Source organism: Dendrobates tinctorius, unplaced genomic scaffold, assembly GCF_039654945.1.
Source record: "Dendrobates tinctorius isolate UK_male_01 unplaced genomic scaffold, ASM3965494v1 ptg000032l, whole genome shotgun sequence".
Lineage (NCBI taxonomy): Eukaryota > Metazoa > Chordata > Amphibia > Anura > Dendrobatidae > Dendrobates > Dendrobates tinctorius.
Window position 1 is genome coordinate 18695922 of NW_027361700.1, and position 144179 is coordinate 18840100.

The 144179-nt window shown below is 43.4% G+C and overlaps 1 protein-coding gene across 2 annotated transcripts; it reads right to left on the bottom strand.

Annotated features, from left to right (window-relative positions):
- Nucleotides 1–367: 367 nt before the first annotated feature.
- On the bottom strand, nucleotides 368–112170 carry CACNB1 (calcium voltage-gated channel auxiliary subunit beta 1). Of its 2 annotated transcripts, none has more exons than XM_073572542.1 (14): nucleotides 111792–112170; nucleotides 110660–110743; nucleotides 59210–59329; nucleotides 53789–53911; nucleotides 49564–49700; nucleotides 49381–49454; nucleotides 45963–46117; nucleotides 36716–36796; nucleotides 31968–32026; nucleotides 24337–24446; nucleotides 20021–20172; nucleotides 15707–15802; nucleotides 15181–15366; nucleotides 368–8134 (listed from the first exon to the last, which is right to left on the bottom strand). In XM_073572542.1, the coding sequence occupies exons 1-14, from the start codon at nucleotides 111876–111878 to the stop codon at nucleotides 7715–7717; spliced, it is 1884 nt and encodes a 627-aa protein (XP_073428643.1). In that variant the 5' UTR covers nucleotides 111879–112170; the 3' UTR covers nucleotides 368–7714. The 2 variants fall into 2 exon arrangements, with proteins under 2 accessions (XP_073428643.1, XP_073428642.1); XM_073572541.1 differs by lacking the exon at nucleotides 45963–46117 and adding an exon at nucleotides 36988–37007 and having other exon boundaries at nucleotides 111792–112161.
- Nucleotides 112171–144179: the final 32009 nt, after the last annotated feature.

Genomic DNA, 144179 nt, shown 5'->3' on the forward strand with positions numbered 1-144179 from the left:
TAGTAGGCGTACTACTATATTACCAAATACTTTCAATTAGAATTGTAGTATAGTTTTTCTGATTCACTATGTCTCTTTCTTCATGAGTACACATTGCAGGACCTTAGGTATCCATGGTTACAACCACTATTAGCTATATCAGTGGTCATAACCATGGATACATAAGGTTCTGCACTGCTTGCACATGAGGAAAGTGACATAGCTAATTAGAAAAACTATACTACATTTTTAATTGGAAGTATTTACTAATATTATTACTATTACACCTACTACATATTGGGATAGGATCTTGGAGATGGGAATCCTCAGCCTCAGCTGGGCTTTAAAGAGGAACTGTCACGTTCCACAAATATTTTTTTTTTACCTGGTGTAAATGCTGCTGTTCTCCTGAACTTGGCATCAGTATTTTCCTGCACTTTTCCATTTCTGACGTATTTCCTTACAAATCTAGTCTTTGTAGCCAACTGGACGTGGTTATGAAGAAGATTCCCAAAGAGAAAACATGAGCACACCCATTTGGCTAAAATGCCTAGATTTACATACATGGAAAAGGAGGCCATATCTCAGGATAGGAGAGGGGCAAGAACAAGATAATAACAATGCCGGATTTACTCCAGGTAAAAAATATATTTTTATAGCAAAACACAGGTTTGCATTAGAACTGATCTGTTACAATGTCCTTGTAAGTATCAATAACTAAACCAGTTTCTGGCTGATCTGGGGACATGCCTTTACTTTACCTTTCTCTCGGTGTGTTTGCTAAATGATTAGCACTTTTGTACTATGGTTATAAATGTCTAAGCTACAGTAATAAGCGAAGATAGAAATGACTCACTACGTAAGTATTGGTAATGCTATTTTTGTTAGCGTAATATGGAAGTTATGTAGGATCACAACACACTTTACATACACCTAACTGTTTCTGTAAGGCAGGATTCACACAATGCAAAAAGGCAGTGTCCAGGTATAACATGGGAGTGATTGGGTATTTCTGCATTTCCACTCCCACAAGGGGGAATGGTAAACTAATGCAGATGCGTTTCTTCACCTGTATCATGACCAGGGTTGCCAACCATCCAGAATTCCTGAACAGTCCGTAAAAATAGGGCACTTTTTCCCCTATCCGTAAAAATTTTTTGATGTGCCTGTGATGTTTTTTTTTAAGCCAGAGAAACTTGTACAGCTTTTTATTACTGTATTTATCACCCTTTTACAGTTTACAGCGAATGCAGCTGATGTCTTCATGGAGGATTTATGCTCTGTAGACATGTATCACTTATAATCGGAATTATTCATTATGGTCATCTAATGTGTCCATAAAAAAAGTTGGCTGTCGAGTTTCTCAAGAAATCACAAAGTTGGCAACCCTGATCATGGCCACAAATTTCTCAGACTGCTGGTCCAATCACCCAAACTACATCCTGTTAGATGTGGTGACCTGGCAGTTGGGTCTGGTTTTGCGGTCGTAATACAGCATAACTTTTTTTTTTTTTTCCCTTTCATGGCTGGAGACATTAGAGTTTGGTGGCATTTCTAATATGTTAATAGTAATGTTTACTGACACTTCAGACTGGTGTACGAGGAACAGTTCTCCTTACATGTCTTGTCTTAGTAAATACGTGTAGTTAAAAAAACAAATTTTGGGGCATTTTCCTTAAAGCACTGCATTATGTTGTTACTCAGTTATTTTATTTGGGAGTGTATTACGATAATAAATCGATATCTGGACATTACCATTGTCCTTGTGAATTTGTTATGTGCCTCCACATTCTGCCAGTCTAACCAGCACAGAGAATATCAAACTATGAAGAGACGAGGAAAGGTCTTTCCCAGTTGTCAGTTTATTCAATGATTTTCAGGAGGCAAATCAGAAAGACGTCTCAATGTAGAGCTCAAAGATAAGATGACCTAGCAGTGTTATTTCATTGAAATTGTAAGTATCTACTAAGACAGACATTTCAATGCCACTAAGCATTCCTCTGTTGAAGATGCTCTTATTAGGAAAAACTCATGTAGCTTAGACATGCTGTCAAAGAATCACTTGGTATAATTTTACCAATTAAACAGCCCAACAAGGGTGAAAGTGGGCACTCACTAGTCATTGATACCCATCCTAGCTGAACATGCCTGTCCTGAAGGCTTGTCCTGGTGAAAGAGTCCATCCTACCCACTATTGTCACCTTCCTGCTTTACCTAGGCAGGAACAAGGTAGTAAATTAGCAAATTAATTTACAGTAGCTGAAAAAAAGAGAGAATTGTTCATTATCCTGGTTATGGTCTGATGTCTGTGAGACACAAACACATGTGAAATCTTCGGGCAATTTACCAGCTGTGTATAATCTGCAAGTAGTGGTACTAGGAAAAGCACCTCAATTATTTTTTGTGGGAATTAAAGAAAACTAGAGACAAAAGGGAAATATTACTGAAGCTTCCTGTAGAGTTTCCCAAAAGACTTTGCCTGGTAAATCGTTGAAGAATTTCTGGAATGAAACAGTTGCAGTAAATGGTTCCTTAGATGTGTGTATAAATACATACATGCACTTTACCAGATGTGCTATGGATGTCCTTGCCATAAAAAAGACAAACACAAGGTTGCTAGTGTGTGTGTGTGTGTGGAGGTATGTGTATATATGTATATACATACATATATCTCTATAGTGTGTGTGTATATATATATATATATATATATATATATATGTATACACTGTACAGTGTAAATCGAGCAAAGCTTGTGAGTGAGCTACTATAGAATGAGGTTTGAACTTTCCATAGTAAACATCCTGCTTAACATCTTTTCTTAGGTTGATAAACTCTTTGCCAGAGGGTTGTCTAACTACAGACATCGTTGGCATCACCAGGATATGCCACCAATTGTCAGGGGTCTGACTGTAATCCTGATAGTCATGGGCTGTCTGTGAGGAGGAAAGAATGTGGAATGGCTGTTAGTGCTGCTGCCTCTTTGTCAAGAATCACAGTGTTATGCCACCAGTGTCTGACAAGACAATCCATTTTAAGACATAAGATTTAAAATGCTCACATACACCTAAGGAAGATGCATTACAATTGCTCGTGTAAGAACAGTAAGAAATATCACTTGCACATTGATAATGATGGACTAATTTTTGTGTGATTTTTTGCCCCAAGTAACACTTTAACCTATAAATATTAAAGGGTACCTGACAGCAGGATTTACCCTGTAATGTGTTAGGGGTGGGGTATCAGCTTTCTAATCAGTGCAAGTCTGTGACCTTAGTGTAGCAGGGGCCTTAAGGCCCCGTCACACTAAGCGAGATCGCTAGCGAGATCGCTTAAGCGTCACCGATTTGATGACGCAACAGCGACATAGTCAGCGATGTCGCTATGTGTGACATGATGCAGCGGCGATATGGCCCCCGCCGCGATGTCGCTGATCATGCTCAAACGTCCTGGGCCGTTTTTTGATCGTTGGCGTCCCGCTGGTGCGCCTGAATCGCTGAGTTTGACACCCATAATAAACGACGAGCGACCTTGTTTGTGACCCATATCTCTGCGGCGCAGGCGGGACTAGGTTGAATCGTTAAAACACTACATGCTCCCAACGGCCGCCGAGGTCGTTATACAGATCGCTGCTGCGTCGTTTAGGAGATCTGCCTGTTTGGCAGCTAACTAGCGACCATGTAACGACGCACAAACGATCTTTGCCAGGTCGCGTCGTTGTCGTGATCGCTGGTGCGTCGCTTAGTGTGACGGGGCCTTTAGGGCGCACTTATACTGTACTCAGGAATTGACCCTTCCTAGAAACAGGTAAACAACTAGCAAAGTGCCCATTTGTCAAGTAAAATTATTTTTTAATCTTACTTAAAAATAATCATTCTCAGCTGCACCTCATCCTGTGTAAACAGGACATGTGCTGCCGAAAAGAATGGCAGCTCATACTGACAGATCAAATGCACTGCAAGCATGGTTGGCCTATCTAAACAGGCTATTAAACGACCATTGATAGCTGATCAGTGGTCATTTTCCACCACAGGTCATGTCCTGTAGATAAAGCAGTCTTGTCTACAGTACAAATTTTTCTTCCTGTTCTCGATGAGGATTGTGCATATCATGAGTTTTTCAATAAAGAAACAGAAACTGCACAACTATCAAACATAAAAAGGAAAGAGAAAATGAAAGCAGCATACACAGCACATGGATGCCTGCCATACAGACATACTGTTGGTCACCAGTAAATTGTTTATAGACAGAAATGGGGAATTCCACCTTAGTCCTCATTCAGATCCAAACACTGATGAACAAGTGTGTACCTTTTTGCATATGAGAAAAATCCTGGGCGTCTGAATGAGGTCTCAGATTGAAAGTACGTTTATATAGAACTTGAATTAACCGTTATTCTCATGATCATTGATGATGATCGCTGAAGATGAAACAACCCATTTAATCATTTTCCCCTTACCTAGGGGTCTGTACACATTCACACTTGGGACAGTCAATTATTTTGTTGTAGATATGAGATTGTCTTGCATTAAAAGGGAGTTTATCAGGTTAAAATTATGTTAAGAAGTAAGCACTTTTCAATGTAGGGAAGCATTCTCTGAAAGAAGCATAGGTGTAGTTTCAAGAAAACAATTTTTGAATTAACATGCAAGTTGGATGCTCGGTGCATCCATGAGTGGTCCTCAGCACCAATCGCGGTCACAGACAGAAGGGGACACCTGTGCAAGAACAGTACATGGACCCTTTGCCGTCAAATAAGTCATCAAAATGTACAATTCCTCCTGCTTTAGAGGTAGAAGTGTCCCCCTTACGTTCTGCGCCCCTGTGCGGCAGCACAGATTGCCCCAATATGTCCACCCCTGCTCAGCACCCATCCATCAGTCAATTTGGGACCCCAGCTTCTCTCCCTGCTGTATTAATTGCCAATCTTGGTGTCATTTTCACCAGCTGTCAATCAATAAAGTAGGAGGAGGAGCTAATGAACCTCATTTGCATATTGCTTCAAAGATCATTGTAATTGAAAGCTGCTGTACATGGAGATGTGCTTACTTCATAATGTAATTTTGCACGGACGACTCTCTTTAAGGAAATGAGGGCCCAGCAGGTGACGTCCACAATCCCTGTCTTCTCACCACAGAGACAGCAGCACCCAGCATATAAGATGTTAACAATCATTACAAGCCCCCTAAGAGCCAACAAGGTCTCCACAGATTTAAAGTACAGTCTATAGGTCTGCAGGTGAGAACACAAGCACCATAGAGATAGAAAAAACTCCCCGTTTTCTTTTAGGTGATGCATCAGGAGCTAATTTAGTGCTGATTACAGGTGAAACAGGTTGAGCTGCACTCTCAGCTATGGGGGATTTCAGCCTTATGTTTGAGCTGCACTCTCAGCTATGGGGGGTTTTGGCCTTAAGTTTGAGCTGCACTCTCAGCTATGGGGGATTTCGGCCTTAAGTTGACTTGTGAAAGCAAAATAAGCCTTGTAATCAGGGGAATTTTCTGCTTTCAGTTTTGTCACTTTATGTTCTGTGTGGCACTATCCATAACACAGACATAGCACGTGTACATACTCCCATACAAAACGGGTCACACTTGAGTGGCACAGAACACACATCGGGACCCTCAGGGGTCACCAACGAGGTCCATATAATGCAACTTCTTCTTTACTACTTTAGACATCTTTACTTTTGGCACTAGGGAAATGGGCAAATTGTTCCCTCTACATTTGTACACGGTGATTTATATGGTTTCCACCACTATGATGTCAGTACAGTATATGATACAGGAAAGGTATATATCTTTGTACCGTGTTAGCCAGTAGATAGAAAAATATTCAGAATTGAGAGTCCTCAGTGGCTGATACCTTTTAATGGCTAACTGAAAAGATGGTAACACATTGCAAGCTTTCCAGACTACTCTGTGCTGTGTTGTGTATAAATATGTGATTCTTCAGATTTCGTGTTATTCTATGCCTGATGAAGAGACCCGAGTAGTCTCGAAAGCTTGCAATTTGTTACCATGTTTTCAGTTAGCCATTAAAAGGTATCAACCACTGAGGACTCTCAATTCTGAATATTTTTCAGTACAGTATATGAACATCGTAAGATAGGGTTTGGGAAGCTGAGCTGTAACCAGCCTCCTCCTGGATGCTCCACTGACAATACATGGAAAGCATGGCATAGAGATGGAGAAAGGGAGGAAGATCCAGATTTCTGGAACTGTCTTAGAATCGAAAAATATGGAACATGACAAAGCAAAAGGCAGGCAAAGATATTACTATATGCAGGCACAATGTATACTGGCATTTGCTAACGCTTTACATCCCGGTTTTACAAGAGAGCAAAGGAGGGTTAACATATTAGTTTTAGGTCAGTGATTCATTGCAAAGTGTGATGTAGACCCCTTTAGGCATTGAGGGGGTTAATACATTCAGGCTCTCTTCACTCCAGAAAATACATTTATGGCACATGGTGTGTGAAATTCCCAACCTACAGACTCCCCCACAGTTGTCAGGCTAGGATTGGCCTCAATGCACATTCCAGTGGGGGGGTAAAGACGTGATTGGGAGCATCAAGTCCAACGATCTGAGGATGTGGAAGTCTTCTTCTTATTCTTCTCTCTGTAAAGCTGGGAGTGGAGGAGTCAGTGCAATGAGAGGCAGGACAGTGGGGATGAAAATAGGAAGCCATACTGTCATTCGAAGAAGTGGTTAAAAAGATTGCCAGTGCAAGGCTGGGGACAGAAGGCAGTGTTAAGTGCGGTGAGGGTGTCAGAAGGCAGTGTTGGCACAGTTCATGAGATGGCAGTGTTTCAGTGGGTGCCAGGGGTGAGAAAGTGAGATTTATAGGAGTGATTTGGGAAGCGGCAGTGGGTGCAGTGTATCGGTAAGGTCATTGGGTCATATATATGGTAAGTCATATATAACCGACAGTTTCCTGCTTAGTTACTCCTAGATTATATAAGGTCTACTGTACACGGGTAATCTTCTATAGATCAGACATTTTTATGGTGAACTAAAATAATAAAGATAACAGTGGCAAATCCAGCACATAGGCCCAGATATAGCTAAAAAGTTGCTTCAATGGTTGGGATGGGACTGTGAGGCACTAAACAATAAGTGCCTATAGATTTTATCAGTAAAAATTCATATAATTCAAGTGTTGCATTTTGGATTAAGAGTGAATTTTAGAGTCTGAATAAACTATGTAATAAATAAGGTTAGTATACTTTTTTAATTTATGGGAATACTACATAGGTGCCGTCCATGAATTCAGCATCATCCTATGTCATAACGTAAAGTAATTTATCAAACCAACAATGAAATATGGGATCTAGCTATGGGACATGAAATCATCTGTTTCCTATCACAGACTAGGGGCAGTGGTCATATTCTGCTGTGTCCAGGAAAGGATTAGGGCCAAGGCAGTGTTAATCCGGTGCAGGTACCATGTACACCAGCTGCTGTGTGGGCCCCGAGATGCAAGAAGAAGGAAACGAACAATGTGTGCCAGTGACTGAGACTTTGGGGACTGTGGGGTTATACATTGCTGAGCTGTGAGGCCTGTAGTGATGGTGATGAAATTATGAGGAATGTAAGAAAAGTGTGTGTTCTTAAAGGTGTTCTGGAAGGAGCACTGTTTGTTTGGAGGAAGGCTGTACACTACAGACCTGACGTACCGTAGAGGTCCTTGATGCCCTCTCATTCTAATTCCAGGCCTGGTTCTGGGCAGTCCCCATTAGCGAATACATACATCTCTCCCCCAGCTGTCTAGCTGAACCCTGTTCCTGCCTTCACCTTCATGCCAGTACTGCTCTCTTCCCTTTCCTTGTGGTCTTGGAGACTCCCTCCTCCTCAGATGCTGCATATTCTCCTGATCTGGACCCATTTCTTCCCAGGATCCCTGATGCTGAAGCCGCCCATGTTCCCCACCATGACTTTTGGGCTCTGGATCCTCATATGGGTCAGTCTCTATGTCCATGCAGGAGTCTCCTGGCTCTGTGTATGCTGAGTCCCGGCTGCCCTGTGTCTCAGACTCCAAAGTGTCGTTTCGGGAAAGGACTCTTGAGCCCGTCTGACCCCTCCGGAGTTGATCCTCGTACACACCTGTTCGGTCATTTAATTCTGATCTCAGCTCTCCGTGAACCAAATATGGACCCTGGTTAGTAATACAAGCAAGACATGTAGAGACAGAAACATATAGGTTATTGTCATGCACACACAAAGCAGGTTTGTTAGGCAACAGGGTAATAAATTATTTCAGGAACAGTGAGACTATATAACGGTGTTCTCAGACATTAATACGGATGACTTCACGCTAGGATTAATTAGTCAGGCTCTTGGCACCCACACCGATCAGTTTATTAAACATGCGGCAGAAATCGCACAGATCTGTACATTGAGTAGTGGCCGTGAACAGTATTACAAGCTGGCAGTACCACTCATGGCCACTACACAAGTATGGAGCTGTGCCTCTTATTTTGTGTGTAGCACCTTTAATCAGCTGATCAATGCTGGGTTTTAGACCCTTTCTGATCTGATATTGGTGACCTAGCCTAAAGAAAAGTCATCAATTTTAAAGCAATGGAACACCCCTTACAAATTGTAACAAAAAGGAAATATTAGAAAATCAGTTCAAGAGGTTAGTTATACAACATCAATTGCATATTATATTTGGAAATTTCGTTAATTTAAAAGTAAAGGGTAATACAAGACAGCCAAAAGTTAGGCTATTTTTTTTTTTCTTAAATGCATGTATTTTGGGTTGAAAATAATTTTTTGTAATTATGTTTTCTTAAAATGTTGCACTATTTGGCTTTTAAGGCTGTTTTTTCGTGTTCATTGCTGGTTGTAGAATAAGATTAACCAAGAATCTATCATTGAGCTCATTCTGTCAGGAAATTTGTAACACTTACGGTATCTGTCTCCTCTCAGCTAATTTATTATTACTAACTACATCAAAGGAGAACCAAACTTTGATGTGACCATAAATTGTCTGAGAGAAGCTTAGCAAAAGACAAAAAGAGTTATAAATTGTCTGTCAGATTGAGCTCACAGACAGATTCTCAGTTAACTCGTTATACAGCCAACAATAGACAGAGCAACACAGAGTCTATAGAAAACAATCAGTGCAAAATTTTCATGGAGCATTACTTCAAAAATATTTAGCCTAAAGTATATGCACTGAATTAAAAAATATATGTTGCTCCCAAAAGGTGTGCATATTCTTTAAAGCATGAGAGTCAACCCATAATGTGGTTACACAGATTAGCTGGACTACAGTGCACGAGACCTAGTCAGGCAGTGATAATCTCCTGCTGATAAAACACTATATTGAAACTATAGCACACAGCCTAATAGGTGACATATCCCTGCATTCAGGCTCTCTTGCTCTGTATATTATGCTGGTCTTCAATTAAACCGCAACAACCTGCTGACAGATTCCCTTTAATAAAGACCTCTAACAAGCTATATTAGAGCTGATCTCTAAGAACCAATTCCTTACTGGGCGCAAACATACAGGGGGTGCAGAAGTAGGCATATAGTTTAAATATTATTTGAATTATAATGACGATATCAACTACATGTTTTTTAATTTAATATACTTAATCTTTCATAACTGCCCAAAAGAAAAAGTTGACCTGAGTAAGGTCTGGTAAGGTTTCATCTACATATCCTCTTATGATAATAAAAAAAATTTGAATCACTGTATACCTACATATGCACGTCCCTATATATCACCTCTGGCTCCTAGCCAGTCACACAAATAATTGCTAGCCAGACATACACATGTAAATCAGAATGCCTATATACAACAAATCCAGAGCCAGTAGCACACATCAGACGTAATCCATAGCCAGATATATACAGTACATTAGAATTTATTCATGGTCAGACACATAAATAAACCTGAAAGAGATTCTAGCCATGAGCATTCACAGGAAAATCAGATCTGATTTTTTGCTGTCTGTGTCTGTATAGGTATATGACAACAATCGAGCCAATCACAGATTAGATCCAGTCATCCAGATTTAATCACCATTTCAGTCACCATGGACCTAGTATAGACCACACCATAGACAGCCAGTGACACATCTGCACCATTTCTAACCCAACAATTTGGTGCGTTTTATAACATCCACTGCCACCACATATCCATGTATATTCAAATTGACTCTTCAGATAGGAAGCATTCCTTCCATTAGGATACATTCACTCTTAGACCTCAGCCAGAGGACTCTCATCCAGCCACATCATAGTCTTGTTTTGCACTGATGAGGTGCAAACACCCCAAAACACGTGTCAACAAATTGAGTGTTTGATTTGGTTTTTATCATGTGGCAAGGCTTGTTAAAGGGTCGATGTTGACTTTTTATGATTGCTACTTCCAATAGGTCGTACCAGAGTTCAAGTTACCTTTTTCTCTGAAGAGGCAATTTGCATATTTAATTTTCCAGAGGAGCATTGCATGGCTTATAAGTCTCCTCACGCCAGCAGGCACTACTCAAGAAGAGACGTTACATTAGGTATCTATGTATAACATGGGCTTTTAAATTAGTGATCCCAGATATTTTGGGGGTATTAGTACAGGACTTTATTCATCAGAAGTACCACCAAGCCAACCTGAAAGTAATGTGCCTAGTTATCCAGTAACAATTGTGCATGAATTCCTAGCCAGTCTCTCATGCTTGTCAATGTGCAGCGCCCGTCATAATTACCTGTACATTAGGTAAGACTAAGGTAACACGGTATTATTAAGAAAGGTGACAACAGATGGAAGCAGAAGACACGGGTGTCCGTGCTACATAACCTCTTCATTGCAGCTTCACAACATTTCTCATGACTGACTCCAATAAAATATGCAATATTTATTATCACTGACACCAAAGGAATAAGGTTTTATACATTCCTATGTATTGTTTTGGTAACACACTACCAGATGGTAAATGATGACCTGAAAAGAAAACTAACACGTACACGAGACATGGAGCGATGTGTAACATTCACAGATATATGTTAAAGTTCCTTGAATACGCTATTATTTTGCGAAGAAGGAATCATCTGCATAGAAAGGTATGACAATTCTATTATTCCTCCTCAGTTCTCAGAACGATACCGCCTACGGGCGCTGAATTGCTTATATCATCTTATGTCTTCTATCAATCAAAGGTTTCACAGGAAACAATGACTGAAAACGTTGCATTTATTTTAGCTGATTGTTACTGTTTCCACTTCACCTCAGCAATTTACAGCAGCCTAGACATAAACATGCATGACGGGGAATCCTAGCGTGCATGCGTCCCAACTTTCATGGAAACAATCTCGTTTGACCCTTTTGCATGTACTGATTATTGGCCAAATGAAGGTTTCGTTCTCCGTCATTGCCCAATGTAAACAAGCACAGCACTCAGCTGATAAAAGAGCAATGATTGGATGATGCAAGAAGAAACTTTGCCCATGCAAAAGGACCCGTAAAAGGGAACTTGTCACCTAAAAAAACCCACAATGTATCTGCAGATACAACAGTAATCTGCAGGTAAATTGCATGTGAATCCTGTGTAGAAGACATACCGGAGGAGTCAATGCAAGAAAATGAAGGTCTTTGTTTTCTCCCTGCAGCCGCTCCCTTCCAGTCGTTGGGGCAGTGAAGGGGGCTGTATCAGTCACCACTCAATGTACAGTTAATGAGCTGTAATCACTCCCCGGCACATTGATTGACAGCCTGCTCTGCACACACACACTGACAGGCTGTCAAGTGTGTGTGTGCGGCTTGGTGTAGCACGGACCCAGCAGACCATCAACCATCCTGCAGGACCTGAAAGACGGAGGACCTGCAGTGACATCAGCATCAGGGGACGTTCCACGTGACCGGTTAACCTCCGAACTTGGAAGCCGGGACAACGAGTGGTGCACAATAAGCACCGCAGGCTCTGCAAACATGGTTATGCCGGCAGCATAACCATGGCAGGTTAGTGTACTTTGCTCTTAACCTCCTCCACTTGACCACTGGGTATCACACCAGGAGCGCCCCCCTCCTCTCTCCTATTTTGTTTCTGTAATCAGTCCCTGGCGCACTGATTGACAGCCTGCTCTGCACACACACACTGACAAGCTGTCAATAAGTGTGTCAAAGAGTGATTACAGGGTGTAAGCTATATACTGAGCGATGACTGTAACATTTCCCTGCACTGCCCCAATGACTGTAAGTGAACGGCTGCAGGGAGAATAAAACTTCATTTTCTCACTGTAGTCAATTACCCAGTTTGCCGGCTACATAGAAGATTACCGCTATATATACAGCTTAATGGTAATTTTTTGGTGGTGACAGGTTCCCTTATGGCTGAAAGAATATCTCCATGTTTGCTACTTTTGTTTATTGCTCTAATGTACCATGAATAAAATATTGAGGAAACCTTACAAATAGTTTTCCTTAAAAATATCCTGTTTTGTCTACAGGCCCCATGCAGAGCAATGTGCTTCCATGGTTACAGACTATAAACAAGCCCTGAGTTATACAATCCTACAGTCATTTTGCATTAATTCCCTCCATCTATCTCTAATGTTTTGCTAACATATTGAAGGGGGTTTTCCAGAACTTTTATACTAATGACCTATCTTTATGCTGTCTTGTTTATATCAGATTGTTACTGTTTAGTGGCCTCTCTCAAGTGCTGCAGAAGTCACTAGACAGAGTACAAAGCTGCTCGGTGGGGATGTGGGTTATTGACCCCCAATGATCTACAAAGGATAAGTCAGTAATGTAAATGCACTAGAAATGACCACAGGATCAGACTACACAAGTGTTACTATGCATTGGAACTGTTTACAGAAAGGCATTTTTATGAAGTGAAAATTAGAAGGATAAGCTGGCACCCACCGTCCCTTAAACACGTGGTGCCGACTCTCTCATCTGAACTACATTTTTATAAAGTGGCTATATTTTTTAGATCCGATATATCCAATCAATTTTTATTAAAATGTAGGTTTTTACAAAATTTGGTTTGTGTTAAACCAAATATCAAAATAATAGCTTTCACAAGGCTGCCCATTTACTTATTTATTGAACTTTTTCATATATTGGCAAATGTTATATGATATAATCAATTATCTTATATTTTCAGGTTTAAATGCCCCTTAATTGAATCTGTTGGCAGTTTCACTCTGCCAAATCCATAAAGGGTCTCCCATTACAGAAAGTCATATTTTTCACACTCTGAGACGAAGGCCCCGATTTCCAAGCCGGTCTTGATGAGGGCGAATGTTGGAGTCAGAAGCTACTGATTCATTAAGAGGAGCACGCCTCTTAATGAATCAGGAGCATCTGCCAAATGGCGGGCACCTCCTAGTGACCTGCCACAAATCTTATTCCAGTCAGTAAGGTATAAGGTACGCCACAGCTCATCATAAATAAGACTAGCTGTGGTGCTGTGTCCCCCTCCCCCAAAACTGGCGTGAAAACACCAACAGTCACAAAATGTTTGCGCAACTCCGCGTTGCGCATATTTTTTTGAGGCTTTTCAAAGCCTTTTACTCCACAATTCTGGTGTAAGTGCTTTGAGGACATAGATTTAAATAGAGCCAGGCACAGGGATAAGAGTCTGTTAGGAGGTTCCTCGGAGAGAAGAAGGACGAAGAAGACAATCTTCTTCTCCCAGTGTCCCAGTGGCCGGCTCAACTTTAAAACTACAGTGTGTTGTCTGAAGCGCTACAATAAAACACAGGTCTCTGTAACAAGAAAGCCTGCCAGGATTCCATGCTTCCTGTGCCATGTGTGGCCTGAAATCCTGACAAACTTCAAAGTCACAGACCGATAACAGATTTACTTTCAAAGAAAAGCAAGACAGTAAGAATATAACTACTTCGCATACCCTGCATTCATGGGCAGCACAATGGCTAAGGGGAACATCTGCCCTTGGTTGGATGGTGGCCATGTTTGCATGGGTTTCCTCCACGTACTCCAGTTCCCTTCCCACACTTTAATTTGCAATTTAGAGTGTGAGCCCCAATGATAGATATAAGTCATGACAATCTCACACAGCAATATGTTGATTTGATAGAAATAAATAATAATAATGACCTATTACATTCGTATGATTCCTAGGATCTGTAATGCAATGGGAGCTTACAGCTCCAGAGCACATGCACCATGACTTTCTCTTTGGATTATCTGCTGGACAATTTACATCACCCATGCTATGATACTGTCCAACATCTTTTTAGGTCTATAGTAAAATCAATATATCTTCAGATTTTATTGGACAGAAGATTGCACAGCACTTGTGTGACCCTAAACTTCTACCTCCTGCTGCCTAATCGTTGTCATCTATGACAATCAGACTTTTATGCCAAGAGAGTGCCCGACCCATTTACTTAAGTTATGAGGCACGTGTGGATTTAATGAAAGCATGCAAAACTAAAGCGTGGAGTAACCAACATAAAAAAGACAAGAACAGAATAAAAGCAAAATGAAAAAAAAAAAAGAAAATTAAATAATCAAGAACATGGAACAAATGAAAATGGACCAAGTACAAGCACCGCCCATGACAGTTGATGTGTTGTTACCCAGATGGTGCTGCACATGTTCGCAGTCGATGTCAGATATGGGGTAGGGACTGATGTCAGGCACTGCGGTTTAACACTAGCTTAAAAGATAAGGGTTCGGAACAGAAGCAGGAAGTTCCCCATCGGTAAACAGTCATTGTCAGCAACCACCATACCATGCTATATAATGCATTTAGAGAAAAACATCAGCAGATGTTTGGCCATTACTGAAATAGGGACATTTCTCCTATTAATATGTAAATTCTCCTCAATATCTTAAATATCTGCCATTGTCAGTTTCATAAACTACATAATTAGAAATAAGCTTAAACTCTATATACTCTATATATTTGGCTTCATTTATTATTAGGTAGGCATTGCTTGCAATGTGTTCTGTAAACAGCTTGCCTATTTGTTCATTAGCCACCAGGAGGAAAGCTAATGGCTTGGATGTTGCCCCCTCTAACAAAGGAGATAACTGTCTCCTTATATATTAGGTATATAGCTGTCAGGGCAGTAAGTGAAGATATATTGTGCTGGTCTCTCCGACATATCTGTTCCCCTAAACTACACAGCATGTTCATCCATTCTAGTGCCTGACCCCTTTTCCCCTCGACTTCCCCACAATCCCATGTTCTGTTTTAGCGAGGTGAGGACTTGCACCTGCAGATTGGAGACGGGTGCAGGGCTGGATGCCAGGGCTGCTGTGGCAAGTGTGCGGTTGAGCAGCGGATTGGGTGGGTTAATGCTCGGAGGATGAGTTGCTTTCCAGTAGGCTTCTAAGTATTCTGCTAGGTGCTCACAGGCATCCTCCAGCTGGTTCTCATCCAGAATGATATCGAACATTTCCTGTCAGCACAAGAAAGGTAAAGACAGTTATTACATCGCTTCCCTCCAATCTCTGTCTACAGATGATGACTTAAAAAAATGATCAGTGCTCTAGACCCGTCAGCGAGGCGGTAATACCAATGACGCAGTAATGCCTCAAACCTCATGGTGTTTCTATGGATAACTTTGGAATAGGCATTATCCATTCCAGATCTAATGTTGCAGACTAAAATGGAAACAATCCATTCATGTAAAAGGAACAGATTGTGTTTGTTTATGGAGCAGGACATGAACTTGTCACAGTAGCTGAGCATTACTCTGTGTTCCACCAGCCATGACTGCCAGGAATGCTGACACTCACCGGAGGGCACTGAGCCAGTTTATCTGCGGCCACCATCTGTACATTTAAATGCTTTGCTTGAGATTTTCCTCTAGATTTTATCAGCCTATGTAATACCTGGGAAAAGAGAAGAGATATCAAACTGGGAATTTTAGGAATCTGTAGTATAAAGCAACACACACACACAGTACTAAAGAGAAAGATTCTTAGGTCTCGAACTCATCTGCATAAATAAAATCGCTCCAATGTAGTTCCCAAAAAGTAGGACGAGTGTCATGCGAGTACAATGCAACGTTTCCTCACGTACTATCCATATGACATCCATATGACATACTTATGCAATGCGTTTTTAACATCAGTTTTCATATATAATAATTATCATTGTCATTTAAAGCTAGTTTTCTAATAAAACAATCTTATATACAGATGTAGATAGATGGTAGATAGATGATAGATACGCAGAAATTTCTCAGGCTGACGATGAACTACGTGGGATGGATTTACTGTGGACCCCTTTGGAATATTTGATTTGCTAAAGGTAATAAATGGATAAAAGAGGGTCAGGGAGTGGTTTACAAATAAATTACTTTTTTGTGTGTGTGCTTTTTGCTTTAAACTTACTGGGTTAGAAAAGGGGGTGTCATAAAGAAACATCTCCATTAATAACCCCTGTGCTTGATGTCAGCTGACATTACAAAGCTGACATCAACCACAAAACCATTACCCCCCCTTGCCAATTCACCAGGGCAAGCGGAAAGAGACAAGGCTAAGCACCAGAATTGGTGCATGTTAATCTGGGAGGGGGGCCAAGATCGATTGCGCCTTCTCAGGCTATTAATATCAACCCCCAACTGTCTGCTTAGTCTTTGCTGGTTATTAGAAATAGGGGGAACATTTTTTGGTCCTCTTTATTTTATAACCAGTAAAGTCTAAGTAGTCTGCTGTGAGCTAATATTAACAGCCTGGGAAGCTCCATGTTTATTGCCCCCTTCCCAGACTATTAAGATCAGTTCTGAGCTGTCTGCTTTCCATCAACTGGTTAATAAAAATTAGGGGCACCTCACACCATCTTCTTTTATTTATTAATTAGCTAAATACAAGTACAGAAAACTTGTCTATTCTGACAGTTCATGCTGTGATTTTACTGTACTCGGCTGATCAAATGTTACATTTCCTATGAGATGGGTTCATAAAAATCAAACAGCACACGCAGGCTCTGTGTGCTGTGCTATTTTTTTTTTTTTCTCTCGCACCCATTGACTCGCATTGGTAAGTCTCGTCCAATATATGCCGCCATATTGCAGCATGAGATGGGTGCATAAAATCGGATGGCACACACATGCTCTGTGTGCTGTGCGATTTTTTTTTTTTTTTTTTCTGGCACCCATTGACTTGCATTGGTGATTCTCGGCCAATATACACGGCCACTCACAGAATACTGTGATTTTTTTCTCAGTCCAATCCGAACTGAATCAGTGAATTAGATTAATCAGAGTGCAATCTGATTTTTTTAATGGATTGCACTCGTCCTATTTATTTATACACTAATGAGTATGAGCCCTTAAACAGGACTTGTTGCCTGCCATAAATCTGTAAGTTTTTACCTGATGTAAATGCAGTTCTTCTGAATCTGATATTGTTTATTTTTGCTCTTGATGTATACTCTCATCTCCTCTCTATATAAATCTAGTCTTTTCAGCCTACTGGAAGTGGTCCTCAAGAAAAAAGTCAACAGCCAGGCCCACTTGGCTAAAAAACCCACTAAATTTAAATACTGGGAAAAGAAGGCTTACAACTGGGTAAGAAACAGCCAAAATCTCCTACAAAGGTGAGGTTGTGGAAGACCGTTTCATGTCATGGGTCATACACCATGGCAAGACTGAGCACAGCAACAAGACACAAGGTACTTATACTGCATCAGCAACATATCTTCCAGGCAAAGATTTCAAACAGACTGAGGCTTCAAGATTTGCTCTTCAAGCTCTTTTGAAGAAAGAACAAGAAATGGTCTGAATTCATGACATTGAAAACAGTGGTTGACCAAGGAAATTTAGTACCGCAGATGAAAGTCACCTCATGCTTACTTCCCTTGGAAGATATTCAGTAGGTGCCTTGTAAGTTTGTGGCTGCACTACAGCAGTTAGAGTTAGGGATTCGGTCAGGATTAATAGGATCTTCAATGCAGAGAAATACAGGCAGATGCATATCTATCATGCAACATGATCAGAGAGGCATCTGATGGTCTCCAAATTTATTCTGCCCAAGGGCAATGATCAAAAATATACTGCAAATGTCATTAAGAAGTATCTCCAGCATAAATAAGACCAAGGAGTCCTGATATTGTCCATAAAGAACCCTGATCTCAACATCTTCGAGTCTGCTTGGGATTTCTTGAAGAGATAGAAAGATTTGCGCGAGCCTACATCCACATAAGATCTGTGGATAGTTCTAATAGATTTTGGAACAACCTCCCTGCCGAGTTCCTTAAAGCATTGAGTGCAAGTGTATCGAGAGGAAGTGATGTTGTTTTGAAGTCAAAGGGCGATCACACCAAATATTGATGGGCTTTGGATTTCTCTTTTGTTCATTCACTTTGCATTTTGATAACTGATCAAAAATAAAGTATTAACACGTATATCTTTGAAAGCTTTCTTATTTCACAGCATTTTGTTCCACAGCTGCCTAAAACATTTGCACAGCACTGTATTTTTACATACTGGTTCAGGAAAAGCTCACTCAATAGCTAATACAAGTTGTAGTGAGCCTGACAGTACTAAAATGGTTGTCTTACTAAGAGCTCGCTCACACTGGCAAGTAGCATCCGGTGAATCTCTCATGTGAGAGCATTGGATGCTACATGTAAATGACCCTCTGCTCAAACTGTGCTGCGAGCGCGAGCCAAGTGTAATTTTACTGTGATCCGATTCTCTTGAATGCAAGAATCGGATCAGAGGTGCAGAGAAGTTCCAGAACTTAATTTGTCTATCTTCTTCATTCTGTGAGTCGGTGTATATCGCACTGCACTCTGATAACATCCAGACTTATATGGGTGTGTGCTGTCCGATATATGCTGGCAATTGCAGCATGCGACAATTCTTTTTCTCATGCTGACTCGGCATGAGAAAATAAACTCATAAGCTCCATGGTATAATGTTGGAGCGAGTGCTATCCAATGAAACAATGGATAGCACTCGTCCGAGCTATACGCAGGCTACTCGCCAGTGTGAGCGAGCCCTTAGACTTTTGTATATTACCCTATTAGGCGTATGCAGGTACAGACTGGGGCTGAAATTCAGCCCTGACATTTAAAATCACACAGGCCCATGTTGTCCCCGTCCTCATAAACCAGATGGGATATATTACTAATATTAGCCTGGATGGAGGAAAGCAAGATTTACTACAAGACCAATATTTCTAATAATTGTGGCCTGCTGGGGTAAGTGATGAAGTCAGTGAATTGGAGCTCTGTCACAACTCTTAACAGTTATGGGTGTCTTGAGAACACTGATTCTGTTAACAACATAGCAGACAAGGCAGCTCACAACCAGACAGGCCCTTCTGGCATTTGCCAGAATTGCCAGATGGCCAGTCCGGCCCTGGGTGTATGGATATCATAGAGGGTATTCCCTGGCGTGCAACACCTTTATGAGTAGAGAGAGACTTACAACAAATGGCTTTCACTTATGTTCACCTGGCCTGTTCATGTATCAGATACAGAATGGCTGATTCCAACTACTACACTTCCCCTTCCTAGTGATAGCAGCTGCTTATTGTTAGTGTGTTATGCTGTCCTACTTGCAAAAAAGGGGTTGCTGGATTAAGGCAACTTGTCTTATTGTACAGCTGAGCATCCTTGCAATAACGATAAGGCCTCATAGACAAAGCTATATTACAGCTTCATTTTGTATCAAGCTGTTATAGAGCTTACAATATAGTGCATAGGGCCTGATTTAATAAGAAGACATGTAAAATTACTTATGGCATAGGCTGTGTTTCTTCTAGGACTGCAGGGGGGATATCTCCAGAGGTACGGCATTTAATGGGGTCTGTACTGCAACAATCAGTGCCTTATGCCTCCACACTAGTGAGCTAGAAGACCTTCATATATTAACTTTAATAGGGTATATGGTGACAAGCGGTGCACAGTGGGATGAGATGTCAGCACATAGTTTCACTCCATCTTTACACAAACATTGCTAGGTGTGATTTAAACCAGCATCAATGCCCAACAACAATGGAGGAACCCCATAAAAACTCCTTTTATACAACTCGGTAGCAATAAATGTGATTTTGACATAAAACACTTTCTTATCCATAGACTTCTGTGGTACTCACTTTAGGAGAAGTGATCTTTATATACACGATAATTGGTGCCAGTGAAGTCTTGGCCAGCTGAGCCGGGTGGTTTATTGTGTCAGCATCAAGCGCCACCAGTTGCAGTGTTCTAGCTAACTCAAAAATGCGCTCAATCTCGCTCTGCACCTCCGCTGTACACCACAGGCAGGGAGAAATGGGACAAACAGTCTCAGTTATAGTATACAACAGTATGACAAATGAGGGAAGAAAATAACAATGAAACAAATATAACTCTAAGGCTACGTGCCCACGATCAGGTATAGCAGTGCTTTGTACACAGCGTATTTTCGCTGCATTCATAAAGTTGCGTTCTAATCACTAAAGTAATGCCGCATGTGTTCATTGAATTATGCGGATTTACCGCTTGTAACGAGTGGCAATGGGCGAAATTACGCAGGGGAGGCTTACTATGCTTGTAACCTGGAACGCAGCATTTTGGACGGAGCGCAGGTGAGCTCTATCCACAACGCTGCTATTCCGGATCGTGGGCACATACCCTACATAGACTACAAGAAAAAAACCTTCACTAAAATTGTCTTCAGGTAAATTAATAGTGTACTTGTGCTGAGATATAGACAAAAGTATTGGGATACACAAACCTCCTTATCATTCAATTCAGGTTTTTCATTCAGTCCCACAGTCACAGGAGCATATAAGGCACCATGCAGTCTGCCTTTACTAACTGTGCACTAGGGAATGATGCATCAACATTCTCTACATGCCTAATGGATGTTTCTGGATTTGGATAACACCAGGAGAATACTACCTGTCTGTCTGCATTGTGCTAGTTGTAAAGTTTGGCGGAGAAGGGATAATGCTGGGTATGTTTTTCAGGGATCAGCATAGAGCTCTTATTTCCAGAGAAGGTGTAAATACTTACACTGGGTGCAGAATTATTAGGCAAATGAGTATTTTGATCACATCATCCTTTTTACACATGTTGTCCTACTCCAAGCTGTATAGGCTTGAAAGCCAACTGCCAATTATGTAAATCAGGTTATTTGCATCTCTGTAATGAGGAGGGGTGTGGTCTAATGACATCAAAACCCTATATAAGGTGTGCTTAATTATCAGGCAACTTCCTTTCCTTTGGCAAAATGGGTCAGAAGAGAGATTTGACGGACTCTGAAAAGTCAAAAATTGTGAGATGTCTTGCAGATGGATGCAGCAGTCTTGAAAGTGCCAATCTTTGGAGCGTGATCATCGAAGAATCAAGCGTTTCATGGCAAATATCCAGCAGGGTCGCAAGAAGCGTGTTAATAAAAAAAGGCGCAAAATAACTGCCCATGAATTGAGGAAAATCAAGCATGAAACTGCCAAGATGCCATTTGCCACCAGTTTTGCCATATTTCAGAGCTGCAACGTTACTGGAGTATCAAAAAGCTCAAGGTGTGCCATACTCAGGGACATGGCCAAGCTAAGGAAGGCTGAAAAACGACCACCTTTCAACAAGAAACATAAGATAAAATGGCAAGACTGGGCCAAGAAATATCTTAAGACTGATTTTTTCTAAGGTTTTATGGCCTGATGAGAGTGACTCTTGATTGGCCAGATTGATGGGCCCGAGGCTGGATCAGTAAAGGGCAGAGAACTCCACTCCGACTCAGACGCCATCAAGGTGGAGGTGGGGTACTGGTATGGGCTGGTATCATCAAAGATTAACTTGTGGGACCTTTTCGGGTTGAGGATGGAGTGAAGCTCAACTCCCAGACCTACTGTCATGATCCAGGTTGGATCTGACAGATTAAATGCACAAAGTAACCTTTTTTTTCCTTTGGCTGTGTGCCAAAGGTGGTTTTGCCCCCGGTGGCCATTAGGGTCATTGCACTGTGGTGGTTTCAGTTGTAGTTTTCCCCCCGGTGGCCATTAGGGTCATTGCACTCTGGTTAACCTTAGTTTGTGCACGTGATTATGTAACAGGTGTGATTTCTCTATAAAAGAGTGTCAGGTGTGTCAATCACTGTTGGTGATAAGTTCCTCATTTGCAAGCAAGCCTGGGTGAAGAATGGAGCTGAAGGAGAGTCACGGGCAGCTCAGTGAGTCCCGGAGTGTCAGCTATGGTGTCTTCAAGGAGGGCTGGCATGGCTTGGTGGAGTCGCAGCTATGGTGTCAGCAAGGAGTTCTTGCATGGCTTGGTGGAGTGGCAGCTATGGTGTAGAGCTGCACTCAGGATGCTGGATTCGGTTGCTGGAGAGCTGGACTCAAAATGTTGGACTCTTTGGCAGAAAAGCTGGACTCATTTGCTGGACTCTGTTTCTAGACAGCTGCACGCAGGTGGTGGACTCTGTTTGCTCCAAGGCTGCACTATGGTGTTGGATCCGGTCGGAGGAAAAGATGCACGCAGGTGGTGGGCTCTGTTGCTGGGAGCGTAAGCAACAGAGCAAAGCTAAGTGGTGCTTCACTGTTTTGTCTCTTTTCCTTATGTGTGTTTTAGTGCAGTGGTGGGATTAGTTTCCGCACCGTCCACTTCACTAGTGAGGGTTTAGGTGCAGGGCGAGCTAGGGATATTAGGTATCCTGATCGGCGCCCGGTGCGGATCTGGCTTAGGGAACGTTAGGAGTGTAGAGACACTGACTCAGGGGAGTGCAGGAGGTCTCCACTTCCCCGTTTCCCTATCGCAGGGCCACCATTGTTATTGTTACCCAGGTTTTCCCTTTTATTGTCTTGTATTAGTTACCGGCCTGCGGGCCGCGTCACACTGGACAATTACACGTGCCGTGTCCTGTTGTATTAATTACCGGCCCGCTGGCCGTGTCACACAGGACGGGGCACGTGACACCTACTGCCAGTTTCTGGAAGACAGCTTCTTCAAGCAGTGGTACAGGAAGAAGTTGGTATCGTTCAAGAAAAACATGATTTTCATGCAGGACAATGCTCCATCACATGCATCCAAATACTCCACAGCGTGGCTGGCCAGTAAAGGTCTAAAACAGTGTTTCTCAACTCCAGTCCTCAAGACCCACCAACAGGTCAAGTTTTCAGGATATCCTTAGCATTGCACAGGTGATTTCAACACCTGCTCAAGTATTAACTCCATCACCTGTGCAATACTAAGGAAATCCTGAAAACATGACCTGTTGGTGGGTCTTGAGGACTGGAGTTGAGAAACACTGGTCTAAAAGAAGAAAAAATAATGACATGGCCCCCTTGTTCACCTGATCTGAACCCCATAGAGAACCTGTGGTCCCTCATAAAATGTGAGATCTACAGGGAGGGAAAACATTACACCTCTCGGAACAGTGTCAGGGAGGCTGTGGTGGCTGCTGCACGCAATGTTGATCGTAAACAGATCAAGCAACTGACAGAATCGATGGATGGAAGGAAGGTGAGTGTCATCGTAAAGAAAGGTGGCTATATTGGTCACTGATTTTTTTATTTTTGAATGTCAGAAATGTTTATTTCTAAATTTTGTGTTGCTCTATTGGTTTACCTATCTTCCTAAGATAGCCAAATCTAAAAAAACCCACTCCAACTTCCCAAAATATTAAACTTTGATATCTATGAGTCTTTTGATTGAGAACATAGTTATTATTCAATAATAAAAAGAATCCTCTCAAATACAACTTGCCTAATAATTCTGCACACGGTGTAGGTCCCAAAAAATGAGAAAGGTATTCAAAGAGTGATACCTTTATTGGGTAACCAGAGAAATTATATTTGCAAGCTTTCAGGGCTCAGAAGGCCCCTTCATCAGGCTAAATTACAAGAGAAGGAAAATCTTTAAAACCTCAGCATACAAGACATTGTGGACAATTGTATCTTTATAACTATGGGAACAATTTGTGGAAGATCCTTTTCTGTTCCAGAATGACTGCGTGCTAGAACTCAAAGCAAAGTCCATAGTGGCATTATTTGGGTTAGTTTGGTGTGGAAGAACATGACTTAGTCCTGACCTCAACCCCTTCCAACACCTGAGGGAAGAACAGACATTGTGAGCCAGGTGCTCTCCTTCAACATCAGTGTCTGACCTCACAAATGCTCTTATGGATGAATGGGCAAAAATTCTCTGAGACACTTCAAAATCTTGTAGAAAGTATTCCCAGAAAAGAACAACTCCATATAAATGCCTCCGGATTTAGAATGGGATGTCACACCAGCTCCTCTAGGTGTAATGTGTAGGTGTCCCAATACTTGTATATATATTGTGCATAATATCTTGAAATAGGCCCAAAGTGTAATCTCAGAGATTCTAATGACAACATGACCCCTTATGACTTCTGTCAGGTCATAGTGACCACCTGGTATGGATACAATATAAATTTCTAACCTTTACTGCCACCCTGCTGACCACTCACCAAGACTGGAACGCGTATTAGACCTCTCCATGATGTTGTGCTTGCTGGGATTGTTCAGGACAGAACGTTTGGCGAGGGAGATGTCAGCGGTGACCCGAGTGATCGAAATCCTGTTTAAAAGACCATAGAAGAAAAATGAGAAATGGGAAGATGGTATTCGAAGCAAGCATACTGATGTACGTACGAATATCATAAGCATACCGCGTCTATGCTCGCCTATGGAATTGTGACCTTGAACTGAACAGATTTTGACATTTAGGGAAAGTGGAAAGTTACAATATCAGACCTATTAGGTCTGATCTCAGTTTTGTTATGTTTTCTTTATACAGAATATGGTTTACTTTATTTTATGTTTTGTTTTATATTCTGTATTATTGTTATCTGTGTATTATGAAACATTTTGATTAAAAAAAAAAAAAAAAAAAAAAAAAGAGTAGACATAAGTAATCACAGCATCTAGACCCCTTATTTTATTACTGTTCCCCAAAGTTCATAAAAGTCACAGATGTCTGTATTTAAAGTGGTAGCTAAGTGGAATGCATTCATCTAAATGTACACATCTAATGTGTATTGTGTCAGCACGTCCGTAGTCTTGTAAAGTGAATTCGCCATTGCCACAAAGAGTGCTAAATGACCCATTAATGTCACTCATGGGGAATTATTGCAGCCTTATGAATTATGGTTCTTTCCACAGAAATAGCTGCGTTTTTTTGTGACACGTGTGTTTACCGAAGGAGACAAATGCACTTTAAAACTAGGAATAATCTGAGTGAATATGAGACAAAGGTCCCCTATATATGTGGTGTGGTCAACGTGACAATTGTTTCCATGTAGATGCTATATATTAGGTCATTGCTACAAAAATACATGTATAAAATCCCCATATAGTATAATCCCAAATTATGTGGTAAAGATGTAGTCATGAAGACTACATGACCAGTATGACTATTACCAGCATCTCCTGCGGATGTCACCCAATAGTGTTTTTTTTATACAGGTATGACTTGTCTAAAGCTGGAGGTACATGGAGTCCCTACCTCTCCATACTACAGAGCTATAGGCACTCTATATGTTCTCATGCGGTGCTCTTTACAGCACTGTATGAGCAATGTTAGTAGGTGAGAATGACTAAGGCTCAATGCGCATAGCATCTATGTACTTCGCATCCATAGGCCCCTATTAAAGGGAATCTGTCCGAAGAATCAACCCTCTTACGCCATCTATATGGGCATACAAGTCATAGTAAGCTGAATAAAATGATATGTTGATATTTGTGATCTGATATTTTATTCCAGAGAAATCCATGTTTCTTAATATGTAAATGAGCTGTTAAGATCTATGGGCGGGACAAACAGATCTCCTTGAGAATCTGACTCCAGAGATTATTATAAAGGAATGAGTTACCAATGTGAGACATGTAGATCAGGAGAGCAGATTGTCAGTCAATATGTTCATTTTTTCTGGGAGCTTTTTCAGGTGGGCTTCAGAGGGGACCTGCCTGAAAAAGACATTGTGTGCATGTACCCTAACAGGCATGTTCCCGATGTTTAACAATATAGCATATTACACTGGTGTACTTATGCCATACCCCTTGTGAGTTTTCAATTATTTTATTTTTAATTAATGCAATATACCAAACAGACAGAATTGCAACAAAGTAGAACTGAGCTGTCCTACATACTGTATATATATTTATATAAATATTTAACATCTCAGAAAATAAAGAGATAAAGATGTAAATAATATATAAGAAAAAAAAGCAGTGGCGATCAATGACCTGCACTGTCTCTGTAGGTGCCAAAGACCCTTGTAATAACTTCCCAGTAAGAAGTGATTGTGATGGATTTTAAATGACGGGTAGTAACTTGCTCATCATTATACAGGCTTCATGGCTCACTGCTGCCCACTAATGATCATATACCAATTTATTGTGCACCAAATTGAGAATATATTCTGTACTTTGATTTGTCATGATTGATCAATGGCCTTAGGTAATATAGAATATTTATTATTTTTTCCAATTAAATTTTAATTTTGCATATGCCAAGACCCCCTTGTACTGTAAAATGCACAGTATCATTACAGCTTTTGTTATTGTTAAATATCTATGTCCTCTGGACTAACTGCTAAATACACAGCCGGCACTATCCAAGAATAAAAAATATAAAGGATTTGCCCTGGTGCTACATACCAAACTAACAAAATTAGTACGATACCCCCACATAAAGGTTAGTATGTACGGTAAATGACAAATAATAATCAAATATTAAAGAGTAGCAACTGTCTATTGATGTGTTTATTGGTATTAAAGGAGATATTATTATTATTTATTGTTATAGCGCCATTTATTCCATGGCGCTTTACATGTAAGGAGGGGTATACATAATAAAAACAAGTACAATAATCTTAAACAATACAAGTCATAACTGGTACAGGAGGAGAGAGGATCCTGCCCGCGAGGGCTCACAATCTACAAGGGATGGGTGAGAATACAGTAGGCGAGGGTAGAGCTGGTCGTGCAGCGGTTTGGTCGATCGGTGGTTATCAGTAGGTCATCGATATCAGATTGGTGGACGTTAGAAATTATCAAAACATTTCATAGCATATGGTCGAACAGCCTTGTTGGTTGTCTGTAGCTAGAGGCCTGTGAACTCTGCTACATTCTGGCATGCATCATGCCCCAATAATGACGTCAGATCAGGCTGACTAATCCGAAGCAACATTGGGCATTACAGCAGGTGGGAGAAGGTTGGCAGAGCTGTGGCCTGGCAGCCACGGACTACTGCAGCTTAGTTTCCATCAAGTGAATGGAGCACATGTGTGACCAGCCTATCTGTTTTACTCTGACTGGTCACTGTCTTTTGACCAGGAAGAACAGATGAAACTAGTCCAACATTCTGATGATTGATGGGATCCATATCAATCCAATAGTGTTCACCTATGCAGTAGACGGGTGAATACCATGGAGACAGGGATACCCCTTTAATTAATTTTGCTAATTAGGATAGACTTTTTCTATATGGTATAGTGGCAGGTTCTCCTACTATGATAACTTGATGTCCTAATAGGGCTTTTAAACAGAGGATGACCTTAATGTGGCTACTAGTTTAATGACTTTGCAGTTTTTGAAACAGAAGACGCTTCTGGAAAGAATTGGCAATGTTTTTCCTGATGTATTGTATCTTTTTTGGCATCCTTCTAGTTGTTTTGTGAGCGACTTTTTTTTAATTTGTACATAAGGTACTGTCACACTTAGCGATGCACCAGCGATCCCGACCAGGGATATGACGCGGTCAGGATCGCTGGTACATCGCTAAGTGGTCGCTAGTGAGCTGCCAAACAGGCAGATCTCACCAGCGACATCGCTGGGGACGGGGGTCGCTATTTACCTGTCACACCAGGCGATCCTGCGTCCTCCCGCCCGGCTCCACGCGTCGCTCGTCTCTCCACAGGAAGCGCCGCAGGAAGCTGACGACAAGAAACAGTCCTGGACATTCTCACGCGATCAGCGATAACCAGCGGGGGAGCGGGTTGTAGGTAAGTATCAGACACAGCGATGTCGCTAGCAATAGCGCTATAACGTCACAAGTTATAGCGATATTGCTAGCGATATCGCTTAGTGTGACAGTACCTTAAGAAATGGCTTCCAAACAGGAACTGCCTAAAGAATGGTTGGGCGGCAACTAGTTATGAGCGAGTATACTCGTTACTCAAGATTTCCGGAGCATGCGCGGGTGAGCTCCGAGTATTTTGTTGTGCTCGGAGATTTAGTTTTCGTCGTCTCATCTGCATGATTTGTGGCTGCTGGACAGGCTGAATGCATGTGAGGATTGCCTGTTTGTTAGGAAATCCTCACATGTATTCAGCCTGTCATGCAGCTGCGGTGACACAAATTAAATCTCCGAGCACGCCAAAATACTCGACCACCAGAGCATGCTCGGGAAATCTCGTGTAACGAGTATACTCGCTCATCACTAGCGGTAACTTCTTTTAACTGCTTTATGGCTGTAGAAGCCTGAAGAGGTAAAAGAAGCTCAAAATGACTGAACATTTGTACATCAAGCTGTTTTGAGATTGGAGTGTATGTGTTCATTCTTTTTGGTGTTTTTTTAATAAAGGAATTCTATCACATAGTCCTAATCAATATCTCACCTTCAGTGTCCAAATTGTTTCCTGTATTTTCCAGAAATCTGTCTTCATTGAAAAACGCTAATGCGACGCTCCGTTAAACTTTGGAGGGGTCAAGAAGTTCAGTGCATATTCCTACCTACTTTTGTTTTCCTGCTTTCACCACCGTCTTGTAAAGCTAGAGCTGTTAATCAAGTGGTTGGGTGGACTGGAGACAGATGGAAAATAAGTACCGTGGGTTGGAAGCTACACTGAACAACTCGGCCTCAATAAGGGTGCACCAAGCACCTTAATAGTATATTTGAATAATGACTAATTTCTGTGAAACAAAGCACTTTGGACACTAACGCTGCAATGTATAATAGTGCCAAATACACATTTCACCCAAAAATATACAGCCCCTCAATAATTATACGTCTGAAGAAAAAGACAAGTGTTTGGCTAAAAGCTGCACATTTTGTGTTTTTCTTTTTAAAATCATGCCATTGATATTTAGAAGATCCGAGTTCAGGGAGGATGAGCAGAGCTGGATAATCCATGGATTAAGGTATCGTATGGACTGTCCAGAGCATTTCCACTCATATTCGCATATAAATAGTCCTCATTTCTGCTGAGCTGGTGGGAATGTGGCCTGCGGAGCACTGCAAGGAATGTGTCACTGTGTGACTTTGTTCAAAGCCTCTGTCTCCGTGACACACACTACACCCAGAGTACTACATTCACTCTGGGGATTTCCATTTCATTATAAATGTTATAAAAAATACAAATTCTGCCAGATATACTACAGACAGTGCAAATTGTTGCATACGGTTTTAGAGCTCCTTATGATGTGTCTAAAACACTGTTAGCAAATGGGGTTCTGTTTAGCTGGAACAGGGCTAAGTAAGTGTCGTTTTAATTTTTATTTAATAAATTAATAGTACACACGAAAATCTGATCAGAGAAATCTGCTTCTCTCTCTGACATCATTTATCAGTCATTTTCAAAAATCTTAAATTGCAGGTAAAATCTGTAGAGATAGGAGATGACAGTTGGTGCTGATAAGATTCTATGTAGGGGTCAGGAGGAAGCAGGAGCTCTGCCTCTAGCTCCTGACCCTCCCCCACCCCAAATTCTGACTACATAGAATCCTATCAGTAGTAACTGCCATCTTTTTAAATTCTTCTTAATCAAGATATATATATACACACCATATTTTGCGGATTATAAGACGCACCCCAAATTTTGAGGCAAATAGGAAAAAAACCCTTTTTTTTAATAAAATGGTGGTGCCTCTTATAATCCATGTGTCTAATTTCTTACTGAGGGTGGTGGCTGCGGTGAAGCGGGGTCCCAGGGTTGCTGCTGGAGGAGGCAAGAGTGGCACATAACTGCAGGCCGCAGGCTGGGATGAGGGGATGTTCCAATGTGCGCCGCTGTGGGTGAAAATGGCTGCGGTGCTCTGCGGTGCAGGGGGCTCCGCTGGCATTTTGCGTCTTATAATCCGAAAAATAAGGTATATATATATTTTTTTACAATATTTATTAGTCCCACAAGAGGACTTTATCACGTGATCCTTTGCTCCCATAGATAATTGCCTGCACTCCTTATACATATACAGTGCATTAAACTGTTAGGGCTCATGCACATGACCTTATTTCTGGTTCAAGTGCTGTCTGTTAAAAATTCGGATTACAATCGGACCAATGCAATTCAATGGAGCAGTGCAGATGAACAATTTTTTTCACTAACTGAATCTGTGTCAAAAAATCACAGCAAGCACTAGTTTTTCCATAAATCAGATGAAAGTTGGCCATTCAAGTCTATATGCAATTGGATGCAACAGTATAGCATCTGATTTTCAAGGATATTTAGATGCTTAAATAAAAATAGAGCTGCTGTAAAAAAACGGACTGCACACGGATTACAAGTGAGAAATTTTTTTTCACACTTTTCTGGATAAAACTGACAATTTTTTTATACAATTGTGGGAATCTACCCTTATAATGATAGACTGCCTTTAGGCTATGACACACTCAATACCATTGTTAGGCCATAACCACCATCAGCTACCCAGGTTCCTTTGATCACACAGATAATACACTACTACTTCTGTAGTGCAGTGCATTATCACATAATGTCATGACCCTTTAAGCTTTGATCTATGGCAAACTGGAGGCCATTATTAGGTCTCTGATTCCTATAGAAATCATTGTCTCTCTGTCATCTCACTGCAGGAAGCCAATGAAATGACAGAGGGAGCCATCTCCTTCTGTCACTCTTTACATGATGCGATTGCTATTGACCATGGTAAGTAAAAAGTTGAATGAGAACTAAAAACACTAACAACACTCAATTCCCTCAGCTACATCTTTGCTAGCAGGGAAAAATGAGTGCTGTTAGGTGGCAGTAGCCCTGGGATCATGATCACTGTTTTTTCACTTCCTAATGGAAAGTGACACATCCTTTAGGACATCAAAGAGCAGTTACTTGACGAGATGTGGTTAAGTTTACTTGAAAAAAAACAAGCGTATTTTATTTTAAAAAGTTTCCAGCATTTGTAAATTTTTTAGGCTAGTTTCACATTAGCGTTTATGGCCGCAGCGTCGGGCTGCGCATGGCCGCCGCTAAGCCCCGCCCCCTGCCGCGCCTCCACCGGTAGCTCCGCCTATGGACACATGACGCTGCATGCGTCCTGCGTCCCCTATCTTTAGCACTGGGGACGCAGGCCGTGCGCAGTATGTGTTTGGCGGTGCATGCGTCCTTTTGACGCTGCGCCGAGCGCACCAAATTGCAACCTGTTGCGTTTAGCGCTGGTCGGCGCAGCGTCAAAAGGACGCATGCGCCGCCAAACGCATACTGCGCACGGCCTGCTTCCCCAGTGCTAAAGATAGGGGACGCAGGACGCATGCAGCGTCATGCATCCGTAGGCGGAGCTACCAGCGGAGGCGCAGCAGGGGGCGGGGCTTAGTGGCGGCCGTAAACGCTAATGTGAAACTAGCCTTATACTTTAGCCATCTCTGATTTTCAAGATCTCTACTTGCAACTAGTGAATAGGAACATTTTTCTTTTCAATCGGATTTTCTTTTCATATGTGCATACGGTCAATAAACACTGCGGGTTTGACGCTGCGTACTTGTGCAGTGACCAACCCGCAGCGGCCAGATGTTACAGCGTATTGGATGGCATTTCAAGAAATCCCATGTCCACCATGCATCCAGAAACGCCCGCGACTCACCTGCGGAGACAGACATGCGGTGCATCTCTCCAGATCGCAGAATGTCTATCTATCTTACAGAGACGCGAGCCTCCGCATGATAAACTTCACTCGTACAATGTATTGGACACCGTGAATCCGCACGATTCAATGAACACATGTGGATTCACCTGCGTTCAAAGCGCTGCCAATTACCTACCCTAACATTATTAGACTGTATCAATGTTAGGCTATATTTGTCTTGGACTGCCCATTGCCCATCTGTTTATCTGCTTATTCACAAACCAGCATTCAAGGGGATGAATACCTTCCATCAAAGCGATGCTTCAGGAAGTCAAACAAAGCTTTCTGCATCATATCAGTGACCTGCGGGCATACAGAGAAATGTTAGGGAACTGCAGACTAGCAAGGAATAAGACTGACAGCATATGAATAGGATAGCCGCACAATTGACCAAATGAGGAAAAAAAAAAGGAAGAAACAAATAATGCAATATTTCATTCATTCATATTTGTAAACCAAAATCAGGTGTGGCTACAAAACACAAGAAATGTGAATACTTCAATTACCGGTATACTGTAGCTCTTCTCTCTGTAAAACCCACTCCTTATTTTGGCTTACAAATACCAATGCAAAACACAAAATACTGTTGTGTGAATAAGGCCTAAGAAGCTATGGACAACTGGAAAACTGAAAAAGAAAAGTAGACAATAACTTTCAATTTACTGTCCCAGCCCTATAGTTAAATACACTGCCATGTCAGATTGGTTTGTTGTCAGCGCCTGGTAGTCCGGGCACATGCCCCACCTTACCCTCCTCAGCTTAACTTCTGTACATAAAATGTTGCACAAACAAGCAGTGCCCATTGTATATATACACAATAGTCACGATTAGGGCTTGTTTTTTATTCATATAATACTGTATAGACCTTTATAGGAGCATCTAAGATATCTGACTGGGAACATAACTATATTGAAGGATATGAATTAGTTCATCTTTTTAAAAGGCTTGTCCATAACTTTCACACGGATTGCCTATCCTTAGGGTAGGTCATCAATATTTGATTTTGGGGGTGCGACACCTGGAACCCCGCTGATCAGCTGTTCCCGATGCTGGGCACAAGTGCTCAGGTATGGAGCTGCACAGATTTGTTAATGGTATAGTGGCTGTGACCATGTACATTCACCCCTATTCAAACAGGGAACAGCTGATAGGCGAAGGTGTCACACCCCCAAATATTGATGACCTATCTAAGACTAGGCCATCCATATAAAAGTCCTGGACAACCCCTCTAAACGCAGCTTTCCAATGACATTTTACATTTGTCTACAGTTTATAAACATGAAAAGTTGAGCAACATTGTAAACTACTTTGTTTACCATTTTCAAGGGAGCCAGTTCTCAAAACCCTAACAAACCCCATCGGATAAATGTGAGCCATCAATCAAGATGAAAGTGGACACAGAGCCAGGACACTTCTCTTGCTCAGTGGACACTTGGTAGTTAATTTACATCCAACACAAAAAGAATTGAACTTTTGTTTTCTTATTTTTCTATTATTCTACAGTACTACTATAATAAACTATATAATGGAATCGTACTGCAGTGCAGTGTTGGCATGTATGGCAGCTTTTTTTTCTGTATTTTTATATATGACAATTAGAATTTAAATGCCCTACCATTTTGACCTCTGGGAGATAAGCTGCGGCCAGACCTGTTAAGCTGAGAGCCATCATGTCTTATTTTGCTTTAATTATTGTATTATCTTTAATGTTGTTATGTATGACTGTTGTGTATGAACTGTGAACTGTAAAGTGCTGCAGAATATGTTGGTGCTATATAAATAAAGATTATTATTATAACCAGCTTTATTCAGTGGCGTTCACTGAAGAAAGGAGAAGCTTAGAAAAGATATACCACCAATATGGTGTTGGGTTTTGCTACCCAAGGTAAAAAAGTCTGGTATCTGTTTCCAACACCTTTTTTCTTTGTTTGGTAGCAAAGCATCGTGAAGTCCTGCACAGGTTCTTACCACCCATTTCCAAAATGAGGTGGGACCACACAGGGGTAGGTCACCTCTCTCCAGAGACCCCATAGCCAGCACAGTATATATAATTCCTTGGGCATACCTCTTGTGAGAAGAAAGGATTGGACATGTTGAAATCCAACAATTATGCCATTAGGAACAGTCAGTAGGCCCCCATAAACAGTCACAGAGTTAAGCTCTGTTGATACTATGTTTGAGTTTTACATTAAAGGTATACGTCAAAAAGACTTACTGGCGCATACCACAATTAGGCTATGTTATATGCCAGTGGTATCATAAGTTACCCATAGGACCCTTTTGTGAAAATAAAGTTATACTTTGTGGTATACATTTTGCATACCTTGCAAAAAAGGAGGACATGTTAAAACATACCAGCCTAGCCTATAACAGGACTATGTTTTAGCACATTCTAGGTGAGTCCATATGTGCCAAGAGCTTTCCCAGCAGTAATGTAGCTCACAAAGTGTAGACGTTAGATAAAAGTCAGCCATATCATCTAATGTGTTGTCCTACCGACTGACATAGCCTCCCATATGCTGGCTTTGGGATCCTTGAGGCAACCTAACCCTGTTGAATCCTGTCTCATTTGGTAATGGGTGGTAAGAACCTGTGCAGTACACCCCACTGCAGTGATGTCAAACAAGCCAGAATGGAGAATTAGAGCAAATGTGATGGAATGAGAAGGAAGGCAAGATCAGATACCAAGCAACTTTAGGCTGTGTAACAAACCCAACATATTGGAGAAAATATCTTTGCAATGGGGTCTCTTTTCTTTTATGGACTACACTGAAAAAAGCTGGCTATTCCCATGAAATAGCTCTCAGCTAAACAGGTCTAACAAAGGTAGAGCATTTAAGGCCCCGTCACACACAGCGAGATCGCTGATTTTGTGACGCCACAGCGATCTCGCCAGCGAGATTGCTGTGTGTGACATGGATCAGCGACCGGCCCCCCTGCCGGGTAACGCTGGTCACGCTCAATCGACCTGGGCCGTTTTATGATCGTTGGTCTCCCGCTGGCCAGTGCGCATCGCTGCGTGTGGCCGCAAGAGACCAGCGATCAGCGACGCTTGACGCTGGTTTCCAATGTAAACAGCGGGTATCTAAGAGCCGCGCGGCTCTTGGATACCCGCTGTTTACATTGGAAACCAGCTTGCTTGCTGGTCCTGATCGCTGGAGGGGCTGTCTAAAGATGTCCCAGCGATCCCATCCATGTCGGATCGTTGCTGGGATCGCTGGGACATCGTTATGTGTAACGGGGCCTTTATATTCAAATTGTCCAACCCTTATTTCCACCAACATCATCTGTCACAGGAGAAACAGGAGGCCCCCATATGAAATTGTTAGATTCAGACAACTTTAATGTGTACAAAGACTTTAACCCCTTAATGCCATCGGTATAGTATGTCCGATGGCAGTACCCCTCGCTTTGATGTGGGCTCCAGCGGTGAGCCTACCTCAAATCTGGGACATGTTAGCTGTTTTGAACAGCTGACATGTGCCCACAATAGCCGCGGGCGGAATCGCGATCCGCCCGCGGCTATTAACTAGTTAAATGCCGCTGTCAAACTCTGACAACGGCATTTAAAAAGCACTTCCGGACATCCGGCCGGAAATGCGCTCACCGGTGACCCACGTCACATGATCGCAGGGCATTGGTGTCGGCATGACAACCAGAGGTCTCCTTGAGACCTCTAAGGCTGTTGATGCTGGATTGCTATGAGCGCCACCCTGTGGTCGGCGCTCATAGAATGCAGTAAATCTGCTACATAGAGGCGATCTGAGCATCGCCTCTATGTAGAAGAGGCGATCGAGTTGTGTCAGCTTCTAGCCTTCCATGGAGGCTATTGAAACATGCCAAAAGTAAAAAAAAAATGTTTTTAAAAATATGAAAAAAATAAAAAAACATAAAAGTTCAAATCACCCCCCTTTTGCCCCATTCAAAATAAAACAATAAAAAAAAACATCAAACATACACATATTTGGTATCGCCGTGTTCAGAATCACCCGATCTATCAATAAATAAAGGATTAACTTGATCGCTAAACAGCGTGGTGGGAAAAAAAATCAAAACGCCAGAATTACATTTTTTATGGTCGCCACGACGGGTGATCAATAGAACCTTTCTACACCAAAATGATATTAATAAAAATGTTAGCTCGGTGCACAAAAAAATAAGAAAATAAACCCTCACCCAAACCAGGATCATGAAAAATGGAGACGCTATGGGTCTTGGAAAATGGTGCAATTTTTTTTTTTTTTAGCAAAGTTCGGAATTTTTTGTCACTACTTAGATAAAAAAGAACCTAGACATGATTGGTGTCTATGAACTCGTAATGACCTGGAGAATCATAATGGCAGGTCAGTTTTAGCATTTAGTGAACGTAGCAAAAAAAGCCAAACAAAAAACAAGTGTGGGATTGCACTTTTTTTGCAATTTCACAGCACTTGGAATTTTTTTCCTGTTTTCTAGTACACGACATGGTAAAACCAATGGTGTCGTTCAAAAGAACAACTCGTCCCGCAAAAAATATGCCTTGACATGGCCATATTGACAGTAAAATAAATAAGTTATGGCTCTGGGAAGAAGGGGAGCGAAAAACGAAAATGCAAAACCGAAAAAAGCTCTTGTCATTAAGGGGTTAAATACATCGGTAAGAGAGTCTGGCAGTGGCTTATTCTTCTCCTCTCCCATTGACAATAATTTACATGCTTGGCCAAGGATTTATGTTAATAAGAATAGACTGAAGGGATAGCAGATGGCGGTCCACCCATCAGCCACCGCAACTACGGCATTATATAATTTATATATCGGACAGCCAAACGAAGCGTAACCACAGACGCTATGTATGTGGATGGAGAAAACAATGAAATCACTGCAAAGTATAAGTGAAAGTATTTACTCAACTTTTTAGTTACATTCAAAGTGTGAAATTTTATTTCACGGGGACATTTCATTGGAGAATCAAAAAACATTGGAATGTATAGAGTGTTTGCTTAGTTCATATACCTCATATCCTTTCAGTGAGGGTCCAACTAAAATGATTGGCCTCATGGATGGAACCACATCGTATGGAGGGATGTGCTCAGTCTAGAAGACAAAGACCAGGTCATTCCTCTTCTGCTGCTCCTTATCTTCATGCACCAAGTGTCATGCAAATGTTTTTTGTCCAAATGTACCACGAACACCTCACAGCATGCACGATTCAGGGAACTTACACAACATCAAAACTAGACAGGTGAACGATAGAGGCAATACAGGAGACATATACAATTACTTACTGACTTCTGCCTCTGTTTGGCTATTTATAGGCAGTCCGAGAAGAAATAAGAAATGTGGAAAATGACGGGTATAATAGATGAGGGTCAAGAAAAGTTGAGAAATGAAGGGGTATAGGTTAAGGGGTGATAAGAAGGCAGATTGGCGAATAGTCAGCAGATAGGAAAGAGATGAAAAAGGGGAGAAAAGAAAAACCATGCGGGTTACTGCAATAATTACATGACATGCATATGTAGAATGTGCATCCATACAGAGCTATCATGTGAAAGCTAACACAGATATACAGTAGATGACTGTCACTGGTTATTGCAGATCCGTATCAGATAATTAAAGGAGATGTCTGAGATTAACAGACCATTTTCCACTAGAAACAGCATCAATCTTGTCCATAAGCTGTGTATGGCATTATAGCTCAGCTCCATTTACATGAATGGGGCTGAGCGTCAAAACAAGCCACAGCCCACGGCACGGACATAAGTGGTGCAGTTTCCGATGTCAGACAATCCCCTTAAGATCATATATGAATGTGAATCAGATTATGTCATGTAATAAACTGACCACTGCTCATTAGATGGGGGGTAGGGGGTAACAAGAAGGCTGCTTAGTGATGCAGCTTTAAGGAAAAAGTTTAAAACAGAGATGAATGGTATATACAATAGACATAAGAACTACAGTCATGACCAAAAGTGTTGGCACTCTTGAAATTGTTCTAGAAAGTTAAGCATTTCTCTTAGAAAATTATTGTAATTACACATGTTTTATACACGTTTATTTCCTTTGTGTGTATTGGAACAACACAAAAAAACTGAGGAAAAAAAGGCAAAATGGACATCCCTTCACACAAAAGCCCAAAAATGGCCAGGCTATAGGAGCTGTTATGACATCCCATTCTAAAGACAAAGCATGGGCGTACCCACCGTGGGGCAGGGGGGGCAGCTGCCCCCCCCTAGAAGCAGGGGCGCACAATGAAAGAGCACCTCCTGGCCGCAGTAGTGGAGAGCGAGTTTACTTTTCCCGCCGCCATGCCCCCCCTATGCACCCCATCCTCGCCCTCCCAGAGAGACACACCGTAGCCCCAGGCCCTCACTGGTAATAAATCCCAACAATGACTTCGCTGGGTTGTTCTATGCACACAGGACCTGTGATGAGGGGAGGAGTCAGGGGTCACATGATCAGGGGCCTCAGTGTATGCAGGACTCTGCTGTGCTGGTTGTCATGGTGCTGGATGAGGGAAGTGTATGTGTGGGTTCAGGAGGGGTTTACAGGGTGGATGTAGCAGACCCATGTGTTTACAAGGTGTACGGAGAGGAGCCGTGTGTGCACAAGGTGTACGGAGCAGAGCTGTGTGTGTACGAGGTGTACAGAGCAGAGCCATGTGTGTACAAAGTGTACGGAGAGGAGCCGTGTGTGTACAAGGTGTACGGAGCAGAGCCATGTGTACGGGGTATACAGAGCGGAGCCACGTGTGTACGAGGTGTATGGAGCGGAGCAGTGTGTGTATAATGTGTACGGAGCGGAGCCGTGTGTGTACAAGGTGTACGGAGCTGTGTGTGTACGCAGCGGAGCCACTTGTGTACAGGGTGTACGAAAAAGAGCCCTGTGTACGGAGCGGAGCTGTGTGTGTACAAGGTGTACGGAGCGGAGTCGTGTGTGTACAAGATATACGGAGCGGAGCCGTGTGTGTACGACGTGTACGGAGCCGTGTGTGTGTACGGAGCAGAGCCGCTTATGTACAGGATGTACGAAAAAAAGAGCCCTGTGTGTACGAAGTGTACGGAGCGGAGCTGTGTGTGTACGAGGTGTACGGAGCTGTGTGTATGGAGTGGAGCCGTGTGTGTATAGGGTGTACGAAAAAGAGCCCTGTGTGTAAGAACAGAGCCGTGTGTGTACGAGGTGTACAGAGCGGAGCCGTGTGTGTACAAGGTGTACGGAGAGGGGCCATGTGTATGAGGTGTACGGAGCCATGTGTGTGTATGGAGCGGAGCCGCGTGTGTACAAGGTGTACGAAAAAGCACTCTGTGAGTGTGACGTGTACGGAGCGGAGCTGTGTGTAAACGAGGTGTACGGAGCGGAGCCATGTGTGAACGAGGTGTATGGAGCAGAGCCACGTGTGAACCAGGTGTGTGGAGCAGAGCCGCATGTGTACAAGGTTTACGGAGTGGAGCCATGTGTGTGTACGAGGTGTACGGAGCGTGGCCGCATGTGAACGAGGTGTATGGAGCAGAGCCGCATTTGAACGAGGTTTACGGAGTGGAGCCATGTGTGTGTATGAGGTATACGGAGCGGAGCAACGTGTGAACAAGATTTATGGAGCACAGCCACATGTGTACAAGGTTTACATAGTGGAGCCATGTGTTTACGAGGTGTACAGAGCGTGGCCGTGTGTGAACAAGGTGTGTGGAGCACAGCCTCATTTGTACGAGGTTTATGGAGTGGAGCCATGTGTGTGTACAAGGTGTACAGAGCGTGGTCGCGTGTGAACGAGGTGTATGGAGCAGAGCCGCATTTGTACGAGGTTTACGGAGTGGAGCCATGTGTGTACTGAGTGGAGCCGTGTGTGTGCGAGGTGTACGGAGCGGAGCTGTGTGTGTACAAGGCATACAAAGCGGAACCGTGTGTGTATGAGGTGTGCGGAGCCGTGCGTGTACAAGGTGTTTGGTGGGGGACAGTCCCGATTTTGAGAGTCTGCCCCGCTGTTCCAGCCGGGAGCTTACTTTTCCTGCGGACGCAGGAGTACACAGTGGAGCCCCAAGGAGCACTTTAAAACTCGCACGGGACATTCTACCGGAAGTGACGTGCTGGAAGCTGACCAGAAATGAGGTAATTTTGGGAGGAGATTGTGACGGAACCATGGAGGCACTTCAGGGAATGCTTCAGTTCCATCACCGTGTCCTCCTCCTGTTCTTTATTCTTTCTCTCTGTTCTTTCTTTCTCTCAGCTCTCTTCCCATCCTTCTTTCTTTCTTTCCCCTCTTTCTTTCTCTCTCTCTCTCTGTTCTTTCTTTCTCTCTTCTTTCTTTTTGTCTCTGTTCTTTCTTTCTCGCTCTGTTCTTTCTTCCTTTCTTTCCCCTCTTTCTCTCTCTGTTCTTTCTTTCTCTGTTCTTTCTTTCTCTCTCTGTTCTTTCTTTCTGTCTGTGTTCTTTCTTTCTCTATCTCTGTTCTTTCCTCTTTCTCTCGGTGTTCTTTCTTTCTTTTTCTCGCTTTCCCTTTTCTTTCTTCCTTTCCCCTCTTTCTTTCTCTCTGTTCTTTCTTTCCCCTTTCTTTCTCTCTCTGTTCTTTCTTTTTTTTTTCTCTCCCTGTTCTTTCATTCTTTCCCCTCTTTCTTTCTCTGTGTTCTTTCTTTCTCTCTGTTCTTTTTTCTGTCCTCTCTTTCTTTCTGTCTCTGTTCTTTCTTCCTTTCTTCCCCTCTTACTTTCTCTCTGTTCTTTCTTTCTCTGTTATTTCTTTCTTTCTCTGTTCTTTATTTCCTTTTTCTTTCTCTTTCTTTCTTTCTTTCTATCTCTGTTCTTTCTTTCCCCTCTTTCTTTCTCTCTCTGTTCTTTCTATGGCTCTCTGTTCTTTCTTTCTTCCACCTCTTTCTTTCTCTCTCTATTATTCCTTTCTCTCTCTTTGTTCTTTCTTTCTCTCTCTGTTCTTCATTTCTCTCTGTTCTTCCTTTCTCTCTCTCTGTTCTCTTTCTTTCTTTCTCTCTGTCTCTCCTTTCTTTCTCTCTCACTCTAGTCTTTCTTTTTTCTCTCTGTTCTTTATTTCTTTTCCTCAGTACCAGCCACTGTGCCCATAATGCCAGCCACTGTGCACTCAGTATCAGTCAGTGTGATCAGCAGTGCTAAATGGGTGCTGTTGGGGCGTGGATATGGTTGTGACTAGTTGTGAAATGGGTATGGTCGGGGCGTGGCCTAAACTTTGCCGCTCACCCGATCATGGCTCCCCCCCCCCAGTTTTGATCCTGGGTATGCCCATAATACATAGATATATAATGCAGCTATAATAGTTTCCACTAGTGTTGAGCATTCCGATACCGCAAGTATCGGGTATCGGCCGATACTTATTCCTTTCTCTCTCTTTGTTCTTTCTTTCTCTCTCTGTTCTTCATTTCTCTCTGTTCTTCCTTTCTCTCTCTCTGTTCTCTTTCTTTCTTTCTTTCTCTCTGTCTCTCCTTTCTTTCTCTCTCACTCTAGTCTTTCTTTTTTCTCTCTGTTCTTTATTTCTTTTCCTCAGTACCAGCCACTGTGCCCATAATGCCAGCCACTGTGCACTCAGTATCAGTCAGTGTGATCAGCAGTGCTAAATGGGTGCTGTTGGGGCGTGGATATGGTTGTGACTAGTTGTGAAATGGGTATGGTCGGGGCGTGGCCTAAACTTTGCCGCTCACCCGATCATTAGTTTTTGCCCATTTATCCAGAAGAACATTTGTGAGGTCAGACACCAATGTTGGAGGAGAGGGCCTTGATCACAATTTTAGTTCTAATTCATCTCAAAGGTGTCTGACGGGGTTAATGTCAGGCCTTTGTGTGGCCAGTCAAGTTTTTCCAACCATGCCTTTATGGTCCTTGCTTTGTGCACTGGGACACAGCCATGCTGGGACAGAAAAGAGCCTTCGGCAAACTGTTCCCACAAAATTGAGAGCATACAATTGTCCAAAATGTTTTGGTATGCTGAAACATTAGTGGTTCCCTTCATTGGGATAATGGGACCTAGGCCGACCCCTGAGAAACAACCCCATAGCAATATACCTCCTCCACCAAAACTATACAGTTGGCACAAAGTATTCAGTCAGGTAATTTTCTCCTGGAATTCTCCAAACCCAGAATTGTCCATCTGACTGCCAGATAGAGAAGTCATTTGACACTCCACAGAACACATTTCTACTGCTCTAGAGTCCAGTGGTGGTAGTTTTACACCACTCCACACAAAGCTTGGCATTGTGCTTGGTGATATAAGGCTGGCATGCCGTTGTTCCGTCATAGAAACCAATGACATGTAGCTCCCGATGCACAGATTATGTACAAATGTTAATGAAAGAGGAAGTTTGGGCTCTGCAGTTATGTAGTCTGCAGAGTGTTGGTAACTTTTATGCAACATGTGACTCCGTACTCAGCAACCCAGTTCTGTAACCTTACATGATTGACCACTTTGTGATTGAGTTGATGTAATTCGTAAAATTCTTTCAATTTTCAATAATGTCACTCACAGTTTATGGAGTAATATTTAAGAAGAAAGAAATGTCAGAAACTGACTTGTTACATTGTTGACATCCTATTACTGGACCACGCTGGTATCAGGGAGCTTTTCGGAACGAACCATTCTTTTACAGATGTTAGTAAAGGCAGTATGTATCATGTAGTATGTATGTAGCATGCATGTAGTATATATGTAGTATGTAGCATGTAGTATGTATGTAGCATGCATGTAGTATGTATGTAGCATGCATGTAGTATGTATGTGGTATGTATGTAGCATGTAGTATGTATGTAGCATGCATGTAGTATATATGTGTTATGTATGTAGCATGTAGCATGCATGTAGTATGTATGTAGTATGTATGTAGTATATATGTGGTATGTATGTGGCATGTAGTATGTATGTAGCATGCATGTAGTATATATGTAGTATGTATCATGTAGTATGTATGTAGCATGCATGTAGTATATATGTAGTATGTAGCATGTAGTATGTATGTAGCATGCATGTAGTATGTATGTAGCATGCATGTAGTATGTATGTGGTATGTATGTAGCATGTAGTATGTATGTAGCATGCATGTAGTATATATGTGTTATGTATGTAGCATGTAGCATGCATGTAGTATGTATGTAGTATGTATGTAGTATGTATGTAGTATATATGTGGTATGTATGTAGCATGTAGTATGTATGTAGCATGCAGTATGTATGTAGCATGCATGTAGTATATATGTAGTATGTATGTAGTATATATGTAGTATGTATGTTGCATGTAGTATTTATGTAGTATGAATGTAGCATGTATGTAGTATGTTGTATGTATGTAGCATGTAATTTTTTTTTTACATTTAACACATTAGCCGGATGATGGGACTACTACTGTCCCATCATTGGCTAATGTGTCAATCACTGTCATGGTAGCAGGCATCGCCCGATGGGACTTGTAGTCCCATCGGACGATGCCTGCACAGACCCCCGAAGCCTGCACAGACCACCGGCAGGCCGGCACAGCCCCCCGGCAGGCCGGCACAGCCCCCCGGAGCCTGCACAGCCCCCCGGCAGGCCGGCACAGCCCACCGGAGCCTGCACAGACCACCGGCAGGCCGGCACAGCCCCCCGGCAGGCCGGCACAGACCAACGGAGGCTGCACAGACCCCCTGGCAGGCCGGCACAGCCCCCCGAAAGGCCCGTACAGACCCCAGAGAGGCTGTACAAGGGCAGGAAAGGGTTTTTCTTATTCCGATACCGGAAGTCCCATAGACTTGAATGGGACTTCCGGTATCGGAATCGGCGATACCGATACTTTTTTTAAAGATCGGCCGATACCATCCGATACGATACTTTGAAGTATCGGACGGTATCGCTCAACTCTAGTTTCCACTCCTCTCTGAAGACTTTCTACAAGATTTTGGACGTGTCTGTATTAGTTTTTGCCCATTTATCCAGAAGAACATTTGTGAGGTCAGACACCAATGTTGGAGGAGAGGGCCTTGATCACAATTTTAGTTCTAATTCATCTCAAAGGTGTCTGACGGGGTTAATGTCAGGCCTTTGTGTGGCCAGTCAAGTTTTTCCAACCATGCCTTTATGGTCCTTGCTTTGTGCACTGGGACACAGCCATGCTGGGACAGAAAAGAGCCTTCGGCAAACTGTTCCCACAAAATTGAGAGCATACAATTGTCCAAAATGTTTTGGTATGCTGAAACATTAGTGGTTCCCTTCATTGGGATAATGGGACCTAGGCCGACCCCTGAGAAACAACCCCATAGCAATATACCTCCTCCACCAAAACTATACAGTTGGCACAAAGTATTCAGTCAGGTAATGTTCTCCTGGAATTCTCCAAACCCAGAATTGTCCATCTGACTGCCAGATAGAGAAGTCATTTGACACTCCACAGAACACATTTCTACTGCTCTAGAGTCCAGTGGTGGTAGTTTTACACCACTCCACACAAAGCTTGGCATTGTGCTTGGTGATATAAGGCTGGCATGCCGTTGTTCCGTCATAGAAACCAATGACATGTAGCTCCCGATGCACAGATTATGTACAAATGTTAATGAAAGAGGAAGTTTGGGCTCTGCAGTTATGTAGTCTGCAGAGTGTTGGTAACTTTTATGCAACATGTGACTCCGTACTCAGCAACCCAGTTCTGTAACCTTACATGATTGACCACTTTGTGATTGAGTTGATGTAATTCGTAAAATTCTTTCAATTTTCAATAATGTCACTCACAGTTTATGGAGTAATATTTAAGAAGAAAGAAATGTCAGAAACTGACTTGTTACATTGTTGACATCCTATTACAGGACCACGCTGGTATCAGGGAGCTTTTCGGAACGAACCATTCTTTTACAGATGTTAGTAAAGGCAGCCTGCATGGCGAGAGGCTGGATTTATATATCTGAGACTGTGACAATGGGACTGAATGAAAAACTCTTTTATTAAGAGGTGTGCCTCAATACTTTTGCCCATACAGTGTATAATATTTTTCTTTTTCCGCTCTTCCAGACTCCCAAATTATGGTCCTTCCAACAGGTAAATTAGTCCTGACAACTAGGAAGCACACAATACGTTTTTGTTCCTCAAATGGTGCTATGGCTTATAATATTTGGTGAGGGAATTTTCAAATCATAATGGTTTTAAGTTCTGGATTCAGTTTACTCAGTAGATATAGAGTGCCGAGATAGCAGCTACACCCAGGCCTGATGCCCATAGGGCACTATGACATGCTCAGCATCTTAGAAAAGAGAGGAGACAATTCTGAATGGTAAAACCATTGGTGATGAGACTGGATGAACCACACAAGAAGAATTTGTGTTTTATATTTATTTCTCTTCTATCCCATTTTTCACAGTAGTGGAACAATGCTTTAAGTATGTTCTCATTTAATATTTTTTAAAGTGCTATAAATGATCATCTTGACATTGATATAATAGTATGACTTTCTGTATGATAACTGTAGGAAATATGAACATGTGCTCTTCTGGTAAAAATCTAATTCTAACTGCCTTTACATAGTGGTACCATAAAGTCATATTTACACTACAGTAGGCCATCTCTAATGCCTGCTTCTTGCCTTCCAATGCTGCGTCTGACGTCTCATTCTGGAGCAAACGTCTTCAATTTACACTATACTAAAAGCAGTAACTTACAAAATGAACTGGGAAAGTGCTTCACCTCGTACCAGTTATTGGGAACTTGTCACTCTGTGGTGATGAGAGGTTTAGAGGGGTGCACTCAATAAAATGACCTTCTGAGGGGACGAGAAATAGAGAACTTTCTAGCTTTTAGTTGGAGGATCAGTGTTGCAAGTATTTGTGCCAAGTGTCCATTTACAGCTCTGACTGTCTGACTGATAGGTGGAACATATGTGGAACACTGTGCAGACATCAAAATAGTACTTTTCAGCATATGGCATATGTCAGCCTTATACAACCATATGGGTAATACACTGTAAATGTCTCCTGACATAGTTACATAGTTATCGGTGGTATTAATCCAGCCTTTTTCATATGGTACGTCACAACTGAAGTCAAATATGACATGCAGTTGCTGAGTTGGTGCTACAATTGTGTCCTCTGTACCCATTATTAATTTCCATACATAGATTTTAAAGAAGAACACAAGCACATGCACAAAGATGCCTATCACACCTGCTAATAAACACTCGGCAAAACACAAGCATCATGTTACTAAATCTACAAAATTCTGTATTAGGGCTCTGAGACCAAACCGCAAACTTTGATGGATAGTTTTGGGGTTAGTGGTGACAATGGGTATACAACTGGTTACCTTCTTAAAGAAAGGGACACGTTTGGTAGTGGACGTGGGGGTTGTTACGCTCCCTGTGCTGGTGTGGGGTGTTTGCTGCACAGGCTGAGGCTCTGTTTCATCGTATTCTAAATCAACAGCATCTATGTCATACACTAATTGGTTTTCTAAGGGACCTGAAGATGGAGAGATGGAAAGAGGTGTGTCGGAGAGATCAAAAAGGATAAAAAAGTGATAAAAATGAAGTAGATAATGCCAGAGAGTTACAGCAACACAAATGTAATAAAAAAGGGACAAAATTATTTGTACCATGTTATCCAGTATACAGAAAAAAATAGAAGCTGAGGGTCCTAAGTGGTTGATACCTTTTACTGGGTAATGTAATGGTGATGCCCCAACAAACCTTGTGGGGAAATCACAACTATAGACCAGACCTCAATCAGTAGAAAAAAAAACCTTTCATGCTCCTATGAACTGCTCCAATATTTATTGCAATAATTGTTAATTCCCCTCCTGATATTATTGACTGTGCTTCACATCACTTGTCCCATTTACGGCACTAGTCCTGTGTTATTTACAAGTGCTTCTCACTAAATTAGAATATCAAAAGGTTACAGTATTTTATTTCTGTTCTTCAATACAAGAAAGTGAAACTCATGTATTATATAGAGTTATTACAAACAGAGTGATCTATTTCAAGTGTTTATTTCTGTTAATGTTGATGATTATGGCTTACAGCCAATCAAAATCCAAAATTAATTATTTCAGTAAATTAGAATAATTAATAAAAAACACCTGCAAAGGCTTCCTAAGCATTTAAAAAGATCCCTTAGTCTGTTTCAGTAGGCGCCACAATCATGAGGAAGACTCCTGACTTGACAGATGTCCAGAAGGCAATCATTGACATACTCGACAAGGAGGGTAAGCCACAAAAGATCATTGCTAAAGAAGCTGGCTGTGCACAGAGTGCTGTATCCAAGCATATTAATGGAAAGTTGAGTGGAAGGAAAAAGTGTGGTAGAAAAATGTTCACAAGCAACCGGGATAACCACAGCCTTGAAAGGATTGTTAAGAAAAGGCTATTCAAAATTTGGGAGAGATTCACAAGGAGTAGACTGCTGCTGGAGTCATTGCTTTAAGAACCACCACACACAGACGTATCCAGGACATGGGCTACAAGTGCCGCATTCCTTGTGTCAAGCCACTTATGACCAATAGACAACGCCAGAAATGTCCCACCTGGGCTAAGGAGAAGAAGAAATGGACTGTTGCTCAGTTGTTTTCAGATTAAAGTAAATTTTGCATTTCAAGGTCCCAGAGTCTGGTGGAAAGAGTGGAGAGGCACACAATCCAAGTTGTTTGAGGTATAGCGTGAAGTTTCCACAATCAGTGATAGTTTGGGGAGCCATGTCACCTGTTGGTGTAGGACCACTGTGTTTTAACAAGACCAAACCCAGTGCAGCCGTCTACCAGGACATTTTAGAGCGCTTCATGCTTCCCTCTGCCGACAAGCTTTTTGGAGATGGAAATTTCATTCTCCAGCAGGACTTGGCACCTGTCCACACTGCCAAAAGTACCAATACCTGGTTTTAAAACAACAGTATCACTGTGCTTGATTGGCCAGAAAACTCGCCTGACCTTGTCAAGGGGAAGATGAGAGACACCAGACCCAACAATGCAGACGAGCTGAAGGCTGCTATCAGAGCAACCTGGGCTTCCATAACACCTCAGCAGTGCCACACGCTGATTGCCTCCATGCCACACCGCATTGATGCAGTAATTGATGCATAAGGAGCCCCGACCAAGTACTGAGTGCATTTACTGAACATACATTTCAGTAGACCAACATTTTGGAGTTGAAAATCATTTTTCAAGCTGGTGTTATAAAGTATTCCAATTTACTGAGATAATCACTTTTGGGTTTTCATTGATTGTAAGCCATAATCATCAACATTAACAGAAATAAACACTTGAATTAGATCACTCTGTGTGTAATGACTCTATATAATATATGAGTTTCACTTTTTGTATTGAAGAAATAAATTAACTGTTTGATGATATTCTAATTAAGTGAGAAGCACTTGTATGTGTAACTATGGTACTCCGAGACCGCAGTTCTTGGGGTAAACCATGCCTGAGGCAGAGACCTAAGTTGTCGCGAACACTTGCTATTTGTCATCACCTTTCCAATTAGCCATAAAAAGGTATCAACCATCGAGTAAAAAAAAAAAGTTAAAAGGATGAGAAAAAGGCATGAAGATGTATGAACATCACATAGGATTTTTGGGTAAGCGGAGAGGAATGCATCTAGGATCTTTGTCTTGTCACTCAGACCTAAGCTGACCATAGACAATAGTTAACTATTGATTGTTTTTAAGAAGCAAGTTTCCTATTCCCGTTATTCAGCTTAGCTTAATGTGCATCTGCATATCTCCAAGGGTAAAAAAAAGTAAAAAATTATGAAATTAGTAATTGCTATACCCTTGGATCTATTTGCATCAAACATCCAACCATTTTAATTCTGTATTGTTAACAAAGTGCAAGTTTTTATCTATTATATGGCATCTATATATTGAGACAAAATGCCGTTACATGATGAACATAATGGTCCAGCTTGAAATGCAGATCATATTTTGGACAAAAAAAAAATAATAGTGATTACTTGAGATACCGTATTTTTCGGACTATAAGATGCACTTTTTTACTCCAAAAATGTGGAGGAAAATGGGGGGTGTCTCTTATAGTCCTGATGTACTGGCTGTGGTGGGGGAGCGGTTTCGGCGGAGCAGCGGGTCACAGAGGCAGGAGCCGGTTGCTGCAGCTAACTCCTGTGACCACTGCTAAAGAGAAATGAATATTCACTGCACTTCACGCCCATGGGCGTGGAGGGCCATGCATACCAGGACTGGGATGGGGCCAATCATACCAGCTTAAGAATGGGGCCATGCATACCAGGACCGCGGGATGGGGCCATGCATACTTGGACGAGATGGGGACCCTGCATACCAGTATAGGGATGAGGGCGATCATTCCTGCCAGGATAAGGATGAGCGGACCATTCCTACCAGGATAGGGATGAGGGGGCCATGCATACCAGGCTAGGGATGAGGACGCATGCATACCAGGATGGGGATGAGGGCCATGCATATCAGGAAAGGGATAAGGGGGCCATGTGTATGAGGATGGGGATGAGGGGACCATATTTACCAGGATATGGAATATTAAGTACAGAATTGACCACATTTTTTGCTTCACTTTTTTTTTAATTTTTTTTTACTAATTTCCTTCTCTAAAACCTAGGTGCGTCTTATAGTCCAAAATTATGGTATATGAATTGTGCACATAAGTAAAAGATGTATCAAGCAGAGTAAGTGGACTATGCTTTGCTGGTATGCTGGTATTGTTTTTCAGAGAGAAGACAATCAGATATATCCCTCACCTGTTGCTGGAGGGGTTGGTCTGCGAGTACCACCACCAACATCTCCAAGACTGTTTGAATTCCCAATGGATTTACTGCAGGGTAAAAGTTGGAGAAATTACACATAAAGTGCAATCAATGAATTAGTAAAACTATAGGAGACACTACAACTTTTATTTCCTAGCACAGACATAAGGTTTTCACCTGGTACTGAGCCGGCTCTGTCGCATCTTCTGTTCCTGCAGCATTCTCATATGTTCCAACTTGACAGGAGAGGGGATGAAACCAACTTCGCAGCCCTCCCTCACTGCTCTCCCGATCCACCAGTCATTATTGTATTTCTGGGAATAATCGTTCATTGAAAGGCAAGTTAATGGAAGAGTTCATAGTCTGCATCAATATCTAGCGTCCTCATAGAAATTACTACAGGAAGGGATCTTTTTATTTGGAGAGGATACTAAAATAAGCTAATATTTTTCACCAATAGGATAAAAAAACACTTTAAAATAGGCTGCACACCTGGAACAAACTCTCTTCCTGTGATTGATGTAGATAAGGGTTCTTTAATTAGGCTGCGCGTTCCAACATTGTACTTTTTAAAGAAAAAAAAAACAGCCTATTTTAAAGTGGTTTTTTTTTATCCTATTGGTGAATCACCCACCCTCAGCCAAGAGGCAGCAGCAGTTGGATTTTTATCTAGGGGTCATAATACAATCCCCCTAGGTGAGCAATACCATTTTAAAGGGGGTTTTACACTAAGCGATATCGCTAGCAATATCGCTAAAACGTCACCGGTTTTGTGACGTTATAGCGATATTGCTAGCGATATCGCTATGTGTGATACTTACCAACGACCGGCTCCCCCGCTGTCCATCGCTGATCGCGCGAGAATGTCCGGCTCCATTTCTCGTCGGGAGCTTCCTGCTGAGACTTCCTGCTGTGACGTCCAGCGACGCGTGGAGGCGGGCGGGAGGACGCAGGATCGCTGTGTGTGAATGGTAAGTATCGTGCGCTGCGTCGCTGCTGCATCGCTGTGAGATCTTTCTGTATGAAAGCTCACTAGCGATCATTTAGCGATGCACCAGCGATCCTGACCGGGTGGGATCGCTGGTCGGATCGCTGGTGCATCGCTAAATGTAAAAGGGCCTTAAGTCATATCCTCCTCTAATAGGATTACCCTATTTTGTCCGCTTTTTACCTCCACAGCTTTTTTTGCATGCTAACATTTTTAAAACCCATCCAACATCCCCTTACAAGTTTAACCTCCTGTTAAATCCGGATGGGCATGTGACAGCTGCAGCCAATCACTGACCACAGCAGTGACCCATGCATCACCATTGGCTGCAACTTATCACATGCCTGTCTGGACCTAACAGGAAGTATGGAGATTGTGAGCATTGAAAGAGGAGATAGTGTTATTACCTTTATTTAATTCGTATGCAATATATTATAATTATATAATGCAGAAATAATATTATTGTGCACTAAAAACCACAATTAATAAGGTCAGACTGGATGTAGCAAGGAAAGGGGAATGCCCCACATGCTTTCTTTGTGTGGGCACCAAGAAGTCACTCTGCCTCAGGTCTCATTCTTATGGTCATAGTCCATGGGGCTGATCACATGTCCATGTTTTTTTGTGGTCCGAGTGTCAGCAAAAAATAAAAGTAAAAACAAAGGCATGTCCATTTTTTCGTTTTTTTTTATCCGTGTCACAGATTAAAGTCACTCATTCAAATCACTAGGTTGGTTAAAAAACTAACAGCACATCAATGCCATACTTGTGTCATCTGAGTGCTGTGCACTTTTTTCTTCTTCTTTTGCATAATAGAGGAATGGATTCTGCACTAGTGGTAAAAATGGACAAATGGAACAAAAATGGTTGAAAATTGGATCTAGTACATCAATTTTTTTTCTCGTATGCAAGAAAAAAAAATGGCCATCTGAATGAGGCCTTAGCCATTAAGGTATAGGGATGGGTCGACGTGACCTGAATTTTTAAAAAGAAAAGCCTTGCAGCCTAGCCTAGGTGATGTATTTAGTGAATATTATTGAAGGCATCAGTGATGTCACTGGACTACAAGTGTTCATACATTGATATCTAACAGAATGGTTTTTAACAGGGCAAAATACAAAGTACTACATCTGGGCAATAAAAATGAAAAAAGCATATACAGAATGGGAGGAATAGGGCTAAGCAACAGCACATGCAAAAAAGACTTGGGTATACTAATAGATCACAGACTGAATATGAGTCAACAGTGTGATGCAGTAGCAAAAAAGGCAAATGCAATTCTAGGATGTATTAACAGAAGCATACAGTCTAGATCACGTGAAGTCATTATTTCCCTCTACTCCTCTTTGGTCAGACCTCATCTGGAATATGGTGTCCAGTTTTGGGCACCATATTTTAAAAAAGACATCAACAAACTGGAGCAAGTTCAGAAAAGAGCGACCAGAATGGTGACCGGTCTGCAAACCCTGTCTTATGAGGAAAGGTTGCAGGATTTGGGAATGTTTAGTTTGCAAAAGATAAGACTGAGAGGAGACTTAATAGCTGTCTACAAATATCAAAAGGGCTGTCACATTGTAGAAGGATCATCTTTATTCTCATTTGCACAAGGAAGGAAAGACTAGAAGCAATGGGATGAAACTGAATGGGAGGAGACACAGATTAGATATTAGAAAAAACTTTTTGACAGAGTGATCAATGAGTGGAACAGGCTGCCACAAGAAGTGGTGAGTTCTCCTTCAATGGAAGTCTTCAAACAGAGGCTGGACAGACATCTGACTGGGATGATTTAGCGAATCCTGCTTTGAGCAGGGGGTTGGACAAGATGGCCCAGGAGGTCCCTTCCAACTCTACGATTCTATGATCTCTCATACTGTATATTGGCTCAGCCAATAAAGAGGCTTCCAGCAATAAACCTATCAAAATATTTAATTTTTATTTTTGAAATGATGCAAATAGAAGCTATAGATCGTTAGCAGTACAAATGTATGCACGATGGTGCATGAGTGAAAGAAAGGCCTTGTGTAGGTTAATAATGGACATACTGCAAGCAGGGAGGTCACGTGCTGTTCAGTAAGGACTTCACACATTGTCAGTGCAGAAGGGAATACAAATTTTATTTCTGCGCTGTATAAACTCCAAGGTTAAGAAGTTTCCATTCCATGAGATGATCTCAATAGAAATCATACGACTGTAGAGTGAAACACTTGACTTTTTCAATCCAATATAAGTGAGTGATAAAATCTATATATGGCATGCGTTACATTATATCACCAGGCCACGGTTTCAGATTTGTACAAAAATAGTTAATTGAGCGTAAACTGTAATCTGTACTAAAAAGCGCAGGGGTTAGTCTATCACAAAGCCCTAATTTATCAAGTCTGCGCTATAATCTCCTTTTCGTGAAAATGGCTGTGTGTATATGAGTGATTGGATCCATAAGATGCAATTTGCTTAAAGGGGTTTTCCAGGCGCTAGACAAACTATTGCAGTTACTGTGTGTTCTCTCAATGCTCTAATGAGAGAAGCGGATGAAAATCCATCCTACACCGGGTCACAAGTTTGCAGATTGCATACTTGTGGTCACGTGACGGAGCACTCATGCTGGGAATGTAGGGAAATTGTGACAGTGTGAGCATTTGTCTACAAATTTGTCTAGAGCTCAGAAAACCCCCTTTAACCATTTCCTGTCACAGAGCCTCCTCTTTACATTCTAACAGAACTCCATTAGGATGTGAAAAGACTGAATCATCATGATCCGGGGGCTAACCTGAGCCCAACAGCATTCGCTCCCCACTGCTAACACAGGCACAGCAGCGAGAATGAGCGCTCTGCAGTGGATCAATTAACCCCGGCCACACCATATAAGGCGATTAACAGAGGGAGATCTCTCCCTCTGTCACCGCCACTGGCCAGATACTGATGGCCTATCCTAAAAAAAAAAGGTAGTGGCCAACCTCTTTAATGCTTTACTTGTGCAGCAAATGAATTTTAAAAAAATACTGGCCAAATTGGGTGTTTTTTCTATTTCTTTTTATAAAAATTCAATAAACATTAGTCATTAGTTTGTATGTACCCTGAAATGGGGGCACTGAAAAATCTAATTCTATATGAAACAAGCCCTCGTACAGCTATGTTGATAAAAAAAAATATGGCTCCTGAAATGACATAATGAGAAAAACATAAAAAGATATGTAGACGATAAGGCAAAATTAGGCATGGTCTTTATGGGGAAAAAATGTATTTGTATCAAATTCTCCAGTTATCGTTATTGTTGTGATGACAACATAGTGAATATTCCTGTGTATATGGGGGACAAACAATTAATCACATTTTCATTCATAATCTTGGTCCTAGAAATAAGATCATAACAGTCATCAGTATGTTCTCATGCACTCCTATACATTCGTAACATACCTCTTTGATGTGAAGGAAATCTTTGGGATCAAAGTTGATGGACATCCCCTGCACCGGAGCGTCATCTCCAGGAGCCGGGTTGTATCCTACATTCGTCCGTACTGCAAAAGCCACTGGCTTGGTCTATGAGGAAAGGTGAGACATTAATTGTACATCACATGTAGAGTGAAAATAATCCATTTAGGATTTTAATGCAGTAGCAAAACTTGCAAATCTGTGGCAAAAATCTGCATTACATGGAGTTTTGTTGGACATTTTGCTGCAGATACCACCCACCATATGAAATACAAAAGAGAAATTAGCAGTAAAAATCCACAACATAAATTGACAAGCTGCAGACTTAAATACGTACCCAAAGTCAATATCAGCAGGCGTTTTATACCCAATGTATATATATATGTACTTAATGTGCTTCTGATTAGGTGATCACCAGAACCAAATCTTATTTAACGAAGGAAAGTATAAAAAACCCTGCTGTGGTGTTCACAATCCTCTTGCAATAGGACAAGCTGGATGGCCAAACCAGTGCTAGTAATGTCCCAAAAGTAATAGGAATGAAAAAATAACTTTTAACCATGCCAAAGGAGTTGAAAAGTCTTGAGTGATGAAAAGAAGGGCTCAATTCTGGCTTTACTATCAGAGGGATACAGTGAGCGTCATGTTGCCTCCATCCTAAAAATTTCTAAGAAGGCAGTCCATTACAACAAGGTCAAGCAGCAGACATTGGGGACAACAAAGCTACAGACCAGCAGAGGGCAAAAAAGACTCCCCACTGACCAGGATGACCGTCATCTTATTCGAATGTCACTCAGCAATTGCAGGATGACATCAAGTGACCTACAAAAGGAATGGCAAATGGCAGCTGGGGTGGAGTGCACGGCAAGAACAGTTCGTAACAGGCTCAGAGACAGGGCTCAAGTCCCGTAAAGCTAGAAAAAGCCTTTAATCAATGAGAAGCAAAGGAGGGCCAAGCTGAAGTTTGCCAAAGACCATAAAGATTGGACCACAGAGGACTGGAATAAGGTAATCTTCTCTTATGAATCTAATTTTCAGCTTTGCCCAACACCTGGTCGTCTAATGATTAGACGGAGACCTGGAGAGGTGTATAAGCCAGTGTCTTGCACCCACTGTGAAATTTGGTGGAGGATCAGTGATGATCTGGGGATGCTTCAGCAAGGCTGGAATTGGGCAGGTTATAATTTGCGAAGGACGATTGAATCAAGCCGCATACAAGGTTATCCTGGAAAAACAGTTGATTCCTTCTCCTCAGGCAATGTTCCCCAACTCTGAGGACTGATTTTTCCAGCAGGACAATGCCCCATGCCACACAGCTAGGTCAATCAATGTGTGGATGAAGGACCACCACATCAAATCCCTGTCATGGCCAGCCCAATCTCCAGACCTGAACCCCATTGAAAACCTCTGGAATGTAATCAAGAGGATGATGGATAGTCACAAGCCATCAAACAAAGAAGAACTGCTTACATTTTGTACCAGGAGTGGCATAAGGTCACCCAAAAGCAGTGTGAAAGACTGATGGAAAGCATGCCAAGACGCATGAAAGCTGGGATTAAAAATCATGGTTATTCCACAAAATATTGATTTCTTAACTCTTCCTGAGTCAAAACATTAGTATTGTTGTTTCTAAATGATTATGAACTTGTTTTCTTAGCATTATTTGAGGTCTGCAAGCACTGCATTTTTCGTTCTTTTGACCATTTCTTATGTTCTGAAAATAAATACAAAATTTAGTGCTAGGAAACTCGTAGTTTACAGAATAAGAGAGCATTTTACAATATACCTGGTAAAAAAAAAAAAAACAGACGAACTGAAAATTTTGCAGTGGTCTCTTAATTTTTGCCAGAGCTGTGTGTGTATGTATATATATTGTTTCATGAAAAAGTGTAGACACTCCTGGTCAAAATTACTGCTGTGAAAAATTAAGCAAGTTGAAGAAGAAATAATCTATAACAGGGCTAAAGTTAAAGGGGTTTTCCCACTAACAAAGGTATATTTAAAGCAATAGATCTTGGAATAATAGTAAGTTCCACAATTGGATGTGTTTAAAAAAATGTTCCTGTGCTGAGAAAATCTTATAAATGTGTCCCTGCTGTGTACTGTGTAATGGCTTTGTCTGATCGTGCAGGAACATGGTTTGATCATACCACAGCTCCTGGGCACAGGAACATTTTTTAAACACATCCAATTGTGGAGCCTATTATTATTCCAAGATCTGTTGATTAAAATATACTTTTGTTTGCGGAAAAATCCCTTTAAAAATGACACATTTCCTTTGTATTTTAGGCAAAAAATATTGTCATTTTCTACACTTTAAGAATTACAAAAAGAAAAATGAGCAAAAGTTTAGGCACCCTGCATGGTTAGTACTTATTAATACCCCCTTTTGCAAGTACCACAGCTTGTAAACTCTTTGTGTAGTCAGCTAAGAGTCTCACAATTCTTGTTTGAGGGATTTTCATCCATTTTTTCTTGGAAAATTCTTCCAGTTTTGTCAGATTCCTGGGTCGCCTTTCCTGCACTGCTAAATTGAGGTCTAGACACATCAGGAGACTGTACGGGCCATTGTAAAGTCTTCAGCTTGCTTCTTTTGAGATAATCTATTGTGGATTTTGACATATGTCATCCTCTTTTCAAGTTCAGCTTTTTTAACAGATGGTGTTATATTTGCATCAAGAATTTGTCAAAATTTCATTGATTCCATTCTTCCCTCTACTGGTGAAGTTTTCTCTGTGCCACTAGCTGCAAAACAAGCCCAAAACATGATTTATCCACCCCCATACTTAATAGTTGTCGACATGTTCTTTTCCTGACCTGTGCCTTTTTTCTCCACACATACCTTAGATCATTGTGGCCAAAGACTTCTGTTTTAACCTCATCGGTCCACATTACTTGTTTACAAAATGCATCAAGCTTGTTTAGATGTTCTTTTGCATACTTCTGATGCTGAATTTGATGGTGAGGACACGGGAGAGGTTTTTTCTGATGATTTTTCCATGAAGGCTGCATTAGTGCAGATGTCTCTGAATAGTAGAACAATGTACCACAACTCCAGAGTCTGCTAAATCTATCTGAAGGTCTTTTACAGTCAAGCAGGGGTTCTGATTTGCCTCTCTAGCAATTCTATGAGCAGCTCTCTCTGAAATTTTGCTTGGTCTTCCAGACCTTATTTTGACCTCCACTGTTCCTGTTAACTGCTATTTCTTAATTACATTTAGAACTGAGGAAAGGACAACTTGAAAATGCTTTGCTATCTTCTAATATCCTTCTTCTGCTTTGTGGGCCTCCATCATTTTAATTTTCAGAGTGCTAGGCAGATGCTTAGAAGAACCCATGGTTGTTGTTGTTTTTTTTGGCACAAGGTTAGAGGAGGCAGGGTTTTTATGAAGCTGGGAAATTTTCTTCACTTGGCTTTTCCTAACGATGACAGTGAAGAAGCCGTAACCCTAACAGGCTAATTAAGGTCTGAAACTTTCGTCAAAGTTATTTGAGCATAATGTCATCAGATTGGAAAGGGGGGGCTTATTTAAAAAGAAATGCATTAAGAAAGTTTTACAAAATTTGGCAGCCATGGATGGAGTCACCGGGTCTCCCCTCGGGCGCACTGGTACGGGATGCGATGTTGGACCAGTTGCTGTTGTGCTTGCGATGAGGGGATGCTTGGGGGGTGAAAATAAAGTCTAGTGCCCTTTGTGGCGAAGTAGATTTTGAGTGGCGCGGTGGGAGGGAGCTGGGGTGGATTGGACCTGATATCCGTGGGGGGCGGGGGGGGGCGAAATATGATGCGGAGTGGCGCGGCTGGCGGGGATGGTTTTCCCGCTGAAATGAGGCACTGATGTATAATTTTGATTTTTGTTTATTTGTGGAGCCATGTTGTTTATAGGCTCAATTTTATGCAAATATCTGTGTTTTGAGATTTCTTCTTTTTATTTATTCTTACACAGGAAGAGTTTTACCCTTTAAATAATATTTGCTCTCAATGTAAATTTTACTTGCTATATAAGATGTCATATTCTTTCTGTATTGATTCCTGAATGTTTAATAAAAAAGATCTGATTCAAAAAAAAAAAAGTTATTTGAGCACACAAAGTTCCAAGGGTGCCCAAACTTTTACACTGACCCATTTCCCTTTTTCTAATTTTTAGAATGTAAAAAATGACAATTTTTCTTTTGTGTGCTTGAAATATAAAGGAGAAGAGTCATCTTTAACTTTAGGCCTTTTAGAGGTTATTTCATGTTCAACTTGCTTAACTGTTCACAATAACAGTAATTTTGATCAGAGGTGCCCAAACTTTTACATGCCACTGTGTATGCAGTGTGTCCGTAAAGTCATGGTGCACTTTTGACCAGTCACAGGAAAGCAACAAAAGACAATAGAAATGTGAAATCTGCTCCAAATAAAAGGAAAACTCTCCCAGGTTCATACCTATTCAGTGCAGCTCGATGTGGGCTCCATTTGTTGCCCTACACACATCCAAACGATAGTGAAGTTCTTACTACACACGGGTAAGGACGTCTGGTGTAACAGAGTGAATAACGTCTGTGATTCTCTGTTTTAAGTCATTGCTTCACATAACCCCAAAAGTAAAAGTCTAAGGGCGTCAGATCTGGGGACCGTGGTATACTTGTATACTTTCCTGTGACTGGTCAAAAGTGCACCATGACTTTACGGACACACTGTATATTGAAAGAGCAAAATGTTTCCTACCAATAACAAAAAGTGCTTGACTACTTTAGTAAAATAATTTTTAAAAATTGTTAATAGAAAAGAGAACGTCAGAATGAACACGTTGGCTCTGATTCATTAAAGCAATTTAGGCAGAATTTAGTTGTAATTTGCTTTGAAACGTTTAAAAATGTGGGCTTTTCTTGGAGTTGCATAAAAATTGAGACTTTGGTTGATTTCACGCCAGTTTTCTCTCAACTTCGCCAAATGGGCTGAATGGGGTCAGGTCAGGGGCACGTCAGGGGCGTGACATGAGTGCTCATCTAGTTTATGACGGAGGTGTGGCGTTCTCTTCACCAGAAATCTTACTTCAGTCATGGACTGTTGTAAGATTTCTAGTGTGGTGCAGGGAGGCGCATGCCCCTAGTCAGATGCTCCAGATTCATGAACAGCCGTACACCTCTTCATGAATCAGGACTCCACCATGCCCCTCATCAAAACCAGAGAGAAAATAGCTGGTCTTGATGACCATTGTATTTTGGTACAATGAGGTTTGGTACAATTGCATCTACTGTGTTGCTGTAACCCACTGCATATTTACACCCCCAAAACTGGATGAAATGTGTAGCAGATCCCCTTTGTGTGGACATTCCTTAGAGGATAAAACACCACTCTACAACATATTCTTCACCTCTACCCCAGACTAAACATGTCTAAACATTTCTTTTTAGTTGTACCTTTGCTTTTTCCAGTTGTGCAAGAGCATGACGTTCTGCCTCCTTTCGTAATGCCTCTCTATCTTCTTCGAGGGACACATCTGAGTCAGATGGACGACTTGTATAGGACTCTGCTGACCCCTGGATGGAGAGAATAAGACTTTTATAGTCATATGGACAGAAACCTGGTAAATAATTGCTGAGGTGAGGCCTGTAAAGTAGATCAGAAGGCAGCAGAGGACAGAGAACATGGAATGAATACTGCACAACAGGAATACATGACATGCAATATACGACAGTAGATCAGATCTGTTTATACAGATACTCACCTCATGATCAAATCCATATTCTGTATACATTATATACGCCTACAGCAGGATTTTACTTTCAGTCTATGAGCCCTGCTAACCAGACACAATCTCTGTCTCAGTAATAGGTGGCCATTTGGGCAATATCAAAGTTAGAGCCACTCACTCAAAATCACAAATTAGTAAATTCTAAAGACTAATCATAAATTCTCACAAAGAAACATATTGTTACACGGACAATTCCTATCTCCTTTCCCTAGTTGCTCTTCCGACTGGCAGTCCCACCCTCGATGAGGTCAGAGTGGCAGTGACAGGCTCATGTATGGAGAGTTAGGGACAGGTGGCAGCTTTGGAAGCCAGAGACCCAGCCCCGGACAGTAGAGAAGCTGACACAATGATTGATAAAAACATATGTCTGCTTCCAAACCCAGTGACGTCCACTACTACTAACTTTACTGTCCTGGAACAACCGCTTTGTTCATTACTATCAAATCCCATCAGTGAAATACCCTAATACACACTCCGAATAGTGCTGGAAAAAGACAAATCACATACAAGAAATCTTATTAAAGAGGACCTGTCACTTGCCACAAACTTTACCTAATATAAGTGCTGTTCTTCCCTAAATCTGGTGTTTTTGTTCCTGCACCTGTCTGTTCCTGATATAAGCTGCCCTCTTTGGATATGTTCCTAGTGGTGTCTATGAAAAAATGAAAAAAAGGACAGCACTGGGACCAATTTTATTCAATGAGGCAGTGCAGATGAGCTATTTTTTTTTTCACAGACCAAATCTGTGAAAAAAAAATTTTTTTCAGCATGGACTAGTGTGCTCCATATCTTGGGTTAAAAAAAGAAAAAAAAACAGATGTCATAAGGAACATCCATATTACATCCTTTTTTATGGATGTGTTGCAATTATTTAACAAAGGAAACAGTAAATGGTCTTGTAAGTAAGTATGTAAGGGGAGGCCAGGACTGTAGTCGCTGTGTTCCGACCGTCCCTCACAGAAAACTGTATCCCACTCCTCAGCGTACCCGTATCTCCAAGTTCAGGTCCCCCTGAGCACGTTCCAGGCGACAACGGTCCCTCCTCCAGGCGACCCCCAGTAATGGAGACACAGTCCAGGATACCTTGAACAATCTCTTTACTTAGTACTTCACATGTTACATCCACAGTTGGCACATCATGGAATTCACTTGTTTCCTCATCTTTCCCTGCTTTGCTAATGCTTCTGTGCGGCACACATCCGGACCGGACTGTCTTAGACTGCTCCACAGTTCCTTCCTGGCCTAACCTTGCCATGAAGACAGTTCCTTCTGCCTGTTTCACCCCAGACTCAAAATCATCAGCCACTCGGTTTGGCTGCCTCCTGTAAAGCATCCAGCCCATCCGTACCATTCCCGTCGAAGCTCCAACTTCCTTCAGTTCCTCACTCCAACCAACTCCCACCCTAAAGGCATCCGCCCAGGCTATGAGTCGCCACATCTTTCTTCTCCTGTACTGGCCCACTGCTATGATGTCCAGTGGCCGTGGATAACGTGGGCTGCAGCTACTTAACGTTGCGTGGCTGCCGAGCTGTCCTGGGCCTATAGCCCATGTGGACACTTCGGGCACCCTGGCCCCTTCTGAATAAACTTCCTTCTAACCTCACCTTAACTCCCGGCAGCCCCTCTTATGTGCTTAACCATTTACTTACTTTCTACACTATACAGGGAATAGTGTGTACTAAAATGGCCCCCATCTTGTGGCCAAATGAAGGTATTACGCTCTCCCGATAAACCACAGTGCACAACCTATGTACATAGCAGCAACACGATATAAAACAATATATATAAAGACATAGCAGAACATTCTATACACATTATAGATTTAACTTCTAAGGTAATACACCAGTAGGTGTAGCAATACCCTCCATATGAACGGTAATACACTATAAGTGTAGCAGTACCATAACAACATTTTTGTCATACCCTTACAAGTAATTAACAACTACTGCTATAATAAATGGATTGCAAGTGAAGTGGGAAAAAAATTGTCGAAGTTTTCTGGTTGAAATTTAAGATTTTTTTATACGCTTGTGTGAAACTAGCATTCCCTGTATATAAATTTAGTCTTTTAAGCCGGGTTCAGACAAGCATAAGAAAAAATATCCGTTCTTTATCACAAAAAAACCCCAGACAATTTTCATCCGTATTTCAACCACTTGTCATCCCGGTGTCATTCGTGTGTCCATTTTACTTTGCATCCATATGGCATCTATTTTGACATTTCAACATTTATAGAATCATAGAATGGTAGAGTTGGACGGGACTTCCTGGGCCATCTGGTCCAACCCCCTGCTCAAAGCAGGATTCACTAAATCATCCCAGACAGATGTTTGTCCAGCCTCTGTTTGAAGACTTCTATTGAAGGAGAACTCACCACCTCTCATGACAGCCTGTTCCACTCATTGATCACCCTCACTGTCAAAAAGTTTTTTCTAATATCTAATCTGTGTCTCTTCCCATTCAGTTTCATTCCATTGCTTCTTGTGCAAATGAGAATAAAGTTGATCCTTCTACAATGTGACAGCCCTTGAGATATTTGTAGACAGCTATTAAGTCTCCTCTCAATCTTCTCTTTTGCAAGCTAAACATTCCCAAATCCTGCAACCGTTCCTCATAGGACATGGTTTGAAAACCGGTCACCATTCTGGTTGCTCTTCTCAGCACTTGCTCCAGTTTGTTGATGTCTTTTTTAAAATGTGGTGCCCAAAACTGGACACAATATTCCACATGAGGTCTGACCAAAGAGGAGTAGAGGGCAATAATGACTTCACGTGATCTAGACTGTATGCTTCTGTTAAAACATCATAGAATTGTATTTGCCTTTGTTTGCTGCTGCATTACACTGTTGACTCATGTTCAGTCTGTGATCTATTAGTATACCCAAGTCTTTTTCAAATGTGCTGTTGCTTAGCCCTATTCCTCCCATTCTGTAAATGCTTTTCTTTTCATTTTTATTGCCCAGATGAAGTACTTTGCATTTTTCCCTGTTAAAAACCATTCTGTTAGTTGCTGCCCACTGATCCAGTTTATTTATATCTTTTTGAATCCTCTCTCTTCTCTAGTATTAGCTATCCCTCCTAGCTTTGTGTCGTCAGCAAATTTAATCAGTTTACCCTCAATTCCTTTATCTAAATAATTGATAAAGATGTTGAACAATTTGAAAGCGTAAATAAAGTTTCTAATGTTTATAATGGCAATGTGCTTGTAAAAATCCAATGTAAATCAGAATATCCATATGGGATTTTTTTTTACATTCTCACACAGAAATGAGTCTTGTGCAAAGAAAAAAGAACAGACTAGTGCATGCTGCAATTATATTCAAACGGTCACTCGGTCAATGTGAAAAACAGCCTTATTCAATAACATTGGTATGTGTCCTAACCGATTTAATCATGGACAGCCAACTGAATATGCTCATCTGAACCTAGTCTTAAATGGACTGGGCATGATCTTCAAGAAGACTCCCATTGAGAAGAGTTGAGAACTAAGTCCAGGTAGTTAAAAATCCAAAATTTACATGCAAGGAAGAAGGAGCCATATTTCAGTAAATGAGGGGCGCAAGAACAAAAGAAAAACAATGACAGATTCCGGGGGACAGTGGTATTAGCACAGGTAAAACAAAAATTACATACTTATGTAAAGTTATGTCTTGAAACATAAATATCATGGTTATTATTTGGAAAATTGACTGTAATGCATAAAACCGTAAACAATATCTGACATTAGAGACGTAACTTACATAACTATGAGACTTTTATAGTATTAAGAATCCTAGGACCTTAAAGAGGTTGTCCGAACTTTTTATAAAATTGTCAGATAGCAGGAAATAGCTTAAAATGTAAAATAAATAAATAAAAAATCACTGCTCCAGCACCACTAATTCTGTTGCCACTACCTGCCTATGCTGCAGCGATGGTGTGCTTGCCAGTAGATCCGTTTTATCGCTGCAGTTAAGGAACTGGTTCCATGCATGAAGGACTCAAAAAACAAATCCTTATGATTATGAATCTTAGAGAAAAATACCCGTATAATACGGTGAGCAATGGAGCATGTCACCATAATTAATCCTATAGTTTCTCCATTAGGCCTTATTCAGATAAATACACAAAAAAAAAAACACACACAACTCCATAGACGAGACCTGAGTCTGTGATGGCCTCTGATGCACACTGGCGCATTTGGGCCCGTACCTATGGGTGCTACATTATGGTTCTGTACACAAAGGGGCTGTAATATGGCCATGTTCATGAGATCTTCAGTTGGCCATACAAATAGCATAGCTGTTAGGTTGACCACTTTCTCCCCCATTCTTTCCATTTACATGTAGAACTCACATACCCACCCCAAAATGTGCATGTTTATTTCTATGGGAGAGGGAGATAAGCTGCCACCAGAACCTCTAGCACTGACTTATCTCCTCTAATTAAAATCCAATATGTCATGACTCGTGGCATGGTGGCTCAGTGGTTAGCACTGTTGCTTTGTCAGCCTCAATGGGAACACAGATAACAATATCTATAATGTGCTGCTGCATATGATGGTGCTATTTAAGCAATGCATAATAAATAATAATAAATAACAGTTGGGAGGTCCCAGTATCTCAAGGGTCCCAGTCCTGTAGCTTGGGAGCCACATGTGGCTCGCAGGCCGATGATGTCTGGCTTGCACCTGTCTTCCAGCTTAGTGCATTAGCACCATGATTAACAAACAGCAATATAGACCAGGTCTCCAGATGGTTGTAGGAGGATGGACCGGGCTAGGGCAGCTTCTTGCATGCCCAGGGTGGAACTATCGGGGCTGTCACCAGTGTTGCCAGGGGAAGAGCCTCCTGTAGGACTTTCTGACTAACACAGACCTTTGCACCTGACTATAGGGGGCGGAGTGGATATAAAAGGAACGGAGCGCGTGAAAACAGGGCTTCAGGTGGGAAGACAGTACACGCTGAAGGAGAAGGTTGACTCAGTCTCCGCTGCCTCTGACCAACCAGTGGGCTTACTCTGCAGCCTGTCTGCCCCTGCGAGCACTACTTGTGCACCTACAAGACTGAGCACTTCGCAGACTCCGGCACCCGAGAGCCCTGACTGGTCAGCACCCCTGACGACTATTGACGTGCTGTACCGTGCCAACACTACAGTGCACGCCTGTCCGCGGGGTCCTGCTCTGGCCTCCACCCTGGAACTTTGTTTCACACTCGCTGAGCCAACTCCTATCCGTCACATAACACTATGTTCCAGGACTGAGGGATTACATCGGGACGAGCCAGGCCACGTCGTTGCGGTACAGAGACAATGCCTTAACTTCATCCAGGATTGCTTCAGAGACGTCTCGCGGCATCTGCGTCGCCATCGTGGGATCTTTCAACATCGACCATTCGGAAACTACAGACTGACAAGTTGAATCGTTTCGTGCTATTTGTTGTTAAGATTGCATTCTTGCATTCGTAATGTATCATTACTGCAAACTCCCTGTGTGGAGTATTGACTGTAAACTACTTTGCATAAAGTGCCCGTTAACTCTTGCTCTGCCTCTTGCTCGTCACTACATCCCGCGTTCCTGCTAGCATCTAACATGATGACCACACAGAAGAGCAGACCTGGACGTGCATATACTCTCATTTTAATAATCTGGAGATAGGATGATACTGAAAATCGGAGAGGGTGCTTGAAGTTGGATGTGGGATTGTGGTGGGAGTGCTTGATGCAAGAGTACCAAGTTGGAGTAAGGGGAGAACCGCTAGATATAAGTATACTCCTTCATTGTGATCTCTGTGGGAAAGTTTTGACTGCCATCATACTGGTAATGGGGGCTTTGGGTGTCGGAACTTTGAGGGGGGGGGCGAGAGCAGGATGTCACTACCCTGAGGGAAGGCCAGGTTGTGGCTTGCAGCCCTCTCTTAGAGCTGAATGTGCCTCTCCAGGTAAGATAGGATGGAGACACTGCTGTGTATATAATACCTTATACCATAATCACCAAAGATTGAACTCATTTGGACGAGCACCTATAAATGTTGCATGCCATAGACCATCATTTCTTAAATGTATTATTGGGCTAATTTAGTGGATCCCCTTAAATCAATATTCATCCACTGGGTATCAGCTGTTGGCAACTGCAGCCGCCAATGTGAGGCTGAATTCATGTCTATATTATATGGGCAGTGCTCAGACAGCAAAACATGGCCCGACGGCAGGCCTCCTAACCTGAACTAACTGCATCGTTGACATACCGTATATGAGGCAGCTGGTTCAGATTAGGTCACCTGCAGTCAGGGTCGGCTATTGTAGTCCTAGTACAAGTAGTGTAATATGGACCTACAGTGTGAATCAGCCTCACACTGGGTTGTCCATCCACTTTCAATGTGCATAAAATAATAATTTTAATAGCAATCAGAAATTTTGTGTTCCTAATTTTCACTCTGTGATCAGCGTGATTCATTTCTTGACTTATTGCCATAACATTTTGATTTCCTCATAGGAAGTAATTAATCCATCAGCCATATTCATTGTATCAGTTCGTAATATCAATCATTTGTAGGGATATATCTGTATATATGGCTACTTTAAAATTTGCTGACAGCTATTGCTACAGCCTTCCCTCATACACATGCACTCTCAAATGGGCTGAGTGTGTATGTATTCTCAATCGAGACGAGGACAAGCTGCTGTCAAACACCTCTAGCAACAATTTATTTTCCATGAGAACAAAGCATCAAGTATGTTGAAATCCCCAATACCCAATCTATATTAATATTTTCTGACGGTGGAGAGTCGCTCCAGACACATTAGTTGGTCACCCAAGCCCACAGAAAGTGGCAGATCAAGTCAATGTTCATATAATGTGTATAGGCAAGAGATAGCTGTCATCTAAACGAGCGTTGGGTCTACAGCTTTAATGTGTATGGCCCCTAGACTGGAATAACTTATCGTCGGTGGGTCGTAATGGTGTAGATCTCAAATAAAGCCAATAGAAAGTAATAGTTATAGGTAGTAGGCTTTGTCAAATGCCATATTACGCAGGTAACTTCCCCAGAAGCTTTTTGTGGATATTATGACCTTACTAGAGTGAATATGGTGCTCTCCATGGTGGTACACCGGCTCCCCGCACACAAGTCTGCCGCATAGGCCTGTCTACGATGATAGCAGCTTCACAAGACAAGGAAAAAGTAATTAACGATCAGAAGCCATGGTTTTCTATTTAAAATCCATCCATATGACAGGGCTTATGTAACAGAAATGATTGCATCAGGATATGTTAGACGTTCTGTGCTGGACACATTGTTTCAGTACACAAGCACAGAAGAAAGTTCTTACAGAGACCATTGATAAATGTGTCTGCATTCGGAGACATATGAACGGATATCAGCATTGTCCTTCACAGCAGCACGTTTGCTGCCCTTACAAAAGATGAGCAACCAAAGAGTCAAATAAAAAGAGAAAGAGGCCATAGAAAGAGCAATGCTACATATATTTGATTTATAACCGCACATTCCTTTCCCCAGTAAAGGGGCCAACACCGAAATACCATGATCAGAATGATGGCACATGTCCCTGTATACACTGTAATCACATCATATGCTGCGGTGTATAATGATGTCACATCCCATTGTATATAATGACATCACTGTTTTGTAGGCGATGACTTCACACACTGCTGTATGCAATGATATTATATAGTCTTGATGTCAGTCAGTTTTTGATAGTGACATCACACACTGCTATATATCATGGTGTCACACATTGCTGCATATAATGACTTCAAATACTGGTGTATATGATGTCATACATTGCTGCATATAATGACATCACAGTGTAGTATATCATGACTGCAGCACTGCTATATATAATAAAATCACATGCCGCTGTATATTTTGACATCGTATGCCGTTGTATATAATGATGTCATAAATTGCTGTGCTTAACAATGCAACGTACTTCTGTATATCATGTCTTCACACATTGCTGTATACAGTGATGTCACCCGCTGCGGTATATTATGACGCCACATGTTGCTATATGTAGTGATGTCATATGATGCAGTATATAATGAAGTCACATGATGTTATATATCATGATTATACACAATGCTTTAAAATATGACTTCACACTCTGCTGGATATAGTGATGGCAAGTTGTGTTTAATTCATATACAATATATACAAGTGAACTATACATTGCTCCACCATTGTGATTGCTTCATTGTTTGATTATCCACCCACATCACCTACTTCTGCGCGAGCATGAATGCAACATTTTCCACTTTGGCTATTGCTATGTATGGTAGTGATCAATTTATAATAGGAACATTTCTGGGAGGTACCAATATAATGCTTAAAGTCTAATTCTACCTATAAGAAAATGACATTTAAACATTATGTTACTATATAAATACTTTGCTTTAATCTTTTTGTATTGATTTTGACTTTTTTTCATGGTGCTTGACATTCTGCTTGTTTCTCTGGTCTAGACAGCTGTATACCACTTTGTCACACGTAAGCTAACAGCCTAAGGGAATGTTGTTGTTTTTGTTTGCATTTCAAGAATTTCTACATAGTGATACAAAGCCTATAGTGATGTACACTAATGGCGTGCTTTCCTATTAAAATGAATGGTAAGATTTTTACAAGTGAATTTGAAGTGATTTTTTTATGCTGATTTTGACTTTTGTGTGAGCATGAATCTAAAGAGATGAACTTGAATATAAGCTGGTATGCATGCAACGTGCATGCACACGTTCATGCTGGCCACTAAACAGACAAAACTGAAGATAGAAACAAAATGAGCAAATACCCTGCAGTAAATATATAAATAAATAAATATTGTAGCAATAGTGCATGAAAATAACATAGGGCACTTAGTTAATATAATTTTGATTAAACAAAACAAACATAAAGCGATCCCACCGCGTCAAGGTGACCCTATTCAGGAGGGTCCTAACTTCTGGTATTAGATCCTTACCATATGTCAAATGACGTAAATGTGAATAAGGGCCGAGCAAGACCTTATGCTCATTTTGTTTTTTACCTTAGGTTTTGTGTGAACATGCCCTAAAGAGGTTTTTGGGAGCATAATATTGATGACTCATAAGATAACAGGAAGGCCTGCAGAACAAGGCACAGTCACAGTCAAATATATGGAACTATGTCCATGTAAGGCACAGCATTCTCCCCTAAAATTATTCCTATAATATAACATATACACCCATGAGGCCTATGTAATTAACCATAATATGAGAGTTATTAATGTAGTACACTCTGGTGATAAAAATTCAGAATTTACTTTTTGCCTCAGTATCCAATGCCACTGACAGACCCAGACAGAAAAGGCCCACTGTGCAAAAACATTATATGGGTCCTTTGCAGCCCAAGAGCTCCTAAAAATGCAAAATTGCACCTGCTTTGGAGGTATAAATGGGCCCCCTTACCTCTTGAGCCCCTGTGCGACCACACAGATTGCACCAATGATATGTCCGCCCCATCATGTACTTAATAGAGTTGTCCAGCTTAACAAGGTAGAAAAGCGCACTTTACCAATCCCCTGCCGCTTCGGTTACAATGCTTCGTGATTTCCCACCTGACTGTCCTTTCCAGCAGCTTAACTAATCAGAAGCCGTCTAGCCACGTCATTGCAGTAGCCGTACAGTGTTTGGTCCAGTGAGGACCGGAAAACATCACAACCTTTATCAGAATGAGATTTTTTTTTATAACATTCTAAGCTGTTTTCAGAAATTGTTAGTTATATTATTATTTTTTGAATGACTGGACATAACCTTTCAGTGGTACAAAATATTTAGGGTATTTATAAAGTTAGTTTTTAATTGTAGAATATTGTAAAATGTCATTTAAAAGGGTTGTTCGAGTTGGTCAGATATAAACAGTAAATAAAGCCAGAACAGCACAGCTCCGCTTACTGTGTAGTGGACATTGCTAAGTTTGAAAGCTCAGCCTGTATTCACTGCAATAAGAGTTGAACTGTATTATCAGCAGGCATTACACCGTGACCAGAGTTTACTGTTTACATCTGTTTGGAGCTGAAAACAGCTAGGTTTGTGATGCCGGATGTTGGACCCCACAGATCTGAGAATTTTCTCACGGTGCTAGCCGTAATCTCATTGAGGTCACTGCAGTTCATTGGGCCACTCACACTAAATTCAGCGTGGGAACAGTTGGCAGAGACCGGTGGTAACCTCTATGATGTTACTGTTCGTCACTGAAGCTGCGCCCCATGCTCAATGTGTTCTGGTTGTCAGAGTAGACAGTTGCATCATGCCACCGTTCATCAAAACATCCAGATGTAGCAGAGATGGATTACTGCGTGGGACAAATGGATTATCTTCTCATCGGACAGGTGAGGAATATGGTGTTTTATTATTTTTGGTCTTTTACAGGGGACATGGGCATTGATGAATCATCTTCTCGTAGGACAGGTGAGGAATATGATTTTTTATTATTTTCATTTTAACAGTAATAAATGGGGAAAAAAGGGTTGGGGAGTATTTATTACAAATAAAGTATTTTATTCTTGCTATGTGTTTATTTCAAAACTTACTATGGGGTTAGTAATGAGGATGTCTTATTGACGCCTCTCCAGTACTAATCCCTGGACTTGATGTCTGCTGACAATACAAAGCTGACATCAACCCCAACTCTATTACCCCACTTGTCACTGCACTAGGGCAAGTGGGAAGAGTAAGGCTAAGCGCCAGATGTAGTGCATCTTATGCATGCGCCATTTCTGGGCAGCTGAGGACTGATGTTGGTAGTCTGGGATGGGTGGGCAATATCCCTCAGTCCTTCCCAGGGTATTAATATCAACCAAAGCTATCTGTTTAGACTTTGCTGAATAGAATTTATAGGGAACCCTACATCTTTTTTTTCTGGGGTACCCATTAAAGTAAACCGTAAAGGCTAAGTAAACAGCTGTGAGCTGTTATTTATTAACATGGGAACCATTTGGGCCATTGTCCCCTTCCCCAGATTAGTAACATAAGCCTCCAGCTGTGGGGCTTTCCCTCTGCTCGTTGTCAAAAAATATGGGGGAGCCCACGCCATTTTTTTAATGAATTCTTAATATTACACACGATGTACACATCGGGTGCTGAATACAACTCTCATAATTGTTGCCTGGTCGCACTGATCACAGGTAGACCAGGCGATGATGCCAACTGCCTTCAGCACCCGGCGCCTGGGAACAGCAAACTGTACTGCTTTTCCCAGGCACCGATACGTGACACATGGACGCCACATGGATGCCACACATTGACATCAAAAGGATACATGGATGTCACATGGACACGGACCACTGATCTCACCAGTACAGGTTTTTCCTGTACTGGAATTACTAAGACGTGTGAAGGAGGCGTACGAGTGGAGTTTTCTTTAAAGGTAACCTATCATGTTAAAATGGTTTCTGATCTTATCCGTTCTGCAAGCAGGATATTATAGAGATTTGTTAGAAAAGTTTCAGTAAAATTTGCATTTATTAAGTGAAGTCCCTGGTGTATGTATATGAATGCAGCGGACGGTCCTATTCAATGATTGACAGTCTTCCTTGTATGATTGCATGCAAAGATAGGACCGCCCACTGGACTCATATACATAAAAACACCAGGGATTTCAATTAATAAATGCAAGTTAGACTGAATCTTCTACAACTAACCTATCATTCGGACAATCTATTCTCTCTTTTTACCACGTGCAGTCCATAGATTGGACTCCATGTACAAGATTCCCTTTAAGCAATTATAACAGTCTGTCTTTATTATATGCAGTGCTAAGGAAAATTGATAAAAATTAGCCACTTTTATTAATGCAGATTTCCGCACAAATTGACCAACACTTCTGTCATGTACGTCACAGGCTCCTTCACTAACAGACATTATATGCACAGAAGAGGCGGGCAACCCCTTTAAGGAAAAATGATGAGCCATAACAAATGTATAGGGGGGTGGAAGGCTTAGAAGAAGACATTATGGCAACAGGGGAGTTATTTCAAATAATTTGTTGATGATTTATATGTGTGATAAAGAATGTTTTATTTTATTCCTATGGCCGGTATTGTGTTTCGGCTCTGCTAGAGGCTTTGCCTCAAGGCTGTTCCTGGGAATGGGGAAGGTCTACCAATGAGGAGGACCATTATCAGCATAAGAATACAGTTTGCACTACACAGAAAAACATAATTAATTCATGGGATTAGCCCACTAGTTGGGAGGGGTTAGATTAATTTATAGGGGAAGCACTTCCTTGTTTGAGTCAGTCCAGCAAGAGTCAGAGTGGAAAAGAGTGAGTGAGGCGTTAAGAGAGTCAAGATGTGCTAGATAAAGACGTGCCAACGGGTTCTAAAAAAACGGATGTAACAGAGGTGGAAGGATTCCTTCAGTGCAAGTCTCCTAACAAAAAGACACATCTCAAGCTTCATGTGGACGCTGGGTCTTGGGCCTAGGGCCAAGAAGAGACATTGAGTGTCATGTCTCTGTCTCCCATGTGACGAAGATGACAGCCGGAGGAAAAGATGGTGGGCTTCAGGGAAACTTATGCCAGATGAGAAGTTCATGGGACCAACAGAAGATGATGAGGCGGGGCAGTTCAGGCAGAATGGAGTCAGGGACTGATGATACACAGGACCAAGGGAGCATCACCACGAAGGAACTCTGACTCAATTTGTATGCCGCAATTGCTTGTATCCATATTACACAGTAAAGCTGAACCTGTTGAACCGAACCTATGGTCTCCTGTCATATCTGTAGCTGCAGCCAGATCTGGTTCCATTGACGGGGAGGTGACAAGGACTCTCAAACTACAAGGGAGTAAAGAAAGCACCTGACAGCACAACACCCCACACCTGTCTGACTCCTGTTTAGAAGAGGGGTTTCAGGGCAAAGCAGGGACAGTTTTCGACAAAGTGGGGCCCCAAATGCTAACACTCTAAAATAATACATTTAGGTTACATTACATGAACAGTTGGCAGAGGGGCCTGGAGCCAGTGCTAGCACTGTGGCCCCCATATTCAGGGGCCTTAAATTGGCCGACGGGTCTGCCACTATTAGCATTACACAGAAGCGTTGTTAGGGACAGAAAAGATTGGGGGGCCCCAAGCCCCAAAGACAAAGAGTTGTGTACCGATCGCCATACAATTCCCTCTATGCACAGCACACTCCAGAACAGAAGCCCTCCCCGGCTCACGTGACCAGTCACATGACTGTGACCTCATCCTATGTAACACTAGAGAGAGCAGTGATAATTCTCTGAGAACAGATAATATAGTAGATGTCACCTGCAGTCCTATGTAATACCACAGAAAATTGGATAACTTAATGGATTACTGAAAAGATGGTAACACATTGCAAGCTTTCGAGACTACTCAGGTCTCTTCATCAGGCGTAGACTAAAAAAATGCAATAGATGAGACAAGTGACGTGAAGCAGAATTATGATTATGGGAGAGGGAGAAACATAAATATTGCTCCAGTTCATAGAGTTACATCAATTAAGGAATTTGCTCCTAAGACCTTGTGGGGGCATCACAACACATTAGGAGACCCCAATCAGAGGACAATAAAACATCTGGACTCCTTATCTATGAACTGGAGCAATATTTATGTTTCTCCCTTTCCCATAATCATAATTCTGCTTCACGTCACTTGTCTCATCTATTGCATTTTTTCTGTGCTGTATCAATCAATCAATCAATCAAATTTATTATCGCCAAGTACATATTACATATATACAAGGAATTCTTTGTGGCAAAGAGGCAACATAATATATAACAACAGATACAACAAGTAACATCTAACAAGACAGATACAGTATATAGTCTACACATGACGATTTAATTGTTGAACAGAGAGTGGATAGAAGCTGTTCATATGGCGGTTGGTACTGCATTTGGGGACTCTGAAGCGACGTCCTGAAGGGAGTAGTTGGAATGAGGAGTGTCCCGGGTGAGAGGAGGTATTGTGCATAAATATGTGACCCTTCAGATTTTGCATTAGTCTATGCCTGATGAAGAGACCTGAGTTGTCTCGAAAGCTTGCAATGTGTTACCATCTTTTCAGTTAGCCATTAAAAGGTATCAACCACTGAGGACTCTCAATTCTGAATATTTTTCTATCTACTGGCTAACACGGTGCAAAGATATACATCTTTCCTGCACTCTAACGTGTTATTGCTGCTCTTACCAGGTTCTGTGGCTTCACTTAGGCATATCCATTCTCAGGACAGTGCTAGGAGCAGCCATGATCAGGACTCAGGAGGAGACATACAGAGCTTTAGGCATCTTCCTGGCTGTCATTGTGCTGTAATCGGCCCCTCCCCCTCACTCTCAACTTTTAACCTAACTGCAGGGAGAAAGAGACAGGGGGGCTCAAGGGGCTTTGCGAGAGACACTCCAAGACTTCAGAGCAATGCACCTCATTATTCACTGCTGTACACCCTCTGGGCACTTGATAAATGGGCTGCAGATGCAGGGGGCCCCCTTTGTAGGTGGGGGCCCCAGGCATCTGCCTGGTCTGCCTGTCCCAAACGCTGGGCCTGGGGCAAAGAGAACTCCGTTTTGGCCCACAGCAAAGCGGCCATGTACCCAACTTCAAATGGATCCGGGCATGTATTTGTGACTCGATCAATCCTTTTTGGACAAACAAAAATTATCAATTTTCTCTTGGCACCTTGATGAATGACTGCGAGCTAGCACAGACATGCCTGCCTCCATTGTAACTAGTGTACTCCACATGGAATCGTATGTGAAGATGAAATGATCGGCTCTTTTAGAAGCAGCACATTTTAGGTTTAGCACTCCTCTGAGAAGTCTGTTCTTCTGGTAGGTGAGTGGGTGAGATCTCAAATGTCTTCCCAAAGCTCATCAGTGATTAATAAACAATGTTCCTTACAGAAAATGCGATGCTAATAAGGGAAACTGGTTCTTTTCAGGACTACTAAATCTAAACTACAACCTTGCTCACATGAAAGAGCCACTAATGATCTTCATAAATATGTATGCAAAAGTTTCAAGAGCTCATCAGAAGCAGAATGATTTTCTATTCATTTTACAACTTGGAAAGTTTGCAAAGTAGTACAGGGGGGGATGCAGAACAGAGGATAAGCTGTCAAAGTTTGATTGGTGGCATGGATGAATTATTCATAAGGCTTAAAGGGGTTTTCCGCTTCGGAAACCCTCTTTGTTTAAAAAACAAAACTAAACTTTTCTCACCCTCCCCAGGTCCGACACTGAGCCTCCACTGCTGCCGATGTTTGCCATTGTCTCCAAAGCTCACATCACATAGACATACTAGACCCATGGAGGATGAGAAAAGCACATTAACAAAAAAACAACTAGAGTTTTCTGAAATCGTAAAACTTCCTTAAGGCAAATGGCCCTTCATAAACTAGGAGCATGTCAATTTTCAATTATTTTATTGCTACAGCACTGTTACATGCTCCAGTAATTAAAGGCTCCCACACCTGCCATAGCCATACAGTACATACATATATACAGTGGATAGGGAAAGTATTCAGACTCCTTTAAATTTTTCACTCTTTGTTTCATTACAGCCATTTGGTAAATTCAAAAAAGTTCATTTTTTTCTCATTAATGTACACTCCACACCCCTTTTTGACTGAAAATAAACTGAAATGTCGAAATTTTTGCAAATTTATTAAAAAAGAAAAACTGAAATATCACATGGTCATAAGTATTCAGACCCTTTGCTCATTTTGGAGTAAAAGCACCCTTTTGAGCTAGTACAGCCATGAGTCTTCTTGCGAATGATGCCACAAGTTTTTCACACCTGAATTTGGGGATCCTCTGGCATTCTTCCTTGCAGATCCTCTCCAGTTCCGCCAGGCTGGATGGTGAACATTGGTGGACAGCCATTTTCAGGTCTCTCCAGAGATGCTCAATTTGGTTTAGGTCAGAGATCTGTCTGGGCCAGTCAAGAATGGTCACAGAGTTGTTCTGAAGCCACTCCTTTGTTATTTTAGCTGTGTGCTTAGGGTCATTGTCTTGTTGGAAGGTGAACCTTTGGCCAAGTCTGAGGTCCAGAGCACTCTGGAAGAGGTTTTCATCCAGGATATCTCTGTACTTGGCCGCATTCAAGTTTACTTCAATTGCAACCAGTCGTCCTGTCCCTGCAGCTGTAAAACACCCCCCATAGAATGATGCTGCCACCACCATGTTTTACTGTTGGGATTGTATTGAGCAGGTGATGAGCAGTGCCTGGTTTTCTCCACACATACCGCTTAGAATTATCACCAAAAAGTTCTATCTTCGTCTCATCAGACTAGAGAATCTTATTTCTCATAGTCTGGGAGTCCTTTATGTGTTTTTTTAGCAAATGCTATGCAGGCTTTCATATGTCTGGCACTGAGGAGAGGCTTCCGTCAGGTCACTCTGCCATAAAGGCCTGACTGGTGGAGGGCTGCAGTGATAGTTGACTTTGTGGAACTTTCTCCCATCTCCCTACTGCATCTGTGGAGCTCAGCCACAGTGACCATGGGGTTCTTCTTTACCTCTCTTACCAAGGCTCTTTTCCCATGATTGCTCAGTTTGGCTGGACGGCCAGGTCTAGGAAGGCTTCTGGTGGTCCCAAACTTCTTCGATTTAAGGATTATGAAGGCCACTCTGCTCTTAGGAACCTCGAGTACTACAGAAATTCTTTTGTAACCTTGGCCAGATGTGTGCCTTGCCACAATTCTGTTTCTGAGCTCCTTGACCAGTTCCTTTGGCCTCATGATTCTCATTTGGTCTGACATGCACTGTGAGCTGTGAGGTCTTATAGAGACAGGTGTGTGCCTTTACAAATCAAGTCCTATCAGTTTAATTAAACACAGCTGGACTTCAATGAAGGATTTGAACCATCTCAAGTCACAGATGGAGTCATTACCCAACACAATGTACCTGTCTCTTTTGGGTATGTCTGCTAAGTATGCACTTTTTATTACTTGTATCTAGCTTTTCGATTAACACTCCTACTCCTTCACCATGTTTACATATGCCCTCACAGTGTTTGCTCCATTAATCCTCACTCTCCTTCGCTATCCCCAAACCCCAGCACCTTGTAACCAAATAATCATCTCCCCTTCCCTCTTTTCTCCCCACCTGACCTCCTCTGCTGAACTGCTTCTCAACCTCAAATCTGTCCTAATGAAACCTATAACAAGCTGCCCACTCTCCTCCCATCTGCTCTCCATTTCTCTGCTTCTCCTCACTTCTGGCGACATATCTCCCAATCCTGGACCCCCACAGCTCATAACCCCCATTACTACCCCTTCCTACTGCTCCCTATCTAATAAAAACTACCGCAATCTTTCCAACTTAAAACCCGTGCCATTGACACCCAACCCCCTGCTCCCTCTCTCTGGAGCACTTTGGAATGCCCGCTCCATGTGCAATAAGCTTCATGTGATTCATGACCTCTTTCTCTCTCGCAATCTTGTCTTTCTCGGTCTCACAGAAACCTGGCTGACACCCGCTGACACCGCCTCCCCTGCTGCGCTGTGTTACAGCGGCCTCCACTTCACCCACACTCCTCGCCCTGGCAATAGACACGGTGGAGGAGTGAGTCTTCTCCTTTCTTCCAACTGCACGTTTAACCCAATCCCACCTCTTCCCTCCCTATCCTCCCCTCTTTTGAATTCCACTCTGTCTGCATCTACTCTCCCTCCAACCTCCAAGTGGCCGTCATGTACCGACCTCCAGGCCCGACCACTTCCTTCACTGACCAATTCTCTACCTTGCTTCTTCATTTTCTTTCAACTGACATCCCCAATATCATCATGGGTGACTTCAACATCCCCACTGATACCCTTCAGTCAGCAGCCTCCAAACGCCTGTCCCTTACGTCATCCTTTGGACTTACTCAGTGGTCCTCCTCAGCCACCCACATAGACGAACATACATTAGACCTGGTCTTCACCCGCCTCTGCTCTCTTTCTAACTTCACCACCTCCCCTCTATCTGGCCACCATCTACTCACTTTCTCATCCCTGTCCTCCTCCCCTTGGCACCCATCTCCAGCAACATGCGCACCCCCACAGAAACCTAGCACACCTAGACACCCACGCGCTCTCTGACTCTATTCTACCACTGGCATGTATATCCTCACTCCAAGACACAGACAGTGCCACTGCTTTCTACAAAGCCACTCTCGCATCAGCTATTGACACGGTCGCCCCTCTCGTTCAGACAACCCTGGCACAATAACACCACTAAAAAGCTCCGGCAAGTATCCAGGGCTGCAGAGCAGCGTTGGAAGAAAACAAATTCGCAAGATGACTTCACTGCATTTAAACAGGCAACACTAGCTTTCAAATCTGCCCTCACCTGTTAAACAGGCCTACTTCACAACCCTCGTATATTTCCCTATCCTACAATCCCAAACAGTTACTCAAAACTTTCAACTCCCTCCTCCACCCACCACTGCCCCCTCCAACCTCCCTCATCTCTGCTGAGGACTTTGCCACACACTTCGAAAATAAGATCGACCAAACAAGGCAAGTCTTCATTGTTCAACCACCACAACCCCTTTGCATACCAGACCAATGCCCAAACCCCATAACGTTCCTCTCCAACATCACTGAAGGGGAGCTTAATCGCCTCTTCTCCAAATCGCACCTCACAACCTGTGCACTTTACCCCATCCCATCCCACCTCCTCACCACCACACTTATCCCATCCCTAACCCACCTCTTCAACCTATCACCTATCCGGTACCTTCCCTTCTGCTTTTAAACATGCCACAATCACGCCTATCCTTAAAAAGCCAACCCTCGACCCAACCGCTATGTCCAGCTATCGCCCAATATCACTGCTCCCATTCGCTTTCAAACTCCTGGAGCTGCACGTCCACACTGAACTTTCGTCCCACCTCTCATCTAACTTGCTCTTTGACAATCTACAATCTGGTTTCCGCCCCTATCACTCCACCGAGACAGCCCTGACCAAAATTACTAACAACTTACTTACAGCCAAAGCAAACGGACAATACTCTATACTCCTGCTTCTAGATCTGTCCTCTGCATACACAGTTGACCACTGCCTCCTACTACAGATGCTCTCCTCCTTTGGCATCAAAGACCTCGCCCTATACTGGATCTCCTCATACCTTTCAAACCGCACAGTCAGCGTCTCCCACTCCCACTCTACCTTCTCATCCCACCCTCTCTCTGCTGGAGTCCCCCAAGGCTCTGTTCTAGGACCCCTACTCAGTTTATACCCTTGGCCAACTCATAAAGTACCATGGATTCCAGTACCACCTTTATGCTGACGACACTCAGATCTACCTCTCTGGCCCAGACGTCACCTCTCTGCTGTCCAGAATCCCGGAGGGTCTTTCAGCCATATCCTCCTTCTTCTCCTCTCGCTTCCTCAAGCTAAATGTGGACAAATCTGAACTCATCATCTTTCCTCCATCTCACAGATCTTCCTTACCTGACCTATCTATCACAATTAATGACATCACACTTTTCCCAGTACCGGAAGTCCGCTGCCTCGGAGTAACCCTGGACTCTGCCCTGTCCTTCAAATCACACATCCAAGATCTTTCTACCTCCTGTCGCCTCCAGCTCAAAAATATTTCCAGAATCCATCCTTTCCTCAACCCTCAATCTACTAAAATGCTTGTGCATGCCCTCATCTCCCGCCTTGACTACTGCAACATCCTTTTCTGTGGTCTCCCTGCTAACACCCTCGCACCTCTCCAGTCCATCCTTAACTCTGCTGCCCTACTAATTCATCTCTCTCCTCGCTACTCCTCTGCTTCTCCCCTCTGCAAATCTCTTCACTGGCTTCAATTCCCTCAGCGTATTCAGTTCAAATTACTAATACTGACCTACAAGGCCATCTATATCCTGTCTCCCCCATATGTCTCTGAACTGATCTCCCGATAACTTCCCTCACGTAATCTCCGGTCATCCCAAGACCTCCTTCTCTCCTCCACAGTTACTCACTCTTCACCCAACCGCCTCCAAGACTTCTCCCGAATAGCCCCCATCCTCTGGAATTCTTTGCCCCAACATGTCCGACTATCAACCACATTCAGATCCGTCAGATGGAACCTGAAAACCCACCTCTTCAAGTCTCCCCTCTATAACAGTCTGTCATTGTAAGTTTGTTTACTGTAAGTGATATCTGTAATTTGTATGTAACCCCTTCTCATGTACAGCACCATGGAATCAATGGTGCTATTTAAATAAATAATAATAATCATCTCAAGGATGATCACAAGGAAATGGACAGCATGTGACTTAAATATGAGGTTCTGAGCTAAAGGTCTGAATACTTATTATGACCATGTGATATTTCAGTTTTTCTTTACTAAATTTGCAAAAATTTCTACATTTCTGTTTTTTTCCCTGCAAGGTGCAGAGTGTACATTAATGAGTAAAAAAATGAAAAAAATGAACTTTTTTTAAATTTAACAAATGGATGCAATGAAACAAAGAGTGAAAAATTTAAAGGGGTCTGAATACTTTCCGTACTGTATTAATAATAGTGGCAGGGTTTTGACGGCACGCCGCCTCCTTCCTGAGCAATACAGACTAACTGTGACCCCGATTGTTTGTGCTGGGACCAGATAAAATAGTTATCACTTATACATTTTTTTTTTTTAAAGAATCACTGGTAGCCAAAATATACCATCACAGTCGGAATTTGAAAAGAGAAAAAAAACGAATAACGTGGTGAGAAAGAACAATTACATTAGAAAGAACGATTATGTGGTGAGAAAAGAGTTATACTCGCACCATAAAAATATTCAGGAGACCCTCAAAAAGGAGGCTAAGTACTGCGGTCTAGTACCTACTGTACCAGTGTCAGGTTGTCAGCTGTGGTCAGTTAAAAAAAAGGGCCATATGAGGCCCAATATACCAAAATGCCTAAGGGCTTGGCCATTGGTAAAAGAGGTCCCGATTGGTGGTGTCAGTGCTTGCGGGGTGTGCGTTCAGCCCCCAAGAACACGGCCAATCAGCACAGTGAAGCAGCCATAGGGTTCCTGCAACCCTGCGCGCTCTTCATAGTTTACACAGGCACATGAGCTCTTCCATAGGTGAGGTGGTGTCAGGTGAAGCAACTCTTATGGATATTTATGTGCCAAAAAAAAGGCTTTTGATTAATTGTGTCTCTTAAATATGCAAATCTAGGATCTTGCAACATATTTTCATTACCTGTTTTTTTTTTTGTTTCCACTTATTTTTTTAGTTAGGCCTCTTTCACACATCAGTTTTTCGCTGTCAGGCGCGATCCAGCTTTTCTTTGTAAAACCGGATCCGGCAAAATGCAATGCCGGATCCAGTTTTTCCCCATTGACTTGCATTAGCGCCGGATCGCGCCGGATGGCATTGCGTTTCGTCCGTTTTTTGCCGGATCCGGCTACTTGTCTCATTCCGGCGTCTGGAAAAAACGGCTACTGTAACGTTGTCTCCGGCGAAAAAGCCAGAAGCGCCGGATCCGACACTTCCGGCTTTTTGCCACAATGAAAGTCTATGGGCGCCGGAATGCGCCGGATCCAGAAAAAGACGGATCCAGCCACCGGATCCGTTTTTTTAAGTCTGCGCATGCTCAGATCCAATTGGCCAGCCCCCAGGAAACAGATATAACCTGCCAGAAGGATCCGGCAGAAAAACGGATCCGTTTCTACAGTTCTCCAAAATTTATGCCGGATCAGTTTTTTCTAAAAATAGCCGGATCCTGCCTGACGGCAAAAAACTGATGTGTGAAAGTAGCCTTAAACATATGTAGTCATGAAAGTAATTTCCATCTGGAAACCATGAACTAGCTACTGTTGATTGCTCTGTTATTCTCATTATGTGTTTCTGTTTGTACTTTGAGTTGCATTTGGGCTGATTAACACCTCTAATTGAACATGGTTTTTGATTCGCTTGCTGCACGTTAGGGCAGGAGGAAGAACAAATTGCAATATAGATTTGTGATAGAAAAAAAAAAGATTCAGTGCCACTCGTAATTTGTTTATTGAATTCTCTGAGTTTAAGAGTCCAGTGGGCGGTCCTAATCAGTGACTGACAGCTACTTCTACGTGCACAGCTGGACCTCTAATATGACTCTACGAATCTGTAATATGTGCCCATACTGTGACTCTCTTTAGTCCCCATGCCTATGATATAGGGAGAATGCGTAGCCTATACTAATTGTAATCAGGTCACAAAGTGAGGGTGATGACATGCAGTAACGCCATGGGTATCAGATTAGGGTATTTATATATCAGATATTCATAGGGTAATCAGACATCCATCAATAGCTAATCTGAAAGATGAAAGTTCATGGGTAGAAACAGATTTTTAGATCTTCTACAATATATACTTAATGGACAATCTATGTGAAAATGTATGTAAAAAAAGTAACAAAGATATAATACATCTGTAATAGTAATAGATCATATTTTTATCACAAGCTGTACCACTGAATTGGCAATCACAATATACATCTCACAGGTCATAGATGAAATTAATGAGAAGTGGAGACCAATTACAGAAACCATGTAGAAATATGTAAAATAACAAGAGTCTTATTAATGAACAGACCTTGTGGACTGCTCACTCCCACGTCTATTAAGGGATGGCACTAAATTTCCGCACATCCTGTCCAAGATCCACAACCCATGTAATTGGCATTTGTAGGATATCTGAAATCAACACTTTCATTAAAGTGGACCCTGGTGGCTGCATGACTCTGCACACTTGTTTTTCACGCGGCTGCGAATTGACGACGTCCTATTATTTGTCATGAGGCAATGGTGATCTTTATTCTGACGTTGGCGTCGGTTTTGATGGTATTGATTTCAGACTGGCAGCGCTAACAGATAAGAATAAAAATGTTAACACTGTCTGTAGACATGATTTTTAATGTATGAGATTTTTCATTCTCTCTAGGTAATCCCTGCACGCTGTGAAATAATAAACTGCTCTGATATGGATAAGGTATAATAAGCACCTTTGTTCTTGAAGTGTCTGAGTGTAATTACGAAGTGAGAGCACTTCACATTGTTACATTCCGGAGGTCTGGGCTAGGCATTTAAAGGGATTGTCAGGGCACTTGTAAAAAAAAAAATAAAAATAAAAGCCTCTCAGACCAGTTCGCTGCAACTTCTGTTCCAATGCTGCCCAGATGCCACGTTGGTTTCTGAAATTACTGTTCGGTTTGGATGAGAGCTTGACTGCTGCAGCTAACGACTGGCAGTAGCGGTGACATGTTCTTCACTGATGTGACAAGTGGTGCTAATGATTGGCTCAGGCGGAGACCAGCTCTTTATGCTCTGCTTGGTCCAGACAGACATGTGACCGCTGCAATCACTCACTGACTCAGTGGTGACATGTTAGTCACAAGTCCACAGTCACTGATTAGGACCGCCCACTGGACTCCTAAACTCAGAAAGAGCAGAGAATTCAAAAATAAATTACAAGTGGCACTAAGCTATTTTTTTTTATATCACAAATCTATGTATCAAGCTGTTCTTCTACTTCTGTTCTATAACATGTAGCAAGCGAATCAGACATTCACATTCAATTAGAGGTGGAGAACTCAGGAAGCACTGCACAACATAAAGAAGGATTTTTCCAGCGTCTCCAGGAGATAAAATAATAATTGTTTTATTGAGAATATAAAATCTTCATACCGTCAGGTAAAAACGACATAAAGAGGCGTATGGAGGGGAGCAATTTCCAGGAAGCACTGGGAGAAGAATACTTAAGTTGAGTATGAGCTGGACAAACTCTTTAAGTTGGAATGATATTTCTGACTAAGCCTACTTTCACACTCGCGTCGGTACGGGCCCGTCGCAATGTGTCAGGCCGACGTACCGACGCACGTTGTGAAAGATTTGCACAACGGGGGCAGCAGATGTAACGTTTTTTGTGCGTCGCGCCCGCCAAAACACGACGCATCCGTCGCACAATGGATGTGACGTGTGGCCATAGGTCGCAATGCGTCACTAATGCAAGTCTATGGAGAAAAAAACGCATCCTGCAGGATGCGTTTTTTCTCCAAAACGGCGCATTGCGACATAGTCACACGACGCTAGTGTGAAAGTAGCCTTACATGCGATACATTGTGACCAAAAGGACAGTAAGACTTGTATTGCAAACCATCAACAAGCTCCTGTTGACTGATCTGTAAACGCATCATGAGTTAAAGCTTCACCAGATTGTAGGGAATTATTAAAACATGAGCTGATCTGCTGATTGAAGGGTCAGCACTATTCTTCCAGATGAGGTCCACGAAGTTTGGATATTGGGAGCATTTTACAAAGCCCTCAGACACATTTATTTGTACCTGTGCTTTCAGAGCTAAAGCTGTGGTCACTAAGTAATTTCATTCTCTGACAATCAAATACACTTTTCTTCTCTGGCAGTTTGGGAAGCCCAGGGACAACCAAGCACCTGTCCAGTGCAAGGATCATGCAAACAAGGCTATAAATCTCAGCTCCCTGACTCCTGTGAGTATGAAGGGAAGAGAAGATCAATCTATGCTGCTCTGTTAACCCAAAGTCCCAAGGAGTTTGATTTTGAACTATTATTGAAGCTTTTACTAGGTTCATGCTGCCAAAACAATGGGCAGCAAGAATCAGGTGCAGCCAGGTATGTTATACTCTGATAAGCCCCCGATGTAACTAGAGTTGAGCGACTTTGGTCGGATCGGGTTTCATGAAGCAAAATTTGAGTCAGATGAAACTGGTCCGACAAGGGCAAAAAAAAAGTCGTAGTTTCGTCCAAAACCTGACCCCAATGCAAGTCAATGAGGAATAAAAGTCGGCATTGAGTGAATGAATGTCATTCACTCAATGCCGACTTTTATTCCCTATTGATTTGCATTGGGGTCGGGTTTTGGACGAAACTCCGACTTTTTTTGCCCTAGTCGGACCAGTTTCATCTGAAACGAATTTTGTTTCATGAAACCCGATCCGACCAAAGCCGCTCAACTCTAGATGTAACCTGAAAGATAAGAAAAAGAAGTTAGATTATACTCACCCGGGGTCCAGTCCGATGGGTGTTGTGGTCTGGGTCCGTCACCTACCATCTTCATGCGATGACATCCTCTTCCTTGCTTCCTGGCGTGGCTATTGCGCAGGTGTACTGATTTGCCATATTGAGGGCAGAGAAGAGTACTGCAGTGCGCAGGCGCTGGACCTCTCTGACCTTTCCCAGCTCCTGCGCACTGCAGTACTTTGCTCTGCCCTCAACAGGGCAGATAAAATACGCCTGCGCAGGAGCCACGGCAGAAGTAAGGAGGAGGACATCATCGCTAGAAGATGGGTGGCACCAGACCGGACCACGACACCCATCGCACTGGACCACGCCCCCCGGTGAGTATAATCTAATGTGTTTTTCTTCTCTTTCAGGTTACATCGGGGGCTTCTCTACAGCATTACAGAATGCTGGAGATAAGTCCCTGATGCTGGTACTGGCAGCTTATATACGGAAAAATAAATGACAGATTTGGTTTAAGGCGACTGGGGACTTCAGGGAGAGACATGACTAGTCCGACATGGCCCCCAGCCAGCTTCTCCCCACCCCGCTCCAGTTGATTCACAGATTTCTCCCATAAGTGTACACACGTAGAGACCTGTTAAATCACAATGAATGAGGCAGGGAGAAGCCGTCCGCTGCAGACTTGTCACGTCACTCCTAATAGTTCCCTGACACATTTTCAAACTATTTTCTCTGAAACATATTTTAGAGCAAAGGTGTGTAACCATGCAATGAGCATAATTAAAGAATCCCACCGAATGGCAATAAGCTTGCCATTTAATAGCCTGTTTACACAGGATGGCCCGGCTTCAGTTACACACTGAAAGGCCCGGATCACACATGCAAGAAACACGGCCGAGTCTCGCATGTTAATACCCGGCACTGCCGCCGGCACTCGGATAGGAGCATGCGGCCGCATAGCAAGACATGCTGCTGCACGCTCCGCTCCTGAGTCCTGGCGGCAGTGCCGGTATTAACATGCGAGACTCGGCCGTGTTTCTTGCATGTGTGATCCCGGCCAAAGATCTGTAATATTCTACAGAGGACTTTGCGGTGCCAAGAATGACAATCTTTTGTGCAATCGAAAAAAATTATTTCACACAGCGAATAAGCATTTTGCTCATTCATCAGGTGACAATGTGGAGTGCCTGATTATCGCGATAATCGTGCAGTGTAAATGGACCTTTAAACACACCTGTCTGCAGTCGCACAACCAAACACTGATCTGCGGGCAGATTGAATCTAAGGCCTCATACCCATTGGCGATTAAAAAAACGGTCCGATTTCTGGACTGTAAAAAAGGGTGGAGTGTTATGCCAGTGTCATGCGATTTCTATGCGTTTTTTAATCTTTCCATCCGTTTTCTATCCGTTTTCCATCCGTTTGCAATCTGTTTTTTTTTCCCAGCAACTATTTTTCTACAGTCATTTACAGGACCATGTACAGTGTTCTATACCACAGAATGGTGATGTATCCGTTAAAAACGGATGGAAAACAGATGGTCCGTTTTTGGTCCTTTTTTTAATTGCACCCATTGACTTGTATTGGCGAAAATCGCTGCAAATCGCAGCATGCTGCGATTTTTTTCTCAGACCGATTTTGGATGAGAAAAAAATTCGCAAGTGAGATGTCACCCATTCACTAACATTGGTCAGAGTGCAATCCGATTTAAAATCGGATTGCAATCGTCCGATTTTATCGCCAGTGAGTATGAGGCCTAAGACAGGTTCTCTTTAAATAACTAGGTAGAAATAAGCATTTCATGGGTTTTTTTCACTAAACTGAGGGAGACACCTGTAAGTCATAATGTTGCAGGAATTTTCTGCTGAACCTACAGAATAATGAGACAAATTTATGATGAATTGACTTTTTAACTAAAGCAAGCCAAACTCACAGAAAGTCACCCAGATCAATGTGACAATTGAGCTGATAACTGGGCAGTGTAAAGTGAGCGATTACTTACTCACATTTAAATCATTTTGTAAAATCTCTGTATAATCAATGGTGTTTTACTTTTTTTTTTATATCATTTGCTGAACAAATGATGAAATGAGTTCCCTCTCCTAAACAGGGGGTAAGATTGACTATACACTTGTCAAAATTATCATTGACCATACCATTAGCACAAAAACACTACTTACAGACTACATACCCTATAAACATAACAAAGCAGCGTTTCTAAGCAGATCCCACACTACTTCATATCACAGCTCTGTCCATGCCTCAGCGCCTGGCTGAACCCAATGCCTCACATGTGTTAAGTCTGTTACTAATGATCTGCACATTGCTTATCCAGGTAACAGGCCCTGCATCTGAGTGGACGACAGCAGAAAACAATAACCTTTCATATGGCATTTCCCAAAGACTAGTCCTCAGAAAAGTTGTCCCTATATACTATATAGCTGTGATGTATGGTCATTAACAAAAAAATATATATTTTTTTCATATTCTTAAATCTGCAATCTTGGCCTTCTGTTACACCCCCATTCATAATACAGCACAGGCAGTGTTGGTATAAATAAAGAAATCCTATATATAACCCCAGAAAGCACCTACATACCCAGGAGAGGAGAACTCTCCCAAGTCATAAGCACATACAACCAGTTTATGAGAGGGATCTTATTTGGGGAAGGGAACAGTAATGGGAGGGATAGGAGAACAAGAACACAAGACAGTAAATGAGACCTCTGGGGACAAGAGAGACAAGTGCTGTAAGATTATGCACAGACAGGAGGAATCTAGACAAACAAAAGCTATGCAGACTACAGAGATATGAAGGTCTCACCAAGAGAAGACGGGGGGCTTTAGGTGGAGGCTCCATGATGGAAGAAGCCCCGATGAGAGGTTCAGGAGCAGACATTCTGCTCCTCTCCTCAGAGAGGTCTCTCAGAGCCTCAGGCTCAGGTTACAGAAATCCTGCAGCCTTTGCAACCTGACAGGGTATATTTAGCAGTGTTTGGGGGACAGAGAGAAATGCAAACGAGCGAGGGGGCTTACAGGCTATAAAGGGATAAGGCTGACCCAGGAGGCACTGGTAGGGAACCGATGCACATGAGCTATGGACACCTTGGATTATGCAGATGCATCTTGTGGAATATGCCATTATCAGACTTATACATCACCTTATAGCTCTCATATTCAAAAGTATGTCACTTCTAATGTCCTGACTCCAATCTCTAGACATGCATTATAAAGTGTACCCAATTAAAGAGGTAGACATCTAATGCCTTTCGAATGTACAAGCATGTAAACAAATAGCTTCCAATTCAGCTGGTGGTCTAAAACTACCATGGAGTATGGTCATCATGGGCCTCACCAAGATTTTCCATCTTTAATAATTGATTTTCTACGTTACTCAGCCCTTTAATGGGATTTGTAGACAACCTGATTACCCTCCTTACCCCTGGGTTTCTCTTCAGCTCCAAGTGCTTCCACTCACTAGGTCTTAAGGCCAGCATCGCCATGGCCTTATGTGCCCTGGATGGAGTCAGGACTCAGGATACTATTTGGCCATTACTGGAGTTGAAGATGAATCAGTTAGGTATATTCTAGGGGAAGCAAAATCAGAAGAGTGACTTCTAGAGAAGGATCTGGGTATTTGTAGATCATAAACTAAATAAAGCATACAATCTCATTCAGCAGCTCCTAAGGTCAAAAGGATATTGTCATGCATTACACGAGGCATGGACTCGCGGAACAGGGACGTAAGGCTAGTTTCACACTAGCGAATGGCCGAGGTGCGGAGGCCTGCAGACTTCCTCTGTGAAGCTCCACCCGCGGCCGCACCTCCTCCCGTCAGCTCCGACTACCTCGGCATGCGGTGTGCGTACCCTATCTTTGGAATTGGGTATACAGGCAGTGTCGATGTATGCGGATTCCTCCGCATGCGTCGTTTTGAAGGTGCGGCGACCGCACCAAAATGCAACACGTTGCGTTCATCGCAGGTCGCCGCACCATCAAAATGACGCATGCGGAGGCATCCGCATACATCGGCATGGCCTGCGTACCCAATGCTAAAGATAGGGTACGCATGCCGCATGCCGAGGTAGGCAGAGCTGATGGGAGGAGGTGCGGCCGTGGGCGGAGCTTCACAGAGGAAATCCGCAGGCCTCCGCACCTCGGCCATACGCTAGTGTGAAACTAGCCCAATACTACCACTTTACAAAGCATTCGTGCAACATGATGTGGTATATGCTATTTAATTCTAGGCACCAGTTCATAGAAAAAATGGAATTGGAAAATGTATACAACATGTTCCAAATTATTATGCAAATTGGTTTTAAGTGTCATAGCTTTTTTTTTTTGCTTTGTCAATGAAACCCATTGATAGTATGATAGTATTGTGTCTCAGGGTATTTTGAATCACTGAAATCAATCTCAGATACCTGTGATAATTAGTTTGCCATGTGAGCACAGTCACACGTCTGGACTTAGAGAGCGTCATAGGCTATGTTGTGAGGCAAAATTTTAACCCCACGCGTTCCAATTCACCAAACAATTTTGCCCCTATCTACATAATGGGGAAAAAGTGGATCTGTATTGGCATCTGCACCGTTGTAGCTACAGCCACAAAATTTGGCACAGTCACACGTCTGGACCCCGAGAGCGTCATAGGCTATGATGTGAGGCGAAATTTTAACCCCGTGCATTCCAATTCACCAAACAATTTTGCCCCTATCTACATAATGGGGAAAAAGTGAAAGGAAAAGTGTTGGAGGCAAATTGACAGCTGCCAGATGTGAACAAGGGGGACTTAAAGAATGAGAGCGATGGCGCCAAAGAGTATATACCGTACAGTTGCTAAGGTGGGGCCCTGACATGGGATACTCACCACACACGGGGATATGAACACACACACAAAATGTGCCACACACTACCACGTGCTTCAAGACATATACCACCCTCCGCACACATTTCACCACACATACACCAACCTCGCCACATAACAGTCGAAACACAAAAGTCGCCACTCAAAACTCACCACGCTGTCCCAGAGCTGTTTAAAAGATGAAAAATGAGCTGTGATTGGTTGCTATTAGCAACAGTTTTCTTTGTAGACAGTTGTGGTAACTGAGGCCTATTATTCTTATCATTTCTATGGTGTTATCGTCTATTAGATACACGGCTCAGCAGTCAGTATCACACAGGATACGATTAGATACACGGCTTAGCAGTCAGTATCACACAGGATAGGATTATATACACTGCTCAGCAGTCAGTAACACACGATAGGATTAGATACACAGCTCAGCAGAAAGTATCACACAGGAGAGGATACTTGGGTAATCGTTTAATTAATTTGTGTTGCAAATCTGTAGTTTTTAATATAAGATGTGAAATGTTTTTATGTGCAATATAATCATTATAATTTGTTTTAACTAACCACAGTTGGTTACTATGCCCAGGCAACACCGGGCTCTTCAGCTAGTACTATATACAGGAGGAGATGACATACAGATATATATTACATACAGGGGAGATGGCATACAAGTATATGAGGAGATGTCATACAGGTATATACTATATACAGGAGGAGATGACATACAAGTATATACTATGTACAGGAGGAAATGACATACAAGTACAGTATATATCATATACAGGAGGAGATGACATACAAGTACAGTATATATCATATACAGGAGGAGATTACATACAAGTATATACTATATACAGGAGGAGATGACATACAGGTATACACTATATACAGGGGAGATGACATGCAGGTATATACTATATACAGGATTAAATGTCATACAGGTATATACTATATACAGGAGGAGATGACACACAGGTATAAACTATATAAAGGAGTAGATGACATACAGGTATATACTATATAAAGGGGAGATGACATACAGGTATATACTATATACCGGAGGAGATTACACACAGGTATACACTAGATACAGGGGAGATGACACACAGATATACAATATACAGTATACAGGGGAGATGACATGCAGGTATATACTATATACAGGATTAAATGTCACACAGGTATATACTATATACAGGAGGAGATGACACACAGGTATAAACTATATAAAGGAGTAGATGACATACAGGTATATACTATATACAGGGGAGATGACATACAGGTATATACTATATACAGGAGGAGATTACACACAGGTATACACTATATACAGGGGAGATGACACACAGGTATACTCTATATACAGGGGAGATGACATGCAGGTATATACTATATACAGGATTAAATGTCATACAGGTATATACTATGTACAGGAGGAGATGACAAACAGGTATACACTATATACAGGAGTAGATGACATACAGGTACAGTTGTGGCCAAAAGTATTGACACCCCTGCAATTCTGTCAGATAATACTCAGTTTCTTCCTGAAAATGATTGCAAACACAAATTCTTTGGTATTATTATCTTCATTTAATTTGTCTTAAATGAAAAAACACAAAAAGAATTGTCCTAAAGCCAAATTGGATATAATTCCACACCAAACATAAAAAAGAGGGTGGACAAAAGTATTGGCACTGTTCGAAAAATCATGTGATGCTTCTCTAATTTGTGTAATTAACAGCACCTGTAACTTACCTGTGGCACCTAACAGGTGTTGGCAATAACTAAATCACACTTGCAGCCAGTTGACATGGATTAAAGTTGACTCAACCTCTGTCCTGTGTCCTTGTGTGTACCACGCTGAGCATGGAGAAAATAAAGAAGACCAAAGAACTGTCTGAGGACTTGAGAAACCAAATTGTGAGGAAGCATGAGCAATCTCAAGGCTACAAGTCCATCTCCAAAGACCTGAATGTTCCTGTGTCTACCGTGCGCAGTGTCATCAAGAAGTTTAAAGCATATGGCACTGTGGCTAACCTCTCTAGATTTGGACGGAAAAGAAAAATTGACAAGAGATTTCAACGCAAGATTGTGCAGATGTTGGATAAAGAACCTCGACTAACATCCAAACAAGTTCAGGCTGCCCTGCAGTCCGAGGGTACAACAGTGTCAACCCGTACTATCCGTCGGCGTCTGAATGAAAAGGGACTGTATGGTAGGAGACCCAGGAAGACCCCACTTCTTACCCCGAGACATAAAAAAGCCAGGCTGGAGTTTGCCAAAACTTACCTGAAAAAGCCTAAAACGTTTTGGAAGAATGTTCTCTGGTCAGATGAGACAAAAGTAGAGCTTTTTGGGCAAAGGCATCAACATAGAGTTTACAGGAGAAAAAAAGAGGCATTCAGAGAAAAAAACACGGTTCTTACAGTCAAACATGGCGGAGGTTCCCTGATGTTTTGGGGTTGCTTTGCTGCCTCTGGCACTGGACTGCTTGACCGTGTGCATGGCATTATGAAGTCTGAAGACTACCAACAAATTTTGCAGCATAATGTAGGGCCCAGTGTGAGAAAGCTGGGTCTCCCTCAGAGGTCATGGGTCTTCCAGCAGGACAATGACCCAAAACACACTTCAAAAAGCACTAGAAAATGGTTTGAGAGAAAGCACTGGAGACTTCTAAGGTGGCCAGTAATGAGTCCAGACCTGAATCCCATAGAACACCTGTGGAGAGATCTAAAAATGGCAGTTTGGAGAAGGCACCCTTCAAATATCAGGGACCTGGAGCAGTTTGCCAAAGAAGAATGGTCTAAAATTCCAGCAGAGCATTGTAAGAAACTCATTGATGGTTACCGGAAGCGGTTGGTCGCAGTTATTTTGGCTAAAGGTTGTGCAACCAAATATTAGGCTGAGGGTGCCAATACTTTTGTCTGGCCCATTTTTGGAGTTTTGTGTGAAATGATCAATGTTTTGCTTTTTGCTTCATTCTCTTTTGTGTTTTTTCATTTAAGACAAATTAAATGAAGATAATAATACCAAAGAATTTGTGTTTGCAATCATTTTCAGGAAGAAACTGAGTATTATCTGACAGAATTGCAGGGGTGTCAATACTTTTGGCCACAACTGCATATACTATATACAGGGGAGATGACATACAGGTATATACTATATACAGGAGGAGATGATACACAGGTGTATACTATAAACAGGAGGAGATGACTCACAGATATACACTATATAAAGGAGATGACATACAACGACAATTTATGTGCAAAATAATCATAATAATTTGTTATAGCTAACCACAGTTTGTTAGTATGCCCGGGCAACACTGGGCTCTTCAGCTAGTATATATATATATATATATATATATATATATATATATATATATATATATGTAAAATACTGTATACAAATCTTGTTCTGAATGTTGACCCTTCATATGTCTTATAATTCTGCCTCTGACTCTGTTCTCTGGAACAGACATTAAATACCTTCTGAATTCATCTCTGGCTCTTAATTTTTGTCTTGCACTTGCCCTTTCTGGTTTTGACCCCACTGGTTGACCTTCCTTTGACAGCTTGCTCCACCGGCCAGCCATTACTCCATAGACGATCCGGTTTTAAGCCAATATTCCTGTATAACGGTTATATGCTAAAGGCCAGGGTACCTTGGGGAACTGCTAGATAAAGTACCTTGCACAAAGTCTATCCAAGGATACTAAATTAGGAGTTGTCAGGTTTCTATGAGCAATTCACCTTTATTCAACCAAATTGGTTGGGGATATTGATGTTGGAGGTTTTTGTTGGTTTAAAGAACACCAGGGGACCACTTTGAGTGGAGCTTTCCTACCTCTGTGTACCTCTGTCAATGGCTATGCTAAACTGAATTTATCTGCCCTCATCAGATCACACAGGAATGTTATTTTAGAGTTCCGAGTTTTTTTACATTATATAGAGTATATATATAATAAGAGCAGCACACGAAAAATCAATATAGGGTGCAAAGCCCCCCAGGCATTACAAGCCTTATGTAGAAAAAGCACAAAAATAGAGGCAGCACACCATGTAGAGTGAAAAATAGAGTTGCTTCTGTTTAATAGCTCATCACGGCAACGTTTCGGCTCACACAGAACCTTTTTAATGTGTGTGTGTGTCATGCTCGCCATGTCTGTCATGTCCGCCATGTCTGTTTTGCCTCATGACCCCTGGAGCGGTGTGCACGCGCATCTCATGTCTGCTATCCTGCATGTTCCCTAGAGCAGTGTGCACACTCACCTCATGACTGTTGAGCTGCGGGATGCCTGCGTTTCTGCTCTGCCTTCTGTGATCGTCTCGTCATGTCTAGAACCCCTGATCATGTGTCCTTCCTATGTTCCAGCAGAGGCTGGTTCTGCATTCATCTCTGCATGTCTGGAACTCTGATCATGTGACCTGCCTAGGTTTCAGCACTGGTTCTGCTATCATCTCTGCATGTCTGGAATTCTGATCATGTGACTGCTCCCTGTGATCCTGGAGGACTAAACTGGAAGTTCTTCCCTGGTTCTGACCCGGAAGTGGAGGTGCTATGCCCTATATCAGACCGCCCCTTCCTATGCTCAGGGCCTGAGTATTGTGTTGCTTCCCTGCATGGCTGCTTGGTCTGCTGGGTTGCTCCCTCTATTCTGTGCCCTTACATTTTGCTCTGTCGTGCGTCTCTGCACACGCTCCGTGCTCGTATTCCGTCTCTTGTCACGAGCTTTGTCTCGTGTTGTCCTTCGTGCTTTGTTTGTCCTCGCCATGCTTCCTTGTTATGCTATGTTCTGTACCCTGTCCCTGACGTGTCTCTCTACACGTGCAGGCCTCCGTTCTGTACCCTGTCTTTGGCGTGTCTCGCCACACGCGCAGGCCTCGTCTTGTACTTTGCCCCTGGCATGCCCTCTGCATGCGCAGGACTCTGCCTCTTACCCTATGCCTTGTCTCTGATGTTTCGTGCGCCCTTGCACTTTTTGTACTAGGCTTTGCCGTGCTGTTTCGCATGCGTCTCTGTCCTGTACCTTTGCCTAGCCCTGCCTTGTGGCTCCGTGCCCTCATGCACGCGCCTGGTCGTCTGGTGCCTGCCTGTTGTGCCTCAGCCGTGTCGCCTCTAGTCGTGCTCACCTGTGTGCCTCAGCCGTGCCCGCCGTCCAGTGCTATAGTGGTTACCGGCTGTGTGAGCCGCAGCTGTGCCGCCTCTAAGTCGTGCCCGCCTGCTTATGCCACCATCGGTACCGCCTACCGGTGCCCCAGCTGTGCTTTCTGTGCTCCCTTGCACGCACGCTGGTTTTCGCACTGTGCCTTTTCGTGCTACTCTTGCACAAAGTCTTTTGCTTACTTTGCTCTGCTCTGAACCATGTCTTGCCTGCCGGATTCCGTAACCTGCCGACCGCTGCCAGAGGTCCGGACCTAGATGACTGCGGCCTGATGTCCGGAGCTGATTTCCGCAGTCTGATTCCTGGACCCTGTCGGTCGATGCCAACACCCCGGATTCCAATGCCACAGTACCCCATCTTGTTCCCTGGCATGTCCTCTGCACGTGCAGGCCTCCGTCCTGTATCTCTCCCTGGCGTGTCTCTTCGCACGCGCAGGCCACCGTCCCTGTACCTGGCATGCCCCTTGGCATGCGCAGGCCTCCGTCATGTGAACCTGACCCGGGCGTGTTCGTTGACACGCATCCTGTTTCTAACTTTGTCTTGTCTCCTTGCATGGGACCCTGGTTTGCTTACCGGATGTCCGGAACCTGCCGATCACCTTCAGAACTACAGAACCTGATGTCCCGGTTGATCGTTGCCTGCTGTCCGGAGTCCGATGTCCTCGTGCCTCTGTCTACCATCTGCACGTACCATGCTTTGGACCTTGCTCTATGTACTCTGTGTGTTCACGTTTTGCACCTGTTATACCCTGAAGTGTTCCTCATGCCTTCGACCTCGGCGTGCCCTTGCACGCATCTTGCTTTATGTACTTTGTGTGTTCACGTTTTGCACCTGTTGTACCCAGAAGTGTTCCTTAATGAAGTTTCCTTGAACTAACGTCTTGTCTCGCCTTGTCTTGTTTCCCTGAGCCAGCCGTCTGGTCCAGCTGCTGTGGTGGCTAACCCCCTTGGTATTGCCCCTGACACTCCCTGTATAGGGTATGGATTCTCACTAGGTCAGCTCGCCCTAGGTGGGTGGGTGCCACGGCCCAGAGGGTCCACTCATTCAAAAGGAAAATGACTCGTCACAGTGTGTGTGACAGATAGAAGCTGCACAGTTGATTTCAAACCACCCAGCAACTATAAAATGGTTATAGCAGACAGGAAATGGTTAGCTCAGCTCCAGGGGATACTGGGAAAGTTGTTATTGTGTCCTGGACATCCAAGAGTAAGAGGTGTGTTAGAGAGTCTCCTGACATACTGAAGTCAGGCAAGCAGACAAGCTGCATAGACCAGTTTTTCCTGAGAAGTGATTGCTATTATCATAGAAGCAGTCAGGACAGCCAGTAGCATCTCTTTTTTACCTCAAGATAGAAGTGCTACAGCACCGGACTCATCTCCCCCCCCTTCCCCAAACCTCACTGCATGAGCAAGGTACAGTTCTGCTTAAGTTAAAACGATGTGTGTAAAGAAAAGTTAGAGACTTTCATATATGTTGATGGAGCATAGAATGAAGAGATTCTATATGATGAAAAGAAGCTTGAATAAAACCCGTGTTCAGCTCAGCTCAGAAATTTGTCATAGCTGTGTGCCTGTAAACTGTTACCTCCCTTCTACTGTGAAGAATTATAATTAATGATCATCCTGAGTGAGACTGCAAAGATCTCATGTTTCCTTTGTATTGCCTTCATATACTGAGTGGCATACATGCATATATATTACAAAGTCACCAAGATTCAGAATCCACCAGTGGGTCCAGACTATCATAAGATCCTAATCCCATAGGAACTAAGTACGAGACAGGCATGTCTTCTGTATAAGAAAAGATGGGCTGTGAAAATTATTTTCCAGGTGGGTTCAGTGGGTCCAAGTAACACTAATCTGAGAGAAGTATAGAAAATTTTACACATCTTTTTCAGGCATACATTACAATCTATTTTTATAAGACACTTTTAAAATTTAAATTGTGATTTTTCCAGTTTTTGAGAATAATAGACGTCTGGGGTTTTTTTTTTAGTTTAGCTTTCAAGGCAAGTTGATTGCTCTGCATTATTCTAGGAATAGAAACATCTTGTTATAAGAAGCACGCTGATTATTTACAGTTCAGTGGTAAAGAACATATTTACAGCCTCAGTCCAAGTTAAGAGCTGCCATCTCTTGGCTCTTTAGCCATTCAGTGCTGGGATATTATTGTCACCTGTTACTAATAGAGGTTTCTTTGACACTTGGAAATGAGATTGACTGAGCCATGACTGCAATTCCTGGAAGCTGACAAAATCAGCACTGTAAGTGTTCTCTGCCTCAGCTATTTATTACATATATTTGCAGATTTTTTTTTCTCATTTTTTAATATATTTTCATCCATTTACATTATTGTAGTTTTTTTTTTGCACTTTTGTTCTTATACTTTGTTGCCTCATTCATAGGTGTGTTTACATACCGGTTTGGACCATATTGTTCTTTTAAACTTTTGTGTTTTGTCCGATCGGTTTTGACAACCATATTTGGTGTTGTATTTCCATACACTGTAAGCAAAATCTAAAGGTAAATCTAGATTAAATATAGGGGTTGTGTTTCACATACGTGTTCTGTACATTTTTTCATATGGTCTGTGGTTCTGCAAATATAAAGGGAGACATCTCTGATTTTGATCTAATTTTTGGATCCAAATCATCCATTTAAGTCAGTAAGTCTGTTAATTCAGAAATGACAGCACACGGATGCCATCTATGATTCATCCATGTGCTATCCATATTTCATTGTCTACTGAGTAGAAGAATTCTAGGAAATGTACCTTTTTCGCTTACAAGAAAAATGGATGTCACACTGGAGGTAAAAACGATAACTCAGACCAAAAAAAATTGAGTAAAATCCGTAAAAACACTAATCAAATATCAATCTATTTTTCTACTATGTAAAAGATTTTTTTTAAAACATCTCGATTTATTAGTAATATGAGAGCCACAAGCAGAAATTACACACCTTGGTTTGCGTTCATTGAGGTTATTATGGCTTGTCTGAAGAATGTTCTGCCTGAATGCACTTGGGCACTCAACTCACCAAGATCCATCGTTGGCAACTCTCTTTGTAATTGCCGACCAATGACGTTCCATATGTGGTCAAGGGAGGAGACAATTATGGACATATTGCAGAGCTTGGTAACACATTTAGGTCACACAGACTGCTCACAGTAGTACGAGCAACTTGTGGTTGGGCGTTGTTTTGTTGAAAAATGGCTCTTGGGACACTATGAAAAAATGTCCATAGCTCTAGTTTCACAATTAAATTAATATAACATTGATCTGTTAGTGTACCTGGAATGAAGACTAGAGGAGTTTGGCTGGAATAAAGTTCTATCCTCTTCAGTGATGAGTCCTGCTTTTATTTTGGATGAAATATTAGCCGGTCTGGACACCATGTGGACAAAGCTATGAACAGGTCTTCATGAAGTAACATCACATCGGTCCTATTCCTGGGATCACGGTGTGGGGTGGCATAACATACTATAGCTAGACCCTCTAGCCGTTAGTCAAGGTTCGCTAACAGCTCAGCGTTACATTGATTTGATTGTGGAACCTGTGGCATGGTCATTTCTTCAATGTCTCAGGAGCCATTTTGAATCATGACAATGCCAGGCAGCATGTTGCTCGTGCTACTGTAAGCAGCCGGCGTGGCCTAAATGTGCTACCATGGCCTGCACAGGGCCGCCATCAGGGCATTACTGCCCTGACTGGCGTATGGGGCCTGGTGGGCAGAGGGGGCCCGCATCGGGCCCGGTCTCCTCTGGTCTCCGGGCCCCTACCGGTAGGTAAACCGGGCCCTCGGCGCTGCCGCAGCTAAACGCTATTGACAATGCGGGCCCGCCGGCCCGCACGTCAATAGTTAACAGCCGCCAGCCAATAGGAGGCTGGCAGCTGACGTCAGCCGCAGCGCGCACCTCGCCAGCGTCTGACGTCACTGTCAGTCGCCGGCTGGGACGCGCTGCAGTGTGGAGGGTGCGCGAGCGTCGCCGGCCAGGTAAGAAGAACTTTTTTTAATTTTTTTAAATTTTTAAGAGCTGCAATCCGGGGGGCCCGGGGGAGACCGAAACATGGGGGCAGAATGCTGAACGCAGGGGCAGAATGCTGAATGCTGGGGCAGATTGCTGGACATGGGGCAGAATGCTGGGCAAGATGGGGCAGATTGCTGGACACGATGGGGCAGAATGCTGGGCACGATGGGGCAGATTGCTTGACATGATGGGGCAGAATGCTGGGCACGATTGGGCAGATTGCTGGACACGATGGGGCAGATTGCTGGACACGATGGGGCAGATTGCTGGATGTTATGATTGAGTCACCGAGGAGGAAAAAACAAAACACAAGCTCAGCCCAGAAAATCAGAGAGGTTGGAAACTAGCTGATTGCAGACCCCTAATCCTATCACACAACTAGCAGTAGCCGTGGAGTGTTCCTACGGTGATCCTAGACACCTCGTCACAGCCGGAGATCTAAATAAGCCTAAAGAGAGAAAAGGGAAAAACTGACTGCCCCAGAGCAGACCCCAAAGCAATAGGCAGCCCCCAACATATAATGACGGTGAAATAAGATGAAAACACTAACACAGATAGAAAGATAGGTTGAGCAAACGATGGGGCCCAAGCTAACTAAAAAGGACAGGACAGAAAAGCTGCTGTCTGCAATCCGAGAAAACCCTGCTAAAAATATTACCAACACAACTGATAAGCAAAAAGGACCCTGAAGTCACTAGACTTCAAACCCTATATCAGCACTCAGAATATTCTGAAAGCAGAGCAAAAGAGAACACGATCAAGGAATAAGAATCCAGCACACCCCCGGTCGGGGATGGCTGAACTCAAAAAACAAGGTAAACAAAACCAAAACTAATAAGTTCAATAGCAGAGCAAAAACTTTTCTTTGGGAAGCAGGAATCAGACTGGTCTCCAAGAATCCAGCAGAGAAATCACCAGCCACTCAGAAGGGCGTCGGCTGCCTTATATCCAGTCTGAAGTTCCCGTTACCCAGTCACAATCCACCTGATCAGGTGTTTGGTTTCTTTCATCCAAATCAACCTCACTACCTTACTTCAACAGAAGAGGGAGATCCTCGGACACAAAAGGTGAATGAACAGATGAGCTCACAACAGCTGGACATGATGAGGCAGATTGCTGGACACAATGGGGCAGATTGCTGGACACGATGGGGGCAGAATTCTGTTCACGATGGGGAAGATTGCTTGACACGATGGGGCAGATTGCTTGTCATGATAGGGGTAGAATGCTGGACATGATGGGGCAGAATGCTGGGTACGATGGGGCAGAATGCTGGGCACGATGGGGCAGATTGCTGGACACGATGGGGCAGATTGCTGGTCATGATGGGGCAGATTGCTGGACACAATGGGGCAGATTGCTGGTCATGATAGGGGCAGATTGCTGGGCACGATGGGGCAGATTGCTGGACACAATGGGGCAGGTTGCTGGACACGATGGGGCAGGTTGCTGGACACGATGGGGCAGGTTGCTGGACACGATGGGGCAGATTGCTGGACACGATGGGGCAGAATGCTGGACACGATGGGGGCAGATTGCTGGACACGATGGGGGCAGATTGCTGGACACGATGGGGGCAGATTGCTGGACATGACGGGGCAGATTGCTGGTCATGATAGGGGAAGAATGCTGGGCACGATGGGCAGAATGTTGGGCACGATGGGGCAGATTGCTGGACACAATGGGGCAGATTGCTGGACACAATGGGGCAGATTGCTGGTCATGATAGGGGCAGAATGCTGGGCACGATGGAGCAGATTGCTGGACACGATGGGGCAGATTGCTGGACACGATGGGGCAGATTGCTGGGCACGATGGGGCAGATTGCTGGAGACGATGGGGGCAGAACGCTGGACACGATGGGGCAGAATGCTGGACACAATAGGGGCAGAATGTGACAGTGAGACACACAGGAGGGGGCTCAATGGACACGGGGCAGAATGTGACAGTGAGACACAGGAAGGGGCAGAATGTGAGGCACGGGGGCAGAATGTGACAGTGAGACACAGGAAGGAGCAGAATGTGAGGCACGGGGCAGAATGTGACAGTGAGACACAGGAAGGGGCAGAATGAGATACGGGGCATGATTGGAGATATGGGGCATGATTGGAGACACAGGGGGCAGGATCAAAGACATGGGGGCATGACTGGAGACACTGGGGGCAGGATTGGAGACAGATGGGGCAGGATTGGAGACAGATCGTGCAGGATCATGGGGCAGGATGGATACGATGGAGACAGATGGCAGAGGATGGGGAGATCATATGGGGGAGAATGGATACCTATGAGGGCGGGATGGGAGAACAGATGGCTGAAGCCAGGAATAAGACACACGGGGGCTAGGATGGGGGATATTATTACCACAGGGTCTAATTAAGGGATATTATTACTGCAGTGATGTATTTATTTTATTTTTTGAGTATACTGTTTTAAATGGGGGGAGGGCGGTCCTGTTACTGTGTAGAGTGACACTATGTTGCCTTTTTTTCTTCATGTGATGTAATGTAGAAGTTGGGAAAATTAAGTAATATGTTCTGCAAGCGGAGCTCTAGGTAACTGTGTTATTTCCTGCAGAGACGAGCCCTGGCTGGAAGACGTGATGGCGGTCTGTGCTGGATGAAAGATGAAAAGCAAAGTTGAAGGACTTCACCTAGAGACGTCACTGGTAAGTTAGTGTGTCACCTATACACCGACACTATACATTGTATAGAGGCCTTGTGTATAATGTCATTGATCACTGTATTACCTGTACACAGACACTGCATACTAAGTACAGATCTCCTGTGTATAATGGCACTTATGGTGATAGTATCGTGTTTTTTTTATTACTGATCAGTATTGTAGTATTCAGTCACTGTGGTGGTAATATGTGGTCTGGTCATGGTGCGGTGCTGTTCCTTGTATGTGATATTATTTGGTCACTGTGGTGGTAATATGTGGTCTGGTCATAGTCTGGCGGTATTTGTTCCTTGTGTGTGGTATTATAAGTCACTATGTGGTCTGGACATGGTGCGGTGGTATTTTTCCCTTGTATGTGATATTATTGGTCATTTAAAAAATTGAAAAATAGAAAAAAACCTAAATTGTATCACATATTTTAACAAATATTTAATAGGTTACAGGAGAATAGAGCTCGGCCAAAAGAGTCTACCCTGTTATGGTGGCGGCTTAAAAAATCTTTTGGCCAAAACAAAAGCTGCCGGCTATATGTGTGATCTGGTGATGGGAACTGTTAATGTGTGATTGGTGAGAAGTGGAGTTTTTCCAAGAGAGAGCGGTGGGACTTTGGACAGTTCGAGGGGTGGAGCCTGGGCGGAGTCTCAAGGGGGCCCCGAAAATTTTACTGATATGGGGCCCCGAAATTCCTAGTGGCAGCCCTGGGCCTGCAGCGTCTCCAGACTTGTCTCTCGTGAAGCACATCTGGGACATCATTGGTTGTCAATCGTAAAAGGGAGTTGCCAGCAGCAGATCATAAATTTTATGCCCAAGTGCATTCAGCGTGGAAAACATTCATCGAACACTTGCCTCACAATGAATTGGTGTATCTTACTCCAATTCACCTTGAATCGAGACCAGCTTACAAAACACAAATGTGTTTATTGTGTCCATATAAGCATGGTTTTATGAAGAATAGAGGCACAGATCAGCAAATTTAAACTGGAACATAAGGAGAAACCCTGCACAGCAGAAATATCTAGCGATCTGTCCCCCATCTTAAATATGCTGTGCATGATTATAATGGTGGCACACAATACCCAACAGGAACCCTATTCACACAGTAACGTCTAAGCCACACATGCAGCATGGGTAGCGTCCATAGAAGCCACCAAGCTAAATATAATCATATCCATTACAACCCCACCACATATAAACCACCTACAACCTCCAATCCACAGAGAGTTTTATCTGGATTTATGGGTTTATAGAAAATATCTGTATGAAAACCTTTATTTTCTAACAGTATGGAATGGTTTAACATGTATTCTATAATATGTGACTAAAAATAACTGTACATGCTAATTGTTCTTTTCTGTGGAGCGAGAGAAGTGTTATACTCCGCAGTCTTCTGTGCGTGGAAGATGTGAATAAAGGAAGCTTTTTGAGGGATTACCAGGGTAATATGGCTCCAGCACCAAATCTGAGGTTCATGTAAAGAGAGGTTCTTCATCTATAAAAGCGATAAGCTGTTTTTTTTGGTTGTTGTCTATTTTCCCTATTAGAGAATTCTAAAATAATTAAGAGGGTCCAATGTTCAGGACGACGATCCATCAGGCCTCATTCATACGAACGCTTTTCCCGTATGTGTGCTATCCATTTTTTTTTAACAGATAGCACATGCACAAATACAATTCTAAACGTCTTTTATATTTGCACTCTAATGGTCCACAAAAAAACGGAGACATTTGTTATTATGGTCCAGTTCATGGATCAAATTCATACTTTTCAATGTCGATGATATGAACAGACAGAAAACATTGGTGCTGCATCTGCATGTGGTCTGTTTCAAACTGAGATGTGTGAATTTAGACTAAGGGTGCATTCACACATGTGAAATGTCAAAATGCTGTCCAAATTTAGTCATACAGTCTTACTGATCCTTTCATACAACCTATGGACCTGAGAATGAGATCCGTGAAACTCGAAGCTTGTCGTATTATGATGCGATGTTGAGGACGTACTCGATGCGTCTGTCTGATGAAAAAAAATTGGGGCAACACACTGAAAATCACATGGATTTTTGGATGCACACTAAGGGCCTGTACAGACGACCGTATTTTCAGCCCGAGTGCGATCTGTCAAAACATCCGATCACGCTTGGACCAATGTTATTCTATGTCCAAACACACAGTAATCTCCAGCGATCTCAGGCAGGAAGGTAGTTATAAAAAATATTCCTTTATTTCTTTTCGTTAAAAGAACGTTACACGTAGTGGATACCCCAGTGGATGGTAAAAAATCCAACGCGTTTCAACTCAAAAGAGTCTAAATCATGGTAATCCATGAATATTTTTTTAACTACCTTCCTGCCTGAGATCGCTGGAGATTACTGTGTGTTTGGACTTGTATCCGCCAAGCCAGGGCGGCTCCTTGCGACGGTGTGGTTCCTGCTAAGGGGTGAGCTGAAACATTTTTTTCATAATGTTATTCTATGGGGCCGTGCGCATGTCCAATTTTTTTCCTCAGACAGCGTTTGTCTGAGGAAAAATCTCAGTATGTCCGATTTGCATCTGATATTCGGATCGCACTTTGCCATGCAAGTCAATGATGACATCGTCTCCACATCTGAGAAATTGTGATCAAATTGTGATTAAACTGTGAACAAACTCTGATCAGAGTGTGATTAGCATAATTGACTCGATTCTCTCGGATGAGAGAAAATACGGTGATTTGACCCTAGCTATAGTTAGGCTACGTCCATACGTTCAATATTTGGTCAGTATTTTACCACAGTATTTGTAAGACAAAACCAGGAGTAGGTGAAAAATACAGAAGTGGTGACGTGTTTCTATTCTTCTATTATACGTTTCCACCGATTGTTCCACTCCTGATTTTGACTTATAAATACTGAGGTAAAATACTGACCAAATGCTGAATGTGTGAATGTGGCCACAAAGTGAAGATCAGCTACAAAAAGCATCTCCCATTTTGGAGGACTCTTCCAGTCCATGCTATACACAGAAAGCACATTGATTTCAATAAGAACTGTTATTGTTATTTTCCTTTGTTTGCAGTCCTAAAATAAATCTTTAGCAGTTCCAGCGATATTCATTCATTCCAGCTGATTGACATGTTTCTCCCTGCACTGTAAATAGGGTAAAGCAGCCACTCAGCCGTGAGAGCAGCCACAGCTCATGAATAAGTGTGACTCTTAGGCTACATTCACATGACCGTATTTTCGGTCCGAGTGCTGTTCATGAGAAAAAACTGACAGCACTTAGATTAATGTTATTCAATAGGGCTGTCCATATGAACGTTTTGTTTTTCACAGACTGAATGTCTACTATTTCTGAGGCGGCTGAGGGCTGATGTTCTTAGTCTGGGAGGGGCCAATATCCATGGCCCCTTCCTAGGCTATTAATATCAGCCTGCAGCTGCCTGCCTAGCCTTTGCTGGTTAATAAAAAATATGGGGGGAACCCACGTCATTTTTTTGGGGGGGTCACGCCTTGTGAATAGCCAGTAAAGGCTAAGTAGACAACTGTGAGCTGATATTAACAGCATGGGAAGCTCCATGTTTATTATCCCCTTCTCAGACTATAAACATCAGCCATCAGCCCCCAGCTGTCAGCTTTACCTGAGCTGGTTAAGGAAAATATGAGGACCTCACGCCATTTTTTTATTTTATTTCTTAGCTAAATACATGTACAGTAAGCTACACACTGCACTGATTATATATCTCAATGACATCTATATATATCTGTATATAAGATTATTTTATTAGTTAGAAAACTAGCTTTAAATGACAGAGAATTACTGTATGTAAAAGCTGATGTTAAAAACGCATTGCACACTAGATCCCTTCACTTCTTCCATCATTTGGAGGGGAAATTATGGGTCAAAATAGCTCAATCCATTTGTCCTAAAGCTCTTACCACTCTCCCATGGTGCGCCCATCTAACTGTTCCCTCTCCTGGCCTCATGTCATATAGTACCTACGCCACTGTTTAAAGCTTATCCCTAATCGACCCCAAGGGCCCTTTGCTCCCAATTTCAGACGATTCGGATTTCCGACCTGGCCTATCTGCAAATAGATTTCTATTCAAACAAATGCCATCCAATATTTTTTTTGTCATGTCATCTCCAATACTTCGCTGCTCCCCCTCAATGACTTGCTACAGGGAAGAGCTGCTTCCCCAAAGGACAATTTTGAATATAGTCAGTTACAACACTTCTATTAAACTATGAAGAAGCGTGCACATCTTCAATGAGATCTCACAAAGTTTGAAAAACTGTGCCTATCATTGTCACCCCCTACACACTCCATCTCCCTACTTTATAATCTCCTCATTGCCCAGGTAACTGACAGTAGGCCAGCATTTTGTGTTGCATGGGAAAGGGAACTGGGGAAGTTCTTGTCTGACTCACAATGGGATAAGTGTTTCTATAAAACCTCAACAGTGTCCGAAGCTCAAGAAAGCTTCAAAATTATCTCTAGATGGTACCGGGTACCGGCCGTCCTTCATAAATCCTACCCAGTGGTCTCAGACAGATGTTGAAGGTGTGGGGAAGGGACAATGTCACACATATGGTGGGGGTGCCCTATAATAAATACATTTAGGACAAAGGTGATTCCCTTGATTGAGGAAATAACTGGTCTGATTACCCCCATACGCTAGAAGCCCTACTCTTATCAATGTCACCAATAAGTAAACACATGTATAAAAGGTCGTTAATAAGCTACCTAATACAGGCGGCTAAGAATGTCATTCCGTGACATTGGAAAGGTACTACTCCACCCACTGTGGAGGAATGGTTTGCGGAGATTTCTCTCCTTAATAGGATGGGGCATCGGATTGTCCTCTCATGGGCTGATGTTGATAGACACTGTGTGATTTGGAGGGATTGGATGGATTTCCAAAACTTTCGATGCCTACCATCAAACCCCCAACTAAGATTATCCCGGATGTCGTTACAGCAATTTTCAATAATCACTCTCTATTGATTGGTGTTCTGCCATGGTCCACTCCCTCTTTATCTTTCATATGGAAAAATACATGCTTGATAGGGATATTGATGGAAAACCCTCCCTATACCACTAATGTACTGTAGTCATGTATAGATTTATAGTTAGATTATACTCCCTGTACTATTTGTATTGTATTTTCTTGAACTTTCTAAACACAAAAATAAAAAAACTTGAATTTGAAAAAAAAAAAAAAAAAAAAAAAAACAGATGCAGTTGAGGGAAAAAACACACACTTGCATAGCACTCGTAAGGCATATGGATGCCAGGTAAAAAACACATGACAATTGACTGAAACTCTCAAACTTTTCTGGCTGAGAATCTCAGCTGCTTTAATTACGCAGATGTGAATTTACCCCTTAGGGCTCATACTTATCTGCATATAAAGCGGACAAGTGCAATCCGATTTAAAAAGTGCAATCCGATTAAAAAAAATCAGATTTCACTCTGAATAATGTTATTCATTGATTTAGTGCTCATCTGCGATTGTTTTCTCACCTGGAATATGGGCAGCACGGTAGCTCAGTGATTAGCACTGCAGCCTTGCAGTGCTCGAGTCCTGGGTTTGAATCCCACCAAGGACAACATCTGCAAGGATATTCTAAGCCTAAATAGGGATTGTACATGCAAGCCTGATGGAATGCTAATAGCATTAATTCAATTAAGGGGACATAACCAATTACAAAAATATCAATGGTGCATGCTTAATAGCCTAGTTTTGGTTTGTCTCCCAAATACCCTGCTGAATGTCATGGGTAGTGCTCTCTATAGTAAAAAACATCAGCACTATTTTTATGTCACTCAAGCATGGGGCAATAGAATACCAAGCATTACAAGATGTTAGTAAAAGGAATAAATACCCATTATTGTATTGTTGCCAGTGCACCAGCCCAGACTCCCCAACGTACGCTTACAAATATTGCATACGCATGTCATACCGATGCTATGTGAGATAAATCACATTGTACTCAAATGACACTTGCATGACACTCGTCCTACTTTTCTGGATCAACATCGGGGCAATGTTTTAAACACAGATGAGTGCGAGCCCTTAGGCTGTGTGCACACGTAAGCGTTTTTTTTTCGCATTTTTTAATCATTTTTACTGGCAAAAAAGCTTAAAAACCGCTTACAAGAAGCACCCCATTCATTTTAATGAATTCTGCACTATTTGTGCATATTGATGCGTTTTTTACCGCGAAAAAAAGCATCGCGGTAATAAATGCAGCATGCTCATTAATTTCGCTGAAAAATCCGCATTTCTAACTATTTACTATGAGATTGGGGACTCTCCAGAAAAAAAACGCATAAAAAACACGCCAAAATTGCAGAGAAAAAAACGCGCGGGAAACCGCGTGGAAAAGAACGCGTGTTTTCTGGGAAGGAGTCCGGTTTTCAGTCAGGAATTTTCTGCATACGTGGGTACATAGCCTCAATGTGGCTTTCCAATCATTACAAGTAAAGGCATATTGCTAGGCCTCCAAGAGCTGCAACCAGATTTCCACCGATCATAATCTTATGGTATACTTGATTGATATGCCATAAATTTATCAAAATGGGTGTGGTAATGGCCCGGATTGGGGGGTGGTCCACTGCTTACCGCGCACAGACGACACAGAGACGATACAGAGGCAGATTTTCGAGTACAGCAGGTCCGAGTTTATTGTCCGTCCTCCTGACGACCGTAGCAATACACCGCAGCACCTTTACAGCTCTCCGTATTCAGGCCCGGGTACCTTCACCTTCCTTCAGTTGTAGTGACGTTCCTAGCGGATCTTTCGCTGGGGCTGCCCTAGGCCTATCTACCGCCAGCGCTTCACCAGTCCGAGATTGTCGTCCAATCGGTACCCCCGGGGCCTCTCCTGTCCTGCGGTTCTTCATGTCGGGGCCACCCCCCTGACTTCTTTTCTCCTCAGTCCCCTGGTCGAGCTCCCCACTGCTGTTTGTTCTCCTTCACTGTCTCTTCTCCTCCTAAGCTTCTTCCAGGACTGGAACCCTGTCCTGTCCTATTTATCCCCCTCCTCGGGAATTTCCCTCCTGGGTTCCTGTCTCCCCGCCCCCCATGACTAAGCGGTTTTGTAGCCCTAAGCTGCTGACAAGTCCTGTTCTCACGCTCCCCCCTGCCATCTTGTGGTCAAATCTAGGTACTGCACTCCTTTTCCATCTTCCCCAGCTGTTTCCCTTCTGTCATTGCCAATATCCGTCTACAGTACACAAACCGTCCCTTCTTCCTTCACCCCACATGGGAATATCCCTTTAGCATTGTTACAAACCAAGGGATGTGTCGAACATCAAAGAAGCAATCAGAATTTACTCAGCCCATCCTGATGGAATCATGCTCTTGTCTTTACGTCAGCACAGTGTCAGATGTATTGGATGGATGTACTGTATATCTTTCTGAAAATATATTAACACATTCCCAAGCATATTTTCTCCATCTTTATGAAACACAGAGAAAGCCTATATTATCCCCAGAAAAATCCGGTAAACTGACTCATCCACTACAACAGGCTGAGGAAGGAAGTCGCTACAGCTGTCTGACCACAATTAGATTTGAAGCAAGCTTAATCCTAATGGGAGGTTCACATGATTCATGCAATTGTCTATAAGGGCAGGGCCTTCATATATCTCTCCAGAAGGGCCACAGTGTGTGCACCACCGGGAGTATTGATCAAAAATTGGAATCATTGATCCGAGTGCCTCTTCTGTTAAGAGGAACAGTGGAGCAGGTGCAGGGTTAGACAATAATGGCTGAATCAATGTAAAATACGGTACATGGAAAATTTCACATTCACTAGGGGTACGAGTGACATTGCTAACATGCTATCAGACTGCGATCCAATAATTGCAATTTACATGCACAGTAATTAAACAAGCTGAAAGTACAGATAACGTGAAGTATAGTTTCACTCAAAATCACCCCAAATGCCCTGTGAAGGCCTTATCATAAGGCACAGCAAAGGAACTTATAAGATAACTAATATTCAACTATATGTACATATATATATATATACACTCAACAATATAAAGCAGAACTATACAAAACTAACAAAGCAAACGGGTGCAAGGGTCGTCAGGGTACCGATCCGGTATCCTCTATATACAAATGGCAAAAAAAAATTCTCTGTGCTTGAGGAAGACTCGTAGTTTGAAGAGCCGAAATGTTGCACATACATGGGTGAATAAAGACCACAGTTTTTTGACTATCTCACGTCTTGAGAGCTGACATTGTACCGTGTACATACAGTATATACTATATATATATATATATATCTATATATATACATATATGAAGAGATACTCACACATTATATTCTAGAGTATATAAGGCCATGTCTGTTTTATTAAATTATTTAAATACTTTGTGCCCTAATAAATAATTCTGGGGAATCTTTTCTTATGGCTCTGCCTTGTGCCATCTCGGTTAGTCCTCTCTGAAAGGTATGAAATGGTTGACAAATGGGTGTTATCGTTTTACTTGTGAATAGGTTGTCCGTACTCGGTTCAGCACAATAATACAGGGCTGAAATTCAGAGCCACACCTTACTGACAACAAGAACGATAACATCCAGCTGTAAGTTTATTCATACATTTCCTGTAGGATTTACAGAGGAAAGGCACAACGCAGAAGTCTAACTTTAAAATGTGTGTGTAAAGTATTTACTAAAAACAGGCAAACATGACAGAGGAGGAGCAGATGATGACAGGACAGAGGAGCAAATGAAGACAGAGGGGGAGCAGATGGTGACAGAGGAGGAGCAAATGAAGACAGAGGAGGAGCAGATGATGACAGAATAGCAGGGGATCTTTAATTGTCATTTCCACTCAGTGTATCACTCTACGTGCTTACAATCAGCTGCTGAGATGAATTAGAGAGTTTACAGCGCGAGCTATAAACATCCTGACTGCCATATGTATCCCAGTGTAAAATGTAGCGGTTGTCCTCCTACCCATAAGACGTTCCATACATACATGTGTAACTCTGCATAGTATGGCAGAAGGCTAGTCATTAATTTTCCCATAATGCAGCAGATACAATAAACCATTGTGAATGCAATCATCTTATTTCCGTCCTTTCTTTAAGTGTTCCTTCTGAACTAGGCCAAGCCATAATTTCCATAGCGGCCCATGTGAAGTGCCTCCCTCCCTGCTATCATGCTTTCTCTGCCCGTGCCGTTCCACGAGCTGCCATTTTCCAGATTCCCTCTCTGTATATGTATGTCTCTTTGTTTCTTCCATCCACCTCCCTCTCCTTGTACTATTCTACAGCATCTCCCCTCTCCCTCTCTTCCAGTCAGTTAATTAGTGTTTGTCATTTCCATCTCCTGACGTAGGAGCATCTCTTCCCTGGTGCTGGTTGCTATGGTAACCCAGGACCAGGGCCTAGCGAGGCCTGCGTTTGTGTTGCCGCACACACCAGGCCATAGTGTAAAGCATGGATAAGCATGACTTACCTGCCGCACAAAGCTGTTAGAGGTGGTGTCTGAGCTGGTGCTGCCATCTGAACGCTTAAATCGACTTTTTCTCTTATATTTTGCCTGCCAAGAAGAATAAAAATAAATGCTGCAGCAACATAAGAATGGTTGTGCTATTCAGAAATCCCTTTTATACTAATGATACTGTACCTCCAGTAATATTGTCCCTGGTAGAACTACTCCAGCCTCCATGTGACATATTAGCCGTTAATGCCATCCAAGCCAAGTAAGCTTAGTACCACCCTGTCACCACTGCCATTGTATTGTAGAAGCTCGGGACCCAAAACCAGGAGGCCCATATTCACTTTATCAATAATGGGACTCCAATATATGGGAGAGTACATGGCTCCCCAAATAGCAGGGCCAGGAACACTGTCTTAATGCTACAGTAAACTGTACATTTAACCAGTGCATATTGCAATGTATCCACTTTTGAGGAATGGCAAATATTACTTTTACTCAACCCACCACAGGACGCCCACTTACTGTCTCCTTTAATATATACCAGTGCTTCCCATATACTAATATTACATAAATGGGATTGATAACTTCTTACATGTATTTTCATTCGGTGCATTATACATAATATTGTTGTTTTTTTTTAAAACACAAATATTTGGTACTGTATATATACAGCAAAGCATATGTCAACGTTACTATCTTTTTGGAAATTAATCAGTCAAACATTTCTTCCTTAACCCTCTCAGTGCTACAGCAATGCACTCATCCCCCCTCTCACTTCCACTTCCCATCCCCCATGCATCCTATGTTTACCTGCTCAATGCCAGCTGTTTCTCCATGTTCACATTTCATCCATTCTCTTCCTTTTTCTATTCCTATGTAGCAGTTTCTAATCACGCTAACCCTCCACCTCCCTTTAGATTTCTTTCCATGGATGTCTAACTCTTCTATAAATTACCATTCTGTCTGTACTTGTATACATTCTGGATGTTGATACTCCTGATACAATGTATCGCCAAGAGATATTCACATTATGCATCCTAATATATGTATATATTATGTGACGGAGAGAAAAGCCAGAAATGTGCAATGAAATTGTGCATTAGTGATGGTACAGGAATGGGTGTAGATGAAGCTGTAGTCTTCTCACCTGCAGACTGTGCCCCTCTAACACATCCATCTGGATCTCCTGTGTTGAGCTGGAAGGGGTCCTGGCCATTCTGCTCTGCTGGACCATTGGTGTGACCCCCCCTGCACACTCAGATTTCCTCTTGTTACCCTGCACTCATCCCTCCAGCAGTTCCAGGACTGTGTGTATGTGAGAGGCAGGCAGAAGAGAGCAGAACTGGGGAGGGGAGGAAAGGGAGAGATAGGGTGAATGATAGAACAAGGAGGAGGAGTGCACTGGCAGACACAGGGAGGGGATAGTACAGAATGGAGAAGACAGGCTGGGAAATGACGGATGTAGGGAAGGCTGGAGAGGTGCAAGATTTGTGGAAGAGATAGACTCAGGAATAGAGGGATGATGGGAGGATGAGATCAGGAGGCAGACAAGTAATACAGAAGATGAGACTGTAGCAGAGACAGGACTCAAAAAACATGGATGGTTAAAGAGGTAGCACACTGTATACAGAGGATGGCATTGCAGGAGAGTTACCCACATTATTCATACGAGAGTGGCATAGACATAGGATAGCATACAAGGAAACTGTATGATGGATTACATTTTACTCTTCTAATAAAACTGTTTATATGTGTCACTGCAATCTGAAAATGTCAGAATCTAAATGGCATCATCCCAATAGGTATCCATACAGTCCGCTTGGCACCGAAACTTTCTCCATCTGCCTCCTCCTATCTATTCTATGGCCAGTTGGCACAGGCATTACATCCATCTGCCCCTCCTACGTATTCTATACCTGGTTGGAATCGGCACCCCTTCTACGTGCCCACTCCTACCTATTCTATACCCGGTTGGCACATTCACTTCCTCCACCTGCCCCCTCCTACCTAGTCTATACATTTTCTAAATAAGGCATTTCCTGGGTTTCAATCTTTTTTTTAACATTTTGGCTTATTGTGCTTTATGTCTTAGTTTGTCAATCTTTCTGTTTTATTTCTTGCCATCTGTCCTACTTAATATTTCTGCTATTTACATTATTGTCCTATACTGGGCATATGCTAGAATTTTTTAAATACTGACTATAGTACACACAGAATTTACCACGATGGGTGGCAACATGCTGTATTATTTGGAGGGCCTCAAACATGCCAAGTGAATGGAAAGAGTGAGACAAGATAAAACATATTTAGAGAACTGAAGTGGGTTATAGATAGAGTAATTCTTCCACCCATCCTACAAATGGCCTGACATTTAAATACAGCCAAAGGAAAGTTGTCTGCATAATTTTCTCACATTTGCTCAGCCAATTTATGAGTAATCAGTCTTTACTGAGATTTAAAAAAAATAGATAATAAACAGTAGACGTAAGAACGCAAAGTATATAGAAACATAGATATAAATATGCCTGATCCCCAGACACCCAACCAGAACTTTCAAAATTCCTTCATACAGTCCCCCATGGAAATACGGTAAATAGTAGGGCAATAATACAACCTCACAATGAGGAGCCCATGCAGACAGAAGAGTGACCATGTGCAAGAACAATATACTGTATGGGCCCATTTCAGTTCAATCCATCAGATTGTACAATTCCACCTGCTTGGAACTGCATGTGGCCCCCTTACCTCTTGGGCCCCTGTGCAGCTGCACAGGTTGTAGAAATAGTATGTCCGCCTCTGTACACAATTCAGTGTAGGTTAAGGTATTGTCACACTTAGCGATGCACCAGCGATCCCGACCAGTTATATGACGCTGTCAGGATCGCTGGTGCATCGCTAATTGGTCGCTAGTGAGCTGCCACACAGGCAGCTCTCACCAGCGACATCACAGGGGTCGGGGGTCGCTACTTACCTGTCACACTAGGCGATCCTGACGTCCTCCCGCCCGCATCCACGCTCGTCGCACATCTCTCCACAGGAAGCCCAGCAGGAAGCTGACGACGAGAAACGGTCCAGGACGTTCTCGCGCGATCAGCGATAACCAGCGGGGGAGCGGGTCGGAGGTAAGTATCAGACATAGCGATATCGCTAGCAATATCGCTATAACGTCACAAAACCTGTGACGTTATAGCGATATTGCTAGCAATATCGCTTAGTGTGACAGGCCCTTAAGTCAAGGCTCATCATGGCCTGCCATGGAATGTCTTAAGCTGATCAAGACCAATGAAACCAAGGTAATTAAAAGAGTGAGGAAAAGAGAGGAAAAACAAGCTGAAAAATTAAAAGGAAGGGGAAGGCAAAAATCCCATAGAGAAAAATAAATGGGTGTAGAAATACATTTTTCTTAATTGTTTTGATGGTTGGAGAGAACTTTTCCTATAGCCGAACCACTTTTTTTTCTCAGAGAATGAGCTATTTTGGAGATTTGCATGCTGCTATGTAGTTTTTTTTATTTTTTAAAAGAGCTTGGTGCGAGCACAAAATGCATAAAAATAAAAACCACAATATTACTATTCTACTCTGGAGCACAGCAGCGTGGTCTACTCTGAAACGTCAGTCTCCCATTTCCACTAATCCTGAAGGAGTTGTCTTAGTTGATTTTGCTGAAACTGAATGGCATAAAATTTGCAGTCATTCTTTTAACACAAGGACAACTTGAGACTGTCAAAATATCTTCATTGCCTACAGAGGGGAATCTATAAAGGTGATACTCTATTATGTCCATATACTCTAGCAAGTCTAATCATCTATCATTCTTGGAACATTAGGCAATAAGATATCTACTCATGTCTTGTCCAGGATTAGAAAACATGGCTATGTCCCTTGTAGGACAGCGTCACATGGAAATGAATGGGACTTAACTGGCAAACTACAGAGGGCAGCTATGACACTGTTTTCTAATCTTTAAGGAGGTCATCGGGAGATAGAAAAGAGAAAAAAGAAGAAAAAGGGCATCATGAATAATTTTCTACACACTATTAATTATCATATCACATTTGTTTTGTTGAGGGAAATAATAAAACTATAGAATTATAATGGATGCTGTCTTGTCGCACTGACAGAAAACTGTCCTAGAATGATAATAGGACAATATGAGTATGTGCAGTAGGAAGCTCTGTCCCCTCCCTTCTTGTGTAGGAATATGTGATCCCAGTGCATATCCTCATCTAATACTGAAGATCCTAAGGGAGCAAAAGGAAGAAGAAGCTGTGCACACTGTTGTCCACTCTATCAGATGTAATACTGGAGATTTCATGAATGCTGAGGTGAGAAGAGGCTGTCCACCATCTATCTGATCTAATACTGGAGATAGCAGGGGTGATGAGCTAAGATGAGGCTGCTCACACTGCTGTCCACCTTGTCTATTTTATTGAATACTGGAGATACCAGGAATGCTGAGGTAAGAATAGGCTGTTTTTACTGGTTTCCACCCTATCTGATCTAATACTGGAGATACTAGGAATAAGGAATGTTTATGTAAGAAGAGGCTGCTCAAACTGCTGCTCACCATCTATCTAATCTAATATTGGAGATACCAGACCAAGACACTGGTCACACTGCTGTCCACTCTGTATTTATGAATGCTTAGCAGCTACTGTGAACTGAAGATAACCCACACAATATACTGTAAAGCTGTCTCCTGGACAAAGCAGTGGAGCTTCCTACTGCACATATTCACTGGCTGCTGTCCTACTAACATTTTAGGAAAGGTACCGTATTTTTCGGACTATAAGACGCACCGGACCATAAGACGCACCCTTATTTTCAGAAGGAAAATAGGGAAAAAAATAATAATGTGTCAAATGGGGGTCCGTCTTACAGTCCGAATTCAGCTTACCTGGGAAGGGATCCGGCACAGGTGGAGAAGTAGTCACAGGGGTCATTCAGAGGTCCAGGCTCGTGCGGTGGCGGCGGCTCTATGCTGGGGCAGCTGCGCTGGGGCAGCTGTGCTGGGGCAGGGGCAGCTGTGCTGGGGCAGCTGTGGCAGGGGCAGCTGTGCTGGGGCAGGGGCAGCTGTGCTGGGGCAGCTGTGGCAGGGGCAGCTGTGCTGGGGCAGGGGCAGCTGTGGCAGGGGCAGCTGTGCTGGGGCAGGGGCAGCTGTGGCAGGGGCAGCTGTGCTGAGGCAGGGGCAGCTATGCTGGGGCAGGTGGGCTGGGGCAGGGGCAGCTGTGGCAGGGGCAGGTGGGCTGGGGCAGGGGCAGCTGTGCTGGGGCAGCTGTGCTGGGGCAGGGGCAGCTGTGGCAGGGGCAGGTGGGCTTTGCGGTGGTGGCAGCGGGCTGTGCTCCGGTGCAGGGGCGGCGGCTCCGCCGGCGTTTCTTCGCAGCCCGGAGGCCCCCGCACACCCCTTGCTGGGCGCCGCCATGTTGCTGTGGCCTCCGGGAGCATGGACGCCGGCAAGATGGCCGCCGGTCCGGGAACGGCGCATGCGCAGCTTCAGATCTCGTCCATGCTCCCGGAGGCCACCGCAACATGGCGGCGCCCAGCAAGGGGTGTGCGGGGGCCTCCGGGCTGCGAAGAAACGCCGGCGGAGCCGCCGCCCTGCACCGGAGCACAGCCCGCTGCCACCACCGCACCGCAGAGCACCGCACCACAGAGCCTCGCCCGCTGCCACCAGCGCACCAGGTACCGTGCATTGCGACCATAAGACGCACCCCCCACTTTCCCCCAAAATTTTGGGGGAAAAAAGTGCGTCTTATGGTCCGAAAAATACGGTATATGTCAGTGTAACAACGCAACTGCCATTTTGATGTTCTAGAGCAGGGGTGGGGAACCTTTTTCAGCTGGGGGCCATTTTGAAATTTCTACCATCATTCTGGGGCCACAGAAAAATGATCACCTTGAAAATTACCCCGGTATAGTTAGTCAAACAATTAATTACGGTAACTCACCCTTAATGTGACGGCTGGCACTGCTTCTCGTTGGTGCAGTTATGATGTTAGGTGTTACGGATCATGTTTCTTCTCACAGCTGCTTTTCCAAGATTGTGTCGGCCAGGAGAGCAGTCAACTTTTTATAATAATAAGTTTCGTAAATCATATACATCACATAGGGGATGCTGGGACTGCTGCATATAGATCACATAGGAGACGCTGAGACACCTGTATAAACACCACATAAGAGACTATAGGACTGTTGTAAAAGCATCACATACGAGACACTGTGACTGCTGTCTATACTTCACAAAGGAGATGCTTGGACTGCTGTATATACATCACACAGGAGACGCTGGGACTGCTGGATATACATCACACAGAGGACACTGAAACAGCTGTATATATGTCACATAGGAGACGCAGGGGCTGCTGTATATTTACATCACATAGGAAACACAGACTGCTGTATATACATCACACAGGAGACGCTGGGACTGCTGTATATACATCACATAGGAGACACTGGGACTGCTGTGCATACATAACATAGGAAACATTGACACTGCTGTATATGCATCACAAGAGACTCTGGGGTCATATAAAATACAGGAGGGTCTGGGGGGCATAGACATCACAGGAGATGCTGGGACATATTCATCACCGGGGATGCGGAATATGTTGGCGCTATAGAAATAAAATTATTATTATTATCACTGAGGGGCTATATACATCATTAGGAAGCACAGACAGCACTAGGGATGTATATGTCCCTGGAGGGAATTTATATCCCTGGTGGGGTCACATACATCACTGGGGGCTATATGCAGCACTGGGACTATATACATCACAGGTGGGGGATATACAGCACTTCTGGGGTAAATGCAGCACTGAGGAATATAAAATCACTTGGGGGCACATAGAACCCTGGGGGGATATACAGCACTAGGGGGACAGGCATCGCCAGGGAGGCATATAGATCACCATGTGAGGCTCATAGATCACCAGGGGGGACACATAGATTACTAGGGGGCACAAAGATTACAGCGGGTGGCACAAAGATCACAGGAGGGGGGGCACAGAAATCACAGGGGGGGCACAAAGATCACAGGAGGGCACATAGCTGAGGGACACAGAGATCACGGAGGGGCACATAACTGGAGGGGACAGATATCACAGGGAGTACAGAGATCACATGAGAGCAGAAATATCACAGGGGGTACATAGCAGGAGGGCACAGTGATCACAGGGGGGGCACAAAGCTGGGATCCACAGAGACCATAGGGGTGCACATAGCTGGGTGGGCACAGAGATTACAGGGGGGATATAGATGGAGGGCACAGAAATCAAAGGGAGCACACACCTGGGAGCACAGAGATCACCATGGGGTGGCACGAAGATCACAGGGGGGCACAAAGGTCACAGGAGAGCACATAGCCACATAGCTGGGGGCACAGAGATCACGGAGGGGCACATAGCTAGAGGGGCTAGAGATCACAGTGGGCACAGAGATCACATGGGAACACAAATGTCACAGGGGGTACATAGCAGGGGGCACAAAGTTCACAGGGGTGCACATAGTTGGGGGCACAGAGATCATAGGGGGGCATACAGCTGGAGGGCACAGAAATCACAGGGGGGCATACAGCTGGAGGGCACAGAAATCACTGGGGGGCATATAGCTGGGGGATATAGGGATCACAGGGGGACATATAGGAATAGGGCACAGAGATCACAGGGGGGCACAGAGATCACATGGGGGCACATAGCTGGGAGGCACAGAGATCACAAGAGTCATATAGTTGGAGGGACACAGAGATCACAGGGGGCACATAGCTGAGGGGCACAGATCACCAGCAGACAGGCACAGATCTGCCGGCACAGACAGATCGCTCTGGACTCTCTGGCAGCAGCTCCTCTTCCGAGACAAGAAGAAGGGGGCGCATTAGGAGCTAACCCTGGCCACCTTGATGACATCATCATTCATGTGCAGGCAGCGTTCTGTAATGAACGCTGCCTATCGCATACGTGGGGGTTAAAGGGCCAGCAGCTGGCAGGATACGGCTGCCGCTCGAGCATCGCGGACTCCGGGGACCTGCCCTCAGGCCGCATAAAAAGCCGGTGCTTCCCCACCCCTGCTCTAGAGTGATTACTTCTGTAGACAAAACAAGTGTGATTTGCTAATTAAAAGCATTTTAACATTTATTTATAATGACATTTTCTTTATTTTTTTTTCCTGTTTCCGGAGAACCTCTTTAATAATGGTATCAGTGGTACGTTGGGCCTCCATGTGTACTTTTGAGTTTACTACTTCAAAACCTCTTGCCTTTTCTGAGTAGGTTTTCGGTTTAGACATAATACAGTAACATCCACATACTAGTAACATTTTTGGCTTAGAGATGCAGTGGTCAATTTTCTAGATCACCTGGATTGTGTTTCACATGAGAATGATTAATGATCATGTAAATTTGCTCTTTACAGCAAAAATGTGAGATCGGATTACATGGCTTGTATTTTAAAACTGCATAATAAACCATTTCACAGCACTACCAACTCTGCCTTTTCCTGATGCAAAGCCATAAAATGTGTTAAATAAGTGTGAAAGTTTAAGGATTCTATAATTGAATATGCCGAGTCAGTTCTAGCAGTCAGCACTCCTACCATTTGTTTCAAAGGGTGCCCTTGGTATATTTTGGTGGTTTACCTTTACAACACTGGCTCACTTCCTTTTATTATTATGTAGAAAATAGAATTAAAAAGATATTGACCAGTTCGAACAATCCCTTTTTATCCAAAGGATCCTGCAGCGTTAATATGATTGTACATATTCCAGAGCTGGCAAAAAAACATAGACGTGTGAACTAGTGGACTCAGAAAGAGAAGGGGCTCTGTACAAGAATAAACTATGGGCCCTTTGCAGTCCAATAGCTCATCATAATGCACAATTCCATATGATTTGAAGGTGGAAATGGACCCCTTTACCTATTAGGCCCCTGTGCAGCTACACAGGTTGGAAAATGATATGTCCCCCCCTAGACGAGTGCCATTTTGTTCACTTTACAAATTAGAAGAGTTGAAGAGAACCTGTCACCAGATCAAAAGTGGCCAGCTTTTCTTTTATTAATTTCCTGCTGTTCCCGTGTATCTATATATTTCTTTCTTTTAATCTGCCATATGCTTCCAGAGATAGAGTTGTGCTCAAAAGTTTACATACCCCGGCAGAATTGTTGCTTTCTTGGCTTTTTTTCAGAGAATATGAATGATAACACCAAAAATTTTTCTCCACTCATGGTTAGTGGTTGGGTGAAGCAATTTATTGTCAAACTACTGTGTTTTCTCTTTTTAAATAATAATGACAACCCAAAACATCCAAATGACCCTGATCAAAAGTTTACCTACTCCATTTCTTAATACCGTGTATTGCTCCTCTAACATCAATGACAGCTTGAAGTCTTTTGTGGTAGTTGTGGATGAGGTTCTTTATTTTTTCAGATGGTAAAGCTGCCCACTCTTCTTGGCAAAACGCCTCCAGTTCCTGTAAATTCCAGGGCTGTCTAGCATGAACTGCACGCTTGAGATCTCCCAGAGTGGCTCAATGATATTGAGGTCAGGAGACCGAGATGGCCGCTCCAGAACCTTCACTTTGTTCTGATGTAGCCAATGACAGGTCGACTTGGCCTTATATGTTGGTTCGTTGTCATGTTGGGGCGTCCAAGTACATCCCATGTGCAGCTTCCGGACTGATGATTGCAAATTTACCTCCAGTATTTGCTAAAAACGTGCTGCATTCATCTTTCCTTCAACTATGACCAGGTTTCCTGTACCTTTTTAGCTCACACATCCCCAAAACATCAGCGATCCACCTCCATGCTTTACAGTAGGAATGGTGTTCCTTTCATTATAGTCCTTGCTGACCACTCTCCAAATGTAACGTTTATGGTTGTAGCCAAAAAGTTCAATTTTGGTCTCATCACTCCAAATTACCTTGTTCCAGAAGTTTTGAGGTTTGTCTCTGTGCTGTTTTGCGTATTGTAGGTGAAATACTTTGTGGCATTTGCACAGTATTTGCCATCTTTTGGTTACCTGATTCTGCATCTTGAAACAGCCACACCGCTAGTTTTCAGAGAGTCCAGTATTTCAGATGGTTATTTTTGGGTTTTTCTTTGCATCCCGACCAATTTTCCTGGCAATTGGGGCTGAAATTTTTGTTGGTCTACCTGACCATGGTTTTGTTTTCACAGAGCCCATGATTTGCCATTATCAATTGCTTGGATATCTTTTTGTATCCCTTTCCTGTTATAAACAGTTCAACTACTTTTTCCTGTAGATCCATTGCTTTCCCCATGACTCACAATGTGCTTGAAAAAGGTCTCTTGACCGAAACGTCGCCACAGGAGGCAGAATTATTATTATTATTATTATTTATTGTTAAAGCGCCATTTATTCCATGGCGCTTTACATGTGAGGGGGGTATACATAAAAACAAGTACAATAATCTTAAACAATACAAGTCATAACTGGTACAGGAGGAGAGAGGACCCTGCCCGCGAGGGCTCACAATCTTCAAGGGATGGGTGATAATACAGTAGGCGAGGGTAGAGCTGGTCGTGCAGCGGTTTGGTCGATCGGTGGTTACTGCAGGTTATAGGCTTGTCGGAAGAGGTGGGTCTTCAGGCTCTTTTTGAAGGTTTCGATGGTAGGTGAGAGTCTGATATGTTGTGGTAGAGAGTTCCAGAGTAGGGGTGATGCGCGAGAGAAATCTTGTATGCGATTGTGGGAAGAGGAGATAAGAGGGGAGTAGAGAAGGAGATCTTGTGAGGATCGGAGGTTGCGTGCAGGAAAGTACCGGGAGACGAGGTCACAGATGTATGGAGGAGACAAGTTGTGGATGGCTTTGTATGTCATGGTTAGGGTTTTGTAATGGAGTCTCTGGGCAATTGGGAGCCAGTGAAGGGATTGACAGAGGGGAGAAGCTGGGGAATAGCGGGGGGACAGGTGGATTAGTCGGGCAGCAGAGTTTAGAATAGATTGGAGGGGTGCGAGAGTGTTTGAGGGGAGGCCGCAGAGCATGAGGTTGCAGTAGTCAAGGCGAGAGATGATGAGGGCATGGACTAGGGTTTTTGCAGATTCTTGGGTGAGGAATGAACGAATGCGTGAAATATTTTTGAGTTGAAGTCGGCAGGAAGTGGAAAGGGTTTGGATATGTGGTTTGAAGGAGAGATCAGCATCAAGGATTACTCCGAGGCAGCGAGCTTGTGGGACTGGGGAGAGTGGGCAGTCATTTACTGTAATTGATAGGTTCGTAGGGGGGGTCACGTGAGATGGGGGAAAGATGATGAATTCTGTTTTGTCCATGTTGAGTTTCAGATATCTAGTGGAGAAGAAGGATGAAATAGTGGACAGACATTGAGGGATTCTGGTTAGTAGGGAGGTGATATCTGGTCCAGAGATGTAGATCTGTGTGTCATCAGCATAAAGATGATACTGAAAGCCATGAGATTCTATGAGCTGTCCCAGGCCAAAGGTGTAAATAGAGAACAGCAGGGGCCCTAGGACTGAACCTTGTGGGACTCCGACAGATAGGGGGCGAGGTGAGGAGGTGGTGTGTGAGTGGGAGACGCTGAATGTCCGGTCTGTTAGGTATGATGAGATCCAGGAGAGGGCCAAGTCTGTGATGCCGAGGGATGAGAGGGTCTGTAATAATAGGGAATGGTCCACTGTGTCAAAGGCAGCCGACAGGTCCAGGAGGAGGAGGACAGAGTAGTGTCGCTTGCTCTTGGCAGTTAAGAGGTCATTGGTGACCTTAGTAAGGGCAGTTTCAGTGGAGTGGTGTGACCGGAAGCCAGATTGTAAGCGGTCGAAGAGAGAGCAAGAAGAGAGATGGGAGGACAGTTCAAGGTAGACGTGTTGTTCCAGTAGCTTGGAGGCGTATGGGAGAAGTGATATAGGGCGATAGCTAGATACAGAGGATGGGTCAAGAGAGGGCTTTTTGAGGATAGGTGTGATGGAGGCATGTTTAAAGCTTGAGGGGAAAACACCAGTTGTTAGTGATAGGTTGAAGAGATGGGTTAGGGTTGGGATGAAGACTGTGGTGAGGTTTGGGATGAAGTGGGATGGGATCGGGTCGAGTGCACAGGTGGTGAGATGTGATCTTGAGAGTAGAGTGAAGAGTCGATCTTCTGTAATGGTGGAGAAGTTGGTTTTGAAGGTGGAGGGCTGGGAAGTCGGGAGGAAGGGCTCTGGGGGTTGTTGACCAAAACTGTCCCTGATGTTATCAATTTTCTGCTTGAAAAATGAGGCAAAGTCTTCAGCTGAGATGAGTGGGGAGGGAGGAGGTGCTGGGGGGCGGAGGAGAGAATTGAAGGTGTTGAATAACTGTTTAGGGTTGTGAGACAGGGAGGATATGAGAGATGAGAAGTAGGTTTGTTTAGCTGTGGCGAGTGTGGTCTTGAAAGTAGTGAGGGACTGTTTGAATGCGATGAAATGCTCGTTGGAGTGGGATCTTTTCCATCTGCGCTCAGCAGCCCTGGAAGCTCGCCTCAGCTCTTTGGTCAGGCTGTTGTGCCAGGGCTGTCTGTTGATTTTGCGAGTTTTGGTATGTGTAAGTGGGGCAGCGGATTCCAAAGCTACAGCTATTGTGGTGTTATATAGAGCGGCAGCGTCATCCGCATTGTGTAAGGAACTTATATCTGTAAGAGGGAGGAGGGATTCAGAGAATGAGTGTAGGTCAAGGTGTTTAAGATTCCTGCGAGGGTGTGAAAGTTTGTGGGGTGGGGATTGTAGACATGGAGTGAAGAGGGAAGAGAATGTGAGCAGGTTGTGGTCAGAGAGAGGAAGAGGTGAGTTAGAGAGGTTAGATAGGGAGCAGAGGCGGGTGAAGATGAGGTCCAGTGTGTGGCCGTCTTTGTGGGTGGCTGTAGAAGACCATTGAGTGAGGCCGAAGGAGGAAGTGAGAGATAGAAGTTTAGTGGCAGCTGAGAGGGAAGTGTCAATGGGGATGTTGAAGTCGCCCATGATGATAGTAGGGATGTCCGCGGAAAGGAAATGAAGTAACCAGGTGGTGAAGTGGTCAAAGAAGGTGGTGGCTGGCCCTGGGGGGCGGTAGATGACAGCCAGTTGGAGGTTGGAGGGGGAGTAGATGCGCACAGAGTGCACCTCAAAGGAAGGGAGGGTAACAGAGGGTGGCAGTGGGATTGGGGTGAAGGAGCAGGTATCTGACAGGAGAAAACCAACTCCTCCACCATGTTTGCTGCTGGGGCGGGGGGTGTGAGAAAGGTGGAAGCCGCCATACGAAGGTGCAGCAGGAGAGGCTGTGTCAGAAGGGGTGAGCCAGGTTTCGGTGATGGCGAGGAAGGAGAGTTTGGTAGTAACAAAAAGATCATGGATGTAGGAAAGCTTGTTGCAGACAGAGCGAGCGTTCCACAGAGCTCCTGTTAGTGGGACTGGGGAAGCGGGGGCTGGGTGAATGGGTATAAGGTTGGAGAGGTTACGGAAGGTTGTGATAGAGCGTGGATGGGAGGTAGAAATGACTGTGGGAATGTGGTGAGGAGGACCAGGATTTGGAGAGATATCACCAGCAGTGAGAAGGAGCAGAGAAAGTGTTAGCAGGTGGGAGCAGGAGAGGGCATGAGGGGGCTGTCTGTGTTTGGAGACAGAGGATTGTATGTTAAGGAACAGTTTTGAGGCGGAGGTGAGGTGGATGGGGAGGATTGAAGAAGAGATGAACAGTTCCTTACTAGGAGTAGGGATTAGGGGAATTAGCAGAAAGTGAAGGATTATTGAGGTGAAAGTGAAAACAAACAGAAACATTGTTTACAGTGACTGTGTCCAGTTACCTTCAGTTCCCATTCTGGTTTTAATTCTTAAATTAATCTTCACACTTCTAGAACACACTTATAGCAATCACAATGCAGACTGAAGTCTATGCAGACTTGTACTCTGCAATATATGTACAACTAAGTGCAGTCAGGTGTGAAGCAGAGAGGAGTGGTCTCTGCTCATCTTGGCCAGACAATTAAGAGTGGACCAGATGTATATGATCAAGCCAGAGTAAACAAGGTCATAAATAACACTGGGGTAAGCTGGGGTTAGCTGAAAGGCATACCATGTGAATGCTAGGTGCAGAGGCAAGTCTATGTGCAAAGCTGGGTGACGCACTGTGTGTCCTTCATAGACAGACAGCAGGAGAGCAGGAGAGCTGGGTGGATGGACATACCATGTGAATGCTAGGTGCAGAGGCAAGTCTATGTGCAAAGCTGGGTGACGCACTGTGTGTCCTTCATAGACAGACAGCAGGAGAGCAGGAGAGCTGGGTGGATGGACATACCATGTGAATGCTAGGTGCAGAGGCAAGTCTATGTGCAAAGCTGGGTGACGCACTGTGTGTCCTTCATAGACAGACAGCAGGAGAGCAGGAGAGCTGGGTGGATGGACATACCATGTGAATGCTAGGTGCAGAGGCAAGTCTATGTGCAAAGCTGGGTGACGCACTGTGTGTCCTTCATAGACAGACAGCAGGAGAGCAGGAGAGCTGGGTGGATGGACATACCATGTGAATGCTAGGTGCAGAGGCAAGTCTATGTGCAAAGCTGGGTGACGCACTGTGTGTCCTTCATAGACAGACAGCAGGAGAGCAGGAGAGCTGGGTGGATGGACATACCATGTGAATGCTAGGTGCAGAGGCAAGTCTATGTGCAAAGCTGGGTGACGCACTGTGTGTCCTTCATAGACAGACAGCAGGAGAGCAGGAGAGCTGGGTGGATGGACATACCATGTGAATGCTAGGTGCAGAGGCAAGTCTATGTGCAAAGCTGGGTGACGCACTGTGTGTCCTTCATAGACAGACAGCAGGAGAGCAGGAGAGCTGGGTGGATGGACATACCATGTGAATGCTAGGTGCAGAGGCAAGTCTATGTGCAAAGCTGGGTGACGCACTGTGTGTCCTTCATAGACAGACAGCAGGAGAGCAGGAGAGCTGGGTGGATGGACATACCATGTGAATGCTAGGTGCAGAGGCAAGTCTATGTGCAAAGCTGGGTGACGCACTGTGTCCTTCATAGACAGACAGCAGGAGAGCAGGAGAGCTGGGTGGATGGACATACCATGTGAATGCTAGGTGCAGAGGCAAGTCTATGTGCAAAGCTGGGTGACGCACTGTGTGTCCTTCATAGACAGACAGCAGGAGAGCAGGAGAGCTGGGTGGATGGACATACCATGTGAATGCTAGGTGCAGAGGCAAGTCTATGTGCAAAGCTGGGTGACGCACTGTGTGTCCTTCATAGACAGACAGCAGGAGAGCAGGAGAGCTGGGTGGATGGACATACCATGTGAATGCTAGGTGCAGAGGCAAGTCTATGTGCAAAGCTGGGTGACGCACTGTGTGTCCTTCATAGACAGACAGCAGGAGAGCAGGAGAGCTGGGTGGATGGACATACCATGTGAATGCTAGGTGCAGAGGCAAGTCTATGTGCAAAGCTGGGTGACGCACTGTGTGTCCTTCATAGACAGACAGCAGGAGAGCTGGGTGGATGGACATACCTGTCGGAAGAATAGAGATGCTTGTTAGAGTGCGATGGTGGCAGGTAGCAGGGCACAGTCTGTATTCATCCTTCTGGTTTTAATTCTTAAATTAAATAAATGAATAGAATAGAATAAATGAAAGACTTACTTCTTCACCACGGTCTGGGGCGCTGTCTTCTTTTTTTATTGTCACAATCCAGAAACGTCAGTGGTTGGATGAAAGATGAAAAAGTCTGTGTCTAGATCCCAGAAACTCACTCAACTTTTATGAACACACACTGATAACAAGCAAACAGGTCACAGGTGAAGATGTTACCGTTAGTGGCCATTCAAACTCATTTGTGTCAACTTCTGTGCATGGTATCAGGCCAAAAACACCGGGGTATGTGAACTTTTGATCAGGGTCATTTGGATGTTTTGGGTTGTCATTATGATTTAAAAGGAGAAAAACACAGGAGTTTGACAATAAATGGCTTCATCAAACCACTCACCATGAGTGGAGAAAAACTTTTGGTGTTATCATTCATAATCTCTGAAAAAAGGCCAAGAAAGCAAAAATTCAGCCAGGGGTATGTAACCTTTTGAGCACAACTGTATGTGCCTTTTTATTTGATGCTATTTTTTTTGGTCTTTACCAAGAAACAGTGCTCACAGGGTATTGATGAACGGCAGTTGGTATATCTATATTGTGGTACAGTAAAGGGTGTTTTACTGGATGGGAGATACATTTCTCCCAGCAGGTTAATGTTTGGCCGGGTTTTTCCCTAAAGACAGGACCTGCGATGATGTCATGGTCACGTGATCAGCCCATGTGATGTTTACCTCACTTGTAGGAGGGGTTATGGGCTATGTAATGGAGGTTGGTGTTTGGCACAGGGTGAGTGTGTCTGGAAGTTACAGGAACTTGGCTGGAGTTATCCTGAACTTGTATACTGGATCCCTGTGCTGCAGGATTATAGCAGCAAGACTCTCAACAACCCTGGGAATGGCACCTGGCGGATACCGCGGACCTGGCAGCCGCTTAGTTAAGCCCGTCCCGTGCAAGGGGTGATTCTGGGACCATTGGTTCTCCAAGCTGGAGTATATTTATGTTTTTCCTTACTTTCCGTTTGTTAGGCGTCAGGTTCCTGCAGCGGTTCAACAGGAATCCAGAGCCTCACATTCTGCGGTCTCCCATTATCTTTCGACTGCAGAGGACATGTGGGTCTCACCCCGCATGTCACTCTATCCTCTAAAGTGAGAGTGATGACGCCCGCCGACACACATCGGCGTCCAGCTCCAACTTCTGCTCCTGGTGACTTAGCCATCCCTGACGCCATCCACATGTCCCCTCTCAAACCTGTTCACATGTCCCGGTTTTTCGAGTCATCTGCTGGGACATTAGACTTGTCTTCGGACGAGCCTGAGGCCTATGCCTCTGTGAGACACAAGGTGGTACGTGGCAAAAAACTTTATTTGGTGGATTGGAAGGCTCAGGGGGAAGGGGGCAGGGTAATGTTGGGCGTCAGGTTCCTGCAGCAGTTCAACAGGAATCCAGAGCCTCACATTCTGCGGTCTCCCATTATCTTTTGACCGCAGAGGACATTGCTCAGCAATCCCGGCTTCCCAGACGCTCTGCCCAGACCTGCTCTGTGGGGTTGGCTATTGCTGCCACCTTTGGGTCAGCAATGGCAATGCAGGCTGCTCAGCAGCAAATCACTCAAGAGGCTAAGTCCCTCCGTAGCTCTACTGATGTCCATTGGAGATCGGAAGCCACATGTCCAGGTCCTTCTCCAGATCTGATTGGTCCATCTCAGGGATCTGGAAGCTTCTGGAAGGTACTGGCTATAAAAGGTTCGCATGGCCTCTCGGCCATGCGCTAGTATAGTCTCTAGTTGCTACTGTTTGAATGATGATGGATGCATGACCTGCGACTCATTAAGATCCCCTCCCTCTGATATTACGACTGTGTATAGGGACTTAGCTTTAGAGTCAGCGCCAGCCAGTGGCAAGCTATAGCCACAATAAGCATCTACACAGTACTAGCATCCGACAGTGCGCCACCTCTTGGGCAATGTTGACTAGCGGCAGTGTCTGTTGCCGCGCTGCAGTCTGCAGCTCCTTTTGGCGTCCGCAGTTGTGCGTTCACTCCTCTGAGACCTGTGACGCTAACAGGCTCAGCCCTTTTGTGTTTTGCACTTAAGGCATCTCTGTGAGTAAAACAGAGATCGCTCAGCGCACATGGGTGACATTCAACCCGCGTGCGTTATACCGCCATATTGTACTCCACCATCAGCTAGCAGCAGTGTTAATACTTTCTGCACGGTGGACCCTGGGCGGCGAACGCACTTTACGTTATTTTATATTTAGTGTGTTCCACCGTCCCTAACACTGTTAATCTGCTGTTATCAACGTGACATTAAACCACTGAAATTGGACTTTAAACCTGTGTGTTGCCTCGTTACTGCAGCCCTGCCATTACCTACCAGAACGAATCCCTACAATTGGTGGAGAATGCGGGCAACGATCCCGCTACCTCTCGCAGTGAGGCCAGGCTGTTTTTCTTATTTTTGATTTGTACCCCAGCCTATGTCCTGGGTGATACGAGTGGCACAGACCCAGGCGGGGAACTTTCCAGAAATGGAGGCCACGGTAAAAACGCTCATAGAGGCCATGCGACAGCAGCAGCAGGCTATGCAGCAGCATGCTACACAGCAGCAGCAGCAGGAGGCCATGCGACAGCAGGCTATGCAGCAGCAGCAGGACACCAATCAGCTGTTGATAGAGCATATCACGACAGCGCAGACAAAAGAAACTAACCGGGGAATCCATGATGTCCGGAAAGTAAGGAGCCCCATAATCTGCTGGCGGTGCCAGGAACCAGGTCATATGAGAGCTGATTGCCCCCACCTGGCTGAGCCCATGGACACAAACTTTGGGTACCGCCAGTCTCACTATGCCGAACCGATGTGCGCAATGGGCACCCCGAAAGGTCCTAATATGGAACATCTGTGTCGGGTTGTAGTGGAAGGCACCCCGGCTGTGGCCCTACTGGACTCAGGGAGTCTTGTAACCCTGGTACAAGCCAGCTGGATACAAACCAGCGAGTATACGGGTTGGAAAATAGGGGTGTTGTGTATCCATGGGGACTTAAAAGACTATCCCACCACACTAGTGGTGATAAACACGCCAGCGGGAAGGCAGTGCCACGAGGTGGGGGTTGTGACTAATCTGCATTATGAAGTGATAATTGGAAGAGACTTTCCTTTATTTTCTGTTCTGTGGCCATCTGTTGTCCCACCCACGGAGCAACTGCTGGCACCACAGGCAACCAGGTTACATTCTCCAGAAGTAGGGCATGAACCTGGTGGCCTGGAGGAAGAAGTGCTGGCGGTAGGGGTAACCTTCCCTTCGGTGGAGGGGAAGAATTCTCCCATAGAAGTATTGGCTGGAGAGGTGGAAGACTTGCCGCCGGGACCCGAGTTGTCAGACTTGAATGTAGCAGGTGACAATTTTGGTACGGCGCAACTCTGAGACCCTACTTTGGCCTGGGCCAGAGAAAATGTACTGTTTGTTAATTGGGAATCCCAACAACCTGGGGGCAGCTACAGTGTTGTCTTGCTTTGAGCTGAATCAAGATTTGTTGTACCGAGTGAAGAAAAAACGTGGGGAAATGGTAGAACAGTTACAGGTACCTCAGGCATATCGTAGGCTGGTAATGGACTTAGCGCATGCGCATGTACTTGGGGGGAATTTGGGCCAAAAGAAAACCCTAGACCGAATTCTGCAGCGGTTCTACTGGTTAGGGGTCCATGAAGAAGTTAAATGGTACTGTAATTCCTGTCCAGTGTGCCAGGTAACCAGTCCCCAGCCTCACTTTCGGAGTCCCTTGGTGCCTTTACCAATCATAGAGGTACCCTTCAAAAGAGTGGCAATGGATCTGGTCGGGCCTATAAAATAAGTCGGCAAGGGGACACCAACACATCTTGGTAGTTCTAGATTATGCTACCCGATATCCTGAGGCCATTCCTCTGCGCCACACATCAGCTAAGCTTATAGCAAAGGAACTCATGGGTATGTTTTCGCGGGTGGGAATTCCTCAAGAAATTTTAACAGACCAGGGAACCCCCTTTATGTCAAAAATTATGAAGGAACTCTGCCGTTTGCCAAATGTTAAACAGTTGCGCACATCGGTCTATCATCCCCAAACAGATGGTCTGGTAGAAAGATTCAATAAGACGCTGAAGAACATGTTAAAAAAGGCAGTTTCCAAAGATGGGAAGGACTGGGATCTCTTATTGCCATATTTGTTGTTTACAGTGCGGGAGGTGCCTCAGGCATCTACGGGGTTCTCGCCCTTTGAACTATTGTACAGGAGACATCCACGGGGCTTACTCGATATAGCCAAAAAGGCCTGGGAGAACCAACCTACCCCCCACAAATGTGTGATAGAACATGTTGCAAAAATGTAAGAAAGAATGGAGACAGTCCTACCCTTAGTCCGGGAACATATAGAGGCAGCACAACAGTCACAGAGTCGGGTCTATAACCGGGGGGCTCGGGTAAGAACCTTTAGCCATGGGGATTGGGTGTTGGTACTTGTGCCTACCGTAGATAGCAAGTTTCTTGCAAGGTAGCAGGGTCCCTACGAGATCATGGAAAAGGTGGGACCAGTAGACTACAAGGTACACCAGCCAGGACGGAGAAATCCAGAACAGGTTTACCATGTTAATTTGCTTAAACCATGTCGAGATAGAGAAAACCTTGGTGGGGATAGTCCGCTGCCTGCGTTTCAGATGGAGAAGGCTCCATCACTTTGGGGCGAAAAAATTGCACAGACACTTTGTCTCCTAGACAGGTTCAGGAGGTCCGGGAGTTTATTAGCCAAAATACAGATGTTTTTTCGGAGCTCCCGGACGCACCTCCCTAATCCAGCATGACATTGTCACGGAGCCACAGGCCAAAGTCCGACTAAAGCTGTATCGGGTGCCTGAGGCCTGGCGACACGCCATCTCGGAAGAGGTAAAAACTATGCTACAGTTAGGGGTCACAGAAGAGTCCCAAAGTGAGTGGGCTAGCCCAATAGTCCTAATACCCAAGCCTGATGGGTCTCTAAGATTCTGTAATGATTTTAGAAAACTTAATGACATTTCAAAGTTTGACGCCTACCCTATGCCTTGGGTTGACAAGTTGATAGAGCGATTTGGGCAGGCACGGTATTTTACAACTCTGGACCTCACAAAAGGTTATTGGCAGGTACCCCTAACAGAGGCGGCAAAGGAAAAAACAGCTTTTGTAACACCAGAGGGACTGTTCCAGTATAAGGTATTACCCTTTGGGTTGCATGGCGCACCAGCAACGTTCCAGCGATTAATGGATATTGTTCTCCGTCCCCATCGCCGCTATGCCTCAGCCTATCTAGACGATATTATTGTGTACAGCAGGGTTCCCCAACTCCAGTCCTCAAGGCCCACCAACAGGTCATGTTTTCAGGATTTCCTTAGTATTGCACAGGTGAAGCAATTATCACCTGAGCAATACTAAGGAAATCCTGAAAACATGATCGGTTGGTGGGCCTTGAAGACTGGAGTTGGGGAACCCTGGTGTACAGCACTGACTGGGAAAGTCACCTAGCAAAAGTACAGGCAGTGATAGACTCTCTGCGACAAGCAGGGCTAACTGCCAACCCAAAGAAGTGTTCCATAGGGTTGGAGGAAGCTCGGTACTTGGGTTACGTCATTGGGAGAGGAGTTCTCAAGCCTCAAGTAGACAAAGTAGAGGCAATTCAGAACTGGCCCCGTCCCCTCACAACAAAACAGGTAAAAGCCTTTTTAGGTTTGGTGGCATATTACAGGGGTTCATTCCCAACTTTGCAACCCTGTCCGCGCCTTTAACATACTGCTTAAAAGGGAGGAAATCTGTGATGGTCCACTGGAATGATCAGTTAGAGGAGGCCTTTACAAAGTTAAAAGGGATACTGTATGGTACACCAGTCCTGATCACTCCAAATTTCCAAAAAGAGTTCGTTGTGCAGACTGATGCCTCTGAGATAGGGCTCGGGGCCGTGCTGTCTCAGGAGGTTAATGGGGAAGAGCATCCCGTTAGTTTCCTAAGCCGGAAGCTTACACCAGCTGAAACCAGGTACAGTATTGTGGAGATAGAGTGCCTGGCCATCAAGTGGGCACTGGAGTCACTGCGCTACTATTTGCTGGGGAGAACATTTCGGTTGGTGACAGATCATTCGTCTCTTACGTGGATGAGTCAAGCTAAGGAGAGGAATGCCCTGGCCACAGGTGGTTCCTGTCCCTGCAAAATTTTAAATTTTCAGTAGAACACCGGGCAGGCAGACTACAGGGGAATGCAGATGCCCTGTCCAGAGTTCACTGTATGTCATGTGTCCACCCCCTTAGGGTTGAACATAGGAGGGAGGTATGTGGTACAGTAAAGGGTGTTTGTTTTACTGGATGGGAGATACATTTCTCCCAGCAGGTTAATGTTTGGCTGGGTTTTTCCCTAAAGACAGGACCTGCGATGATGTCATCATCACGTGATCAGCCCATGTGATGTTTACCTCACTTGTAGGAGGCGTTATGGGCTAGGTAATAGAGGTTGGTGTTTGGCACATGGTGAGTGTGTCTGGAAGTTACAGAAAATGGCTGGACTTAGCTTGAACTTGTATACAGGATCCCCGTGCTGCAGGATTATAGCAGCAAGACTCTCAACAACCCTGGGAATGACACCTGGCGGATGCCGTGGAGCTGGCAGCCGCATAGTTAAGCCCGCCCCGTGCAAGGGGTGAGTCTGGGACCAGTGGTTCTCCAAGCTGGAGTATATTTATGTTTTTCCTCACTTTCTGCTAATCTGCTGTTTGCAACGTGACATTAAACCACTGAAATTGGACTTTAAGCCTGTGTGTTGCCTCGTTACTGCAGCCCTGCCATTACCTACCAGAGCGAATCCCTACTATATATATATATATATATATATATATACACTCACTGGCCACTTTATTAGGTACACCTGTCCAACTGTGTGTTAAGACTTAATTTCTAATCAGCCAATCACATGGCGGCAACTCAGTGCATTTAGGCATGTAGACATGGTCAAGACAATCTCCTGCAGTTCAAACCGAGCATCAGTATGGGGAAGAAAGGTGATTTGAGTGCCTTTGAACGTGGCATGATTGTTGGTGCCAGAAGGGCTGGTCTGAGTATTTCAGAAACTGCTGATCTACTGGGATTTTCACGCACAACCATCTCTAGGGTTTACAGAGAATGGTCCGAAAAAGAAAAAAAATCCAGTGAGCGGCAGTTCTGTGGCCGGAAATGCCTTGTTGATGCCAGAGGTCAGAGGAGAATGGGCATACTGGTTCGAGCTGATAGAAAGGCAACAGTGACTCAAATTGCCACCCGTTACAACCAAGGTAGGCAGAAGAGCATCTCTGAACGCACAGTGCGTCGAACTTTGAGGCAGATGGGCTACAGCAGCAGAAGACCACACTGGGTACCACTCCTCTCAGCTAAGAACAGGCATCTGATGGCTACTTTCAGCAGGATAATGCGCCATGTCATAAAGCTCGATTCATCTCAGATTGGTTTCTTGAACATGACAATGAGTTCACTGTACTCAAATGGCCTCCTCAGTCACCAGATCTCAATCCAATAGAGCATCTTTGGGATGTGGTGGAACGGGAGATTCGCATCAGGGATGTGCAGCCGACAAATCTGCGCCAACTGTGTGATGCCATCATGTCAATATGGTCCAAAATCTCTGAGGAATGCTTCCAGCACCTTGTTGAATCTCTGCCACGAAGAATTGAGGCAGTTCTGAAGGCAAAAGGGGGTCCAACCCGTTACTAGCATGGTGTACCTAATAAAGTGGCCAGTGAGTGTATATATATATATATGGCACCCCTGGTGATCTCTAAAAGGCCTAAAATTAAAGGTGAATTAATTTTTGTGTTTCAGGCAGAAAAAAAAAAAAATCTTTTATATATTAAAAACTACAAATCGGAAAATGGACTGATGCAAAAGTTTGGACACCCTTGAAGATTTGTGTGCTCAGATAACTTTGAATAAGGTTTCAGACCTTAATTACCCTGTTAGGGTTATGACTTGTAAACTATCACTATTGTAACTCTCTTCTAATCGGTCTCCCTCTTACCAAACTCTCCCCTCTCCAATCTGTCTTGAATGCTGCAGCCAGGATCATATTCCTCACCAATCGTTACACCGATGCCTCTACCTTGTGCCAGTCATTACACTGGCTACCCATCCACTCCAGAATTCAGTATAAACTTATTACCCTCACCCACAAAGCCCTCCATGGCTCAGCACCACCCTAAATCTCCTCCCTTGTTTCAGTATACCACCCTACCCGCGCCCTCCGTTCTGCTGATGACCTGAGGTTAGTATCCTCAATAGTCAGAACCTCCCACTCCCGTCTCCAAGACTTTACACGTGCCGTGCCAATTCTTTGGAATGCACTTCCCAGGTCAATACGATTAGTCCCCAATCCCCACAATTTTAAGCGTGTCCTGAAAACGCATTTATTCAGACTGGCCTATCGCCTCAACACATTAACCTAACCTATCCCTGTGTGGCAGAGCCAAAAGTTTTACCATAACCAGGTTCCCAGCATCATGTTCCCACATGCTTTATGCATCCATTAGCCCTCTGTGTCTGTACTGTTACACACTTAACATTATGGCTGGTCCATACAATCAGAGCAACTGTTACCACCCACCTTTCGTGTCTACCTCTTTCCTCATAGACTGTAAGCTTGCGAGCAGGGCCCTCACTCCTCTTGTTATTTGTTATAATCTACTGTATGTGATTATTGTTATGCTGTAATGTCTATTGTCTGTACAAATCCCCTCTGAAATGTAAAGTGCTGCGGAATATGTCGGCGCTATAAAAATAAAAATTTATTATTATTATTATTATAGGAAAGGCCAGGTGATGCAGTATTATAAAATCCAGATTCCTCTAACATTGTGCCGAAAACAGCAGGTTCTTCTAAGCAGCTGCCTAGGACTCTGAAAGTGGAAATCGGGGAGGCCCTCAATGCTGAAGTAGGTTATAAGAAGATAGCAATGTGTTTTCAAAGTTGCCCTTTCCTCAGTTTCGAAATGTACGGTAATTAAGAAATGGCAGCTAACAGCAACAATGGAGGTCAAGATAAGTTCTAGAAGACCAAGACCAAGGTACAGTTGTGGCCAAAAGTACAGTTGTGTGAAATGATCAATGTTTTGCTTTTTGCTTCATTCTCTTTTGTGTTTTTTTCATTTAAGACAAATTAAATGAAGATAATAATACCAAAGAATTTGTGTTTGCAATCATTTTCAGGAAGAAACTGAGAGTATTATCTGACAGAATTGCAGGGGTGTCAATACTTTTGGCCACAACTGTATAATTTAAATCAGTATAATGGCTCCAACCTGACACCGTATGTAGGTTACTGAATACAATCCTGCTGACAGGTTCCCTTTAAAATATTTTAGAAAAAACAATTAGATTGTTAAATTAAATGGACATTTAGGATTAAAATCAACTTTACTTTAGGACCATACCTTTAAGTTTTATGGGTTTATCTCTGCATTGCTGGACTCTTTCTAAGTTTGGTATATCAGCTAACTGCATTTCATTTGTTGTCCGAACATGGATATCTAAGCTACCTGAACATGGGGTAGGCGACATAGCTAATCAAAAGAACTGTGCTACATTTATGATTGAAGATATTTGCTAACATTATTATTGTTATTATTATTGTTACTACACTTACTACATATTGAGATAGGATCTTGGAGCTGGGAATACCCTTTTAAGTAAAAAGTCCCTTCTGCTCCCTCTCTTATTGCTTTTTTTTCGTCAGTGACGTCTGTCTCAGGGTCTCTACTCTACCTGCTCGTCGCATTTTCTTCTTAAACTGCACACTCACAGTGTACTTTCTTGCTGGCTAATCACTTCTCATTAGGGTGGGAGAGGGAGCGCACTGTCACTGAAAAGGGTTATTGCACGGTAAAGTTATACTGAGCATGCATTGAAATTGACAACTGACGCATGCTCAGTAGACACTAGCCTATCCCCTAAACAGACATCATTGATGACACTTAAGGCCCCGTCACACACAGCGATCTTGCCAGTGAGATCGCTGTGTGTGACGGGGATCAGCGACCGGCCCCCCTGCCGGGTATCGCTGATCATGCTTGATTGGCCTGGGCCATTTTTTGATCGCTGGTCTCCCGCTGCCCAGCGCACATCACTGCGTGTGGCAGCGAGAGACTAGCGATCAGTGACGCTGGACGCTGGTTTCTAATGTAAACATTGGGTATCCAGGGAGAGAGAGAGATAGAAAGAACAGATAGATAAGAAAGAAAAAACAGAGAGCGAAAGAAAGAACAGAGAGAAAGAAAGAACAAAGAGAGAAAGAACAGCAAGAGAAAGAAAGAAACAAGGAAAGAAAGAACAGAGAGAGAGAAAGAAAGAGGGGAAAGAAAGAACAGAGAGAAAGAAAGAAAGAACAGAGAGAGAGAAAGAGGGGACAGAAAAAAAACAGAGAGAGCAAGAAAGAGGAAAGAAAGAAAAACAGAGAGAGAAAGAAAGAAAAAGAAAGAAAGAACAGAGAGAAAGAGAAAGAAAGAGGGGAAAGAAAGAACAGAGAGAAAGAGAGAAAGAAAGAGGGGAAAGAAAGAACAGAGAGAAAGAAAGAAAGAGAGAACAGAGAGAAAGAAATAAAGAACAGAGAAAGAAAGAAAAGAGAGAAAGAAGAAAACAGACAGAGAAAGAAAGAGGAGAAAGAAAGAAAGAAAGAAAGAAAGAGGGGAAAGAAAAAGAAAGAACAGAGAGCGAAAGAAAGAACATAGAGAGAAAGAGGGGAAAGAAAGTACAGAAAGAAAGAAAGAACAGAGAGGGAAAGAGAAAGAAAGAAAAGAGAGAGAAAGAAAGAACAGAGAAAAAGAAGAAAACAGAAAGAAAGAGAGGAAAGAAAGATGGGAAAGAGAGAAAGAAAGAACAGAGAGAGAGAGAACAGAGAGTGAAAGAAAGAAAGAACAGAGAGAAAGAAAGAACAGAGAGAGAAAAAGGAAGAACAGAGAAAGAGAAAGAAAGAAAGAAAGAGGGGAAAGAAAAAAGAACAGAGAGCAAAAGAAAGAACAGAGAGAGAGAAAGAGGGGACAGAAAGAACAGAGAGAGAAAGAAAGTGTGGAAAGAAAGAAAAAACAAAGAGAAATAAAGAAAGAACAGAGAGAGAAAGAAAGAAGCAGAACAGAGAGAGAAAGAGGGGAAAGAAAGAAAGAACAGTGAGAGAAAGAAACAAAGAACGAAAGAAAGAACAAAGAGAGAGAAAGAGAAAGAAAGAAAGAAAGGGAAAAGAAAGAAAGAACAGAGAGAGAAAGAAAGAGCAGAGATAGAAAGAAAGAAAGAGGGGAATGAAAGAAAGAAGAGAGAGAAAGAAAGAACAGAGAGGGAGAGAGAGAAAGAACAAGAAAGAACAGAGAGAGGAACATGAAAACAGAGAGAGAGAAAAAGAAAGAGGGGAAAGAAAGAAAGAAAGAAAGAAAGAGGAAAGAAACAGAGAGAGAGAAAGAAAGAAAGAACAGAGAGAGAAAGAACAGAGAGAAAGAAAGAAAGAACAGAGAGAGAAAGGAAGAAAAGAGAGAGAGAAAGAAAGAGGGGAAAGAAAGCAAGAACAGAGAGGGAAAGAAAGCAAGAACAGAGAGCAAAAGAAAGAACAGAGAGAGAGAGAAAGAGGGGAAAGAAAGAACAGAGAGAGAGAAAGGGGAAAGAAAGAACAGAGAGGGAGAGAGAAAGAAAGAAAGAAAAGAGAAAGAAAGAACAGAGAAAAAGAAGAAAACAGAGAAAAAGAAAAGAAAGAAAGAAAGACGGGAAGGCAAGAACAGAGAGAGAGAAAGAAAGAACGGAGAAAGAGAAAGAACACAGAGTGAAAGAAAGAACAGAGAGAAAGAAAGAACAGAGAGAGAGAGAAAGAAAGAAAGATTAGAGAGAAAGAAAGGACAGAGAGAGAAAGGAAGAACAGAGAGAGAGAAAGAAAGAGGGGAAAGAAAAAAGAACAGAGAGTGAAAGAAAGGACAGAGAGAGAAAGAAAGAAACAAAGAAAGAGAACAAAGAGAGAGAAAGAAAGAAAGAAAGAAAGAGGGGAAAGAAAGAAAGAACAGAGAGAGAAAGAAAGAAAGAACAGAGATAGAAAGAAAGAGGAGAATGAAAGAAAGAAGAGAGAGAGAAAGAACAGAGAGGGAGAGAGAACAGAGAGAGGAAGACGAAAACAGAGAGAAAGGAAGAAAGAGGGGAAAGAAACAGAGAGAAAGAAAGAACAGAGAGCGAAAGAAAGAACAGAGAGAAAGAAACAACAGAGAGAGAGAAAGAAAGAGGGAAAGAAAGTAAGAAGAGAGAGTGAAAGAAAGAAAAGAGAGAGAGAGAAACGGGAAAGAAAGATCAGAGAGAGAGAAAGAAAGGGGAAAGAAAGAAAGAACAGAAAGAAAGAAAACAGAGAGAATGAAAGAAAGAGAACAGAGAAAGAAAGAAAGAAGGGAAAGAAAGAACAGAGAGAGAAAAAGAAAAACAAAGAAAGAACAAAGAGAGAAAGAAAGAAAGAAAGAAAGAACAGAGAGAAATAAAGAACAGAGAGAGAAAGAAAGAGCAGAGAGAGAAAGAAATAAAGAAAGAGAAAAAGAAAGATCAGAGAAGAAGAAAACAGAAAAAAGAGGGGAAATAAAGAACAGAGAGAAAGAAAGAACAGAGAAAGCGAAAGAAAGAAAGAACAGAGAGGGAGAGAGAAAGAACAAAAAAGAACAGAGAGAGGAAGACGAAAACAGATAGAAAGGAAGAAAGAGGGGAAAGAAAGAGAGGAAAGAAACAGAGAGAAAGGAAGAACAGAGAGCGAAAGAAAGAAAGAACAGAGAGAAAGAAACAACAGAGAGAGAGAAAGGAAGAAAAGAGAGAGAAAGAAAGAGGGAAAGAAAGCAAGAAGAGAGAGTGAAAGAAAGAACAGAGAGAGAGAGAAACAGGGGAAAGAAAGATCAGAGAGAGAAAGAAAGGGGAAAGAAAGAAAGAAAGAAAGAACAGAAAGAAAGAAAACAGAGAGAGAATGAAAGAAAGAGAACAGAGAAAGAAAGAAAGAAGGGAAAGAAAGAACAGAGAGAGAGAAAGAAAAACAAAGAAAGAACAAAGAGAGAAAGAAAGAAAGAAAGAGGGGAAGAAAGAAAGAACAGAGAGAAATAAAGAACAGAGAGACAAGGAAAGAACAGAGAGAGAAAGAAATAAAGAAAGAGAAAGAAAGAAAGATCAGAGAGGAAGAAGAAAACAGAGAAACAGAGAGAAAAAAGAGGGGAAATAAAGAACAGAGAGAAAGAAAGAACAGAGAAAGAGAAAGAAAGAAAAGAGAGGGAGAGAGAAAGAAAGAACAGAGAGAGAAAAAAAAGAAAGAAAGAAAGAACAGAGTAAGAAGAAAACAGAGAGAGAGAAAGAAGGGAAAGAAAGAACAGAGAGAGAAAGAGGGGAAAGAAAGAAAGAACAGAGAGAGAAATAAAGAAACAAAGAAAGAAAGAACAAAGAGAGAGAGAAAGGAAGTATGAAGGCTGTCTTAGCTCGGTCCTGTTCGGACATAATCACTTGCCAATAGCCACTCGCGAGGTCCAAAGTGGAGAAATAGTTAGCATTCCCCAAAGCGGAAAGGGACTCCTCTATCTGTGGCAGTGGGTATGAGTCTTGCACCATACAGGCGTTGAGCTTGTGATAATCTACACAGAAATATAATGTTCCAACTTTATTTCGTACCAACACAATGGTGGCAGCCCAGGGGCTCTGACTTTCTCGGATCACCCCTTTCTGAAGCCTCTGGGACAGCATTCCCTTCACCTCCTGATATATTTGAGGGAGGATCTGGCGGTATCGTTCTTTGATGGGCGCAGCGTTTCCAGTGGGTATTTCATTAGTGATCGCCGTGGTGCATCCAAAATCGTCTTCATGTTTTGCAAACATATTTTGATATTTTCCTAACAAGGCCTCCACCTGCCGTATTTGCTGAGGTGTGAGGTCGATCAGTTCAGCCCTCATTTGTTCCAAAATCCGGCTACCTTCTTGCAAATATCGCAGGTCAGGTGATAACGTCGTGTCCACGGTAACCATCCAGGGATCTCCTTGTTTGATGGTAAGCTGTACGGCCTGGGGCAATACTAATTCTTCTGGCATGCACATGACTGGAGCCACCTCACTCCTGGGAGGCAGAGTGACATCCTTCTCTCCTAAATTTACGCAGCGCACGAGTACTGATCCGTCTTTAACTGTAGCCAATGTTCGTGCTACAAGAATTCCTGAAGGCAGCTGATCGGGATTGCTCAGCTCGATCTGAACTTCCACAGGAATACAGGCCCGAACGGGGAGAGTAAGCACTGTCTGCCCTGGCGGTAGGACTCTGTTGAACGTAGTAGGGGCAATTATTTTCCCCAATGCCTTTCCACCGCTGGAAGTCTCTTGGGCTTGGGCCACTCTAATCAGCTGCTGAAAGATCCTCCTCTGAGGCATACGGGTACTCCATTGTCTTAGGAATTTTTCTGGGGACTCATTGTAACGGGGTCTACCCAGGCTGGGGTACCTCTTTCAGTACCACCCCGTGTTTTCGGAGGTCCGCTCTGCGTTGGCTGGAGTCTAAATGAATGACGCTGGCTGGAATTCCTTGGTTACATGGGCGCATATAAAAGATCACTGCTTCTCCACGTATTTCCAGTCTGACAACACTTTACTCACAGGACACAGAATATATCACACAGATACAGAGGGCAGGCCAATAGAAATGCGGCAGGCCAGACATGCATTACAAAAGCCGCAGGTGGCCAGAGCCTGACGATGTTTACTGTGGGAATTACAAAGGTGGGGGGAGGGTGGACAAAAGGAGAATATCGTGTCCCCTCTGCCCAGGGGCGCAGCCTGTGGGCTGATGCATTAGGGACATGCATCTCACATAGAACCTATTATACATACATATAACTGCACAACATATTCTAGGTGCTAAGTGGTTCTGTAACATGTAACACGGCTCCCCTTTTCAGCGACGCGATCGGCATACACAGTCTGATCCTCAACGGATCGGTTTGGGGATGACCGAAGTTTATGGGGTTGGTACAAGTTTCGTTTGTCGACTTAGTCCATCAGCGTTACCATTTTGTTTGCCGGGTCTGTGGTGGATGGTGAAGTCCAGAGGTTGTAGGGCTAAACTCCACCGCAGCAATCTTGCATTGTCTCCGGAGACCCGATTAAGCCAGACTAGGGATTATGGTCTGTTAGGAGGGAAAACTGTCGTCCATACAAATATGGTTGCAACTTCTTGAGTTCCCATACTACCGCCAGGCACTCCTTCTCGATGGCAGCATAGCTTACTTCACGGGGCAGTAGTTTCCGACTCAGGTAATCTACCGGGTGTTCTTGGCCGTCCGGCCCGACTTGGCTCAGTACTGCCCCCAATCCAAACATAGAAGTGTCTGTGTGAACACAGGCCGCAATAAATCTGGAACAAACAGTTTATCGCTTGGCCTGGTTGCCGGAGCTAGGGCCTGAGCCCTTAGGATTTCTTGTTCCAACTCAGTTGAGATGCCCGCCACTACCACCCCTGGGGGAAGAATGGAGGACGGCGGCTCAGGGGGAGACACTGGATCAAAACTTCTAGACAGGGCATCCGCTTTAACATTTTTGGACCCCGGTCGAAAAGTAATTGAGAACTGAAATCGTGAAAAAAAAGTGACCAACGGGCCTGTCTAGGAGTAAGCCTCTTAGCAGATTCAAGGTATTCCAAATTTTTGTGATCCGTGACAACCGTGATAGGGTGAGCCGCCCCTTCCAAAAAGTGCCTCCATTCCTCAAATGCCAGCTTGACCGCAAGAAGTTCTCTATTGCCTACATCATAGTTTTTCTCAGCTGAAGAGAACTTCTTGGAGAAGAAGGCACAGGGTTTGAGATTGGTAAGGGTGGCCGGACCCTGGGACAGCACAGCCCCCACCCCCACTTCAGAAGCATCCACCTCCACAATGAATGGTTTGGACGGGTCAGGTTGCACCAACACCGGGGCAGACATAAAACATTTCTTAATTGCTGAGAAGGATTCCTTAGCGAGTACAGACCAATTTTTTACATCAGCTCCCTTCTGGGTAAGATCCGTGAGTGGTTTAACCACATGTGAGAAACCTTTAATGAATCTCCGGTAATAGTTCGCAAATCCTAAGAAGCGCTGGAGCCCCTTGAGATCTCGAGGCTGAACCCAGTCAGCGATCGCCAGCACCTTCTTAGGATCCATACGAAACCCCTCACAGGACACAATCAACCCCAAAAAAGACAGCTCCTGTACAAAAAACGAACATTTTTCCAATTTGGCGAACAATTGGTTCTCCCAGAGTCTCTGGAGAACAGTCTTTAGATGTTGCAAGTGAGATTGACTGTCCGGGGAATACACCAAAATATCATCCAAATAAATAATAACAAAACGGCCTATCAGATCAGAAAACACAACATTGATGAAATTTTGGAAAATAGCGGGTGCATTAGTTAACCCAAATGGCATTACCAGGTTCTCAAAGAGTCCTTCTGATGTGAGGAATGCCGTTTTACACTCGTCCCCTTCCCGAACCCTTATCAGATTGTAGGCCCCCCGCAGATCTAACTTGGAGAACCATTGGGCCCCAGCTAACTGGTTACATAAGACTGGGATGAGGGGAAGCGGGTAAGAGTTCCTAACCGTTATCTTGTTCAGTTCCCGAAAGTCGAGGCACGGCCGCAAACCACCATCTTTTTTCTTCTCAAAGAAGAACCCTGCTGCCACAGGTGACACAGAAGGCCTGATATGCCCTTTTTGGAGACTCTCAGCTATGTACTCCTTCATGGCTTGGCGCTCAGGCCCAGACAAATTGAACAATCGAGCCTTAGGTAACTTGGCTCCGGGTACTAAATCAATGGCACGATCATAGGGTCTATGTGGTGGCAGCGCCTCAGCCTCACTTTCGGAAAAAACGTCTTCGAAATCTTTCAGGTACTCTGGAATACCTTCCAGATCGACAGACGACACAGACACAGATTTAACAGCGTTAACAAGATGTCCCCGGTTACCACATTTACTATTGCATCCCCATTGAGTGATTTCCCCTGTAACCCAATCAATGGTAGGATTATGGCGTTGAAGCCAAGGCATCCCCAGTACCAGTCCTGCAGGCAAGTTATCTACCACCAGACAACTTAGTTTCTCCACATGAGTGGAACCCACTTTTAGAGAAAAAAGTTCAGACCTGCAACAGATACCGTCTTGGGTAAGAGGAGATGAGTCAATTGCCACAAGTTTAACAGGATCATGAAGCCTGACTGTCCCTATCTTATAAAGAGTCATAACCTTGGTATCAATCAGGTTCACAGCCGAACCGCAGTCAATAAAAGCAGTAGTCTGAACAGGACCATAACCAAGTTCCAGTTCCACCTGCAGCACCATTTTTGCACATGAGGAAAATTGTACCTGAAGGTCTGGGTAGCCTCCTCGATTACTACCCAGACCTAGTCGTTTCCCGCCATCTTGGAGGATGACGGACAGGAGGGGCAGTCCTTCTTCCAATGTCCAGATTTCCCACAATAGAAGCACAACTGCTTTTCCCGGCGGCGTCTTCTTTCCTTTCCCTCACAGGTGACAGCGCTCACCTCCATAGCCATAGGAAGAGTCTGGGTCTCATCTCCACTGAAGAATAAGGGCGTTTCCCGTTGCATAATGCCTCTAGCCCGCAGCCTGCGATCCATGAGAACCGCTTGGACCATGGCATCCTCCAGGGAGTCAGGCGGAGGATGAAGTGCCAAAGCATCCTTCAGACGTTCACACAGGCCTCTGTGGAACAGCCCCCGCAGGGCGGCGTCACTCCAGGAAATCTCCGCTGCCCAACGTCTGAATTCAGTACAGAACCATTCGGCCGAGTGCTCCCCCTGACAGACACTCATCACTTTGTCCTCAGCCAACCGCACTCTATCAGGCTCATCATAAATAAGCCCTAAGGCTTCAAAAAATGCATCCACAGACATTCTCTCAGGGGCAGAAGAGGAAAGCGAGAATGCCCAGGCTTGTGGGGACCC

Bases quoted from the DNA above. Each gene is read 5' to 3' on its own strand.
- CACNB1 (XM_073572542.1), bottom strand. From the start codon at position 111,878: ATGGTCCAGCAGAGCAGAATGGCCAGGACCCCTTCCAGCTCAACACAG. The intron at 20,173-24,336 runs GTGAGTGGTCAG...TGTGGTGTACAG, and splicing joins TAATACGCGTTCCAGTCTTG to CGGAGGTGCAGAGCGAGATT. The intron at 15,803-20,020 runs GTGAGTACCACA...CTCTTTTCCCAG, and splicing joins TAAAGATCACTTCTCCTAAA to GTATTACATAGGCTGATAAA.